General features: G+C 46.0%; 2 protein-coding genes and 2 pseudogenes across 6 annotated transcripts; 1 reads left to right on the forward strand and 3 right to left on the reverse strand.

Annotated features, from left to right (window-relative positions):
- Nucleotides 1-5,459: 5,459 nt before the first annotated feature.
- On the reverse strand, nt 5,460-57,045 carry Myo1f (myosin IF). The gene is given in 30 exon segments (XM_032910113.1): nt 5,460-5,928; nt 8,075-8,244; nt 8,342-8,422; nt 8,424-8,521; nt 8,524-8,537; nt 10,063-10,146; nt 10,574-10,722; nt 10,841-10,987; nt 11,443-11,588; nt 13,938-14,107; nt 14,195-14,309; nt 18,329-18,473; nt 18,577-18,675; nt 19,566-19,672; nt 21,234-21,315; nt 23,569-23,654; nt 25,130-25,297; nt 25,744-25,830; nt 28,352-28,438; nt 28,552-28,632; nt 32,132-32,328; nt 32,478-32,610; nt 34,244-34,378; nt 34,538-34,669; nt 36,486-36,575; nt 36,662-36,749; nt 38,087-38,181; nt 38,271-38,360; nt 38,793-38,930; nt 56,939-57,045. Coding segments are annotated over 30 exon segments (3,294 nt in total). The 5' UTR covers nt 56,942-57,045; the 3' UTR covers nt 5,460-5,851.
- LOC116907135 lies at nt 26,981-27,233 on the reverse strand (annotated as a pseudogene).
- Nucleotides 57,046-59,068: 2,023 nt separating the features above from the next.
- Adamts10 (ADAM metallopeptidase with thrombospondin type 1 motif 10) lies at nt 59,069-89,079 on the reverse strand. Of its 5 annotated transcripts, XM_032910011.1 has the most exons (25): nt 88,899-89,077; nt 83,296-83,482; nt 82,770-83,116; nt 81,522-81,678; nt 80,101-80,318; nt 75,880-75,963; nt 75,631-75,776; nt 75,073-75,116; nt 74,836-74,941; nt 74,599-74,745; nt 74,316-74,457; nt 70,000-70,107; nt 69,570-69,715; nt 69,413-69,476; nt 68,343-68,445; nt 67,964-68,097; nt 67,758-67,881; nt 63,906-63,986; nt 63,649-63,812; nt 63,435-63,561; nt 63,212-63,341; nt 62,166-62,370; nt 61,647-61,823; nt 61,408-61,570; nt 59,069-59,781 (listed from the first exon to the last, which is right to left on the reverse strand). In XM_032910011.1, exons 2-25 carry the CDS (start codon nt 83,381-83,383, stop codon nt 59,672-59,674), a joined length of 3,315 nt encoding a protein of 1,104 aa, XP_032765902.1. In that variant the 5' UTR covers nt 83,384-83,482; nt 88,899-89,077; the 3' UTR covers nt 59,069-59,671. The 5 variants fall into 5 exon arrangements, 1 of the variants encoding a protein (XP_032765902.1); XR_004388798.1 differs by having other exon boundaries at nt 61,408-61,823; nt 82,968-83,116; nt 88,899-89,078; XR_004388797.1 differs by lacking the exon at nt 88,899-89,077 and adding an exon at nt 88,840-88,860 and having other exon boundaries at nt 61,408-61,823.
- A 38,933-nt stretch (nt 89,080-128,012) lies between these two features.
- LOC116908240 lies at nt 128,013-132,057 on the forward strand (annotated as a pseudogene).
- The last annotated feature ends 12,122 nt before the right edge of the window (nt 132,058-144,179 follow it).

Below are 144,179 nucleotides of genomic sequence, written 5' to 3' on the forward strand. Positions count from 1 at the left end.
GCATATCTAATCTACAGTAAGAACAAATCTGTTACAATAGCTCGATGTGGGAAACACGCTTGCTAACTGTGGATCTTCAGATTAGGTGAACAGGCAAATCCCACAGGTAGAGAGGTGTGACCATGAATCCCAAGTGCACTTTCCTTAAGTGCATCCTATGTGCCAGGAGGGAACTTAGTACTACTCATGGAAGACTGGAGTCAACCACTGAAAACAGAGAGACAGTAAATCAACAACAGCAGAAAATGATCTTGGATCTATCCCAGGAGATAAGAAAACAAACAAAATCTGTGAAATGATGAGTCAGGGACACCCGTTTGAGGGGGTGACTTGAATTATGCTTGGGGAAGCAGAGCACTCTGGGAAGCTGGCACAGATATCCTGAGCTGGCAAAGAGCAAACTCCCTTTGGTGAGCAATGGTGACTCCTCTGCACTATTGAAACAGAATAAAGATGTGGTATGGAGGTCAGAAAGTGAATCTGGTTAAGTCCTGTAGACCTTGTGAGAAGTGGAAGAGAAAGAAACCATGGTTTCTGATGTAGTCATTGATGAATGTTTGTTTTTCCATTTTTGTATGTGTGATTACATGGATATGTGCATATATGTTTGTGGGGTGTTTGTGGGTGCATCATCACATTATGGGTACATGTGTACTTTGTTGCTTGTGCATGTGGAGGCTGGTGGTTGCAGTGGGGAATAATCTTCTATGCCTCTTTCTCCTTATTTAATGAGACAGGACCTCAAAATCAAACCCAGAGCTCACCAATATGGTTCTTGCTCTGGAGATCCCCTGTCTCCACTGTCTGAGGCTGAAACTACAGGTGGGCTACAGTGCCCACCTGGCATTTACCTGGTATCTGGGGATCTGAACTCAGGTCCTCATGTTTCCATGGTAGGAGCAGTTGTATGACAAGACTTTTTCCCAGGAAGATACCAACATTTTCTACTCACCTTAAAGAGCCCAGGACAGAGCAAAGTATGAATAACACCAAAGTCCACCATGGTGAACCAAGAGTTTTCTTGAGTTACTTAAAAGAATATTGGCGAGGGTTACTTATAGAGGGAGAAATGACTCAAAGACATTTGAGTCTGCATTACCAAATCCCACCCCTTAATGGGTGGCAGCTCACAAAAGCTGGGAACTTGGAGCACTCTGCATAGCAACTCAACAGGTTGGAGAGTGTCCTTTCCAAGTGACTCAGTTGGTCTAAGCCTCTTCCAGGTAGCAGGCTAGGTCGCAGAGTCTTCTTTGCAGCTTGGCTTTTCTAAGAGTGACTCTCAGCAACCTGTGGCAGGGAGGGGCCTAGTGAACCTTGTCAGTTTCAGGGACTTCCTGAAGCTATTTTAAATGTTAACTTTTTGGTTTAAGAAGTTTCCCTAAGGGATGGAACTGCTAAACAACCACCGAGTCATCTCCCCAACCACATGTCTTTGGGGGTAAGATCCAATACCTCTTTCTAGTGATCATTTGGAGGATGGGCTTTAGGTTAGATGGTAAAGTAAAACTTAGATCTCAGATTTCTATACATTCAACCTTTCAAGAGATATTTATTGACTCATAAGCAACTGTAGACTTTATATGCAACATATGTTTAGCCTGTATGTGCCTCTATAGGCAAAGGAGATGGTTAGAAGATGGCTTAAAAACTGAGAAATATGGGGCTAGAAAGACGATCCAGTGGTTGAGCTCTTGCAGAGAGCCAACCAAGTTCAGTGCCCAGCACCCACATGGTAGCTCAAACCTGTCTGTTCCTGGGAGTTGGATGTCCTCTTTTTTTTTTCTTTTTTCTTTTTTTTCTTCTTTCTTTTTTTCGGAGCTGGGGACCGAACCCAGAGCCTTGTGCTTGTTAAGCAAGCGCTCTACCACTGAGCTAAATCCCCAACCCCGTTGGATGCCCTCTTATAGGCTCTGCTGGCAATTGTACTTACACAGATACACACATACACATAAATCGATAATAACGTAAATCTCTTTAAAGGTAAAATTAAAACTGAAAAAAAAGAGAAAAACGTTGAATTAAAGACCAGCCTGATCTACATAAAAGTTTTAGGCTAGCCAGGGCTACATAGTGTAACCCTATCTCACAAACAAACAAACAACTAGCCCCCAAACATCATCCCCTACAAACAGTGATACCAATAACAAATTAAAGAGGAGGTCCAAGAAAGTAGCACAGGGTTGGGATTAAAAGCATGTTACCACACCCAGCCTTCTTCAGTTTCTTTTCCACTGGGATCACAGGTGAGTCACCATGTGTGGCTAGTAAGATCTTTTTCAAGAGAGGAGTGGAGCCTGGAGAGATGGCTCAGCATGCAAGCGAAACACTCATACACCTAAAATAAAATAAATTTTATGGAGGGAAAAACACACATACAGGGTCTCCCTAGTTGGTCAACATGCAGAGACTAAGAGACTGTTGAATGCTCAGCTCTAAAGGAGACCTGTATACCACATCCCTCCCCCCAGGGATCATCCTCTCAGAAGAAATGTCAGAAACAATGTACGAATCAGAGATGGTCAGTAACACCAATAAAGCAGTGACCTCTGACAGGTCAACCACATACCAAGGCAGGCCAAAACTAGATCCAATGGGGGATCTTTTAAACAGAAAGAAAGAAATCTTTAAAACAGAAAGAAAGAAATCTTAAGGTTCATTTGGAATGGATGGGAAGGTGGAAAGAGGGTGGTTATGGGAGAAAGTGGGGGTGGTGATGAATCTGTTCAAAATATGTTGTATAAAATTCTCAAATATGTAGACAAAGATAGCTGAATTTTTCATCTTCCTGGCCTCCACATCCAGAGTGATTAGATTATAAGTATGTACCACAACATCTGTTGTATGCCATATTGGCGGCCCAATTCAGGGTTTGCGTATTTAGGAAAGCACTTGGCCAGCTGGGCTTTTTTGCCTCAACCCCTTTTTGTTGCAAGGTGAAGAGGTGCTTCTGTGCTGGGGAAGGAAGGATAGGGTTGAGGCTGAGGAAAGAACAGGGCCACAAGGAAGGGAGAGGAGGGGCCGGATGTAAGAAATTTTGTGAAAGAGCCCACAGGATGTGGGGCTGAGGCCTGGCTAGAATGTGGGTGACAGCAGTTCACAGTGTGGAGCTGTCCCTAACCTAATTATTCAAAACTGTGTTAGAATATATCAAGGCCACTTTTCTTCTCTCCAACCCTTCCCAATACTTAACCATACACCCTGCTCATAGCCTTTATTTCCTGTGAAAGGGGTATCCTCTGTGCCAGTGGAGTGAGGGGACTGTTCCCTCAAAGTGCAAGGAGGGGAGAGCAGTCTGCATAGTGAGTTTCTTCATGCTAGGAAAGCATTCATCTCTTGGGCTACATCCCTGGTTTTGCTTTCCTTCTGTTTCGTTCCCTTCCCATTCCTCTTTAACCTCCCTCCTTCTTCTGTTTTGGTACTGGGTTGGAACATAGAGCTTTGTGTGTGATAAGCAAACACTACCAGCTGAGCTGTCTCCCTAGCCCTTTACTTTTTTTGTAATGGAAATTTATTTACAATCACAATTGAATTCAATTTCTTGCTATCTGTGTGTAGGCATACCACCTGCTATACTGTGTATGTTGAGGTCACAGGGTACCTAGCAGAATTGGTTCTCTTCTTCTATCATGTGGGTCCTAGGCATGGAACCAAGTTGTCAAACTTGGTAGGAAGCATCTCTACTTGTTGAGTCATCTTGCTGTCTCTTATCAATTTATATGCTATCATTATTGTTTTAAATATGTTTTTATTTTATGTATATAAGTGCTTTGTTTACACGTGTGTGTATATGTATCATGTGTGTGCTTGGGCCCAGGGAGGCCAGACAAAGGTGTTAGAAACCCTGAGACTGGAGTTATAATGGTTGCGAGCTATCTTGTGGGTACTGGGAATCAAACCCTGATCCTCTAGGAGAGCAGTCAGTACTCTTAACTGCTGAACCATCTCTCTAGCTCTCTGTAGGTAATTAGTGGGAAGGAACACACAAAAAAGGAAGCCTTTGCATAGTTGGTTCAATCCCTCCACCTTTCTGTGTTCTGGGGATGAAATTCAGGTTGCCAGGAGGGAATAACAAGCACCTTCGCCTGCTGAGTGTCTTACTCACTGACCCTCTTCTTTCATAAAAGTCATGAACTCATGGGGTTGGGGATTTAGCTCAGTGGTAGAGCGCTTGCCTAGCAAGCGCAAGGCCCTGGGTTAGGTCCCCAGCTCGAAAAAAAAAAAAAAAAAAAGAAAAAAAGAAAAAAAAAGTCATGAACTCATATGAGGCCTGAACACTGTATAAAGAACTACAGGTACATAAGGAATGTTGAGAAAGAGGAATTGTCTTTCCCAGAGAAGAACATGCCAATTGGTTATCCAATATCAAATGGTCAAACCTGAAAACACATACATACAAATGATATTGTACAGAGTGAGCATGTGAATTAATATATTTAGGAAGGGGGAAATGATTATTTTATAATGTCAAAAAGTAATTAGTTTATAATCTCAAAAAGAAAACAATATTAAAAAATAAATCTTAATTTTTAACACTGGTTTGTGAAAACAGGCAGAGGACACATGTCTTTAATTCCAGGACTTACAAGGCAAAGGGAAACAGATCTGGAGTTCAAGGCTAACCTGAACTCCTGCATAGTAAGTTTCTGTCTGTCTGTCTCTGTGGTTTCTCTGTTTCTGTCTCTTTTTCTCTCTTTCAGAGCTGGGTTTAACTTCATGCTAAGCAAATATTCTTTTTTTTTTTTTTTTTTTTTTGGTTCTTTTTTTTTTGGAGCTGGGACCCAACCCAGGGCCTTGCGCTTCCCTAGGCAAGCGCTCTACCACTGAGCTAAATCCCCAACCCTCTAAGCAAATATTCTTGATCTTAAACTAAAGGGTAAAAGAACACAGAGATGGAATGGTCCAGCCTCACTCAAGGACTGTTAAGAATTTTTGCAGAATGATTGGCCAACAAGAGGCCTAATGAGGCCCAGCTGCTTCCTTGTGATTGTTTTCCAGCCAAAGTTGGTTTTTTGAGGCAAATGTAGTGGGGGAAAAGGAAAAAGGACCAGATGGGCTTTTCTGGACAGCCTTCCCCCCACCTCCTCAAAGGATCTCATTGTAGCCCAAGGCATCCTCAAAATCAGCTATGTAGGGGCTGGTGAGATGGTTTAGTGGGTTAAGGCCTTCACCACCAAACCTGATGACCTGAGTTTGATTAGATTCCTGAAATCTACACACACACACACACACACACACACACACACACACACACACACACACTAAACGTCTTTTAAAAATCAGCTATATAGCCAAGGATGACATTGAACTCTTCATCTTCCTGCCTCTACCTCTTAAGTACTGAGATTGCAGGCATGCGCGACCATGCCCAGTTTTATGCAGTCCTGATGAAACCGTGGATTATGCTTGAGAAGCAAGCACTCTAGCAAATAAGTCATGGACCCAGGCCCAGAACTCAGTAATTTACTTCTTGTTTTTACCCGACATATGTTTATTGCCTCAGTGATGAGAAAAAGTGGAAAGGTCTAATTGTCGAAGTCTCCTAACCCTGGGCAGTGCACAGCACTTAGCTCACAGGGCAGGATATGATTCGTTTCATGCACACAAGGCAGCTGGGAGGTAGGTTCTGCAGCAAATACTATTGGACACATGATAAAATGGAGACTTAGATAGCAATTCAACCCATAGGAAGGCAGCACCAGGCATGGGGTGCTACAGTGGTGATCCTCCTACACACAGGGCCCCCACTGGGCTGGAGGCCATAAGCCTGGCCAGTGCAGACAGGGTAATCAAGGCTCCCACTGGCAGGGTTTGGCTCCCAGGCAGACAAGCAGACAGGTGTGTGGATAGACGATCAGATCTTCTCCACATAGTTTCCTGGAAAGAGACCTTCCTGGCCATGCAACCGACCTTTCCACCAGCCAGAAGAATCTGTGGGAGAGAAAAGCTTCAAGTGCCCAGTGCACACTGGAGAAAGCCCACATGTCTATTCTGTATCTTAGATTTTTATTTTAATTAATTAAATATGCTCTCGTGTGGCTTTGGCTGTTTTCAAACATACTATGTGTGGGGCTGGAGAGTGGCTTAGTGGAGAAAGTACTTGTTATACATGTGTGAGGACCCTTGGTTCTTTTAGAACCAATGAGAGCCAGATGTGGTAGTATATCACATCTGTTATTCCAGCTCAGTGGTGAAACAGGAGAGTCCCCAGAAACTCTAGGTGAGCTAGCCTGGCATATATGATGGCAAGCAACAAGAGACACTGTCTCAAACAAGGTGGAAAGTAAGGACAGACCCTAGATTGCCCTCTGACCTCTGTATGTGCACCATGACACTTGTGCACCTTCAGTAAAACATAGGAATGCACATGTGTATGCACACACATACATACACACACATAAGTACACAGACATACATGCCCATGTACACATGCTCACAGATACATACACATACACACAAAGATGTGTGCATTGTGTGCCATGCTGCTAAGGTTGTCCTTGGTCTCCTTAGCCCCCTATGTCTGACCCCTAGGCATGAACTGTCACACTCAGTTTTGTTTTGATTGAAGGTTGGTTCTGTCTCCATGACTGAGCCAGCTTGGCCTTATACTCTGCTTCCTCCTCTTTAGTCTCTGAAGTTCTAGGACTATATGTGCGTGCCATCATGCATGACTGTCAGCAGTTGGATATGAAGTTCACTGGGATCAAGTCCAAGGCCTTATACCTGCTAGGCCAGTGTTCTGCTGCTGAGTAGTTTACCCACTAAGCCTGTACCAGACTTCCATCTCGTCCCCACCCTTCCTTGCCCCCATCCCTCCCTTACATTGAGAAGGATGGAATCCAGAACCTCGTGCTTGTGAGGCAAGTACTCTACCTCCGACCTGTATTCACAGTGTGTCATTCTCTAGATAATTTACTTGTACTCTTTTATCAAACCACCTTCTTCCGGAGATCCTGTCCTTTAACCCCCCAGGTATAGTCAGGAATAACCAGGTCCCCTGACATCCAGGAGGCCCTACAACCCACTCTTGCAGTGTATGAGAACCCATCTGTGTTTACCCCAGAGCATGGAGGTAAGGAATTGGGCAGGGCCATCTAGATTCAGCTTCCATCCCACTGTCAGAGATCTGTAAAGTCAGTTGTTAGTGACAAAAATAAAGGTTCCAGCCTGGCATGTGGTGGTCACCTGTCATCCCAGCACACAGGAGGTCGAGGGAGGAAGGATCACGAGTTCAAAACCACTCTAGGCATGTCCTTGTCTCTAAATGAACTAAAATAATAAAGATGCATAGGCACTAGGAGTGTGGGAATGAAGCCACAGACCTTGTGCTTTAGGATCCGTGTTCAGAGACAGGGGTATCAAGACTCTGCAGCGCTGGTGAGGCTGTGAGCTGAATGGTCCTCTTTATTCATTTATGCTTCTTTTTTTAATGAGTGTGCACCACTACACTCAGCTTTAAGCTTTTTATTACACTTTCTTTTTCAATAATGTGTGTGTGCATGATATGCACCTCTGTGTTGCATGGGTTGCATGCTTCTGCATGTGTGTGAGGAGACCCTATGCTGTCATTCTCTTCTGCTCATCTACCTTATTCACCCAGGCAGAATCTTTCAGTCAGAACCACAGCTCAATGATGTGGCTAGGCCTGCTGTCCAGCTTGCTCTGAGGTTCCCGTGTCTGTCTTCTGAGTCTGGAATTACAGATATGCTGCCATGCCTACCCAGCATTTACTGCTATCTGGGAATCAGAACTCTGGTCCTCATGTTTTCAAGGTAAGAGCTTTAACAATGGAGCCATCTCCCCAGCCTTAGTGTGTGTGTGTGTGTGTGTGTGTGTGTGTGTGTGTGTGTGTGTGTTTAGGTAAAGGCCAATCTTTCCTTCCATAATGCGATTGTGTGATCCTGAGGATAAAACTGAGGGCATCAGGTATGGCGGTAATAACCTTTATCCACTGGGCCATCTCATTAGCCCTTGTCCTTCTTCTTGCATGGAAAGGCTATGTAGTAATGTGTGAGTGCCTCACTGTGTCAGGGTTCTGAAGACTCTCCATTCTCAACCCCTGCCCCAGAATACAAACCTTCCATCAGGATCTCAATTACTTCATTCACGTTAAAGCTCAGCTCATCCACATCTTGGCCTATGTACTGGTACAGTGCCCGGCACCTCGGGCCATGTATCCGTGGTTGGGGCTTAGGCCGGCCCACTCCTGGCACAGGTCTCTGCCCTATACTTCGCTTCCTTTGCATGCTGTAGGGGGGACATCATGGGTCTCATCACAGCCCTAGATACTCCCCCTATCCCACGACCACCTCCTGGGCTGTGCCCTTCATCTTTCCCCACCTACCCTGCCACACCCTGGTCAGGTACATTTAGGAATTCTGTGTTGTGCTCCGAAGGTGGCCGTGCTCGAGGACGTCTGCTGGCTCCTAGGGTTGAGGATGGAGGGCCCCGTGGAGGCCTCTGGGAACTCCTGCCAGATGTGATCTCCATGGGTAGGGACCTTACCTGGGAAGAGGGTGGTACCCCATTTCGATTCAGGCCTATGGAGGAAGCAAAGATATAGATCGATTCAGATAGAGACATCTGTCATGAGTGGCTGTGATCATTTTGAGGAGTTATCTCTAAGTTCTAAGCCTGACAGAAGATGCAGCCACTCTCAACCCAGTGTGGTCAGAAATGTGTGTAAGGGCGAGGAGTGGCGATGCTTGCCTTTAGTCCCAGCACTTGGGGAGTCAGTGGCAGGTAGATCTCTAAGTTTTAGGCCAGCCAGGACCACACTGAGACCCTGTTTCCAAAACAAAAACATGGTGATGCATTTAACTCCAGTACTTGGGAATCAGAAGCAGATGGATCTCTTTAAGTGTCAGTGCTACATATTGAGATCCTGTTACACACATGTGCTCGCACACACATGCACAAGACACCAAAACAAAAAGAAAAGCATGGAATCTGAGTGAGGAACCTTGGAGGTGGGAAGATGTAGAATGAATGGCTTTAAAAAGTGTGTATCATTATTGCATGTGCGTATGATATATGTGAGGATACATGGTGCAGCTCACACGTGGAGGTCTGAGACCAACTCTATGGAGCTGGGTCCCTCTTTCCACGTTCACTTGGGTTCTGAGGATCAAATTCAGGCCTCCAAGCTATCTGCACCAAGAGTCCTTACTAGATGAGGAATTTACGGGTTTCTTTCTTCCTTTTCTTCTTCCTCCCCCTCTTCCTTCTTCTCTCCCTCTTTCTCTCTTTCCTCACCCCCTTCCACCTCTTATTCCACCTTTGATTCAGGGTTTCAATATGTAGCCCTGGCTGGTCTGGCACAAGCTTTGTAGACCAAGCTGGCCTTGAACTTTCAGAGATCTACCTGCCTCTGCCTCCTGTGTCCTGGAATTAAGTGTTCACTATAATGGGCTCAGGTGTGTGTGTGTGTGTGTGTGTGTGTGTGTGTGTGTGTGTGTGTGTGTGGGTGTGGGGTGTGTGTGTGGTGTGTATGTGTGTGTGTGTGTGGTGTATGTGGGGTGTGTGTGTGGTGTGTGTGTGGTGTGTGTGTGTGTGTGTTTATTTTCAAGACAGGATGTCATGTAGCCAGGTCGCATCACACTCCCTGTGCAGTTGACACACCTGGATTTATATGGTTTCTGTATGCTAAGCAAGCATTCTGTGACTGGGATAAAAGTGGTGTGGAAATGTAGATAGAAAATCCAAGGGGTTGGGTATTTAGCTCAGTGGTAGAGCACTTGCCTAGCAAGCGCAAGGCCCTGGGTTCGGTCCCCAACTCCGAAAAAAAGAAAAAAAAAAAAAAAAAAAAAAAAAAAAAAAAAAAAAAGAAAATCAAGCAGAGGTCTGGAGGCAAGAATAAATTTGATGAGTTGGCTAAATAAAACGTAGTTTACCGGCTAGGGAAGTCAGTGACTAGCTAGGGTAGGATTTTAAAGGTATTCCCAATTATGCTTATCCTGCATCTTGTAGTATATAGAGGAGCTATGGTGAGGCCAGATACTACTCTTGCTAGCTTCTTAAGTCCACAGCAGACAAAGGAAGTCACTAAGAGTTATATCTCCTTACCTCTCGGGGGTCCAGGGGCTGCTCGAGTAGGAGCCTGTGCTGACCTTCGAGGTCTTCCCTGGGCTAACCCTTTACGTGTAGGCTCTGAAAGAAGAAGAAATCAGAGATAGGTTTGAATTGTGGCCCGGCCAGACTAGGTCCTTGGCCCAGGTCCTCCAACATTCCTCCACTTTGGTTCAGCTTGAGACCACGCACGTGCTCATGCTCATCGGTTCTTCTATGCTAGTTGCAGGTGGGGATTTCTTACCTACTTTTTGAGCTCTCCCACTCCAGGGCACGCCCCACCATCTGCTGATGGTTGCTTAGTGTTGCTTCAATGGCCATGTCTCACTCTCCACGTTTCTCTCCCTCTTATTGGTCATTTCTCTAAGGCGAGTTGACTCTAGAGGCCCTGACCTCTCTAGACTAGCCTAACTCGCTGGCTCCACCCCCACAAAGTTGACTGGTCTTCAGTGACCACGCCCCAGGCCTCACTCCATGGTGCCTAGTTCTGTTTCTCCGGCTGACTTACTGGTGCTCTTAGGCAATCCGTCCCCAATGCTGATAGTGAGCGCTCGACTCCCAGCCTTGAGCACAGCCAAGTCACTTGTCCCGCGAGAGAAGGTGACGTTTCGGGTGCTGCCTCCGCCCCAGCCTTCCTTCTTCACCCGGAACTGTAGCCTAGGGGAGAGAAAGGAGTTGGGTGTACCAGTTGGGGGTCCCTCTTCCACATCCCAGCAGTAGGTAGGGGGTGGGGAAGAGGGTGGTGCTCAAGCTGGCTATGGATTGAGAGGCATACATGTCGCTGAAGGTGAGGGGTAGAGGCCTGCGCGCTGCCTCTTCAAATCGCTTGCACAGGAGGCTGACAAATTCCGTCTTGAAGATACTTTCTAAGAAGCTATCAGCAGCCTCTTCTTGAAGGATGAAGAAGTCATCCTGTCGGGTGCTGGGGAAAAGGCAAGAGAATATTAAGTGGGGGTGCAGGAAGACAGGATGTATAGGGTCCAATCTATGAGGATCAAGCTGGGGGGAGGAAAAAGGAGAAGCCTGAGAAGGTGGTAATTAAGAATGACCAGAGGTCAGGTAGGAAGAGGGACAGAAATAGTCTCCAAACAAAGATTATGAAAGTAGGGCTGGACCTGAGTTACGTTCTCTGGGACCCATATGGTGGAATGACTGCACAGACCTCCACTCGTGCTGTGATGTGTGCCCGTCCCCCCAAATAAAAATGTCATTAAATAGTTGAAGATCATGACAGTAGAGGCAAGTGAGTGTGGCAGGTAGCAACAAGGCAACAATAGGTATAATAGCACCTAAAGTTACCATGGTAACAAGCAAGGAGGCAGCAGAGGAACACCTGACAGGTGGGTTAATACAGGACAGGTGGCCACTTGGCCTTACCTGAGGGACACCCCTCGGAGAGCTTGGATCTCCAATTTCTTCTTCAGAACTTCACGCACCAGACCCTTCTCTGGTCCCTTTTTCACCTTCTCTCTCCCGATCACGTACACACACTTGGGGGTCAGGATCAAGTCCCGTTTGATGGGCTGCAGGGAGGCAAAGCCAGAGGCTGATGGGTAGTCCCCAAGGGAATGGGCAGCCTGGCACTAGAGGATCAACTCTAGACAAGGGTGGAGCTTTCAGGGCAGGTGACTGGGAAATCTCTTTGTGTGTGAATTGCTAAATAATGTAAGAAGTAGAATAAAGGTGAGGTTATATTGTTTAGAAAATGTATTCTGTGTGTGTGTGTGTGTGTGTGTGTGTGTGTGTGTGTGTGTGTGTGTTGTGGAATGCTGTCCTCTGGGTATGACATGGCTGTTGCCCTCTACAACTAACTTAACCCTCAAGAGACCTGCACAAGGGGTTGGGGATTTAGCTCAGTGGTAGAGCGCTTGCCTAGCAAGCGCAAGGCCCTGGGTTCGGTCCCCAGCTCTGGAAAAAAAAGAAAAGAAAAGAAAAGAAAAGAAAAGAAAAGAAAAAAGAGACCTGCACAAGATTGGGTCTACTAACATTTGATTTCGGGTGAGGGATTCATGTGGCCCTGTCCCTCCTTGAAGATCTATAGGTAGGTAATGGTTTGTGAGGGAGAATTAGATATTTTCTTTAGTGGTCTAACCAATTTTAAGTTGTCAGTGCTTCTGTAATCTCTGGAAATAACCCAAAATAAACTTATTGTGTCACTGAACTGTATTTTAATGGGATCATTTCTTTGGTCTATCATTAGTGTCCTATTTGGAGTAAAGAGGCATTTGTTAGTCTTTCTAGGAAAAGTTCACAAGATTGTATGCGTGTGTACATACCTTGTATAACACCTTGTCCTGCTGAGGGTTTGAGGCTGCTCCACCTTCCCACCATGCTGTGTTAGGGCTAGGCAGAAGGAGAGCCCTAGCCCGAGCTTGTAATAAAGAGACCCTAATTCGATTGCACTGGAAACAGCTCCCTGGTGGGTTTTGGGGTTCATGAACGCTTCCTGATAGAACAAGCACACACTGAGCCACATGCCCTCAGCTCGGCTTTTGAAAAGGTATGGATTGAGGCCAGGTGGCAGTGGCAGAGACAGGTGGATTTCCGTGAGTTTAAGGCCAATCTGGTCTACAGAGTGAGTTCCAGAATAGCTAGGCCTACATAATGATACCCCTATCTCGGGGGGAAAGGTATTGATTGCTGAATGAGTGAATACACATCACAGAGGCGATAAGAGTATATTGCCTAAACAGTCTTTGTGGTGGGATACACTTGTAAACTCAGGGCTTGGGAGGTTAGACCAGGAGGATTGTATGTTTTAGGCCAGCTTTAGCTCAAAGGGATGAAAAAAGAAAAGAAAAGTCATGGTCACAAGTAAGGGGCATGTGTATATATGAACCACACGAATCTGTGAGTTGTATAGGAAGGTGGGGGATGTCGGTTAGTTATATTTTACTTTTATAGCTATTTTTTGTGTGTATCTGTGTCTGTGTAACATGTGCATGGCATGGCGTGGTGAGAGGACAACCTATGGGAGTCAGTTCTCTCCCTCCACCAACTGGGCTCTAGGGACTGAACTCAGGTCTTCAGGGTTGTCAGCAAGTACCTTTTCCTGCTGTGCATCTCACCGTCTCATCTCGTGTGTGTGTGTGTGTGTGTGTGTGTGTGTGTGTGTACCTGCCTGCCTATAAGGGATTTTTCTAGATTAGGTTAATTGGTCATGAGGTCATGATAATTAATCTGGCTATGATTTCTGGAACAGTCGGGCATGTACCTGTGAACAAGGCTCCTTGACTTGGTAAGAGTGTTTGTATAGACAGGGGCTCCAGAGTCAAGTCCAGGTTCAATGGACACATGTGTCTAAGCTGGATATAGGAAGTGTTCCTGTGGAATAGGCTTCTGGATCAAGTGAATATGTCATAGTAGACAGATGTAGCTGGTAAAATGAGGGTGTACCTGATGGTTAGGTGTGTCTGCGTTACACAAGGACAGGCTTGATAGACAGCTCTAGTACTAGCTGTGAGAGTGTGGATGGGTGTGACAGTGTGACATAAGATGTCCCCCCACCCCTGCTCAGGGTTTCATATAGCTCAGGTTGAGCTGGAACTCACTATATAGTAGAGGATGGCCATGCGATCCGAGAGCTGGGATTTTAGGTATTGGTTACCATGCCTGGTTTATATGGTACTGGGGATGGAGCACGGGGTGCATGCTAAGCAAGTGCTCTGCCAATTGCACCACAGCCCCATGAGGTATCTACCACAGTGGAGGTTTTCTGTGTGGATGTGTGTCTGTCTGTGAGAAAAGATGTCTGGAGGCTAGGGGAGCATACAGCTGTGCACAGGTGCATCTGGATCCCATGGTGGTACGCTTCTGGTGTGGGTGCTCAGCAGAGCCACAACCTCTCATGGGAACGCCCACTCAGGTCTCACCTTGAAGCGGCGGTCATACTTGGTGACTGAGTCGGCAAAGTCCACTCGTTCCCTTTTAGCCAGGAACTGGCGCAGCTCAGGCCGCTCCTCCAGCCCCAGATAGTCCCCGACAAAGTTCCGGTTGATGCTGTTTCGCCTTCGTTCCTTCTTGTTCAATAGGATGTTGGAAGCTGAGAGGACATGTGTGTAGTTAAAAGTCATGGCCTCTCCCTAATCCTCTTGCCCCCAGACTTAGCCTCCTCCTGAAGGCCCCTCACCTTCTTCCCGCATCTCTTCATACTTTCGGACTGCTATGTGGCGCCGCCAGGCTTTCTGGATAGTGCGGGCAAAGCCGTCAAACTTCCTCTCTCGCATCTCTTCCAGGAGGAAAAGCTGGATAGGAGGGAGGGGTAGTGGGTCCTGGCATCTCCCAAGTCCCTGACTTCCATGGCCCCTCCTGGATAGTCTCACACTTGCTATGCAGTTGAGGACAACCTTGAACTCCTGAACTTCCTGCCTCTACCTAAGTGTGGGATGATAGGCGTGCACCTTTACATCTGGTTTATGGGCTGGAACTCACTAGGAACCCAGGGCTTTGTGTTTACTAGCACTCTATAAATAAGCCACATCCACGTTCTCACCATCCAAAATAGTTTTTGTTTTCTCTTCATGACTACACCCAGAAATTCCTCCCATTTAGGGGCTCATGCCCCTCTGCATTAAATTAGAACAGGGGTGGTGTGCTGGAGATATGGCTCAGCAGTTAAGAGTAACAATGGCTCTTGTAGAAGACCTAAGTTCAGTTCCCAGTACTCATGTCAGGCAGCCCACGGCCATCCAGCTCCATGGGATCCAACACTCTCATTTGGCCTTGGTGGGCAACTCTCACCCACAGCAAACTCTCTCACATGTACATATACACTAATTAAATTAGATTAGAATTGTGGGTTTGTCTTGTTAGCTTCAGATACTACTGCCACCACTGGTTTGCCGTGTGTGTGTGTGTGTGTGTGTGTGTGTGTGTGTGTGTGTATGTGTTTCTGGGATGAACTTGTGGCAGCCAGAGGACAACTTTCTGGAGTCAGTTCTCACTGTCCACTGTGTGGAACCAGGGCTCCAATTCAGATGTCAAGATTGGCAAGAGCCTTTATCTTCTGAGGTGGCTCGACAGCCCAGACTTTTATTTTAGTCATTTTCTCTACTTTCATTTTTTAAAGATTTATTCATTTTTAAATTTAAATATTTGTTTATTTTTAATTTTATGTGCATGGGTGTTTTGCCCACATGAATATCTGGGCAAGAGAGAGCATTAATTTATCTGAAATTAGAGGTATGAATGTTTGTGAGCCAGCACATGGATGCTGGAACTGAATCTAGGTCCTCTGAAAGGGTAGCAAGTGCTTTTACCTGATGAGCCATCTTTCCAGCCCACCTATCATCGTTTTTCTCCTTTCATTTTACTAAAATTCTTTTCATCTGAGTCAATCCCATGCCTCCTCCCATATATATATATAAATATATATATATGTGTATATATATATATATATATATATATATATATATATATATATATATATTTACTTATGGAGTTGGAGAGATGGTTGAGTGGTTAAGAACACTGGCTGCTATTCCATAGGATCTGGGTTGGTTTGGTCCCCAGCACCCACATGGTGGCTCACAACTCTCTGTAACTTCAGATCTGATGCCCTCTTCTGGCTACCACTAGTTCTGCATGCACATGGAATACAGACATACAGGCAGGTAAAACACCCGCACATATAAAAAGAAATAAAATATTTACAAAAATTATTTGTTTGTTTGCATATTTACTTGAGACAGATTCTCTCCACCTGACCTTGGCTGCCCTGGAAATCACAGTGTAGACCAGGCTAGCCTTAAACGCACAGAGATCCTTTTGCATCTACCTCTGAGAGGTGGGATTAAAGGATTAAAGGGATGTATCGCAGTACACATCTGGTACACACCTTTAATTCCAGAGTTTGAGGCTAGCCTGGTATATGTAGCAAATTCCAGGCCAGCCAGGGCTACATAGTGAGACCTTGTCAAAAACAAAAAGCTCAACAAATAATTCAGTCTCCCCCTCTGCCCAATTCTGATAAAAACTGACCACTAACTTGTCATGTGTTAATAGTTCTCACCTAGTAAATTTCCCCGAAATTAAAGTCTGCACACTTAAAAATGTCATCACAATTAAATTTTTTGACACAGGGTCTCTCACTACACTCATAGTCCTTTGCCTCAGCCTCCTGAGTGTTGGCATACAGGGGTGAGCTACTGTGTTCAACCTCAAACTTTAATTTTTCTTATACAGCTTTACCAGAGGGGCTGGGATGTACCTCAGTTGGCAGGATGTTTGCTTCCTATTCACAAAAGCTGGGTTCCACCCCCAGTACTACCTTACTGAAACCAAAACCAAAACCGGTGGCTGTGGTGCCCCGGGCATGAGGTAGCAATAGGAGGAACCAAAGTTTAAAGATGCACAACGAGGTGGAGGCCAGCCTGGGCTTCATGGGACTCTGTCTTAAGAAAAAGAAGGCTTTGGCCTAGCTCGTTTTATTTTATGTATTTTTTCTACTGTGTGTCAGTTTTTGGAGGGTTCATATCTTGTGGAAATTTTGCCTGCAATAATAGGAAGTTGGAACTCTTAGTCTCTTTCTCATCCTCTCTTTCGTCCTTCCTCCCCCACTTTGTTCTCCTTCCTGTGTTACAACTAAATGCTCCTAGGCACAGTTTTACATATTTGCATCTTTTTTTTTTTTTTTCTTCTTTTCGGAGCTGGGGACCGAACCCAGGGCCTTGCGCTTCCTAGGCAAGCGCTCTACCACTGAGCTAAATCCCCAACCCCGCATCTTTATTTTTTGATAACCCTTTACTTCTCCCACTTTCTTCCCTTCCTCTCTGCCTCAGCTTTTCTCTTCCTTCCCAAGGTCTCACTCTGTGGCATAGCCTGGTCTGGAACTCACAGGGATCCTCCTGCTTCATCTCCCTAGTGCTTGGATTGCAGGTGCGAGCTGCCACAACAGGTTGTGTGGTAACGGTTTCTATCAGTAATAATTGTACTTTATTCCCTATGGTCCTGGGGAATGGAATGAAGGGCTTTTTAGGCTAGGCAATGGCTCCATCATTGAGTGACAATCCCAGCCCCCCACTGGGGGATTCTAGGCAGGTACTCTGCCACTAACTCACCCTCTCAGTCCCCTACTAGCAGATTCTAGGTGGGAATTCTAACTTTTGAGACATTCAGGCCTTTCTCTCTCTAATATATAAATATGTATCTATAGATTATATTTAATAATATACATATATGTGAGTGTATATATATATGGATGGGGAGAAGCAGAAGGGGGGAGAGGAGCAGAAGGGATGAACAAAGGAGTAAAAAAGGACAAGAGGAAAGGGATCTCTGCATACATGGGGGCTCCTTATTCTACCAAAGGGGCACCACCACACTATACCCTGTATTCTTCTTCTCCCTGATCTGGTCCCCAAGAACTGGCCAGAAAACAGTGCCTTTTCTGAGTACATGCTTATGTCTCGGGCACTATGGCAGGGGACTTCCTGCTTTGTCTGATCCTCATTCCAGTCCTGGAGGGTGGCTCTTATTTTGTTCCACTTCCATATGGGGAAACTGAGGCTTGGAGAGGCGCCAAAGCCTGATCGAGGTCAATGGTGGTATCGTGAAGTAACCACAGTCTCCCCTTCACCTCATCAGGGTCTTACTGTGCACCTTTACACTAGCTTTGAACTTAGAGCCTCCTGTCTCAGCCTCTAGATGGCTGGGATTATAGGTGTTGTACATAGCAGCACAGCACTCTCTCTGTCTGTCTCTGTCTCTCTTTCTGGTGCTGAGGATAGAACCCAGGGGTTCAGATATGCTAGGCAAATGCTTAATCACTGAGCTCTACCTCTAAAGCAACCCCAACCTCAACTCTCCTTTTCTCCTGGCCCCTGTTATCTTCTCTTTTCATTTTATTAAATTTTTATATTTTCACCCTTTAAAAATGTGTGTACATCAGTGTGTTTGTCTCTGTAATTGTCTGTGTCTCTTTGTGTAAATGTGTTTGTTGTGTCTGTGTCTGTGTCTTTGTGTGAATGTGTGTGTGTGTGTGTGTGTGTGTGTGTGTGTGTGTGTAAGAGAGAGAGAGAGAGAGAGAGAGAGAGACAGACAGGCAGGCAGATGGACGGACAGTATGGTGCAGGAGTTCCATGGTGTACATGTGTAGGTCAGAGGAGGACAAGCTTGTAGAACAGGTTCTCTACACCCACCTATATGTGAGCCCTTGAGATTGAGCATTAGAACTTAGCTCGCTGGATTTGTTGGCCATGCACGTTTACCCACTGAATCAGTCACCTTGCTGGTTCCCATCCTTCTCTCTCTCACACACACTCACCGACTCAGGGTTCTTAACAAAGACCTTGGTGCTGCCCATCTGGTACTGGTCTGGCTCCATGTTGACAGCACGAAGCAGGTGCTGGACACCCTGACGTTCATCTCCACGCCACCGTGGCCATGTCTCAGGGGTCAGGATGGCGTACCTAGAGGTGGAGGTCATGCAGGTGTGGGGACATTTGGAGCAGGCCTGTTGGCTGGCCATTTCAGTAGGAGAGGCAGTTAAGGCAGGAGAGACAGGTGCATTACCTTTGCAGGAACTTGGAGAACTGCCGACGGTAGGCAAAACCTGCCCTACGCACTCGGATGTTCTCCCTCAGGCCCAGGTACTCCACTTGATGCTTCACCCTGTGGGAGTGCGGTTTCCTGAGCTCCAGAAAGTGAGGGATGCCCAGAGAAAACTAGGGGCATGAGGCCTGGATTGTGCTGGGGGTATCTCATGGGTCAGTCTGTCTGTCTGTCTGTCTATCTATCTATCTATCTATCTATCTATCTATCTATCTATCTATCTATCATCTATTTTGTCATCTGTCTACATATTGCCTATCTAATTACTATCTACATAATCTATCTGTCTATAGCCAGAGTCGCTCTACTGCTTAGGTTTCCCTTGAATCTATGACACTCCAGCCTCTACCTCCCAAGGCTGAGAATAAACATAAAAGCCACCATGCCTAGCTTAGGGTAGTTTAGTTAGTGAGTTTTGAGTCCCAAGAAGTTTCTCAGCTCAGTCTGGGACCAAATCTTGGTCTGAGACCTGAGGATCTCTGAAGGTTCTGGGCTCACCTGGAGGTTAATTCAAGGATCAATTCTGGAGTTTAGGTCTGAGAAATTGTGCTTTAATTATTTCACAGTCAGCTGGGGTTACCTGGGAATTGGGTGTCGGGGGGTGCCTCTGTCAGTTCAATGTATAACTTTGGGGCCACAGACGTTTTGCCGTTTTAAGTTGTATTTTTACGTGTGTGCCCATGCATGCATGTGGTGGTCAAGACAACTTGCAGGTTTTGCCTCTTGCCTTCCACTGTTTGGAGCCCAGGGATTGAACTCAGATCATTAAGTTTGGCAGCAAGCACCTTTTAATGCTGGGCCATCTCTCTGACCCCCTAGAGGATTCTAAGATGGACTTAGAGTCCAGTCTGGAGTGGTCCTAAAGTGCTTTGTCTGTGGATCAAATGTAAGTGGTTGGTCCATCAGGTCCCTAGATCTTGTGGGGGATGTGAAGAGGGTGGTCAGTTCACCTGCTCTCCTCCCAGTCCCGGGGCCGCTTGGTCTCGTTAGGTTTGATGCAGCGGATGTAGTGTGGTGTGCACTTCTTCAGCGTGGATACCAGGTCGTTGGCTTGTTTCTGAGGCAGAGGGGAAGTCAGGAGTGAGGAAGGCTTCAGGATGGCTCTACTGGCTCTCCTCTTTCAAGAAATAGTCATTAAAGAGGGGGTGGGAAGCTGACTGGGCAAACCACAGGTGTGCATGATGCCCTCGGCTCTCAGCACGAGGGCTGATACTGTGCATCTACCCAGCTCTTTTTTGTTTGTTTTAAGACAGGATTTCTCTATAACAGTCCTGGCTGTCCCGGGACTCACTCTATAGATCAGGCTGGACTTGAACTGACCAAGATCCACCTTCCTCTGCCTCTCAAGTGCTGGGATTAAAGGTGAGCTACCCACCTTTAAATTTCAAACTTGGAGTTCTCGTGTCTGTCGCATTTAACACATAGCTTAGCACATAATAAGTATTTAGGAGATATTTGATGACTGAGTAATAAGAAACCAGAACTTTCATCTGTTTTCAAGGGGACAGTGACTTTGGAATAAGTTAATGGCTGTCTGTCTCTGATCACTGGCTTCTTCATCTGCCAAGTGGGACTGAGCTAATTCCTTGTATGTGTGAGGATCTGCTGTCATCACAAATCCCTCAACAAACAATTGTGAATGTGATCTTAGGATGGGACCTTATGTTCCCTGCAGCATTATTTACCCTCAACAGAAGGTGTACCCAACCCTTTTGTTCAATGAATGAAAAAGATGACTATAACATGATATGCCTACACAGTAGGATATTATTCAGCCTTCAGAAGGAAGGACATTCTGATAACAAGCTCTGGATGGACTCTGAGGACATGTTTGTGACTGACATTAGCCAGATATATGCTCAACGATGCCACTGAAAAGAGGTCCTTAAAATCACCATATCTATATGACAGAATCTATGTCCATGATGGGAATCAGGGTCTGTGGAGTTAGTTTTGAATGGCGACACATTCTGAATTTGAAAAGATGATAATGTCTGGACATGGCTGGTAGGGATGGCTGCACAACACTGTGAACATAGCCCATGTGTCATTGAACTGCACATTTAAAATGGGTAAGACAGCCTGTTCTGTGATAGTGGATATGTATTTGTATCTCCACCTTTAAAAGTACGTGGTCTGGAAAGGGTAGCCCAATGATAGTGTGCGTGTCCAGCATGTGTAAGACCTTGGGTTCCATCTGTAAGCACGGGAAGGAAGAAAGGATGGACAGAAGGGAAGATGGAAAGGAGGGGGAAAGGGAGTCAGAAAAGGTGGAGAGGGAAAGGAGAGGTGGAAGTGGAGAGGAAGGGAGGGGGGAGCAGAGGGGGAAAGAGAAGAGAGGGCTGAGAGAGGAGGAAGGGAAGGGAAGGAAGAAGAGGAAGAGGAGGGATGAAGACAGGGAAGGAAAAGGGGAGGGAAGGAAGAAAGGAAGGAAAGACAGATGGACCAAACTTAGGCTTATCTTCCTAAACGCAGAGCTGAAGGAAGACCTGATAGATCAAAGGGTGCCATAGTGAGAACCCAAGGGATAGGGAACAGACAGACATTGGAACAAGGAAAAATAGAGTTTGGACAGGTGGAACTTGCCTCTCATGTCCCCTTCCCGCCTCTAGGCCCACCTTGATCTTGGAGCCAGCAGTACTGGGGCGGCCCTTCTTGTCTACATCCAGCTTCTCAGGAAAGAGCATCCGTAGGAAGGCCCTAAGGAGAGAGGGAATGATCAGAATGAAGACAGACACTCGAGGCATCCTTCTTCAGACCTCAGAGTTGTAGGGGCTGCCTTAGTATTTAGATGCAAACTATGGGTCCCTCTGAATGTGGGCAGGGGCTGTGAGGTTGACATTGTATTTTGAGTCTCTTGATTTATCTTCACATATTAGTTCTACTCCATGATAATAGCAAGTCACACAGTACAGAGTTAAACTGAATAGAAACATGTATGGAGGTAGGAGAATCAGAAGTTCATCTTTAGCTATATCATGAGTTCAAGGCCAGCCTGGGCTATACGAAACGTTTTTTCTTTAAATATAAGGTCTTTCTACATAGCCCTGGCTGTCCTGAACTCACTATATAGATCAGGCTGGTCTTGAACGCATAGAAATAGGCTTGCCTTTGCCTTCCAAGTGCTGGAATTAAAAGCATGCACCTCCATTGATGGCATGAGAGAGTCTCTGTCTTAAAAACAACAAACAAGGAACTAGGTTACAACTTAAGTTTATAGGTGGTTGCCTTGCGTGAACACAGTCCTGGGTTCCATATTCAGCACCACATATACCAAGCACAGCCACACATGCCGATAGTCTGAGAGCTGCAAGGTAGAGGCCTAATGACCACAAGTTCAAGGTCACCCTTGTTATGTAGTGAGTTGGAGGTCAGCCTCATCTGCACAAGACTCTATCTAAATCCAACCCAACCCAAATAAATAAATAAATAGAAAAATGTATCAATTAGGAAAGTATCTTGGCAGCAGAGTCATATCTCCTGCAGGCAGCCCTACATATACATTTTTGCATATCTACGCAAGGAAATATGCACAGCATTCAGCAATAGTGGTGCATGCTTTAATCCTACCCTCCTAAGGCAGGTGGATCTCTGTGAATTAGAGAACAACCTGGTCTATATAGCAAGTTCCAAGCCATCCAGAGATACATAGCAAGACCTCGTCTCAAAAAACAAAACGAAACAAAACAACATCAAGAAACAAACCAGGAGCACAAACAAACAAAAACAAATCCACAATAACCCTCCCCCCACCAAAGAAATATACGGAGAGGCTGGGGAGCTGGCTCAGTTGGCAAAGTGTAAACATACAGACCTTTTTCTTGTTTTGTTTCTAAGACTAGTACATGCTGATTTAGAACCTTACCTGGATGCCTCCCTTTTTGCCTGTTGATTTATTTACACAAGGTCTTTGTGTGAGTGTAGGTGCATTCAGGTGGAGGTCAGAGGACAACCTTTGAGTGTGCCCTGCCTTTTCAGCTTGGGACTGAGTCTCTTCATAAGCCAGGTGGAGAGCAGGGAGATCCTGGGGTCTTCACCTACCATTTCACCATAGGCCTACGACTGTCAGTGCTTACACCGGTGTGTCCAGCTGATGTGGGATCTGGCAATCCAAACTCTAGGCTCAACTCTTCATTACGCTTGTGCAACAACTGCTTCACCTACTGACCCATCTCTTCTGTCCTATTTATATGTTTTCAGAGACAGAGGCTCATTAGCTCAAGCTCAGACTCCAAGTCCTGAGGAGGCTTTTGAGCTTTCAATCCTCTTGTTCTCTAAGTGACACAATGATGGGCGTACAATATCACACCCGCTTTTCTATGGCACTGGGAATGCAATTAAGGACATCCTGCATACTGGGCAAGAAATCTACCAACTGAACCACACCCAAACCCCTTTCCTTTTGAGGCAGGGTTTCATGGAGCCCAGGATGATCCTGATTCATTGTATAGTTGAGAGTGACCTCCACTTCCTGCGTGCACAGCCACGTCTACTTTATACAGTACTAGGGAGGGAACCCAGGGCTTGCCTAGCATGCCGACTGAGGTAGCTCCCCAGCTCTGTAATGTGTTTCCTCTTTGCTTAAAGGGCAGCTATTCACTGGACTGCTAGGATTGTGGGAGGCACTTTTATGACAAGACACAAAAGGAACTGAACTCAGGGGTGTCCCCTGGGAAGGGACTCAGAGTCAGACCAGGGTTTGTTTCTCTTCTGTGTACTGGGAGTTGCTTTCCTTTTATTTTCTTTCTGTCCTAGAACTGGAATCCAAACTACTAGGGAAATACTCATCACTGAGTTACACCCTCACACATGAGAGTTTTAGCTCAGAGCTCTGTCTTGGCCACATAACCGCACCACAAAGTTCATAGGATGACCAAGTTCTGGAGAGACATAGTAGTTCCCAAGCCTCCATTCCTCTGGGGGTTTATGCCCAAAGGCCATACAGCTACTCACTGGTCGCTGGACTGCATCAGTTCTATAAGATCAGAGAACAGCACATCCCGATTCCTCTCACAGAAGCCACTGACATCATAGGAGACCTGGAGGGAGACAGCGTGGAGGGCCAGTGAGGAGCAATGAGTTTCATGTGTGAGTGTCAGGGCAGGTGGCCAGCGATTCTGTGAGGCTTATTCAGTCCTGAGAGGACTTGGGGTACAGTTAGATGAAATCTGTGATTCGGGATAGTAGGTTGTGATCTGTTGTTTGGGGCCTGGCTCCTAGATACCTGATGTTCAATTGAAGCTGGAAGATGAAGGCTGGGGTTGGAGTTAAGGGGAGATGCCCAGCTGTCTTCCTCAGTGACAGTCTACCGTTCGTCTGTGTGTGCGTGTGTGCGTGTGTGTGTGTGTGTGTGTGTGTGTGTGTGTGTGTGTGTGTGTGTGTGTGACTAAACCTAGAGCTTGCTGATTAGCTAAACTAGTAAACTGGCTGCCTGAAAGTCCCAGGGGTCCCTTGTCTGGGTTTTTATGTAGATGCTGAGCATCTGGACGAATGCTTGTACTTTATCTATCTATCTATCTATCTATCTATCTATCTATCTATCTATCTATCTATCTATCTATCTATCTATCTATCTACCTACCTACCTACCTACCTACCTACCTACCTATCTATCTATCTATCTATCTATCTCAACTCCCAGAGTATTTAGTTAGTTTGTTTTTGAGACAGGGTCTGGTCTGATTGTGTAGAACTGACTGGTCTGCAACTCAATTTGTAGACTAGGCTGGCCTTGAATTCACAGAGATCTGCCTGCCTTTGCCTCTGGAGGTTGGAATTAAAGGCTGGCTTCAAATTCCCTATACAGCCAAGGATGGTCTGCCCTTCCTGCTTCCACTTCCCGGGTACTGGAGTTGTAGATATGAATGCTATCAGGGGGACAAGGGGTGATTTGGAATCGTGGTAGATTTTTTTTTTCAGAATGGGGCTTCAGTCAGGAAGTTGGGGTGGGTTGCTATTTTAATGGGGTCTTTTAAAGGTCTTGCTCCTGGTTTTGGCAGCCCTGGCTGAGGAACACAGACAAAGCCTCTGAGGACATTTGGAAATATTTGTTACCCATGCTGAGGTGGTAGAAATAGTCAAGAATCTCTTGGGAAGGTGGCTATAGCTTGGGTAAGAAACTAGGAGATTTCTGTAGCCTCTGGTAGGGGTGAGGTAGATAGGCTCCAGCAGGTCTGGGGAACTGGGGATGGGGTTTTTTGTCAGAGGGTTATAGCTAAGATTGAACATTGGGGTGTGTGTGCCAATATAGAAGAACCATCTTGTCTGTTAGGAGCTGCCTTGCTAATTGGGTAAACTGTGATTAGAGGCCAGTGTAGTCTGCAGCTCTGGCTGAGGGGACATGAGGCAGGTGCCTAGGCATTTTCTGGAGAAGTGTTTGGGCAATTGGGAGAAGCCCTGGTTCTGGTTAGCAGGGGCCCCTCTGGAAGTGGAACTTGGTTAGAAGAATAGGAAGTTTGCTACCTGAATTGGGATTTATGAGGGGGCGCCCACTTAGAAGGGAGTTTGCACGTACCTTGCCTGCATAGTGATGGATGACGAAACCTGCGCTCCAGCTGTTGAAGTGCTCGTGGGTGCCCACTGCTGCTTGCAGCTTTTGTAGCAATGTCTGGTCCGCGCCACCACCGGTAGCGTGCATCGTGGCGCACACATCGTCCAGCACGCTCATGATGCCTGGCGGGTTCTGAGGGGAGCAGAGTTCTGGCTCAGCCTGGCTGGGGTCCTCCCTGATTGAGTCGGGGGCTGGGAGGGGACTCCTAAATACAAGCTCAAAATATGATCAATTTTTTCCTGCTTTCTTCTCCCCTTCCCTTTCTTTCTTTCCCCACCCTCCCATCTTTGTCTTTCCTCTCTTCTACCACTCCCGGTGTGCAGGGAATCCATTCCTCTTTTCCTTCCCCACATTGCTTGGAGGATATTACAACGACTCTGAAATGTTTCCAATGGGAATGTTGAGCGAATAAAAGAAAGGCGAACGGGTGGGCAGAAGAATCGATGAATGGGGTGGCTGGAAGATATTCAAGCATGGGTGCTCCCCTTCCCCCAGGATATCATAAACCCTTTCCAGGCACACTGGTTTAGCTCTGGAGACCGGTGACGGGTCCCTCCTAAAGTCAGCTTAGTCCTTACCAGCTTGTTTTCGATGAGGTCACACACAATTTTGTTGTTGAAGTATTCGATGGGGGTCCAGCGGATGCCCTCTTGCACATACTCCTCCTGGAGGCGGGGAGGGGGGCAGTAAGACAGTGTGGAGCCTGCCCCTCCATTTCATCACTCTTCCTTGAAGGATATTCCTGCCTCTGTTCCTGCTGACATACAGCCAGCAGGAGTTGTAAATAAATACCCTATTTGAGCTTTGGACTTTTTTTCCCCCTCCAATAAATTATTTTAATCCACTTTACATCCCAATCACAGTCTCCCTCTCTCCTCTTCTCCCAGCCCCACCCTTACAAATCCCTCCCACCATTTTCTTCTCCTCAGAGAAGAGGGAGCCTCTCTAGGGTACCACACCACGCTATGTAATCCAGTAGGATTAGGCACTCCTATTCCTTTATTTTATGTTTTGAGATAGGTCTCATGTAGCTCAGACTGCCCTGAACTCAATATGTAGCCAAGGCTGACCTTGGCCTCCTGTTGCCTCTGCCCGCTGAGTCGTGGGATGGCAAGTGAGCACCGTCACACCTGGTTTATATGGTTCTGGGGATGGAACCCAGGATTTTGCATGTGGGAAGCAAGCCGCTCTACCCATTGAGCTACATCCCTAGCCTGGGCTCTTCTAAAATTTCTTTTCTTTTCTTTTCTTTTTTTTTTTTAAAGATTTATTTATTTATTATATATAAGTACACTGTAGCTGTCTTCAGATACACCAGAAGAGGGCATCAGATCTCTTTACAGATGGTTGTGAGCCACCATGTGGTTGCTGGGAATTGAACTCAGGACCTCTGGAAGAGCAGTCGGGTGCTCTTAACCGCTGAGCCATCTCTCCAGCCCCCTCTTTTTTTTTTTAAGGTCACTAACTTTATTAATTTAAAAATCTTTTATAAAGACAATGACTGTTTTTGCCAAAAAAAGGAGCCAAGGGGCATCCGACAGATGGTGAGGGAGAAGGGGCAGTAATCTATTCAGGAAGGCCAGGAACTGCTGCCATGGAACTGCAGGGGAGGGGAAGGGGAAGGCATGCAAGGGCAAGAAACCCAGAAAGGTTGAAACGCTAGGGGAGAGAACTCCCCAAAGACCCTGGAGTACATAGGAGGTGAGGGTGACAACAGCAATCTTTTCCTTCATGGAGGACTGGGAGGCACCCTGCCCTGCTGCAGACTCTGGAGACTATGCTGTGGCTGGGGGATTGAGGGGTCCCCAGAGAACATTACAAGAAGGCATCACACCATTCTCGAAGGCACCACAGTCCCGGTACTGCTGGGCATTGGCACCACATGTGTCTTTCAGCCATTCTCGAAAGAGGTCTTCGTGTTTCTTTAGTACCAGAAACTGGCCAAGGACCACATACGCCTTGTCAAAGCCCCTTTCCTCCAGCTTCTTGCTCAGGACTTCACCAATCCCGGCCAGGCTCCCCACTGGCTTTTCCCCCATGGGCTCCGGTGCTTTTGGGAGGTTGTCATCTTGATCAGGCTTAACCCGATGGATATACTGGCTTGCACTAACAGGTGGCACACGTAGCCAAGGCCCACCCTGAAGCTCTCCGGTGACCTTGGCTGGACAAGACACTGACCCTAAACTTTATTTTAAATCACTTTTTCATTGTCTTTGCTTTGTACGAGCACCTCCAAAATAAATTATTTGCCCCAATCCTTGCCTCAGGCTCTGCATTTAAGACAGGGGCAAAATCAAAGCAGATTTATTTTCTTTTTCAGATGCTGGGGTTGGGACACAGCGAGCCAGGCTACTCTACTGCTGAGCTGTACACTGCAGAGTTCTTGGCAGAGATCTCTGGGCTGTCTCCAGCTCTCTGCCAATGTGTCGAATAGTACCTGACACAAAGCAGTTGTTCAAACAACTGTATTTTTTTTCTACCTTTTTTTGTTGTTTGTTTTTGCTCTTTAGTTCTTTCTTTCCTTTTCTTCTTCCTCTTTCTCCTCCTCCCTTTCCTCTTCTTCTCTCCTACCTATCCTCCTCCTCCTCCTTCTTTGAGATAGGGTCACTCTATGTAGCCCTGGCTGTCCTAGAACTATCTAGTAGATTAGGCTGGCCTCAAACTCACAGAGACCCTGCTTGCCTCTGCCTTCTGAGCGAGTGCTGGGAATAAGGTGTTTACTACTGTACCCAGCTCTATTTTTCTTTTTAAAATTGGATTCCCACTAGACACCTCTGCCTCAGCAGCAGCTCCTGTGTTGTGATTACAGGCACGCACCACATGCTATTCCTGCTCTCTCCCCACTCCTCTCCCAGACTGGCCACAAACTCACTATGTGGTCAAGGAAGATCTTGAATTCCTGAGTGCTGGATGACAGGCATGCATCACCACACCCAGTTTATGCAGCTGGTAGTGGAACTCATGGCTTCATGCACACTAGGCAAGTATGCTCTACCAACCGAATGATAGTCCTAGCTTTCTTTTTCTCTTTATAAATTATATGTGATATTTTTGTTATAGTAATGGGAAACCGAATCTAACACAGCAAGCAGAGAGAGGTGGGAATAGATTTGTGTGTGGCCCTCAGTGTCTTTGAGAGCCTTATGCTTGAAGTTCTGTCTTCTGCCACTCGACTGCCCTACCCACCTGCTCTGCCTTCAGGGTGAGCTCAATAAAAATTTGTTGCAGCTTTTCATTGACGAAGTTGATGCAGAACTGTTCAAAGCCATTTTTCTGTGGAGGAAAGGAAAGGGCCTTTCTGTTAGTGGGCTATGCAATGTCTCTGACAAATACTGGGTGAACACAGATGACAGACAGAACAGGGTGGGGAGGATCCAGAGCCAAACCTGGAAGATCTCAAAGCCGTAGATGTCAAGCACACCGATGCTGTACTCTTCCTGAGGCTTCTGCATAGCACGGTTGATAGCCTATGGGAAGGTAAAAATGGGGCCAGTGGACGCATGACCAAATCCATGCCACTGGTCCATACACTGTTATGTTTTAAAACCTGATTTTCCTCTAATTAGTGTGTGTGTGTGTGTGTGTACACACATGTGTGCACTTGTGCACACATGTATGTGGAGACCAGAGGAGAGTACTAGGTGTCCTTTATCACTCTCTACATTATTCCTTTGAGGTAGCATCTCTTCCTGAACCTGGAGCTAGGCTGTCAGTCAGCAGTCCCAGAGATCCTCCTGTCTCCACTCCCTCATAGTACGGGGGTTACAGTTAGATGAGGACGTGCCTGACTTGTTATGTGAATGCTGGGGTCTGAACTCAGTTTCTCATAGTTGTGCAACAAGTACTATTTAGCCACTGAGTCACCTATCCATCCCCTTTGATGTATTTTCACATTTATTTAATTGTGTGTGTATGAACATGTGTGTGCAGTCCACTTTTATCACTTGTCCACTTCTATTATGTGCATTGTGGAGATAGAATTCAGGATGTCAGGCTTAGCATAAAATGCCTTTACCTGAGCCATCTTGTCAACCCCCATGATGTAGTTCTAGCTAAATTTGTGGCTATTTCCTCTCTCAACAAATTTTCTCTAGTCTTTTAATCCCCATCTGAAAACCCAAGTATAGAAGTATCATAGTTCTTGACTTCAGAGTCAGATCTTCCTGCTGTGTTTCAATTTTCCCATCTCTAAAATTGAGTTGGACATATGGCTAGTGTCTGTACTCGTAACATTCATGAAGCTAAGGTAGGAGGATTGCCGTGAGTTCTGGGCTAGCCTGAGCTACAGCATTCATTCCTGGATAGACTGGGATACAAAGTAGGATCTTATCTTAAAATTAGATAACCGAGGGGCTGGAAAGATGGCTCAGTGGCTCTGAGTGCTTCCTGTTCTCTTCTAAAGGACACAGTTCCATACCCAGTACCCATGTCAGGTAGCTCACAACCATTGACCTGATAGCTCCAGGGAATCTGATGCGCCCTGTGGATCTCTGTGAGTACCTGCACATATGTGACATACATTTACACAAAGCCAGCCTGGATTACTAGAGACCTTGCCTCACACAGACACAGGAAGACAGACAAATTTGTCAGAGCAAGTAGTAGGGGCTCGGCATCTCACTCAGTGGTAGGGCACTTTGTATAATATACAAATCCCTGGATTTCATCTCCACTATCACATAATTAATTAATTAAAGTGCTGTGGCTTTAGTTTCTGTAATTGGAAATGTTTGAACCAAGAAGAGTTCTGCTTTTCAGTTCTAAGAACATTCAATATTTTGAGTATCATATCCAAATTGTTTATTTGTTTGAGATAGGTCTCTCTGTGTAGCCCTGGTGACCTGGAACTCACCATGTAAAACAGGCTGCCCTCGAACTTACAAAGACCTGCTTACTTCTGCCTCTTGAATGACGGTGTTAAGGCATATGCCACCATGCTCAGCAAGATCAAAGTTTAAACATGAAATTTATTTGTATTTCATATATACCCCATGCACTACTTTTAGTGTATACTTTTTGTTTTAAAAATTCTATTTATTTTTATGTTACATATATGGGTATGTTGCCTACATGAATGAATGTCTATGAAGAATCCCCTAGAACTGGAGTTACAGATGGTTGTGTGCCACCACGTATGTGCTGGTTACTGAAACTGGGTCTTCTGCAGGAGCAGTACTTCCTCTTAATTGCTGAGCCCCTTACAGCTAGGTCTTAGCTGTGAGCCATGCACAGGGTCTGGAGTGGAATTTTCTACTTGTAGTTTCATGTTGGTGTTCAAAAGTTTGGAAGTTTGAAGTACTTTGCATTTGGGATTTTCAAATTAGGGATGTTCAACCTATCCCTTATAAAACCTACCTTCCTCCCTCTCTCCCTCCCTCCCCCCCTCTCTCCGTGCGTGTGTGTGTGTGCGTGTGTGTGTGTGTGTGTGTGTGTACGTGCATTTATAGTGTGGGAGATACAACCTGGAACTTCATAATTTTATCACTGAACAATACCTCCCATACGTATGAGGATTAAATATATATATGTTAAATAAGTCACTATACATAAAATACTGGGGAGATATTCAGCATATAATTTTGTGTGTGCTTGTGTTTGTGTATAGGTGTGTGTGTGTGTGTGTGTGTGTGTGTGTGTGTGTTCAGATGTAAATACACATACACTTGAGTGCATGTGGAGTCCAGAGGGCAACCTTGGCTGCTATTCCTCCTGTACTGTTTATCTTGTTCTTTTTGTTTTTAGTTTTTCTTTTGATGCAGGCTCTCTTTGTGGTCTAGAACTTTCCGAGTAGGTGAGACCGGCTAACAGGGATGCCTGTCTCTGCCTCCCCAGCACTAGGATTATAAAGTGCACCATGCCTAACTTAAATTTTTTTGAAACTACATTTATTTATTTAAGTATGTGTGTTTAGGGTGTGTGTGTGTGTATTCATGTGTATGCACTTGCATGCCATAGTGTGCACGAGGAGGTCAGTAGACAATTTAAAGAAGTCTTTTCTCTCTTTTCATCATGTGGGTCCGGGGATTCATACTCAGGTCATCAGCCATGGCAGACATTCCTTTATCCAGATTCATGCCTGGCTTTTAAACATGTAGGTGCTGGGCTGGCATGATGACTCAGTGGATAAAGATGCTTGATGATAAGCCAAAGGATGTGCTTGATCTCAGGATTCATATATGTTGCAATATGCATACATACATGCATACAAAGTCAATAAATAAATGTAATAAAAAATTAAATGTGGGTTCTGTTGATGGAACTCACATCCTCATGCTTGAAAAACAAGCACTTTATCAACTGAGGTCTCTCCCTAGACCCTACACACACACACACACACACACACACACACACACACACACACACACACAGATATAGTAGTACATGCTTTTATTTCCAGCAATCAGGAGGCAGAGGCAGGTCAATCTCTGTGAGTCTGAGGCTAACTTTGACCTACATAGAAAATTATTCCAGGTTGGGCTACATAGTGAGATCCTATTTCAAAATAATAATAAGTAAATGAAAAACCATAGGGTCATTTTATGCAGCTTAAAACGGCCTTGAGCTCATAATCTTCCTGCTTCGGGCTCCTGAGTGCTGGGATTACAGGTGTGTATCAGCATGTCTGTCTCTACTAAGTGTTAGTACTGTGATTATCACTGGCCCTGACATATAATGTTCCCTTCAACTCACTCCACCCAACCCCATAGCTATCTCTTTGTCTCCTTGACAACCATCATAGCTCTCAAGTGCACCCATCCAGTTCTATCTCCATTGCCATAATGGAACTGGGAGGGCTTCAATAATCCCTCCATTTGTAGGTTATCCAAGCTGGAAGGTCCACTTCACCTCCTCAGGAACTGGTGAGATGGATAAATAAGGCCTATATTCCCACTTGTTGGTTCAGATTCCATGGGCTTATCAAGCACCAGACGTCTGGCAGACTTCCCAGCACTGGGTTCCACTCACCTCCACCAGGAAGTCGAAGAGGCGGGCATAGAGTCCCTTGGCCAGTGCGTCACGGGTGTAGGCTGCCTGTTCCACATTGAGGGTCACATCAATGGACTCGCTTCGTCCACCCCATTTGCTGTCCATCTTACGGCTGGTCAGCTTCTCTTGCAGCCGCCCACTGTCTATGCCCAGCAGGTAGGCTGGGAAAGCTAGGACTGCCAGGCCAGAGCAAAAGGAAGCAGCTGGTCAGGCTCTCCAGACATAGGAGCTTCCCCAGTGACACCGACATGGCTCTCTTGGGATTTGAAGTGGGAAGAAGCAGTCCTTACACAGGAGCCTGTTGCCCAACATCACCCACACTCACGGTCTACGCTCTCCACGCGGGCATAATTCCCTTCTTCACAGAAGCTGATGTTCCCCAGGTGCAAGATCCCTGCCACGAGCTGCAAGACAAGCTGCTGCACGCTGGTCGGAATCCCAATGACTTGCATGGCGTTCTGTGGGCAAGACAGGGACAGCTTATGCTACCGACTTTGGTCTCCACTGTGACTCCAGGATTAGATCCCTGGGCCCATGGCGTAGACTTAGGAAGACAAGGTGTTTGGCTGCCTGATCTTTCTTTGTGTGTGCATGCTACGCATCTGTGCTCATGAATGCGTATGGCAGGCGGAGGTCAACCTTGGTTGTCATTCCTCAGGTGCCATCTACCTTGTTTTTCTCATTTGATTGAGCTTGATAAGTAGGCTAGGCTACCGGGCTAGTGAACCGCAGTGCTGGGGTTACAAGCAGGTACTATCTTCTCTGGCTTTTTAAGTTTTAAAATAAGTGCTGAGGATTGAACTTGCATGGTGCACTGGCTGGTTTTCTGTGTCACAAGCTGGAGTTCTCACTGAGAAAGGAGCCTCCCTTCAGGAAATGCCTTCATGAGACCCAGCTGTAAGGCATTTTCTCGACTAGTGATCAAGAGGGGAGGACCCAGCCCATTGTGCCAACCCTGGGCTGGTGGTCTTGGCTTCTATAAGAGAGCACAATGAGCAAGCCAGAGGAAGTAAGCCAGTAAGTAACATCTTTCCATGGCCTCTGCATCAGCTCCTGCTTCCTGACCTGCTTGAGTTCCAGTTCTGACTTCCTTTGGAGATGAACAGCAATGTGGAAGTGTAAGCTGAATAAACCCTTTCCTCCCCAACTTGCTTCTTGGTCATGAATAGAAACCCTGACTAAGACACATGGCAGGTAATTTACTAACTGACACATCTCCCTAACTGCCTGATTGTCCTTGTGTGTGTATATGTGTGGTATATATATGCATTGGTATATGTTGGTGTATACATGCATGTGTGTGAGTACACATGTACATGTGAATTCGAGTTTATTTGGAGGTCAGAGATTTACACTGGGTGTGTTTCTTTATCATTCTCCAGGTTCAAAAAATTTGTGAGAGAGACATCCGTGTGTGTGTGTGTGTGTGTGTGTGTGTGTGTGTGTGTGTGTGTGTGTGTGTGTGTATTCATGACCTCGTGGGACTGGAGGTCAGAGAACAATCTGCAGTTCTCTATTCTCGTTTTTCCTCTATGTTTGAGACAAACTCTCTTTGCTGTTACATAAGCTAGCTTAGCTGCTGGACATTCTCCTATCTCACTGTCTTATTCTCCATGGAAGCACTGGGATTACACACACTTGGGCTGCCACCTCCTGCTTTTATGTGGATTCAAGAAATCCAAACTCAGGTCACCAGGCTTGCATTCCAAGTGCTTTTTTATCTGAATCTTTCCCCCAGCGTTCCACCTTATTTCTGACACAGTTTCTTACCAGTCCTAAAGCTAAGTGATTTGGCCAGACCAGCTGGTCAGGGAATCCCAGGGTTTGCTGCCTGTTTCTGCTGCCCCAGTGCTGGGATATAAGCACGTGCTGCCACACCCACCTTTTAAATGTGACCTTTGGGGATTGAACTCAGGTCCTTATGCTTGTACAGCAGGCACTTTACCCACTGAGCCATCCCTTGGCTCCATGATCTCCCTTTTTGTCAATTTGCTGTATAACCTTGGATACGTGCCTGCGTCTTTCTGTGCCTCTGTTTCCTTATTTGTAATATGAAAAGGTTCCCTGGGGGCTGGAGTGGTTGGTGCTCACCAGGGTCTCATTGAAGTCACTCCGGTCATCAGTGCCTTCCACCTTGTAGGTGTCTGATTGGTTGAGGTAGTAATAGTAGTCTGGTGTCATGAGTCCTAGGTTCTGCTGCTGCTCCTGGGAGGCCCCTTCCAGAAGCTGGAGGGTGTCAGAAGGTCATGTATCTGGCCCAGCCTGGTGCAACCATTGTGGTTACCTTACCCTCCCACCCGTTGCCCTTTCCATGTTCTCTTCCCCCATTCCTGGGATGCAGATGGTCTCCCACTGCCCCCAGTCCCATAGACCTCTCCCATGCACCTGATAGTAGATGTGGAAATTCCTCTCATTCTCATTCTGCATGACCACACGAGACTTTTCCAGCAAGAAATTGGAGATCTTGCCTCCATCTGGTTCTCCACCTCGGCTGAACTGGATCTCAAAGTACTTGCCCTGAATCCCAGAGAACCACATTAGCACATCCCTGACTCCCAGGTGTATATGGGGCGGCAAGGTTTACGATCTCATGAGCCTGACCTCTTTCCCCTTCTTCCTCTTAGGATCTGGACTTGCCTTTCTCTTGCCTCCACTCACTTACTTTTAAATTACATTGTGTGTGTGTGTGTGTGTGTGTGTGTGTGTGTGTGAGTGTGTGTGTGTGTGTGTGTGTGTGTGTGTGTGTGTGTGTGTGTGTGTGTGTGTGTGTGTGTGTGAGTGTGTGTGTGAGTGTGTGTGTGTGAGTGTATGTGGTGTGTGTGTGAGTGTATGTGTGGTGTGTGTGTGTGTGTGTGTGAGTGTGTGTGTGTGGTGTGTGAGTGTGTGTGTGAGTGTGTGTGTGTGTGTGTGTGTGTGTGTGTGTGTGTGTGTGTGTGAGTGTGTGTGTGTGTGTGTGTGTGTGTGTGTCCGTCCTGTGACACGGTGACTATGTGGTCATTTGAGGACAACTTGTGGAGTTAGTTCTTTATCATGTAAGTCCTGAGGATTGAACTTAGGTCCTCAGGCTTGGTGGCAAGCACCTACTGAGCCATCTTGCTGACCATCCACTTACAGAGTGACTAAGCTTGCTCGTTTCATCAGAGTCTTTCCTCTAGATTGCACAGACTACATGGGGCCAGGATCCCTAACATATCCATCTCCTTTGACTCTAAGCCCCTGTCAATTGCACTTACCTTTGTGCTCACCTCAAGTTCCCCCAACACATTTCAGGAGTTTCTACATCTCTTTGGTGTGTTTATACATGGATGTGTGCATGAGAAGGTGCATGCTTGTGTAGGTGAATGTGAATATGTGTGGGTTTGGAGGCCAGACATTAACAGTAGGTGTCTTCCTCATCTGTTCTCACCTTATACATCAAGGAAAGAACTCTTGAATCCAAAGCTTGATGACTCGACTAGTTTTAGCTAACCACTATGCTCCAGGAATCTCCTGCCCCCACTTCTCATGTGCTGGGGATCTGAACTCAGGTCCTCCTCACACTCTTAAATGCTGAGCCTGTACACCAGCCCCTCCACTTTATTTCTTGAGACAGGATCTCTCAATCAATCTAGAGCTCATTGATTGGCTAGACTGAATGACCAAAGTATTTCCCTGGATCCTCCTATCTGTAGTTCCTAGTGTCGCAGGTGTGTACTATCATATCCAGCTTTTATATGGATGTTGGGGATTAAATTCAGATTTTGCTTGAGTGGCCCCAGATTCAGTGAGAGACTTTGTCTCAAAAAATAAAACAGAAGGGCTGTAGCTATAGTTCAGGAGTAAACAGCACTGCTCTTTCAGAGGACTGGGTTCTATGCCCAGCACCCCCATGTCTGCTCACAACCATCTTGCTACTCTAGTTCTAGGGGTTCTAATGCCATCTTCTGGTCTCCAAGTGCACCATGCACTTACATGGTACACAGACATACATTCAAAATATTAATACATACAATATAAATACTAATGAAACCAAAAAAAATAGTAATGTTATGAGCTATTGAGGAAGACACTCAGTGTCGACCAATGTTGACCTTTGGCACCCACATGATTGCATGCAAATGTGCATGTGCACACACTAAGTGTGCATCCACACATGCATGCACCCACACACAAAAAGAAACATGGAGGCTAGGGAGATGACTGAAGTACTTGCCATACACGTGTGTGTGTGTGTGTGTGTGTGTGTGTGCGTGTATGGTTTGTGTGCGTGTGTGTATACTTGTGTGTATGGATGTGCACTTGTGTGTGTGTGTGTAGAGACAGCAAGTGTTCATTTGAGGTTATGGTGACTCACAAAGCGGCTGGAGTTGTTGTTGCGCACAGTCTTGGCATTGCCGAAAGCTTCAAGCAGTGGGTTTGACTGTAGGATTATGTCTTTGACGTGCTAGGGGTAGAGCGAGGTAGAAACAGGTCAGTCTGGGTCAGATGGATGTAACTGAAGACCCACATCTCCTTCCATTTTTGTCTTACCTGGACCTTGTCTCCCCCACCAGACACCTTGGAGATGTAGCCCATGATGTATTTAGCAGCCACTGTCTTCCCAGCTCCACTCTCCCCGCTGAGGAGGTGGGAGGAAGAAAAGGTTAGTGGGCAGGAATATCGAAAAGACTTTTTCTAATGCCTAGTCATTCATTAATTCTTGCATTTATTCATTCTTTTATCAAGCACCCACAGTGTTCCAGCCCCTACTCTAGGTTCCTGAGATTCAAAAGTGATCAAGAAAGATTGAAAAAGTAAGTCCCTGCCCCAGGGGATGGAGAGATGGCTTAGTGGCTAAGAGCACTTGTTAACCCTTGCAGAAGAGCTGCAAAGGTTTGCTTTCCAACACCTACATGGTGGTAATAACCACATGTAATTCCAGTTCCAAGTGATTTAACACCCTCCTCTGACCTCTGAGAGCACCAGGCATGGATGTGGAGCTCGAATACGCATGCAGGCAAAACATGCACACACTTAAAACAAAAATAGTAAATTTTAAAAATTAAAAAAACCCAAAAACCTCTCTCTCTAGTGAGATGGCTCAGTGTGTAAAGGCTCTTGCTGACAAGCTGAATTTGGTGGAAGCAGAGACCCGATTTCTAAAAGCTCACTTTCGCGCTTGTACTGTGGCATGTGGCACCCCTAATAAATTTAAATAAGTAAGTAGATATAATTTTAATGTCCTTGGGCTGGGAAGATGGCTCAGTACCTGCCAAGCCTGAAGACCTGAGTTCAATTCCTGATGGTGGGAGGAAAGAATTGACTCTTGACTTCTCCATGCATACCTTGGAATGCATGCACCCCCCCGTATATATATATGTGTGTGTATGTATAATAAAAATATAATTTAAAAGTCATACCCTCACACTTATTTATTTTACATGTTTGTACATGTATGAGGGTGGCATATGTGTTGGTGGTGTATGTACGTGTGTATGTACACATGTGCCTATATGCAGAGGTTGGAGGAGGACATCTGGCATGCTGTTCTATTACTCTGCCTTATTCCCTCAAGACAGGGTTTCTCACTGATTCAGGAGCTAGGGTCGTGGCCATCAAACCCCAGCAACATGCCTATCTTAGTCCCCACGCCCCAATGCTGGAGTTACAGGTTTGTGTGTTCATACCCAGCTTTTTATCTAGGTTCTGGGAATTCGAACTCGGGTTCTCATTCTTGAACATCAATCACTCTTACCTGTTGAGCTATCTCCTCCATCCTGGAGCTTATATGTAGGAGGAGCCAAATGGGAAATAATAAAACAAATAAATGTATCAGGAGATAAGAGATGTAAGGAAAGTAGAACAGAGCAATAGGGACAGAGGGACAGCACCGCATGGTTACAAGTTCATGACAAACCACCCATGTTTGAGGACATGCCTGGAGAGAATGTTCCAGAATCCCTCACCCTGCTGTACCTGATAATGACACACTGGTTCTCACAGTCGATCAGCATATTCCGGTACATGTTGTCGGTGAGGGCATAGATGTGCGGGGGATTCTCATATTGGGCCTGGTGCGGGAGGTCAGGACTCAGCTCAGAGCTTTGCGGCTTGCAGGGTGGGTATGGGAATACTTCCACCCATCCAACCCTGGACTCACCGCACCCTGATAGAGGTCAATTTCCCGGTCAGTGAAGTAGGGCATCTGCTTGAAGGGGTTCACAGAGATTAGCACTGAACCAATATATGTCTTAAGAGGTAGTTAAGAACCATATAGTATCTTGTTTTGCTTTTCAAACACTTCTTACCACTTATTCTATCCTGACAATACCCTACTTTGCTTGGAGAGAGAGATGAGATGCCTGAATGCACCTTGAGTCTCTCACAAAATGATGACTGGATCCAGAAATAGGGGAATGGGTAGTGTAGTGGTTTAGCTCTCAAAAGGCAGGGGTACTGTGGCAGCCATGGCATCTCAAACCATAGCACTATGGTTACTTGATGTATATCCTTCAGTCTGCCCATCCTTTCTCCATCTATTCATCTTCCCCTCCAACCCTAGGCTGGGCTTTCATTGGCCCCTCTGCACTGTCACTCCTTTGGCATCCTTCCCTGCCCCAGTACTTCGTCCTGACTATGACTGCCCAGTCACCCTCTTGTGCCCCTGCACTGCTCGGGATACGAAGATGTAGTCATCCATGAAGCGCTTGCGGAGGTTGCTCACGATGGCGTCCTCGGTGATCTGGGGCAGCAGCACCATGTCATCCACACCACTCTGCTTCACATTGTGACTCTGCCAGTGAAAGCGCTCCTTGCTGCCCTGGGAAGGGGGGTGGTGGAATAGGGATGAGCCCTTGGAGGGGAGCACGGTTGGGCATCTCATTTACCTTCACTCCCAGCTTCTGAACCGTTCTTCCTCAGTTACCCCAGTAATAGCTAGCATTTTTGTTTGTTTGGTTTTGTTTTTTTGAGACAGGGTTTCTCTGTATATCTTTGCTGTCCTGGAACTCTCTCTGTAGATCAATCTAGCCTCCAATTCAGGGATTCACCTGCCTCTGCCTCCTGAGTGCTGGTATTAAAGGCTTGTGTCACCACTGTTTGGCAGTAATAACTAGTTTTGTCAACCTGACATGATTTAGAATAACCTGAGAAGAGTCTCAGTAATGGACTTCTAGGTCAGTTTGGCCTGTGGCATGTCTGTGTGAAATTATCTTGATTACCTTAATTAAAGTGGGTAGACTTGTTCTTGTTCCCAGCCATATGCCAGCCCTTCACTTGGGAATTCTAGGCTAGCATTACACCAGTCCTTGTAGAGAGAGGATTGGGTACAAGTAAGTATGCATATTAGTCTCTGTCTCTGTTCCCCCTACCCAACCCCCATTTCCCCTCTTATCTTACTAGGTAGCCCTTACTAGCCTGACTTTCACTATGTGAACTAGGCTAGTCTCTAACTCAATAGCAATTAGCCTGCTTCTGCCTCCCAAATACTGGGCTTAAAAGTGTGTCCTCCCACACTGGGCTATCTCTCTCTCTGCTCTTGACTGTGGATGTGATCTAACTAGCTGCTTCAGTTCCCTGCTTCTAACTTCCCCACAGTGATGGACTGTAGCCTAGAACTGTGTAATAAGCTCTTTGTCCTTACAAAGTTGTTTTTCTCAGGATATTTTATCACAGAAAAGAAACCTGTTTCTTCCTCCTCTCCTGGGAACACCCTGGGGGTGAATAAGGCCCCTAAAGGCTTCCTGTCCAAAGCAATATGCATTCCTGAAACTTCTCTTTTGGCTCATCTTTCCATCCATACCTTCACCTTGTAGTTTCCTGCCACAGAGGATAGCATCATCCTATTGCTATGACTTCCCACCATTAAATCTCCCTGAGCTGTGTTGCAAAATAAGCCTCTCTACATTTGCATTGTTTCTTTCTGTTAGGAGGGTATGCCACAGTGATATAAAGCTAATTCCCTAATATGACCAATCTGGTCCTATCTCTGTCAGAAAACCTGTACATGGTTTTCTGTTACACCCCTATTCATCAAGCTTACAAATAACTGGTTTGTTTTGAGACACAGACTCATGTATATCACACTGGGCTTGAACTCAGGATATAGTATGATCTTTCTGCTTCTCTCTATTCCCGACTATGGAAATGATGTAACTGTCTGTGTTTGAATGACAGATGTGTGCCGTTGGGAGCATTGCATAAAGGTCCCTGTGCCCACAGATGTCCAGGGAGGCCAGGAATGTTTCACATACAGGATTATTATTCCAACGGGAAAGATGAAATACCCATTCTTCTACCCAGAAAGCAGGGAATTGGTAGTGATTAATAGTCTGATGATTTGTGTTGAGCCAGACCACCCTACAATCAGGACCGGAGGGGCTCAATAACATTTACAGCCAGGGGCTCTCCCAAGCTCCCATAACCAGGACCAGAGGTAGCTAATAGCCCAAATGACTTCTGTGCTATCTGAATGATGGAGACCAGGCCAGAGACTTCCCTAGACCCTTAAGCTAGCACAGGTAGCTTATCTGTAGAACCTATCTTCTTGAAAGAAATGACATGTACCCTAAGTCAAGTTTCAATGTAATTATAGTCCTTGTGCACTGGGAATTGTGTTATACCACGAAACTTTCCCCCCAACTTGTATTGTGTTTTAAATATGTTGACAATGAACCACTTGTCATTAGATTCTTTAGAACTCTGTTTTTTTTTTTTCAAGACTGTGTTTCTTTGTGTAGCTTTGGCTGTCCTCGAATTATCTTTGTAGACCAGGCTGGCTTCAAACTCATAGAGATTGATCTGCCTCTCCCTCTGGAGTGTTGGGATCAAAGGTATGCCCTACCACTGCCCAGCTAGAAGTCTCAATCCTCATCGATGAAGTCACTTAACCAAGTTTTCATTCTCATCTCTTCACAATTTGCTTCTCTACCTGAGACATCCTCAGTGAGCCATCAGGTCAAGTTTATGAAGTGCTGGAGATCAAACCAGGGACTTTGGGCATGCAGGCAAGAACTGGTCTAGCTGAGTTACATTTTCAGCTCCTTGAGTGATCCTTCCTCATGTGACATGCTTGTAATCCCAGCCCTTAGGAGGTTAGAGTTGTGAGGACTTCAGTGAGTTTGATGCCAGCTTGACCTACATAGTGAGTTTCAGGCCAGCTGGGGACATATAGTGAGATTCTGACTCTAAAAAGAATGACTGTATTGCTCAGTGGGTAAAGATAGTTGCTGCTGAGCCCGATAACCCGAATTCAATCCCTAGGATGCACACGATAGGAAGGAACCAACTCCTGGTTCTCTGTCCTCTACATGTGTACAATATCATGTGCACATTTGCCCAACCAATCAATGTAATTAGAATTGCATATATTTGTATAAATTATAGTATAGATCATCAGCTTCAGCCATGTCTCAGGTTCACAGCCTGAACAATGAAGGTTGAATCCTTTGCTTTGACATATATCCTTATGGGATGACATCCTGACTAATCTTATCTCCATTCGTTCACTCAGTCCCTCTTTCCTTCCTTCCGTCCGTCCTTCCTTCCAATGAGCCCTCACACCTTGCAGACTAGTTTGGTCTGAATCTCACTATGAAGCAAAGGATGGTTTAGAGCTTCAGCAATTTCTGCCTTTATTTCAAGCATTGGGATAACAAGAGTGCATGGCCATATGTGGTATGAGCAGTGGTGCGGATGCAATCCAGGGCTTTGTGCATGCTCAGTAAGTACTTTCCAGCTCCTTTCCCATCTCCCATTCTCTCCTTCCTGACCACCACATAATGAGCAGCCTCTACTGCAAGCTCCCAGTGCTGTGGCATGCTGATTTTCCTCAAGTCCAAAGCAATGGGTCCTGCTGAACCCAGGAATCAATCTTTGCTGTATTGTCTGTGTCCCATATTTTGTCACAGTGAGGAAAAAGCTAGTGAAAGAAGGACATTTAGGGCTGGGGAAGCAAAGGAAGCACGGCGGTTTGAACGAGATGTCCCCAACAGTCTCAGTCTTTTGAACACTTTGGTCCCCAAAATACTTGATCACTATTGGACACTAATAGTGGTAGTACTATTTGGGTAATTTGTCAGGTGTGGCCTTTATGCAGGAAGTACATTGCTGTAGGCGGGCTTTGAGAGTTCAAAGACTCATGTCATTTCCAGTTAGGTCTCTGCTTCCTGCTTGAGGTTTGAGATGTGAGTCCTTATATTCTAAAGTTCAGTCACCATGTCTTCCTGCTCCTAGGATTCCCCACGCTGATGGTGATGGGCTCTTATCCCTCTGGAACCATAAGCCCCAAATAAACCTGTCTTAATTACTTTTCTGTTGCTGTAACAAAATACCGCGACCAAGTCTTTATAAAAGAAAGTGTTTAATTCCACTTACAGTTCCAGAGGGTTAGAGTCTACGGTGGCAGAGCAAAGTCACAGTGATAGGAACAAGCTGAGAGCTTACATCCTGATCCACAATTAGTAGGCAAAGAGGAAGAGAGGACACACTGGGAATGGTGGGAGTTTTGAAACCTCGAAGCCTGCTCCCCAGTGACATACTCCTCCACGCTGGCCTCACCTCTCAAACTGCCCAAACCATTCCATCAGCTGAGACTAACACCTCCAACTAACTCATTCAAACATATGAGCCGATGGGACCTTGCTTATTCAAACCACCACTTCCTTCTTTAGGTCACCTTGGTCACTGAGTCTTATCACAGCAATAGAAAAGTAACTAACACAGAAAATACGGTAAGAGGCATGATAAGAGAGGGGGCATGGATGGGCACTACTGAAAGGGGGATAGTCTGGGGATTCTCTGTGCAAAAAGGGCGGTTATGTGCTCAGGGGGCAAAAAGGCTGGGACATACAGGTAAGTAAGGATTAACACCTTCAGGAGTTCTGAACCAGGGCATGGTATCCCTTGTGGCATACCCTTTGGGGTAGCAGAATTTTGTTTTTATCCATGCTGGGCATGGAACACAGAGCCTTGTGCAAGTTAGGCAAGTGGTCTACTACTGGGTTACACCCACAGCCTGTGTGGTTATTTTTGGTTGTCTTAGAGATGGGGATGTAGCTGACATTTATAGTGGGTGGGTACACAACTAATTAGAGCTGGGAGATGGGAAACTGACTCATTATGTAGACAAGGCTAACTCACAGAGATCTCCTGGCTCTACCTCTGAGTTAAGGATTAACATCATTGTCACCACTCTTGGTTCAACAAAAATATTTTATGTATAAAGAGAAAATCAATACCAGCTGAGTATCTTTAATCAAAATGTTAGGAATCTGAAGTGCTTCAAGTTTTTTAATTTTAAACAATAACCCAATCAACCAAAGAACAAAACCAAAAACAAAACCAAACCAACATAAAACAAAACTCAAAACTCACCACCACTACCAAAAAAAAACACCAAACAGCAAACCCATTTTGGAATCCAAGATTGGTGTCTCCCAGTGCTCGGGAGACTAAGGTAAGATTGCTGCGGGCTTGAGGACAGCCTGAGCTGCAGAATGAGACTCTGTCTTAAACAAAACAAAACAAATTTAAAAAAAAGGCTGAAGAGATGGGTTGGAAGTTAAGAGCACTTGCTCCAAAATGATGAGTACTAGAGTTAGTTTTACTATGTCATAAGCTGGGCATCCCTGAAAAAGCCTGTAATCCAACTCCAAACGGTGCAAGACTGGAGACAGGAGGATTGCTGGAGTTTGGAGCCTTCAGCCTAGCAAGAGGTTCAGGAAAAGACTCCATCTCAGAAGACTAAATAGAGCATGATGGAAGAGGGTTCTGCCACCCTCTTCAGCCTCTTCTGATCTTCTAGTGCAAGCATGTATAGAGGTTTCTATGTGTGCACACACCTACACATACATTTACACAGACAAAATAAATGAATACACACATCTTTACCACCCCCCCGTCTGGAATGTGATTCATTTAGTAGAGCAGTTGCCTAGCATGCACAAAGCTCTGGGCTCCATCCCCAGCACTGCCTAACACCTCACATTGCTACACCTCTCCTTCCAGCACTCAAGAAGTAGAGGCAGGAGAATTAGTTCATCTATCCTGAGTGATAAGTGATTATTAAATTTAGGTTAGCTGGGGATAAGTGAGACCCTGTCTCAAAAATATTTTACCTTGGAATATTTATACATATATCATGAGATATTCTGGGACTAGGACTCAAGTTTCAAAAGGAAATTCACTAATGTTTCCTTTATAGCTATACATAGCCAGAGGTCATTTTAGTTACTAAACTGCTTTGGGCCTAGGGTTGGACATTTATTCACTATGATGTGCAACTGGAGACCACACAAGGCACCTGGAGAGGAAACACATCCTGTATCAGTCAGCAGTGCTCGCTCCCAGTCCCAGTGAGTGCTGCTTCACTGCTCAAGGGACTTTGTCGCAGAGGGAGTGCTGGCTCGGTTGTATTTGGGTATTTGGCAGAGCTCGGAAGGTCATTTTATACATCCTATTTAGTGTGTGTGACGTGAGGTCAGGTGTTGAGCCGGGTGCCGTGACACATGTGTGCCTGTAATCCCATAACTCTGTAACCTCCTGCTTGGAAATCAGAGAACCTGTCTGTAGCCTTGTGTTGTAAAACATTCGTCCTCAGAAAGGGATGACTGAGACTGCTACTTCTGCCACAGGACCTTGATTTACTCTCCTCAGAGTCCCTGCCATGTTGTTCATCTCTGAACTCTCCTCAGAGCCCAGGCTACACTTTTGTGACTCAGTCTGTCTGTCCATGGTGTCAATAACTTTTAACAAAACCCTTACCCCCAACAATCCGTCTCAGTGTTCCTCTTGAGCTTTCATCTGAGCTTTACAGGTGGACACATCTGGTGGCTGCACTTCATTTTGAGACCACTAGTGTCACCACTTGATTTGCAGATACATATTTTAGCATTCATAACTTTCCCCACTGCATTACGGGGGATTACATGAATTCATTTTCCTTTCTTCCATACTGTTCTTTCCCCATTCTTTCATTCTTGCTGAAACAGGGGATAGAACCCAGGGCCTCACACTTGAATGCTAAGTAGGCATTCTACTCCTGAGCCAACCCCAGCCTCTCGCTTGAAGTTTCTAGATATGGCTTCACCCCCCCCCTCTCCCCGGCCCCCTGCCTCTCACTGGGGAATTCTAGGCAGAGGCTCCACCCCTGAGCCACATCCCCAGCACCTCACTGGGAGATTTTAGGCAGGAGTTCTAGCCCTGAGCCATGTCCCAGCCCCTCATTGGGGGATTCTAGGCAGGGATTCTACTCCTGAGCCATGCCCCAGTCCCTCACTGGGGAAGTCTAGGTGGAGGTTTCATTCCTGAGCCACATCACCCTTTACTAGAGGACTGTAGGTATTCTGATCCTTGCCCTGCCCTGCCCTGGTGGGTTCTATACTTGCCTTTATGTGCACAGGACCCTGGGATCTTCCCTGGCATTGCAAAAAAGAGAGTGCCAGGTACGATGCAACAGGGTCTCTACGTGACGGGGACAGGGCAAGGGGAGAAGTTCATGGAATGCCACAATGTGCAGCTGTTAAAGGTAACATATACCTGGAGATGCTAAGAAAGAGCTGCCTGGGAAGTCGAAGTACCTGGGTGGGATGCTGCTATATTGGGAGCTGCAAGGAATTTTGGGCCATCTGAGCTACTGAAAATTGACTGCACTCTGAGAATGACCCCAGGGAGGTTGTTGGCAAGATGCTGGTCTGAAATCATAGTGGGAAGTATAGAAGGACCATCAGCCAGTCTGGATGAGAAGAGGAAGGGCAGAGGCTGGGGAGAGAGGTCGGGTCACAGTAGTGGGTGCTTCCTGTTTGCAAGACAGGAAGACCAGAGTGTCGATGAGGACAGATCATGTAAATTAGGGGTGGAATCATTTATGAATTTGGTATGATATGAAAAGGTGAATCTGCCATTCCCTGAGCTGATGTTTGAGGTGCGGGAGTATGGACAGGCAGACTGTGTAAATGGTTGATGGGACAGAAGTGAATTCCAGCTCTGTAGCATGCCAGGGAAGGACTTTTGTTTGGTGACCACAGTAAATGACAATAGCAGACATGGCTAGCTTCCAAACATTCATACACTGCATAGGCTAAATTTCTTGTTTGGGCATAAGGTCTTCCTCAGACGTTTGAACTTGCCTGCAGTTGGCTATGTATTCCAGGCTGGTCTTGAACTACCGATTCTTCTGCTTCACCATCCTGAGTACCATAATGTTTGATTAACTTTTCAGTGCCAGTACTGGAATCCTGAGACTTACATATACTAGTTGTTTTACCTTTTTTTTTTTAAAGATTTATTTATTATATATAAGTACACTGTTGCTGTCTTCAAACACACCAGAGGGCATCAGATCTCATTGCAGATGGTTGTGAGCCACCATGTGGTTGTTGGGATTTGAACTCAGGACCTCTGGAAGAGCAGTCAGTGCTCTTAACCCCTGAGCCATCTCTCCAGCCCTAGTTGTTCTATCATTATGTTTCACTTCCAGTCCTTACTAAACTTTTTGTTTTGTATTTTTCATTTTTTACAATTCTTATTTATTACTACTGTATGTATATGAGCATGGTATGAGTGGGTGTGCAGGTGTGAAGGCTAGAGGACAACACTGTGAAGTCACTTCTTTTCATCCACCTTTCTGGGTTCTGGAGATTGAACTTGGATAACTAGGGTTGCTCAAAAGTGCCTTTACCCACTGAGCCATCCATCTTGCTTGCCATTATTTTTCTTAAGGGCACTTTATGCACTTAATCCCAGCACTCCAAAGGCAGAGGGAAATGGATTACTGTTGGTTTAAGGACAGCCTGAACTACATAGTGAGGTCTAGGTCAGGAAAGATTATCATAGACAGAATATATATGTATAATATGCACATATACATCATATACATGGATATATACATATTACATATGTATATTGCATATATGTGTGTATACATGTATGCATATATATGTATGTATATTACACACACACACACACACACACACACACACACACACACGTGTGTAAAGGCAAGCATAGAACCCACCAGGGCAGGCCTTGGGACAAGGATCATAATATCTGTAATCCCCTAGTAAAGGGTGATGAGGCAGAGTCATACAGTTCAGGCCAGCCTCAAACATGTTATGTAGCTAAGGATGACCTTGAGATTCTGGTCTACTGTCTTGCTTCCCCAGTGTGGGAGGACATATGTGCACCATCACACCCATTACTTAGGGTTTGTGGAGTGCGAGGACTCAAACCCAGGACTTCATGCGTACTAGGCAAGCTCTCTACCAACTGACCTACATACTATTGACTAAGTCATGATGTACATGACTACACTTTTAAAAATACTATATGTATGTATGTATGCATGTATGTATGTATATACAAATGTGTATGTATAAGTGTGTGACTGTGTGGGGGTATGGGGTGTAGGTGTTGGCACTTGCGTACATATAAAAGCCAGAAGAGCATGTTAGCAGGTTGGAGCTTTAGGACCTGGAGATAACAGACAGGATGTAGATGCTGAGCCCTTAACCTTTATCCTCATTATAGAGCATCAGTGCTGTTTACTGCTGAGCCATTGCTCTAGTCTTGTGACCAGGATTTTTAAGTGGATTACTTCAACTCTTCCTTTCGACACACAGATACTATTATTAGGTCCATTTTCAGAAGAAAAAACTATGGTGCCTCAAGGTTGGAGGCTGCAGGGCCAGCTATGGTTGACACTTCTAGCCTTTAAAGCTGGGTTCCTCTTTCTGTTTTTTTTCCTCCTCTTTCCTCAGATTGCTCAGTGGCTTCTGTCTTTTCAATCTCATGACATTCACTCACTGTCTGTCCTGCCTTCAACATCCAAGCTCCTCCAGTTGCTCTCTGCTCTGCTGTGTCATAAAAATCATCAGTGTATTCCTAGGTGTACTCCTTGCTACTTGTGAGGGGAAGGCAGGATTTTGGGGATGTTGCTTGCTTGGCAGAGTGTTTTTCTAGCTTGCATGAAGCCCTGGATTCCATCTCCAGCACAACATAAACTGGGTGTAGTGGTATACATCTTGAATCCTATTATTCAGTGGGTAGAGGGAAGAAAATCCAGGAGTTCAAGAATGCACTCAGTTGGATACTAGCCTACATGAGAGCTTGTCTCAAACTAGCTATGGGGATATGGTCGTGCAGTCAGCACTTAAGATCACTGACTGCTCTTGCAGGGGACCTGATTTGGTTCCCAGCACGTACTTGATGGCTCACAACTGACTGTAACTCCAGTTCCAGGGAATCTGATGTCCTCTTTTGGCCTCCTCGGGCCCTGCATGCATATGGTACATAGACATACATGCAGACAAAACACGCATAAAATAAAAATAGATAAATCTCTAAAAACCTAGCTAAATAGTCAAATCAGTGAATGAATGAAGTACTCTGGAGTTAAGACAGTCTCTTGTAATCCCCTCAAAAATACTCCTTTGTCTCCCTGGTTCAAGTTGAAACTATGTGTTCCTAAGTTCCTTCCTTGAACTGTGGGTGGGGGCAGTTGCAACAAATAGGTTTGTGGTCTTAGTTGACCACAGCTAAATATGACTCAATCCGCTGTCTCTTGTGAAAGACACTGAGGGGCTGTAGGTGGCTATGGTGAGAAGTGGAAGGCAGATTCTTCCTCTATCTCTTCAGTTGGCTCTGCCTGCATGGGGGTGGGGTGGAGTGGGGTTGGAGGTGGGTGAGAGATGACAAGACAACCTACTTTGTGCTATTAAAGGGAGGGGCTGTTTGTGGTCAAGGTGGTGGCTCTTGTAGGCTCAGGCTTGCAAGCTTTGTAGTGCAGTGAACACACTTCCTGATTTCTATCAGTGCTTGGAGTAGGTACAAGCATGGCTTAGGCAGATGGGGTCTAATCTCCACTCTTGAAGCTCCGAATGGTGCTGCAAGTTGATGAAGATAATGTCTCAAGGAGAGGCCATGTTGGAGGGTGCAAAGGCAAGGTGGGTATTATCAGCCAAAGCCAAACTTGACCCTAAGAGCCAAGAAGGCCTTGGACATACATCTGTGGTGAAGCTCCAGGATCTTAGCTTCTTTGGAATGGAGAGCCCAGGTTCAAATGAGGCTGGGAGGGTGCCCAGAGGCTATTTAACAGGACCGGGCTCCTCATGGCAAACCCTCGTTGAACTCTTATTTTCTACACAGAGGAAAGGGAAGCCACAGTCAAGATGGCTACGAGGAGAAGTGGCCTCTTGAAAGGATCAAGTCAAAATCATCTTCCACTTTGTGTTTATCTAGCAGCTTGCTAGGCCTCCCCTGCCTCCGTTTCCTCATTGAAAAATAAGAACTCTAAGTGTGTAGACCTCATGAATCAGCTGTACAAATTCAACAAGGCAAAGGTTATCGTAAGAAAATACTAACATCTCCATTACCATTATGGGTGTCTGTCTTAGGCTTGGCCAGCTCCTGTGGGTCCAAAGTGGGGGGAAGAGCCAAGTGATGGAGCTTTCGAATTTACAATAGATATGCCCGTTGTAATTAGGTTGGTTGGCTGAACATATTCTACAAAGACACTGTGTGCCTTACGTTGGCTATCAGACTATGGAAACCCAAAGAAACTGGAATTTCTCCCAGGAATATCATGCAAGGAGGAGAGAAAGCTTAAAGCTAGAGCAGCAGAGGAGCCTAATTTGTTAGATCACCTTACAGAAGAGACATTGCTGTGTTAGTGGTGGGAAGGACCACACCTTCACTAGGAAGTACATACATAAGCATAACCTTGGCCTCTAATTAAACTTAACCTCATTTCAGGGCCGTGAAGATGGACTTGGCATGTATCCGTGTCACTGTATCTCCTTATTCTTCTTCCCAATGTGGCTGCATTGAATGAATCCCTTTTGCTCTTAATTTGACTGTTTTAATTGGCTTACGGAGGGAGGACTAGTGGCTGAGGCTGGCTTGTAGGAACAAAGGCGGTGACTCCAACTCTGTTAACAAAGCTCTCTGAGGATTGGGTGGTGATGAGCAAGAGCTTCAGACTAGAGAGAAATAGAACAGCCACTTCCTTCCTCACCAGGGTCCTGAGAGCTGTGGAGATGTGAACCCAAAGCTGCCATTAGCCCTGGCTGTGGCTCTTGTGCCCTGCCCTTGGCTCTCAGGGGGCTAGTCCTAGGACCCTGGACCTGCTTTCCACCAGCCATGGGTTTTTAGACTGCACCCACACCTCTGAACTGTGCAAACAGCCAAAGTCTAACCTTCCAAAGTTCTGAGTGTCTCAGTCTCCCTTCACAGGGCTGGGTTGGGGGATGTGCATCTGATGGGATCAGTGGGCTTACTTCCTTCTGGCTTAGCTGGAGGCCGACAGATAGGGACCTTTGTCTTTCTGGAGGTAGCTGGGGTCTCTTATACCTCCTTAAATTCTCCACACAGAAGCTAGAAAGGGGGTGACTTGAGTCTTAGTCTCTTGCTCACTAGGGAGAAGCCTAGTGAGCTCCCATGCCCAAAGCTGATGCCCATTGATTCCCTCCTATCTTCCTTGTCCAATCAGTTGTAGGTCCTTCTATTGTTCATATTTCTTAAAAATATCACATGGATTTCCATAATCAAACCCATATAGGTAAGACCTGACATATTTAATATAGTTTATTTTCTCTGTATTTTTTTTAAATTAAAATTATATTTATTAATTTATGTGTTGAGGGTCGAACAGTTCACCTGCAGTCGGAGGACACTTGAAGAAATGAGTCTCAGGTCACCCAGTTTGGAAGCAGACACCTTTACCCTCTGAACCATCTCGGTAACCTTGCTTTTTTTTTCTATTTTTGAGATTGTATTTCATCATCCGGGCTACTGTTAACCTACTAATCCTCCTGTCACCATATTCCAAATTCTGGAATTGCTGGTGTGCAATACCACTTCTGTTGGGATGGAAATCTCGGCTTGAGTCCGGACAAACCACACCAGGCCAACATGGTCTCACATGGAGGTTTATTGGGATGACAGAGACCGTGCGGGGTGGGGTGAGAGAGGGAGAAGAGAAAAGAGAGAGAAGAAGAGAGAAAGAGAAGAGAGGGGGCAGGAAAGGTCTGCCTTTATTTGAAATGTGAAGGTGGGATCTGAACCAAAGGTATGTGATGTGGGGAATGTATGGCCGTTGCCAAGATGCACAGATGACCAGGTGACACGTCACTGCTGGAGGCCAAAGCAGTTCCTGATACCAACATACCTCCTGTTTTCTTATAAGGAGGAGAAGAAGGAAAAGGGGAGGGGGAAGCTGATGGTGAAAGGGGAATGGGGCGCCCTGTCTCTGTGATATGTTTATAAAACGATAAAGAGAGGATATGTTCCGGGTTTTGGCATCAATATTGTGTTGATAAAAAGATAAAGAGAGGAGGGATTATGTTTTATGGCGGTGTGAAAAAAGGGGGTGCCTCAGCGGGCCTATGCTGAGACATCCCTTCCCCGAGGGACCAGCCACACGATGGTATAGGATAGAATAGAGCTTATTCAGGGCATGGGGAAGGGAGTTAAGAGTGTAGTAAGGCAGGGAAAGAGAGAAGTAGAGGCCAGCCATGGCACATGCAGAGAAGGGGGAGAGGGGACTGAGGAGAGAGGGGACAAAGGGGGGAAGAGGGGAAGAGCAAGAGAGAACAAGAGAGAGCAAGAGAATAAGGAGGGGGCAAGCAGCCCCTTTTATAGTGTCGGGTATACCTGGCTATTGCGGGTGGAGCTTAGAGAGAATGCTAACAACTTCCATCTCAGTTGTGCGTACTTTTACAAAAAATGCTATGTTGGTGTGATGGCTTAGTGGGTAAGGGGACTTGCTGCTAAGCCTTATAACTCAAATTTGATCCCCTGGATCTACATTATGAAAGGAAGGAACAAACTCTTCCAAATAAGCCATGGCCCATAAGCAAGTTCACTCCACTCACAGTAAATAAATATTGTTAAAAAGTTTAATGTTGCTTTAGTTTATTTGTGACCAGGCCTCGTATAACCCAAGTTGGCCTCAAAGTTGGTATATAACAGAGGGTCATCTTGAATTTCTGGTCGTCTTGCCCCTCCTCCCAAGTGCTGAGAGGTTTACACTACCATGCTGGTTTATGTAGTGTTATGGATGGAACACAGGGCTTCATGTATACAAGGCAAATACTTCACAAGTAAACTGTGTCTCCAGCCCCCAAAGTGTGGGTTTTAAGTTTCTATTCTAAATATCTCTTTTTGTTTCATCTCCCTGGCCACTGGCCTCTTGATCTTTCTGTTTTTGTTTTTAATGAAAGATTTGTTTTATTTTTATTCCCGTGTCTATGCTGTGTGTGTGTGCACGTGCTTTTGGGTACCCATGGATCCCTAAGAACTGGAGGTACAGGCAATACTAAGGCACCACCTGGCGTGGGTGCTGGAAACTGAACTCTGGACCTCAGCAAGATGAGTACTCTTTCTCCTTCCTTCCTTCCATCCTTCCTTCCTTCCTTCCTTCCTTCCTTCCTTCCTTCCTTCCTCCCTCCCTCCCTTCCTTCCTTCACTTTACAATCTAATTGCAGTCCCTTCCCTCTTTTCCCCCACTCCCTTTCCTCAGAGAAGGGGAGCTCCTTCTCCAACACAGGTACCAACCTGCCTTGATGTATCCTCTTCCACCGAGGCCAGACAAGGCAGCCCAGCAGACTCTGTTGCCCTCTGAGTACTCTTTTTTTTTAATTTTTTTTAAAGATTTATTCATTTATTATATGTAAGTACACTGTAGCTGTCTTCAGATACACCAGAAGAGGGCATCACATCTCTTTACAGATGGTTGTGGGAATTGAACTCAGGACCTCTGGAAGAGCAGTCGGTGCTCTTAACCGCTGATCCATCTCTCTAGGTTCCCCTTATTCCTTTTGTTTGTTTGTTTCTGTCATATGAGGAATGGAACCTAGGGCCCTGAATGTGCTAGGCAAGTGTTCTGCTGCCATACTGCATCTCCAGCCCTGTCTCTTTCACACTGTAGCAAAGCCTTCAAAGCAACCACCTCTACTCTCAAGCAACCACCGTTATAAAACAAAAACTGCCCACCCTCCGCACACCTACTCACAAAGTCAGAGACTGCTAAAATCCTCCATGTCAATGTAGGAAACAGAAACAACAAACAATTCCACCATTAACATTTCTTAAAACTAACACTCTTGTCACCCTCATCACCAACCGCAATCAAGTAACCACCACCAACCAATAACAAACAGACACAAGTGGTGATACAGGCCAGTAATCCCAGCAGTTTGGAGGCTGAGACAAGAGGATCAGGATGGGTTTAAGGCTAGGATAGGTAACAATAAATAAATAAATAAATAAATAAATAAATAAATAAATAAATAAAGAAAGAAAGAAAGAAAGAAAGAAAGTGTCCAATGATGGCAACAACAACCACAACCAGAAAACACCTCACAAACACAAAATAGGCATCATTAAAAACTCCAGGGGCTAGCAAGATAGCTGAGAGGGTAAAGGTGTTTGTTGTTGAAGCTGAGTATCCAAGTTCAATTCTCAGTACCCAAATGGAAGAAGAGAATCTGCCCCTGTGAGTTGTTCACTGACCTTTACATATCATGGAGTGAAAACAAATTCACACTGAAGGGCTGGGGAATGGCTCAGTAAGAGCGCTTGCTACAAAACCATGAAGACATGAGTTTGCATTTTTAACATCCATATAAAAAGTTGGCCAATGGTCACAAATTCCCCTAGAACTCCAGTGCTAGGGGAGGTGGATACAAAAGCATCTGTGGGTTTTATTGGCCTAACTCCAAATTCAATGAGAGATCCTGACTCAAGGGAATAAGGCAGAGAGCAACAGAGTAGCACACCTGATGTTCTCTGGTTTTTACATGTGGGCCATAAGCACATGCAGCTTATACATACAATGCACACACTGACACACAGACATTCACAACCACATACAACCATATCCCATCCGAAATCTAATAAGGGATTGCTAGATAACCATTACTAGAAACTACCAATGGACAACCAACAGCAAATGACTTATCAGTCATTGAAGCTCCAAATAATCAGCACAGCCAGTTTCCCTATGAAAAAACCAACAATTAATGATTGATATCAAACACCAGCTGTCCCAGCACGGTGGCATGGCTTTAATTCCAGTACTCAGGCGGTGCAGACAAAAGAATCAGGAGTTCAAGGTCATCTTGGCTACATTGTGAGTTCAAGGATAGTTTATGCCATGTGAGATTCTATCTCAAAAAACAATGGACGAGGGGATGTGGCTCTGTTGGTGGATGCTTGCCTAGCAATGGTGAAGCCCTGGGTTCCATCACCATGGTGACGAACACCAGTCATCCTATCACTTGGGAGGCAGAGGCAGGAGGACCAGATTTCTAAGGTCATCCTTATCTATATCATGGGGTTGAGGCTAGCTTGGGATTCAAGAGACCTCCACTCAAAGCACTATGAAACCAAACATGGCAGGAGTTAGAGGGATGGCTCAATGGTTAAAAGCACTTGGTGTTTTTACAGAGGATGAAAGTTGAGTTCCCAGCATCTACTTGTGCTCATAACCTGCAGTAAATCCAGCTCAAGGAGATGTGATACCCTTGTCTGGCCTCCATAGGCATTTGCATGCAGACAGCATACAATTAAACTGATGCATACACATAAATAAAAACAGAAACAAATCTTTAAAAAGTAACAAACTAAACACCAGCTGTCATCACAGATGACCATCACCTCCAACCTACCCAGGAGAACCATTGTTAACACTAACCTTCACCACCAACAGCAACCCTCACCATTGCAACCTACAAAGGAATAGCCAGTGACCTGTCCACAGTATCCAAGAAGGAATGACCTGAACCCACCTCCCCCACTGAACCCAGCAATGCACGAGCCTCAGAGGCAATAGCAGCCTCTGAGTACTCAGCATGCATGTTCCATAAGACTTTCTTTCAGTAGCATCCTGGCATTCAACCCCCCTCCTCCCGCAAGCTTTCAGCATCCCTAGTGCATCCCCAGACACTGTTACGGTTCTTAAAGACCTCGTCTTTTTCTTTCTCTTCTACTGTCTTCTTTTACTTCCTTTTCCTTCCCTCCTGCCTTGCTTGTGTGTCTGTCTTTCGTCACAGAGTCTGGACTCAAATTCACTATGCAGAAGGTGACCTTGAACTACTGACTCTGCCATCTGCAATTTCAGAGGCTGGGCTGACAGACCTGGTTATGCAGTGCTGGGGATGGAAGCCAGGGCTTCGTGCATGCTAGGAAACACTCCATCAGCTGAGCTCCAGCTTGCTCCTATTTTGATTTTATTGAGACAAGGTCTTGCTAGGAAGTTCATGCTGGCCTCCAACTCATGTGTGCCGCTATACCTCGTTTCAGTATTTTATCATCGTTCACTCGATGCATTTCTTCCCTCTCACATCTGTCTGCTGAGCACTCTGTTGACTAAGCATTTCAGTGTTGGCAGACGAGGAGGGGTTTCCCTTCCTTTCAAGTAGCAAATCTCTTCCTGTTTTTTTTTTGTTTTTAAAAGAAAGGGCCTCATGTAGCACAGGCTACATGACTTAGACTTTCTATAGTCATGGAAGACTCTGAAGTCTTCCCTTTACCTCCCGAGTTCTGGGACAACAGGTGTGCAGTACCATGCCCAGTTTATGTGATGCTCAGACTGGAACCCAAGGCTATGTGCACGGCAGTGAGCATTCTACCCACAGAGCCCAGACGCAGCCCCAGCCCTCACTGGCTTTCTAAAAGATGTTCTCTCTCACCTCACTTCCCTGCCTCCACTCCAGTTATGTTTGCTATAGCCTCCAAGAACACCAACAACTATCCTTCTCCTAAGAACACGTCCTTGTTCTCACTAACAAAAATTGAAAGCTGAAGTGAACTGGGTTTGTGGAGCCATGGGGTAATTTGTGTGACCACTACTGGCTTTTATTGTATGTGCCATGATGCTGCCAGGTCTAAACCCGTGCATGATGCTGACCATCCTCCAGCCTTCTCATCAACAGACTTCAACTTGAACTTGTAATGATATCTCTGGCTGCAGTGTCTCCACTGCCATCCTTGGATAATAGGGAGAACGGTTTCTCCTTTGTATCCCTCTATCCTTTCTCCATCTACTCCTCCATTCCCTCCCCTCTTTCTATTCCTCCCCATCTCCTTTCACATTTTTCTTTTTCCTTCCTAGCTCTTTCTCTTCCTCCTCCTTTTCATCCTTTGCTATCTTCTTCCCTACCCCCACATCTCCAACTCCTTCTCTTTAGTAATAGTAACTGGCACTGGAAATTAAATGACGATGGCTTATTTTCAGTGCTAGAGATGACACCTAGGACCTTGAGTATACATACTAGCCAGGCACCCTACCACTGAGCTATCATCTGCCTCTGTGACTGTTGTAGTCAAACCACCTGCTATCACTTGCACTATTATCCCACCCCACAGCCCTCATGTGAGACACAGCCCCATCACTGGTGGATTGAAAATGGCCAAACCAACAGACCCCTCTGTTGAATATTCCCAAGAAAAGCCCCCCACCCCTCAAACACTCCTATCTCTAGACCAACTTCTGAATAAGAGCTCTGTAATCAGGCCAAGAGAGGGAAGTGCTTGTTTCAAACTGCAGGGGAAGACTAGTTTTGAGATGAGCTGACAACTTAGTTAGTTCTCTAAGTCCCTGAAAAGAGCCATGTCCTTTCCCCAAAAACCTTATAATTTCTTCAGGGACATCTTTCCATACCCAGTCTGGCATCCTCAGATTGGAGCTTGATTCCTGGTGAGGGACATGGGGTGCTCTGTGCTGTCCTTTGGGACTGTCTCTGAAGGCTCTGTGGTTCTCATAACCATTGCCTCAATTTCTGAGGGTGCTACCAGGCTACTACTCCCAGATCCCACCCTTGAATGACTTACCATGGTGATGGGTGGTGTCAGGCTCCTGTGGGTAATGACAGGGGTGCAGGCTCAGAGGGTTCTTGGGGGTGGCTCTGCCATGGCTGTCCTTCACCTACTCCTTCTTCACAGGCTCCTGGCCCTAGTTCCTCTTGCAACAGCCCCCTTTTACTTCCTTTGCGGGAGGGGCCATGGCCACAGGGGAGGGAAGCTGAGGGCGGGGACAATGCTCTGAGCCCTAGCAGCAACGACAGAGCTGAGGGAACTGTTTGGAGTTTACAGCCTGAAGGGATAGGTCAAAGATGGCTGGCAGCCACTGCCAGACTAAAGTCTTTTCTCTATCATCTACCTCAAGAAAAGAGGTTATAGCAAAAAGGACCCTGGTCAGCTGACTGCAGGACTGGCCACTTAGTTGAGGTCACTCTTCAGAATCAGGGAAAGGAAGTACTATTTCAGATGTGTGCCTGCTCAGGGAGTTCCCATGTAAAACCCTATGGTTCTCCCTGTAGAATGTTTCTCCAAAGTCAGGTATCTTAGTAAAGGAAGGACAAAGGGAAGACACAAGCCTTATATCACTATAATGTTTCTAATTTGTATATCAAGTCTGGATTTTTCTTTGTGTTTGTGTGTGTTCATTTGTGTGTTTCAATATGGGTGCAAATGGGTGTGTAGAGAGAGGTCAGAGGTAAGTGCCAATTCTCACCTTTCACCTTGAGACAGGCATCTCTGTTGTTTTCCTACTGTGGAAGTCAGGCTAGCTAGTCTGCAAGCTTCTGGGATTCTCCTGTCTCTAACTCCCATCTCCATGTGGGAATACCAGGTTTCCAGATATTTGATACCTTTATCTGGCTGTGTGTGGGCTCTGGGGATTCAAACTCATGCCCCGATGCTTGTTGTGAAAAGTGAGCTACCAGTTTAAGCCCAGAATGGTCTTTAAAAAAATTTTTTTTACTGAGGGGGAGGAGGGGTGGAGTGGAGAGAGAACCTTTGGAAGCCAGAGGTGCTGGATCTCTGGGATCTGGAGTTACACGAGGCTGTTAACCACCTGATGTGGGTGCTTGGAATTGACTGAGGTCCTTTGAAACAGCAGAAGTCCTCTTAACAGCCGAGCCATCTATCCAGCAAGCACCCCCTCACCTCCACCCCACCCCAAATCTGGATATTGTTGGGTTCGTTTTGCTTTCTTTCGTTTTTGAGATAGGGCTTCACTGTATAATTTTGGCTGGTCTGGAGTTTGCTATGCAGAGTAGCAAATTTGGTCTCAAACTCAGAGATCCTGCCTCTGGAGCATGGGGACCAAAGGTGTGCACCACCATTCCTGGCCCGATCTGGGTTCTCACACCTGCAGCTTTGCTGTTTCCATGACTTGGCTCGATCAGCAGTCCCCGGCACATGTAGGGCCTACTAATTGTTAGCTCAGTCCTTGATCTTTGGAAGACCAGATCACGCATGAGTCTTCTGTTGACATTTGAGGAAATGACAGTTCCAAGAGGTTGTCACCTCCTCATGCTACCCACTGGGGAGGTAGCAAAGCCAAACCAGACTGGTGAGAGCCTAAGAGGGATCTGTGTTCTAATCCATCTTTGGTCCGCCCCTGAGGATTGGGATGTCTGTACGTCCTGTGTTCACTCTCCATGACACAGGCCCCTCCTGACCATGGCCGAGAAGACGCCTATATTCTCCAATATTTAGGGTCAATAACACAACTCAACATGTGAAAGGGGGGCAGAAGAAGCATATTTGGTTGGGAATACAAAAGGACTAGATCTTTGTTAGCTTCAGTAAAAAACTATGCTTTTGTCTTAAAGTGATAGGTTTTAATCCGTAGTGGCCAAAGTCCTTTCTCTCTGCCAAGGATGACCCATTAGGAAGTGTGGGCTACTTCCCCTGTGCCTTAGGAAAAGCTTCTAGTTGTTCATTCACTTATTTGTGTACTGTGTGGGCACACATACCACAACAAGCTTGTGGAGGGCGGAGGACAACTTACAGGCGTTGGTTCTCTCCTCCCACCACGTGGTTCCTATTGATTAAATCTAGGCTTGGCAGCAAGTGCCTTTACCCCCTGACGTCTTGCTAACCCTGGCTGTGGTCCCTTTTGATCCTAGGGTACAGTGCCTATGGAATGCCTATACAGAGACACAGACCCAGGCATGAGCGGAAATCTACACAAGACAGAACTTTATTAATGGAAGGCTTCTTGCTGAGGAGTGTGTGGGCCCCAGGGCAGGGCTTGTTAGCACCATGATGGGGGATGGCCTGGATGTTGGACTCCCCCCCTGGGCAGGCAGGGCAGAGGTTGGGGTAGATCTTCCCCTTGGTCAGTCTGGGGGAGGGTGGCAGGGAGGTGGTATCAAGCCCACTCCCCCCATAGCAGATATAAATTCCCCCAGCTCAGAGTGTAGGGATAGAACAGTGCTGGGGGGCAGGGTACCAGCATACCCTCTCCCCACCCCCACTCTTCACAGTACGTATTCCGATCAAAGGGTGGGGGAGTGTTAGGGACTTAGAAGTGTGTGCGACAAGGGGCAGTCCTCTCCTTTCACTGTCAACTTGGCAAGACACTGAAGAGGGTCCCTGGGTAGCCAGCTCTTCTCCACCCCCTAGCCAGGAGCCCTGTAGGGGTTACCCAATAAATAACTTTCAACTGCGTCTCACCGTCTCACCCTTCAATCCCAGCCCTCCCACCCCCCCTCAGGCCCTCTCCAGTGGGATTTCCCCTGCCTCAGCCTGTGCTCCAGGTTGGTTCCAGGTACCCTAGCGGCCTTGGCAGGTTTTGCAGCACATCTGGCGGAAGTAGGCTCGGCTACAGAACTGAAATTTGAGCACCAGGGGGCAGTAAGCCACCTTGTTCACATCCTTGCATTCTGTAGTGGTGAGGGGAAGGGGCAGGAGAGAGTGAAGTGGGGGGGGGAGAAAGATATCAGAGTCCAGTACTCTTCTCAGTCGTCGTGAGTGCTAGCTGGTCACTCTGCCTTTCTGTACATAGTTTCCTCGCCCTTCAAAGAGGCTGTCTAGTCATGCTTTATCAGAAGCCTATTTTTGAGGATAGATTTATTTATTTACTTATTATTCTGTGTATGATATATACGCACAGGTGTGCACGTCACAGTACACGTGTGGAGGTCAGAGGTCAACTTTATGGATTTGATTCTGTCCTTCCATCTCTATGTGGGTTCTGGAGATTGAACGCTGAGCTCGTTAGGCTACGAGCGTATTAGGCAGCTCTCTGAGTTCTAGTTCCTAGCCCTTCCTTTGGCTGTTAGTTTTGGCTGTGTCTGGATACATTATTCAGGCAGGTCTTATGCTCACTCTGCAGTACAGGCTAGCCTCCAATGTGCAATCCTTCTGCCCTGGACAACTCACTAACTAAAGTAACAGATCTGTAACCCTGTTGATGCCAAGACGCAGTCTCTGTTTCAAGCCCCCACCACTGTAGGTTCCGAAGAGCTCAGCTCAAAGGATTTGTATATCTAAAGACCAGAGGGTAACTCAGTGAGAAAGCATTCGCCTAGCTTCCAGATATAAGCTTTACTCAGCAGTGGCATGTGGTTCTGAGAGGCTCCATATTTTTCATGTAGCACTTCTTTCAAAATGAAGAGGTAGTGAGTGACACAATGCAGGAAGGTCCACCACTAGGGGGAGCGCTTGAGCCCAGAGTTTGAGCAAGGAAGGCCTGATTTATTAAGGAGAACCAGCAGTGTGTGGTGGTGCACGCTTTTGATCCCAGCACTTGGGACAAGAAGTTCAAGTTCAAACAGGCTGGGCTCCACGAGGTCTTGTCTCAAAGTGATAAAACAAACAAAGATAAATGAAAATGAAAAAAATCCCAAAAAGAAAAGAAGAAAAAACCCAATCAGGTTAAGAAACAGGTATAGTGTAAAAGCAATGGTGTGTAAGCACTGAATTTTCCCTTCCCAAACTGGGCACACAGTGTCTGGGGACATGGAGAGATTTCTATAAATCATGAATGTGGTAGGGACTACCACTGTCTAGTGGGTAGAGGCCAGAAATGTTATAAACATCTCAGAAATCACTTTATAGATTTGTGCGGCTCAAAATATGAACAATGTCTGAGCAAGGCTGGGGTCTGAGGTGGTAGAGCCTTTTGCCTGGCTGGGCCAGGTCCTGGCTACCACCCCCAGCACTGCAAAAACTGGGTGTGGTGGTGAAGTCCTATCATTCTAGCACTTGGGAGCTAGAGTCCAAAGATCAGGAGTTCGAAGTCATCCTCGGTTGTATATTGAGTTGCAAGTCAACCCAACTATATATGAGGTCTGAGTTTCAATCCAAGACCCACATGATGAAAGGACAGAATCAACTGCCTGCAGGTTGCCCTCTGACCTTCACAGGGACTCCATCTCACTCATGAATTATGCAAAACAATAAGTAAAATTTTAATGGCACCTTAAAGACTAAGAACAGGAAATCTGACCCATGCCTACCTGTGGCTTCTCAAAGCCTGGTGCCCTTTGTCCCCCCGGTTCACATACCTTCTGGGCCATCTCCAGGCGGCACCACACTGTCACACTTGGCCTCACACTGCTGCATGGTGGACGGCCGCAGGGCCTCAGTGCACTCTCGAGATGGCTGGCCAGTGTGGCTGGTGCAGCGCACTGAGCGCTGCTGCTGGCCGAGGCCACACTGTGTGGAGCACTGAAGAGTAGAGTCACTGAGTCATCTCCCTCCAACCACTGTCCTCACCCTCATCCCGGGGGCAGCGCCTACCTACCTCACCCCACTCACTGGCCACCCAGCGGGCAGGAGGGCAGCGGCGCAAGTTGCATCGCATAGTAGATGGCGGCTTGGCTGCAGGAGGGCAGTGCCCAGGGGGCAGAGTGGATCGTTGGTCTGCACTCTTACAAAGGACCACTCGGTGGCGGAGACCAGGCCCACAGCTTGGGGTACACTGCAGGTGAAGGGGGTGTTCTATATTCAATGGATGGTCAGGGTGCTAGCCCAGGGTGGCACACTGAGTGGAAAGGTGGGCCCTGTGCCTCCAGCCCAGTCTCTGCTACTTTGTCACCCACAAAATACCACCTGCCCCAGGCTCGTGCCATCTTTCATATGCAAAGGTCAGACCAAGCCCAGAGTCCAGAAGCCTTGGGACCCATAATGCACCTCTCTTGCACATGGTAACAGTAGGGCTTGGGGCAAGGTTGCCTTAACAGCTTTTCCAAATGGACAGCTCAGTTTCTGTGTGCTTTCTGTACTGAGAGTGGGTTGGGTGGGGAAAAGGGGGGAGACTGACCTCAGACCAGTCCAGGGCTGCCCACTCAGGGGGGCACATTGGGCCTTGGCAGGCCTCCAGCACAGGTGGGCGTGGCTGTGGACAGGCGCTGTCATCTAAGGCTTTCTCCTCTGCAGCAGACACTCGGCGTTGGCACACCACCGAGCGGCTACGCACACCAGCATCACAGCTACGGCTGCAGCGGGACCAGTTACCTACGACCCAACTGTGGTGGTGGAGGGACGGGTCTGAGCACTGTGTAGGGCAGGCCAGAACCAGAAAGCCTTCTGATTTGACTACCCCAGTCTTCCCAAACTGACACTGGGCAGGCAGGAGACCCCACTCATAGATCACCGCTGCCCCATGTCCAGATTTCAGATAGGAGGAGGGGATCTAAAGAGAACCCATGTTTTGGGCTACTAGCTTGACCGTAGAGCATAATCACTCGGACTGTAGAACAATCAATTTTGTCTTAATTGTTTTTTTTGGCGCATGTGTGTGTGTAAACATGTGTGACCTTGAGTGTCTTCCTGCACTTAGGTTTATCTATGTGTTTAACTGTGTGTATGTCTATGTGAATATGTGCACACATGTGTATGTTGGTACCTGTGAGGGCACAGAAGTGCCCTTGGAGCTGGAGTAACAGTCATTTGTGATCTACCAGACACTGGGCTCTGAGCTCCTTATAATTAAAAAGCTAGTACTCTTAACTACTGAGCCATCTCTCAAATGGCTGCTTATTGTTTTTTTGAGACAAGATATATAGCTCAGGGTGGCTTCTAATCTACTAGGTAATCCTGGTGGGCCCTGAACTCTTAACCCTCTGTCTCACCCTCCCAAGTGTTGGGATAACAAGCATATACATTCAGCTGACAATCTGGCTTTGACCCTCATCCTGAGCACTTGACCTCTTGACCCTATGAGCTCCTGAACTCTAGTACTCAGCCTGTTGTCACTCCAGTTCTTCAGTAATACCCACTTTCCACTCTCCTATGACCACCCACCCTGATGGCAGAGAACACTCTCACCCAACCCTGGGTCATCTTGCCCCCATAGAGGACACTTACTCTGGTGGGCATGGTTCTGTGTTGCAGGCACGCTGCCTCTTGGGTAATTTGCTGTGGGCACTGCAGTAGTGTGGGGCCACTGCTGAGCTGTCCAGCTGATTTCGGCACTCCACCACTTGGACCTGGCTGCCTGGGGGAAGGGAGAAGCCGTCTCAGCCCTGGCTAGTCCGGAGAAGCTCAGGTTGGCTGCAGTGCCGGTGTCTGGCCCACACCCCGGTCTCACCGCCTGCACACTGAGCTGAGCATTTGGTCCAGGGGGCATAGTGCCAGGAGTAGGGAGGCAGTGCATCCCGGGCAATGGGTGCATTGAAGCGGTAGCGGAGAGCAGGCAACTCTGCCTGGGCCAGCACCTAAACGTACAGGGAACAGTGGTTGGAGGTGTCATGGAATTCCCATCCCCATAGGATACTTCTGTACTCTTGCTCTAGCCTTGTTACCATAATGATGAGAGATGCATTAATGGGTCCCAGGGCTTCTAGGCTCTGGGCCTGGTCTGGCCCCTGCCGTAGATGAAATGTGGTCCCAGCCAGGGGAAGGCGGTGAGGTTGGGAGGTCCCAGGTAGCCCCTCCAGTAGCAGAGACTCCTGGTCCCCCTTTAGGGCTAGGTTAAAGCACAGGTGTCAGAACTGAAGTCATTCTCTCTGTCTCCCAACTCCCATGGAATCACAATCCTTATCCCTCTGTCTTTGCTTACCCAGGTGACTAAGGGACAGGTTCAGATCTTGGATGAAAATGTGGACTGAGCCTTTGGGGATCCAGACGACGTCCTCATACCCTGGGTGGTGGAATTTAGCTGTCACCCACTCAGCCTGCCTCTACTTCGTCCTGTGTCCCTCATCCTTCACACCTGATGACTGCAGATAGCTATTCCATGTACATGCTTAGAGGGCTATAGCACTATAGACTCATTTAGACCTTATAAGGTAAACGGATCATCATTCTCATTATCTGTTTATCTGTCGCTGTCTCTGTCTCACACACACACACACACACACACACACACACACACACACACACACACACACCACACACCACACACGGGGGGGGGAGAGTGTGAGTGAGTGTAGGTAGCATGGTGTGTATAAATCAGAGGACACTTTTCAGGATTGTTTTCTCCTCCCACCAGTGGGTCCTGGGGATCAAGCATACGTTGATCTCAATTCTTATGCTTGCACTTTATTGACTATGGTGGTCTGAATACACTTGGCCTAGGGAGTGGCACTATTTTGAAGTGTGGCCTTGTTGGAGTAGGTGTGGCCTTGATGAAGGAAGTATGTCACTGTGGGTTTGGGTTTAAAGATCCTCATCCTAGCTGCCTGGAAGTCTTCTGTTTGCCTTTGGAACAAGTTGTAGAACTCTCAGCTTCCCCTGCACCATGCCTGCCTGGATGCTGCCATGCTCCTGCCTTGATGATAATGTACTGAACCTCTGAACCATGTAAGCCAGCCCCAATTATATGTTGTCCTTTATAAGAGTTGCCTTGGTTATGGTGTCTGTTCACAGCAGTAACACCCTAAGACAGTGACTGAACTATCTGTTTATCTCATTGTGATCATCTCACAGATTGTAAAACCAAGGCCTAGGGGAGCTAGGCAGCTCACCAGTGGTTTACAGGTAAGAAGTGGCTGGATATGATTTGAACCCAAAGTTGACTTACAGTGAATGGGTGGATCTAATTCCTCACATCTTACTCAGCAGTGAAGTTGAGGTTGGGCTAAGGCAGAGGGAAAGGGTTACCATGGAAGTCAAAATCCATACAGGTGACATTTTGAGATTTGAGTGTCAGACTTGGTCTTCCATGAGGCACCACTATTGACTGCCTAGCTGTGACCACTACGTCTCTGCTCACCCATGCTCTCAAGATTCTTAGCTTCTGTGCCTGGACCCCCACATTGTCCTGTATGGGATTCTGCAATCTCGTTCCCTTTGGGCTGTATTTCTGCTTCCTAGTCTAGTCAATATCCTACCATCAGGGTGCTGGGGGCACTCCAGGGGTTGGCAGAGATCAGGTACTCTTAGGCCTTAGAATGCCTCAGTCTTTCATCTCTCTTTCCCTGTTCTCTTATTACTCCAATGTCCTTTGATGGCTTCTCCCTGTCTCCTAACCCAGTGTCTTTTTTGTTTCTCCCAACTTATCTCCTTACGGACAGCTTGTTGCCTATCCTGGTCACCTGGATGTCTACACGGACTCTTCCCTAGTGCACATCCCAGAATCATGAATGGCAGACACCCTGTCCTCTAACTTCTAAATCTAAGTTTTATTCTATCTTTTATCTTTGCTGTATGTTTTTATGTGTTCATGCGTTTTTAGGTCCATGTATGTGTGCATGTGGAGGTCAGAGTTCAGCCTCCGGGAACTGTTCCTCAGGAGCCATATATTTTTTCTTTTAAGCTTAAATTTTAAAATTTACTTATTACTTACGTAAAAAAAAAAATCCTTGACTTAACTCTTGGTTCTAATTTTTTTCCCCCTGGGGTAATGGCAGATGTCTTTAATATCAGCACTCAGGAAGCAGAAGTAGGTGAGTCTTTATGAGTTCTAGGCTAGACTGGTCTACATGAGTGTCCCGCGCGGTCGTTCCAGGACAGTGAGAGCTACACAATGAGACTCTACAAAAATGTATTTTTAAGTGTGTGTGTGTGTGTGTGTGTGTGTGTGTGTGTGTGTGTGTGTGTACCAGAAGATGGCATCAGATCCTCTGGAGCTGAATTTACAGGTGGTTATGAGACACCTGATGTGGGTGCTGGGGACAAAGCTTGATTCACTATAAAAACAGTCACCTGCCAGCCCCAACCTTGACTTCTGAGGCAGCGTTACTCACGAGGACCGAGTACTTCTAGATTAGCCGAGGTTGGCTGGCTAGATCAGGGCTCCTCCTAACTCCACCCCCCCAGAGCTATGATTACAAGCACATGCCGTTGCTTAGGATTTGTATAGGCACTGGGGATCAAACTCATGTCCTTATTCTCCTTTGTCAAGCATGTGTTACTGACCAAGCTGGCCATCTCCCCAGCACTTTTCTCACTTCGCTCCTAGGCTCCCCTTGATCTGCCAGGTTTACAGCACCTCTCTTACCTTTTGCACCCTAATTACCCCAAACCTGAATCTAGGCTATAGTGTAATCTAGTCTCTCTCTCTCTCTCTCTCTCTCTCTCTCTCTCTCTCTCTCTCTCTCTCTCTCTCTCTCTCTGCCTCTCTCCTCTCTCTCTCTCTCTCTCTCTCTCTCTCTCTCTCTCTCTCTCTCTCTCTCTCTGGGTGTGTGTGTGTGTAGGTGTAGATCAGGATCACACACACGCCAAGAGCTAGTTCTTTCCTTCCACCTTAGGTTCTGGAAATTGTCGGTCTTTGAGGTATGTACTTTTACTCATTAGGCTGCCTGACCCATGCCCAGATTTTTTTTTTTTAAATGTAGGCTTTGCAGATCAATATCAGGTATTGATACATTTACACAACAAACCCTTTACTGATTGAGCATTTCCTCAGGTTAGAAGTCTTAGTCTTTTTCTTTTTCTTTTTCTTTTTTCTTCAAGACACGGTTTCTCTGTGTAGCCCTGGCTGTTCTGGAACTCACTCTGTAGACCATGCTGACCTGTAACTCAGTGATCCATCTGCTTCTGCATCCCAAACGCTGAGATTAAAGTTGTGTGCCACCACTGCCCAGGGCAGTGTTCGAGTCTTAAACCAAGCCATCAAGCAAACCATCTCTAATCTAACCCAGCCTGGAGAGTAACACATACATTCTGCAACTCATCCTTTGTGGTTTCTGCCAATCCTGGATGATCTGGCCACAATGACTCTGGCAATACTATCAGCTTCATCCTTCTAGAACCCTATCTCATCCCCTACTCCTGAGTGCTCTTTCTCAACACAAGCTGAAAAGGGTGTTCTGAATGTCTTCTTGGTTCTCTGATAGTAAGACCTCTACTGGTACAGAGAGCTCCCCAGCCCCTTAGACTCACAGGATAGAAAATGACCTCCTTGCACCACCCTGAAGCCCTGAGGATGATGGAGGAGAGATCCACAGTCCCAACTCATATGAATTTTCATATGCCAGATTCCAAGTCAGTAGCTAAGGCCCTTCCTAATTATGATTGTGATTGGATAACACTGATTGCCAACTTCACAGTATCTAGATTCACCTCGGAGACAAGTCTCTGGGCATGTTTGTATGTGATTTTTTTTTTTTTTAAAGCTAAGCATCATGATGCATTATGTCTCCTCAAACTGCAAGACACACACACACACACACACACACACACACACACAGCACACACTCTCTCACTCTGTCTGTCTGTCTCTCTTTGTCTGTCTGTCTGTCTGTCTGTCTGTCTGTCTGTCTCTCTCTCTCTTTCTGGTGAGGTATTTTGTCTCAACAAGAAAATTAAGGCAATTCTGTATTCCCAGGACTTTTGTGGGTTCTCAGGACCCTTACTATAATTCAGATCCCACAGGATCCCCACATCAAGGAGTTACTGGTTTTGGTGACTATGATAAGACTAACTCTGATCCCAGTCACAAGAGGGATGTAGAGGGAAGTACTCTTACCAGTTCCTGGCAAAGCTGGGCTGAAGACCCCCTCAATGGTCTCACAGGCACTGCCATCACCCCCACACACTCTGCATTTGTCCTCTCGGAGATCAGAACCCAGGACCCTGTCACAGCCCACATGCTGTATAGAAAGACAGTGGTTGTGTTGATGGTATCATGGAGTGTCTGCCCCTAATCTCCCCAACCTCTTTTTCTTCCTCTACCTTGCACTCGCCACTGACACAAATGTCCACTGTGTCAGGGCGGCAGGGTGTTCCATCCACCACAGCTGCTGCTCTCTCCGTGTAAAAGTTGAAGCCATCTGCTAGGCAAGTCAGCGAACAGGCCTTCACGCCCCCTGGGGGGCATGGCCCCATCAGACTTGGAGCCAGGTCACCCTGGAGCTCCCTGCCTGAGGGGACAAGAGCGACAGACCCCAGACTCCATGGACAGAGGGAACAGGGAAGTTTCCCTACATACAAAGCACCACTGAGTTGTATCAAGGACAACTGTTTCCTTGGGCAGAGGATGAGGGCTCCATGAGTCTCTAAGCCAACTGCTGTTGTACTCAGTGTTCCTACAGCCTCTGGGAGGTTCACTCACCTCCTCGGTATGTCTTCCATGTGTAGAATTTTCCACGGAAAGGAACACTGTCAAATTCAGAGCACTGCATTTCTCTGAAGTCCTGGGAGCCAGGTGGACAGTCCTGGGGCAGGTATGAAGAAATTAGGGCAAAGACCTGTTGTTTTGAGTGGCATGAGTCAAATGAATGAGGCTAGAGGCAGGAGTCCAGGTGAGAATGGATGGTGTCCACTGGAGCTATGAAGGCACATAGGAAATGTTTTGTGAATATGTGAATATTTGTGTTTGTGTTCTTGTTTGAAGCACTTTAAAGCCATCTTCCCAGCCCCTGTGTATTTATTTTTGAGACAGGCTCTTACTGTACTGTACTCCAAACTTGTAATCCTCCTGCCTCCAAGTGCCAGTGTCACAGGTGTGTACCACCATACCTGGCTTATGATATGTGAAATGGGTGATATTAAGTCTGAGCTGGAGGTAGATGCCTGGGTCCTGAGTTCATACTTTTCTTGAGACAGGAGGTATAAGATAGAGGTGGTTTCGGAGCAAATACTGAGTTCTTTTTTAATGTGAGGGGCAGAGAAATGCTCTGATAATTCCTACACAGGGGACCTCAAAGGCCACTGCCCATTCCTGACTTCTGAGCATCCCTTCCTCTGGTTCGTTGGCCTGCACACCTAAACATCTTCATCATTAGGTAATGGATCCATCCTCAACCAAAAGGAACTCCAATATTTGAGGAGGAAGCAAGTAGGAAGCTCCAGAGGGCAACACACTCAAAATGGACTTCAAAAGGAGAGAGAACCTGGGTGAGAGGTGAGAGCAAGCTCAATCAGGCTTTGATGGATGGCAGTGAGCCGGGGCTGGATTCTGAGGGTAACTGAACTGAGAAGAGTGAAGACACTGTATTTGGAGTGGGTGGCAAGAGTGAGGGTAATTATTTTAAGGGAGCTTATTTGTATGGTGAAACAGTTTGAAGACTAGATGACAAGGGAGGTGCTTGCGTAGAGGTAGGGTGATAGATAGACAGGGAAGGCAATGAAGGTTGGCTGGGACAGGACCATGGAGTTTGAAGGGTTCCTTGGAAAACTCACATTGGTGTTGCAGGACCGGTGCCTCCGTCTCTCGCCCAGACAGTACTTGCCCCCAATGGTTGGCCTGGAAGAAGCAGCGGACAATGGAGAGAGATGAGGCAGTGGGCGATGAGGTTGAAGGTTGCCTCACTGTTGGGAGAGGGTCTCAAGGGCTGACCTGGGACTGTCGCAGTGACGACTGGAAGATGACACACCACCGCCACATGACCTGCTGCAGTCACCCCATGGAGTCCATGGGCCCCAGGCCCCGTCTACACCCTCTGGTCGAGACCCAAAGGGGACACACACTCGTTTGTAGCACCACTGGGGAAAAGATGGGAGAGGAGGAGGGAAGGAGAGGAAAGGGAGGAGTGTGACTTTACAGAGCTCTGGTTTCAGTGCTTCTCTTTTGTCAACATCCCCCAAATTACAGGTGCAGTCCACTCTGGAATGGGGGTGTATGACATGAGGAAAGGCTGGATCTGAGCGCAGGGAGTCTGATATACTGCAAGACAGCTTGAATCACCACAGTCTTTTAAACAAATATGAGGGGTGTGGGCTCAGGCGGGGCAGGCAGGGCCCGGGGAAAGCTGTTGGCTGGTGCTCACCCCTTTGTCGATAGTGTGTGTTTGGCACAGTGTTCCCTCAGCAGCTGGGATGCTATTGGTGATGCACCGATTGCTCTTGCTCAGACACCACAGTTCACTGCAGACCTCCTGCAGAGTGGAAGAGACCGCTCAGGCGCATTGTCATCTCACAGGCATGCCTTGGGGGACCCAGCACTTTCCTGGGTCCTAATGACCCCCCTTTGGGATCATGGCCTGATGCTTCTCTTTTGTCAGTGTGTATAGAACGGTTTATATTTGCTACAAAGCCTCCTTTGAGCATTCTGATATTTATTTTGGTGCAAGAAAACCATGCTGTGGAAAGATAGCATCCCTCAGGGACATGAAGATGGCTCATCAGGTAGAGGCACTTGTGCCAAGCCTGAAGACCTGAATTCCATCCCTAGGATCCACATGGTGAAGGAGGGAGCGACCCCTGAGACTGTCCTGTGACCTCCACACACATGTTGTGGAATAAACACGCCCAAAATAAATAAATGTATTATGACAGAAAAGAGGAAAAGTCACTAGCTAGGTGTCACACCACTTACAGCCTAGTCTAACCCAGATCTTTGAAATGGACAATGAATTTTACAGACTTCAGGTTCTTCCCAAATCTGGGGCCTACCATGGAAGACAGCAGGGATTTTCACTTTTGGGGGCCAGTGAAGCAACGCAGGAGAGAACAATGTGAAAAGTCAGGGCTGGCACAGGACAAGAATTTCATTCGTAGTTTTTTTCAGCTGATAAAAAGCATGGCAGGTTCAAGACCAGGTAGGATTTGTGGGGTCATTCCTCTACTTCCTCTGAGTCCTGCTTGGGCTGGCTCAGGTCATTTATTTGTTGTACAAAACTGAAGCAGTCCCAGAAAGGTGTTTTGACTCTTTAGGTCAAGGTTAGTATCCCTGGAGAGAAGCCTCACCAGGATCAGGCACAGTGGAATTTCACTGTAGCCTACTTCCTACCCTCTCAGAATCATTCCATCCAAGGATTCATCTGCCATCCTCTCTGAATAAAACCCTTCCAAGTCAATCCCTGAGTTCCAGGCTGATGAGAGACTTGGATTTGAAGATCTGGATTTGAACTAAGCAATGGTTATAAGTAGGTACCCTTCTAGGGTCAGCTGAAGAGATACCTGTACACACATTTCAAAAGCACTCTTTAAACAACAGTTCTCTCTAGAGAGTACCTGATTTCTGCCCCTCACAGAGACATGCCATGTTTTCTGTCTTTACCCGACTTGTATTTTCATGGCCATGTATAAAAATATGAAACCACTTCAGCTTCAACCCCATTTCGGACACTCCTTAAGATGTACTTATTCCAGCCCTGCTTTTGACCTCTGCTTCACAAGGAGACACTGTTGTACATGTAATAACTCCTAGGCTACTCCAGATTTCAACTTTGTACTGACTTGGAATTCACAGCCCTTATCTAGGCCCATTTTCTGACAATATCAATGAGACAGCTTATATAAATGTCCTCTGACTGGATAACAACACAGATAATGCTAGACCAGGAATTAAACTCTACACACAATTATTCTAATTCTCTAGCAAGGATTGTCTGTATCCCAGGGTAGCCTTCATCAGACTATGTAGCCAAGGATGACTTTAAACTTCTGACCTTTTACCTCAAATGTGCTTAGATAGAATCCAGCCTTCATAAATGCTAGGCAAGCACAATACCAACTCAGCCTAACTCCTATCAACCAGTTTCCATGTAGTTAATGATTTTTACTATGTCAGGAATAAGTTTTATTCAAAAATAAAAGATTCAGAGTCTGGGGAAATAGCTCAGTCAATAAAGTATTCATCACATAAGCATAAGTAAAATATGGAGATGGAATCGCCTAGGCGTGGGATGTTGGTGTAAGGAGATGGGTTAGCGGTTAACAGCACTCGCTGCTTATTTTGAGGACCAGAGTTTGGGTCCCAGCTCACAAACACCAGCAACTCCAGCTCTGAGGGATCTGATGCTCCTCGTCTGGCCTCTACAGTTCTATGTATATAAATACACATGCACACAAACACATAACTAATACAAATAAATGTAAAAGAGACTGGGCGATAGAGACAAACATAGCTAAGCTGGCAAGACGGCTCAGTAGGTAAAACCACCCTGATGACGTGAATCTGATTCTTGGAACCTATGGCAGGAGATCTGACTCCCAAAGGCAATTCTTTGGCTTCCACATGTATGTATGCCTTCCATATAATATATAAAGGAAAATTTTCAACGCTGAAGCAAAATGTTGACTTAAAAGAGAAATCTATGTTCAAAGTATAACAGTTTGTGTTCTTACAATTGTGGCAGGCTTGTACACATGTAGATATATACACAGACACAGACACACACACACAGACACACACAGACACACACACACACACACACACACACACACACACACACACACACACACACACACACACACACACACACACACACGCTACCCTCTTGAAGCCCCATCTCTTCATCTATTGCTTGGGATACTGTTTATTGGAAGTTTAAATGAGATTATATATACCACATGCTTGGTACATAGGAAATTCTCAGTAAGCATCAGCTACTATCATCCTCGTTAAGTTCCAAGACACAGAAGACATTCACAGGTGGGCCCAGAGTTCCTTAGAAGGTGCTGGGGTGACCAGCAAAATTAAGGTTGGGGTGGGGCAAGAGTAAAAATGTCTGGCAGTGCACAGTGGCACAGATGGCTGATCCCAGAAAGTGGATCTCTGTGAGGATGAGGCCAGCCTAGTCTACATAGCAAATTCCAGGAAAGCTGAGACCCTGTCTTAAAAAAGAAATAAAGTAAATATGTCAAAATACTGCTTGCTTCAGGGTTTTCTTGGTGAGAGGAAGTGAGGAGCAGTTTGATGGCCATCTGGCCTCTTTTGCACCAATCTTGGGAATAGCTATGTAAATGCAGAGGCTTCCTGTGGAGAGTGTGGAAGGTTAGAACTGGGCTGGGCTCACTAGGACTAAGGCTGAAGTAGATCAGAGTGTGATTAAGGAAATGATGGAGCTGGGCAGAGGAGGGGCTAACTGGCTGAACTGTTACCAACACAGGAAGCCAGCAGATCTTCAGCTTCCAGGGGTGGGGAGGGAAAGCTGGGAGTGGGGTCCTCTGCATCCCAACTCACTTCTTTTTCTTCTGGTGTCACTTTACCTCTTTCTGCCTCATTCCCTTGAGACATGGTCTCTCACTGCATGAAGTGCTAGGAAGTCCCAGTAGCCTGTCTACCCCACCACAGCACTAGGGGTACTAGGGATTCATGTGGGTGCTTGAATTTTGAACTCAGACACGTGTGTTTATGTAGCAAGTGCTCTTAACACCGAGTTCTCTTCCCAGTTACTTAGCTCCTATTTTTGAGATGGGTTCTCATTGCATATAGCACTGTCAGGCCTGGAATTTGTTACGTTACGAAGTCAGAGGAGCAGACTGACTTCAGACTCGCAGAGGTCCACTCTGCCTCCTGAGTGCTGGGATTAAAGATGTGCGCCTCCCCATCAACCCCAACACACACGACCCTGCCCTAGCTTATTTACTGATGCCAAGATGAAACTTTGCGTCTGAGCCTCAGGGAAGGTAAGGGAGTTGGTCAGAGTCCCTGGAAGGTTCTCTCCAGGTCATTGGCAAGTGAAGTAGTAGCCCCATTTCTAGGGAAACCATTTCACCAGGAATCTGCATACGTTGCTCATAATTAACTAGTTGGAGGTCTTAGAACCCACATATTGCTGCAGCCCACAAGTGGCCTTTACGGGGCACTCTAATCAAGCCCTCAAATTAGTTGTCCAGACATATAAGCCATCCTACTGTGTATGTGTGCAAGTGTGTGCAAATATGTGAATACACGTGCACAGGCATTTGAATACACATGCACCTTAAGGCCCGAGGTCAACCTTGGCTGTTGTTCCTTCTCTGAAATTGACCAAGTGGGCTGGCCAGCCAGTGAGCCAGCCCCAGGAATCTACAGACCCCTGCTTCTCCAAAGCCTGGTTTGTAAACACTCACCACCACGTCAAGCTTATATATGGTTCTGTCAATCATACCTTAGGCTTACAAAGCGAACCCCTTCCTGACTGAGTCTCTTCCCCAAGCTCAAAACTGTATTCTTATTCTCAATCTTTGTTGGCTTGCTTGGCATGATATTCCACATGCTTTGGTCCTCCTGCATCCCTACAGGAACCAGGGAGTTCATTTCATCCCATTCCCTGCTGTCCTGTCCCTCTGCTTCCCCAGGAGGGTGTCCAGTGAAACTTCCCACCCTTGGGTCACCTCCCCTTCCCAGGAAGGAAAGCAGGAAGGCTCTCTCTACCCCGTATTTACACTGACGCGATTTGACTCCATGCTGGAATCGGCACTGCTCATCAGCATCATAGGCCTGGCCAGGAGCCACCGTTGGGTACACGAAGTCCTGTCTGGGAGGCCGGTTGTTCAAGCAAAGCCCTAGGCCCGAGCTGTGATTAGAAGAAAACAGCTGTCATGCCAAGGGGCCGCAAGGCCATGACCTCAGGGTTATACCAGCTAGGTATGGCGATGGACTCAGCTTTCCCAACATGTCTGTGCCCCGCCTAGTAGGTCATGGGGCCCACGCTCACTCCAGAAAGCTGGTGATGTAATCTCGACTGCATGATGACCACACGAATGGATTAGTCTTCATGGTGATATGGGCAGCCATGAGCTTTGCAGGGTCCTGACCTCGAGCCCCGCAGCCGTTTCCCACACCATCGTGATTCATGCCGAATCTGAGGAGAGAGGTATCAGCTCTGCCAGGCACTAAGGGAACCCAACCCAGATTCTCTTATCCTCCCCTATCCTGTGTCCCCTGGCCTCACGTGTGCCCGATCTCGTGGGCAATGGTGAAAGCTGTGGCCAGGCCGATATCTTCATTGATGCTGCAGCTCCTCTCACGCTCACACATTCCACCCACGGGGGCCAGGCCTGGGAAATGGGAATGTGGGGTGGGTCAAGGGACCTAAGGCAGTGCAGGCTAGGTTCTATCCACCATGGGAGGTCTCACCCCAGGGTCAAGGCCACCCTCCGTGGTGCCTGCACCCAACAGGACTCAGTACCTAGAGTGCCGCAGGGTTTGTTCTTGTAGATGCAGATGTCATAGCTGTGGAAACAGATGGCAGTGAGTTGGCTGGGTGGCCTCCTTGGCTGATGCCAGAGGCCTCGGTTTTGGCGTAGCTGACAAGAACAGGTGGGAGTGTGTGTGTTTGCGTGTAAGTGTGCACCTGTGTGAACGACAAGGTCTTTTGTAGCCCTGGATGAACTCGACCTCTTGACCTTTCATCCTTTAGTGCTGAGTTGAAAATAACTTGACTGGCTCTGAGGATTGAGTCTTGCCTAAGCCTTATGCTGTGCTCCCATTGGGACCAATTAGCCAATCTTGAGGATGCTGACAGTACATGACTGATCAAGTGACTGAATGGAATTAATAGCTGCATGGTCAGGGCTCAAATGTTACCTCACGTTTTCAGGTTCTCAGCATTTTTTCTCCTTGGCTCCTTAAAGGTTCCTAACCCTTTCTATCTTCCACTGGCAATTGTTCCCCTTTCTTGGACTCTGATGACCCCTTCTCTACTTGCTCCATTGGCCTCAGTCCTGGAGTCCTCTCTGCTCCTTACCGTGTGATGAGCACAGCTGTGTCATGGTTTGCCACACCGTTCTCTGGGATGGCGTTGCCATGGCCACTGTGGCTCACGATGGATTTCTGCCACTTACAGAAGCTGTCCAGTGACTTCCCAGCATGATGGGTGATCTCCAGGGTGGGCTGGGGATGGGAAGGTTGAGGTCATGGGTGCCCTGCCACTCTGAAGCCATCAGGCAACAACGGTATGGACAGAGAAAGGGTGAGACACACCCCAGATCCCCACCTGGTCCTCTGTGAGCAGGATAAGGCGAGTGACGAGGATGTTGACGATGTTTCCCAGACTCGAGTCCTGGAAAAGTTTGGCAACCTGACCTCCAAGAAACAAGAGAGACCGAGTCTTAAGAGGAGCCCAGAACAGTGAAAGACAGAATAGTCATGACGGCTCAATTGGTAAGGGACTTGCCATGCGAGTGTGAGGACCTGAGTTCAATTACCCATTTAAAAACAAACCAAAAAAACAGGTGCAGGGCACACGCCCATCTGTGGTCCCAGCACAGGTGGAACTCTGGGGCCTCACTAGCCAGTCAGGTTAGCTGAATCTACAAGTTCCAGGTTCAGTGAGAGATCCTCTCTCAAAATGTAAGGTAGAGAACAATGAAGGAGGGGCATGAAACACCACTCCTAGCCGAGGAACTATTGCTAATTAATGATTTCTTGGGGGAGGGAGGAGCAGTTTTCTTCAGGGATGTGTCTCTGGTTGATGTCTTTCCCCAAGGCATTAGTTGGACTTAGTATGATAAAGGAAAACAACAAAACCTAACCCTCCAAAAAATGATCTGGGAAACCCAGCACTCAGGAGGTGGAGACAGAGATCCAGGTGAGCCAAGTCTATAGGCTGTGCTCCAGGCCAGCTAAGGAGAGATACATAGGGGGACCCTGTCTCAAAAAGAAAAAACAAAGTACATGAAATTAGATTGGGAGGGAGACATGGTAGGGGAAATATGGGTGGGGGAGTTGTGGGAGAAAAAGAGTAGAAGGTGGATATGATCAGAACACACCGTACACACACATGGAGTTCTCAAGGAATAAATAAAAACTATACATATAAAAAGGTGGAGAGCCACTGAGGAAGACACCAGGGCCAACCTCTGCCTTTCACAGCTGCATGCACATGCTCCTCTGCCTCGAAACTAAAGAGCAAAAGCAGAGATGGGAGTTTTCCTGGGGCAGCGACTGTGTGCTGGGTGCCAGGTAACCGTGCTGCCTTAGCAGTTATTTTCCCTCACGCCTCAAAGGTGAGAGCGCTGATGTCCAGATGGCAGGCAGGGCGCACGGCGGGTGGTGCCGTCCGTGAGGTTCCAGTCTTTATTGTTTGCAGCACATCGCTCTCTGTCCTACCTCAGGTTTTCTCTACTTGTCCTCCAAATCTCCTTTTTGTCCTCTCCCTATCTGCCCATCGGTTGCATGAAGGATGTGCACGTGTCCTTACTCCTCTGCCGTCTGAAGGTACCAATGTAAGCATCACTACCGAAAGGTGGAAGCAAGAGAGGCGGAGATGGCGGAGAAGCGGGCAGGTAGGAAGAGGAGTGGCCACAGTATAAGTGGACCCAGGTGATGGAGAGCAGGCGGTGCAGGAATCTTGGGAGGCTTCCTTGGGCTATCCTTAACTACTAGAAATCCCCAGGAAGCCTCGCAAGTTTTAGGAAACTCTGAAAGCCAGAACAAAAGATGTGGGGCTGGGACAGAACACAGAGACGGTGCTGTCAGACTGTGTGTGTCATTTATTAGTCTGCTCAACTTTGTCTTAAATGTTTAAAAAGTGTGTGTGTATATGTGTGTATTTGCATGATCTTGAATGTGTGAATTTATAAGGCAGCTTCTAGGAGTCAGTCTTCTCCTTCTGGCATGTGGATCCAGAGGAGGGAACTCTGGTTACCATGCTTGCTGGCAAGCACTTCTACCCTGGGAGCCATCTTGCTGGCCTTTGTCTCCTTTTATTGCTTCAATGAAACAAGAATTCATTCTTCAAACCCTGCTATATGGTGTGTGCTCTACCATTACCCTTCATCCTCTGTAGCAGGCAGCATTCTAGTTATTATAGATCCTGGTAACAGGGGAGGCACAGGGAGGAACAGAACCTCAATCAAGTTCCAGTACAGGAACCGAGTATAGACAGCACGACAATGTATCCCGGGACTCTGAACCCTTGGATTCAGCCAAGTACTGACTAAATATATCAGTCAATGGGCACACAGATAATACCAGCACTTGGGAGGTAGAGTTAGGAAGAAAAACAGTTCAAGGCTAGTCTCAGTTACATAAAGAATTGAGTCTGGACTTCATGAGACCCCAATGAAGGAGACAAAGGAGGAGAGAAAGGAGGAAAACAAACAAACAAAAAAATCTCACAAAAATTTGCATGTTGGGGAGATGGCTCAATCAGTAAAATGCTTGCTGTATAAATACGAAAATCTGAGTTTGGGTTTCCAATACACACTTCTATAGTGGCAGTGCTAAGGGAACAAAGACAGGCAGCTTCCTGGAGCTCACCACTGGGCCCGCCAGCCTAGCCAGTTGGTGAGCCACAGGTTCAGTGAGAGAGACCTTGCCTTAGAAGATAAGATGCAGGGGCTGAAGGGACACTTCAAGAGCTAATAGCATTGGCTGCTCTAGAGTATCTGATTCGATCCCCAACACCCACACGGCAGCCCCAAACACCAGTAACTCCATTTCCAGGGGATGTGGTGCCCTCTTCTGGTCTCCAAGAGCCCTGCATGCACGCGGTGTGCAGAAAGACATTGAGGCAAAACACTGACACATACAACATAATAACTGGAAAAAAAGAAAAGATGGGGAGTGACTGATGAAGACACCCAGTGTCAGCCTCTGGCCTTGACATGCATGTGCACATGGAAGTACACACACCTGTATACATATGAATACACGTATAGGCCACATGCACACAAAATTATATGTACTAAACACACACAGACTTTCCCCTGACTAATACTAATGCTGTCTAATAAAGTCCTCTAATACTGTCTAAAGCTGATTTAAAGTCTTTGGGAGGATGTGAAGAGGTTACGTGAAATTCTCTATCATCTACTGTGGGAGATAAACACTGGGAGACTGAGGCATTTATAAGGGTCTGGGAACCAACTGCTACTACAAAGGGCTGACTGTAGGTCTGAACGTGGAATGATGAAGCTATCTGTTTCTTATTTTGTCTGAGCTGGGGTCTCACTATGTAGTCCTGGGACTCACACAGATCCTCCTGCTTTTACCTTTTAAGGGTGGGATTAACGGTATGCACCACTACCTCTGGCCAAGGAGGTTATCTGTATAAACGAGTAGGTAGGTGTTTATGTAGGTAGATATGCACCTCTATCTGCATGGATAGATGTGGGCCTGTGAAGGTGCATCGCTAACTGTAATGAGTACCTGCAGGCTGTGTGTTCGAGTGTGTGCATGGGCACTGTATATTCTTGTGTACGGATGTGTGTTGTAGCCGGAAGTTAACAGCTAGCATCTTCCTCAGCTGCTCTCTCCCTTGTTTTTCTGATAAGGTCTCTTGCTGAACCTGGAACTTGCTGAAAGGGAAAGGCTGACCACCCAGCAAACCTGAAGGATCTGCCTACCTGTCTCCCCCTTTCAGGTGTTGGGATTGCAAACATGTACCACGATGCCCAGCATTCTTTTTAAAACTCATTATTTGTGTGTGTGTGTGTGTGTGTGTGCGTGTGTGTGTGTTTGTGCACCTAAGCCATAGCATGAAGGGGGGGGGAAGTCAGAGGACAACTTGCAGAAGTCAGTTTTCTCCTTCCATGGTGTGAATCCTGGGGATTAATGAATTCAGATCCTCAGGCTTGCCAGCAGGCACTTTTATGTGCTGAAGCATCTCACTGGCCCACCTGCTTTGTTTGTTTGTTTGTTTGGTTTTTATTTTGAGACAGAGTTCCTTTCTGTAGCCTTGGACGTCCTGGAACTAGCTCTGTAGGCCATACTGGCCTCAAACTCAGAGCTCTGCCTGCCTCTGCCTCCTGAGTGCTGGGATCAAAGGCGTGTGCAGCAGTTCTCAACCTGTGGGTTGCCACCCTTTGGTGGGGGGGATCCCATCAGATATCTTGCATATCAGATATTTACATTATGATTCATGACTAGCAAAATTACAGTGAAGTAGCAATGGAATAATTTTATGTTGGGGTCACTACTACATAAGGAACTGGATTAAAGGGTCACAGTATTAGGAAGGTTGGCTTAAGGGGACCGAGCTGCAAATTAGGCCCAGGCAAGCCACCTCCACTAGAGCATCTGTCCCTAGGCCTTTGGTACAAAGCTTCTGCCCATCGCTCGTGGCTTTATCAGATCTCTTCCCTTTTCCGGTTTATTGTTCTGGCCCCTGGTTGCAGATCAGGGGTGAGGGTGTGACACCCCCTCCCTTGACATCCTAGAGGCTAGCTACAGGCCCTCAGGACTCCATGCCTAGGAAGGGGGAGGCACTTACAATGTTCATGATGGCCAACACATATTGCTCCACATCTCTCCGCCCATGGTAGGCCACCATCATCTTGTCGGCCACCACCAGGGTCTCCACATAGCGCTCTCGGCTGACTGATCGCTTCAGGCCCAGCTGGCCTCGCTCAGATTCATTCCCCTGGGGCCTGGCAGGCGGTGGCTTCAGGGTGCGCAACCACCACGGACGACCCTTCCATGGTTTCTCATCTGGGGAAACAGAGTAGAGGCACTGAACACCTATTGCTGGTGGATCCCAGAACTGCCTGACAACTGCCATACAGAACTGCTGTGTGTCTGGTGACTCTTCTGCCCAATGTCCTTGGTAGATGGCGTTTCCTCCACTTTGCAAGTATGTGGGTGATAAGTTTGTGTGCTTCGTATGGCTTTCCTATTCTTTCACTCCCTAAATGACCAACAGTCACTGGTTGTGTTGTGAACATGGTTGAATGAACTCACAGCGGTAAAAACCTAAGACAGTGCCCAAGCTCTTCAGCTGACGCCTGTGTGTGTGAAGGCCAGAGGTTAACAGTGGGCGTCTTCCTTATATTGTTCTCAACCTTAGTTATGGAAGCAAGGCTTCACTTGAACCTGGAGCTCACTGATTCATCTAGTCTAGCTATCCAGCTTGCTCCGGGGATCACCTGTCTTTGTCTCCCTAGCCCTGGGATTTTAGGTGGCCTGACATATTTGCCTGGATGCTGGGATGTGAAGGTAGGCACTCTGGTTGGCTTTCATACTTATCTCCTCAGCCTGACCTTTTTTTTTTTTAACTTTTATTCTTCTCTCATATATTACATCTTGACCGAAGTTACCCCTTTCTCCATTCCTTCTACCCAAGGATATCCACCAAACATGGCCTAACAAGATACATACAATCAGACTGGGCATAAACCCTCCTATCAAGGCTGGACAAGGCAACCAAAAGAGGAGGAGAGGGATCCCAACTGCATCAGCCAGCCTCTGTGTGTGTGTGTGTGTGTGTGTGTGTGTGCATGTTTTGTAGAGCCTTCTACTACTCTGGTAGCACTCTTCTACTGAACTCTTAGCTCTGGTTGGCGTTTTTGGCTGCTATGACCATTCTGCAGGTTAACTGTGTGATCTGGCAATAATTCTTGGTAAAGAATGGCTTCCTCCCTGAACACCCAACAGCTGCTAGACGGCTGTCCACAGCAATGGTGGGTCACTCCACTGCCTTGCAGCACCATCCTCTTAGAATCTGTATCCTCTACAGCCCATGCCTGCAGGTGAGTGGAGCTCTTGAATTCAATCACTGTTCTCTCACAGCAGTCTCACTCTCCATTATACAGTGTCCAGCTGACCTTTGGGGTGGGGAGACTTGGCTGCCTATCTCTGCCTCAAAGGAGTAATGTCATGTAACCTCCTTGCCCATCCCCAAAGGCACAGGAGTACCTCTCACTCCACAGGCTGTGTCCAGATGGGGGTGACGCAGAGAGGAACGCTTGTATACTACATGGGGGCCACTCTCTTCTGGGCCACGTCGACCTTTGGGTCCACCTTGCAGGGGCTCAATCAGGTACTCTTCGTCATCTGCCACAATCAGGCCATGCTGGATGGGAGACAGAAAGCTCAGTTCAGGCTCTGGTATCCTGGACTCATCTCTATGACTTCGATTCTCCCTTTCCCTTTTCAGTACTAGGAATCAAAGCTAAGGCCTTCTGCATGCAACGTAAACACTCTACCACTGAACTCCTCTTTTGTTTAGTTGTTTTTGTTTCACTGAGGTGGGGTCTTATGTAGTTCAGGCTGGCCTGAAACTCACTACTCGTAGTTCAGTATGACTCAGAACTCCTGCTTTTCACCTCCCAGGTGCTTGGGATTGTGGGCAAGCCTCGGCTCACATCTGGTTTATATTCTGTCATGTGTGCGTGCGTGTGCAGAGGTGTACAAGCCTGAGGACTTGTGCACAGGCCAGAGGAGGACATGGGAGCCCCTGTCACTCTCTGCTTTATCTCCTCCAGACTAGATTTCTCACTGAATCCGGGGTTTGCTGTATTCTGGTTAGACTGGCTGGCTATCCAGACCTCCAGAGTCTTTCTGTCACCACCTACCACCCAGCCCTTCAGTTACAGGCGTGCACAGGCTGGGACCTGAAGTCAATTCCTTGTGTATAAACTCTATTAACTGAGCCACCTCCCAGTCTCAGTCTTAAAAACAAAAACAAACAAACAAACAAACCAAAAAAAAAAATTGAGCATTTTAAGCTCAATTGCAATATCTGCTTTCCTTCCTTCAATCCCTCCTAAATTTCTTAATTCCTTAAAAGGGGGTTCTTACTCCATTTATTTGTGTGTGGATGTGCATTTGCCACAGCACATATATAGAACCTAGAGGACAACTTGAGGAAGGCTAGATGGCAAGTGCCTTTATCCATGGAGCCACCCCATTGGCCCTACTGCTAGTGACTTTACTGTGCTATGCTTTTTGTCCACCTTCTTGAAACACATGTCCCTTTACTTTCAGCCTTACATAAGTCTATACATTTTCCTTTAAGTACATCTTTTGCTTCTTCTCAAAGGACTGATCAGCTCGAAAGACTTCTAAAACACCCTATGATTGTTACATTGTGCTGACCATGTGTTTTTCTTAACTTCTAGAAGGAAGTGGGCATATCCCTGCTTCCCAGAATCCTCAGCTCACCAGGCCCCCACAGGTGCTGATGGCCACATGGGAGCTACCAGCCTGGCCTTGCAGGTGGCCAGCGTAGAGGCAGTGGGCCCGGGCAGCCCTCTGCCAGGCTAGGCCTTCCCGTGTCCAGTATTCCACCGAGACGTGCCCTGCCAGGAGACGGGGGCTTCGGGTCAGGTTCAGCAGGAAGTGAGTGCTGGGTGCGGCCACCTTGTAGAATAGGCGGGACTCAGCTGCAGCCCCTACACCCCGACGCTGCCTCCGGAGGGCAGGTGGTGAGAAGGCCAGCATTGCCCCGTTGTGGTCCACTCGAGTTGGGAAGGCAATCTCATAGCTCTCCAAACTGGACAGGAGCTCATCTATAGGAAAGAGGATAAGAAGAATGGCGTGGGTCCCTGCTGCCAAAGCCATCCAGGTTACCTAGTCGACCCATGAATTCCCCCAACCCTAGCCCACTGACTTCTCTCTTTCTCCAGGACCAATTGGTTTCCTTAGTTTCTTGTTCCCTTTGAATTGACACCATTGAATCAGTTCCTACCTTGAGATCTGAAGGCATGCGTGACCTTGAATGTGAGGCCCAGCCCCAGGGCAAGGGCCCAGCGGAGGATCTGGCAGGCAGAAGCCATAGGGGCTACGTGTCCACATGTCTCTCCCCAGCCCCGGCTGCTGGCAGCCCCTACAGTGCTGCCTCCCCTGTTCACAGTCTGGGCAGCATCACTGGTCCCCTGGGAAGAAAGACTGAGTCAGGAGGGGCCTTGATCCCACTGCCCATCGTAGCCAGTGCCAGGGCCCCTTGCCAGACTGAAAGGGGCGCCCTGCAAGCTCTCCATGACCAAGACACTTCCATCAGAAGATTTCGGAACGATTTTAGTATTTGTTCTTATCTCCCACCTCCTCCCTCTCATGTCCACACTCAGAAGGGACAGGGACGAGGACAAGAGGCCACCTTGTAGATGATCTAGAATCACCTGGGAGATAGGCCTCTGAACGTGCCTGTCAGGGATAATACTAACTGGGTTCTGTTAGTGGGTAGGAGTAATGCCCAAGCAAGGGATCCTGGACGGCATGAGGAAAGGAGCTACTGCCCGCGAGATGTGTTAGCGAGTAGAGATGCTTGCTACCAAGCCTGACGACCTGAGTTCAACCCTCTAAGCCCACACAGCGATCAGGGAGAACTGCAAGTTGTCCTCTGATTCCACATTTGTGCTGTGGAACATGGTGAGTGTGCATGATCGCACGCACACACTCACACACACACACACACACAGGCATGCACACGCGCAAGCATGTGCACACAGACACACTCACACACACACACAGGCATGCACGCATGTGCGCACACACGCATGTGCACTCACACACACTCACACACACACAGGCATGTATGCAAGCATGGGCATAGACACACATGCACGCACACAGGCATGTGCACACACATGCACGCACAGAGAAAACCAATAAATGTAATTTTTTTAAAAGACAGAGGGAGGGAGCTGGGCTTGAGTCTCTGCTTTCTCATAGTGGATACGTCCAGATGCTTCAAGGTGCTCTTGCCTACCTGATTTCTCTAACAAAATGGACTGTACCCCTGGACTATGAGCTACAATAGGCCCTTTATCCCCTAAATTACTTTTTTTTTTTTTTTTTTTGGTTCTTTTTTTCGGAGCTGGAGATTGAACCCAGGGCCTTGCGCTTCCTAGGCAAGCGCTCTACCACTGAGCTAAATCCCCAACCCCCCTAAATTACTTTTGTCAGGGCATTTAGTCATACAAACAGGAAAATACTAAGACGAACACTAGTGTGTTTCATGTTTAGAATAGGTCTCCTCCTCAGAGGGGACCAGAATTAATCATTCTAGACCACCCTTTGTATAGATGAGAGGGGATGAAAATGGACGCGGTTATGAAGCAAACTGTGGTAGAAATCAGATTCATTCAATGGCGAGTGAATGTCCTGGGCCGGGCTGGATTGAGAGTAGATGATCGTGCCGCTCCCCACGTGACAGCAGGTGCTGTCTTCTGTCCTGAAGCTTTGCTCCTGGGACTGACAGACATGTCGATGTGGAGAAAAGAGGGTGTCTCAGATTGTGACATGTTCCCTAGAGAAACCAGCTGTTTGAAGGACAAAAAATAACCAATCATGGGGGAACAGAGGGTGTACCAGGCTAGGGAACTGCGAAATCAGAGGTGGGGAAGGTGGACAGTGACCTGCCTCAGGGAGTGAAAGCATTCGCCGTGGAAGCTTGCCTGAGCAGCCTGAGCTTACGCCCCAGATCTTGAAGGGAAAAAGAACCAACTCCCGAAAGGTGTCCTCCGCCCTCCACACACTAATTCATATCCTTTGATGTCCATAGGCACAGGATGGCACACAGGCACCCGCATCTACACACATCCGTAACGAAACGGAAGAGAAACCTTGAAGATTCTGCAAAATCCAACACTACAATAAATGTAACTTAGAAAACAAAGTGAGCAAACTAACCAAACCTGAAAACCAAACCAAAAACTCTGGTCGCTTTAAAGCTGGGGCAATGGTGAGGGATGATTTCCAGCCCATAATTAAAGTCGAGGCAGGCAGTAAGGTCTTCCAAGGCTTCCTTCAAGTTCCATCATCTTGGGATCTAGGTATGGATCCCTGGTTACAGGTATCTCCCCCTTGACCTCCACTCCTCTGGTTTTCTTTCTTTTTTTCCAGAAAAGGTCTGTCTGTACTGATCTGACTATCCTGGTACTCACTTTGTAGCCCAGGCTAGCCTTGAACTCAGATACACCTGCCTCTACCTCCCTCCCTCGCGCTGGGATCAAACATCTCCACCACCATGCCTGGCTTGCAGGTACACTGTTACCTTCCCACATTGTGATCACATGTTCTCAGAGGCTTAACCTTCCTTCACCTTACATTCCTAGCCTTGTTCTTTAATTTTTAAAAAAATAACATTCCTTTATTCTGGGTATATGGAGGTCAGAGGACAACTTTTGAGAGCTGGCTCTCTCCTTCTCCCATGTGCAGCCAGAGGGCTGATCTCAAGTCTCCAGGCATGGCAGCAAGCTCCTTTATCCACAGAGCCATCTTTATTCTGCTTCTGCCCTCAGATCCTTTCTCCTTCCTAACGCGAGTTAATCCTGCAGGCAGGCCTGTTTCTCAGGCATCTGCCCCAGACTAGTCTGCTGGAGACACTGCTTTGGGCTAACCGCTCTGCCAAGCCCCTTCCCTGCCCTCTGGTCTCCACCCTCCACCTCCTCTTCTGTACAAATCCAAGCCCCCCCTTAATCACACAGTCTTGTTTTCATTGCATTCCAGCCAAGTCTGAGAGTCAATCCCCAAACAGGGCAGTTTGGCAGAAGGCAGAGAAGCCGGAATTTCTCCAAGATGCTAGCAGAGAAAGTCACATTCCCTACTCCTGCTTGGATCCCTCCAGTAACAGCATCTCCCTCACAGATATTTTGGAGTTGCAGTTTTCTTTTTCAGCTACACTGTGTGTCCTGGGTTGGGTGGTGGGTTCCTTTCCGCCCTCTTAGCCCCCACGTCTAGAGGCCTCACTAGTTAGTATAATGTTGAACGTATACGGATTCTTCTGACAGCTGGCACTGGGCAGGGGACAAAGCCAGAAGGGGTACAAAGGGAATGGGGCAGGCTGATCTTCTCATTGCCCTCCACCCGTAAACGAGGTTCGGTTTTGTTTCATTTGTTTGTTTGTATCTCACGTATCCCAGATTCACCTCGAACTTTTTGTGGAGCTAAGAACTTGAATTTCTGGTGTGCTGGCTCCCACCTTCCATGTGCTGAGGACAGTGTATGCCACCATAACTGGTTCACAATCCTGGGGATCCAATTAGCCCTCTAAGCTATGTCCCCAGCCTCCTTGAGAGGAGCTTCTGCAGTTCAGAGTTTGCTGAGTCTTCTGACCCCTTCCTCGGGCCTGGTAAAAATCCTCTTGACTTACGTCTTTTCTCAGTTCTCAACGTTCACATCTTCTACCCCCTCAAGGTCCTTTTCCTTCTTGCCTCTTTCCCATCACTCCTTCTGCGGAAACCTCAACTAAATCTGAAATTGACTCAGAAAACCGAGAGATGGCCCAGTAGTTAAGAATGATTAATGCTCTTACATAGGACTTGAGTTTTGCTCCCTCCCAGCACCCATATTAGGCAGTTTATGACCACTTAGGACTCTGGTTCCGGGAGATCTGATGCCCTCTTCTGGTCTCCATGGGCACCTACATAAACACGGTACACATAAACTCATGCCAACACATACAGGTATACATTTATATAAATACATATTTTAAATATATTTGAACCTTAGAAAGACTGAGAACGATCCCCTCCAGCCTTAAACATCTCACTTTCACTTAAGGTAGCAGCGTCTTCAGGCAATGGCAGGGGACCCAGCCTCCCAACCTCTGCCCTTTTTCTCACTCTAGTCCTAGCAGGGGTAGAACTGGATTGTGGTGCCTAAGTCCTCCCACCCCAAGTCAAGTCTTGAGTCCCCCCTCTCACATACAGGATATGTGATGCTTCTGCCTCAGATGGAGCAATCAGAGGCGGGGTACAAGGATTCTACTGCGTGACTGATGGGGGGCATCACCTGCCCACAATATAATAGCTACTGGTGGGAGTGGCACAGCTCTCAGACATACCAAGATGAGGCTACGGGAGAGACCACAAACAAGTCAGTAGGTCTGGGGCAGATAAGGCCTATCTGAGGATGAGTTACAATTGAGAGGGGTATCATGTTTGGCTGGGTACAAGACCACAGAGAGGGATCTAATCTACACTATGGGTATCTATATCTATATATCTGTCTGTCTGTCTGTCTATCTGTCTGCTCGCTCGCTCTCTCTCTGTGTACCTAGGCTTGGCCCCTTTCCCCCAAGCCCCTCCTCTAGCAGGCTGGAGAGAGGCCACCAGCCTGGGGGAGGGGCAAGTGCTGGAGGAGGAAATGCCTCCCGGAAACTATGGCTCCATCCCATCCCTGGGATCCTACAGGGACCAGCACCCCACACCTAGACCTTTTTAGGTCAGGCTATGTGGGAAACCCTGCTAAAGAGGCAGAGGCTTCTCAGTGAGGGACAGAGCTTCTAGGGCCAGGTACAGGCAGCCATCAGCCTGTGGCAACAGGCTTCCTCCAGGCATTCCACATCTGGCCTGGCTGCTGGGAGAACACAGACAAAAGGCCCAGCCAGAGAGGAGGCCTGAGAGGGAGGGGCTGGACTGGTCACCACCCCCATTACCACCAACCAGCTGTTAATTAAAGTGTGTCTTTCCCTAGTAAGGAGGCACCTTGCTTCAGAGTACTGTGGTCTAGATGACCAAGAGGGTAAGTGGCAGCCCAGCTCCACTCTCATAGGCAGACACACAAACACACAATCACACTCTATAGGGCAACCACACTTGAACAGCAGGAAGGCCTGGTTCACTAAACCCAAACACACACAACTACATACCGCCAGACCTATGTATATACAAACACGTATTTCCACATGGACACCCAGACAACCCACAAACCCAGACAAACATGTACACCAGAGGCCTATGTGCAAACAATTACACAGTCCAAAACAACCCATAGGCCTAGGGCTTCTACATGCTCATTTAACACAGAAGTCAACACACACACACACACACACACACACACACACACACACACGCACAATTTTACACATTCATAGCAGGGGAGACCAACAAATCCTACAAACTCAGACACATATACATCCAGGCATTTCCACTAATAACACTCTAGAGAAATGCAAATATTCAGAGACAGACACACTTGGCATTAACATGCACAACAGGCACTTTTCTGAGTGCAAATGACAGTTTACCCTCACTCAGGCAAACACTCAACACAGCTCAACAATCTGCCCACCAGTCGCTCCCAGATGCTCAAAGCCACAGGGACACACAATCCACAGAAACACAACCATTTGGAGACGTAGTTGACCCCGACCCCCGCCCCAAATTTGTGCCAACCCAAAACAGGCAAGCAATCTGTATCTACACACTTAGGGACATTCCGCACCAACGCAACACACGCACAACGGGATCCGTCCAGCACATCTCGTCCTCAAGACACACAAAGTCACTTGTAATCACTGCACTCCGGTGACTGCGCCGCCCAACTGGGTCCCCAGACCGCCGGTACCTGCGTGCCTGGAGCCTCCGGTTTGCCGTAGCCGCACAGACTCACCGCCCCGCGCACAGGAAGGGAGGGAGCGAGCGCGCGGTGGCGTGGCCGGGGGAGGGGGCGCGGGAAGGCACTCACTTCCTGAGCAGCCTGCCAAGGTTATAAAAAACCCCCAAACCCCGCCCGCCGCCGCGGCTGCTGCCGCCGCCGCCGCCCAGGGCCTCAGGTTGGACCCAAGCCAAAGACCCCGGAGCCCGGATTACCCCGCCTCGCGAAGGGCGCCCGTGTGGGTGGAGATGCTGGGGAGGAACTTGGGGTGGGGGTTGGGATGGGAGTTGGAGAAGGTTTGTGGGGAGAGGTTGGGGGAGGGGATAGAAGGCGAGTGTGCATGTGTGTGAGGGGACCGAGGTGGAGAGTGGGGGAGGAGTGGACGCACACAGTAGGGGGATGGGTGGGAGATGGTTTGGGGAGGAAAGTTTGAATAAAAGGAGGTGGAGGAGATGGGGGCTTAGAGAAAGGGGCAAAATTGAGTTGGAGGGTAGCGAGGGGGATGGGACAAGGAGAGCCCAATTCCTTGCCTCCATTAGCCGAGACAACAACAGCTGTTATTTATTGAGGGCTGGTCCTTGCTCAAGCAAACATTTATTGGGCGCCTCCCCGTGTGCCAGGCACGGTGCCTGAGGGTGAGTGAATAAATCTCAGTTGGGTCCCAGCCTTCACAAAGCTCCCGTCTGGGGGCTTTGATCTGCTTTGGTTCTGCCTTCGAGTTCACTGCTTTAACTCTCTAGCAGTGAAGTGGACCTGGCCAGTCCCATTTTGCAGATGTGAAAAGTAAGGCCATCCAGAGAAGTCATGATCATCTTTGGGACACAGTGTTTAAATCTATTTAACGTTTGTACACAAAGGAGATGACCAGTGCAGTGGAGCAAGGATGTAATTCCAGTCAGCTTCATCCCAGGCCTGATTATAGCAGTGTTCTACCCCATTACCCCAGGTCTCAGAGTTCCAAGCTTGGCCCCCAGAGAGAGCTTTGGCCTTGGCCTTGACCGATTCTGATTCTAGGTTTGTTTATCCTTAGAAATGGGGTAATGACAGCCTTTGTAGGGAGCAGCAGAGGAAGAGGGTTGGTTGTGGGAGGGAGCAGGGGAGTTTCAACCACAAACATTCGATCTGTGCAGAGTTCAGCTAGGGATACAGGTAGTTCTCTGTCTCTACTCTGAACTTAGTCTTGAACTTGAAAGTGACATGTTAAGGGCTCATGCATACAGCGTGCACTGCACGAAAAATTCCAGTGGTGCCCGAACCCTCCTACCCTGACCCAGCTTCTCTGGACACCAGGCCAGACCAGAGGGACTGTTAACTTTTACATTCTGCAATCCCTAGAACCCACACCCATCCCTGGCCTTTACTAACAGTACTGCCCCTTGGGCCCTTGTCTGCCCCGAGGCACCTACTTTTGCTTTCTCAGGCTGTACTTGTGCTGAGGCTCCAGGCACCTGTCCCTGGTCTAGGGATGGCTTCCACACTCACAATGGGAGTATTTTTAGGGACATTTGGAGCTGAGTGGCTTCAAATGAGGTGATTCCGGGTCCTGTTATTTACCAGCTTTGAAACTGCATCCCTCAATTAATATGTAAACCTTGGCTTTTTCCCCCTCCACAGCACCTCCTTCCAAGGTAGTCCCAGAGGGTTTTCTGTGGGGGAGAGGGGAGCCTCCTTTTCCCACCATGTTGGACTCAGCAATTGGAGGGTGGTGGGAGCGGACATGATGCTTTATCCTCAGTAAGTTCCCCTGGGACTTTTGGTTTTATATGTTTTTTAACTTAATTATTTGTATTTTGTGTCTCTATGTGCATGTGATGTGGGTACATGTGTTGGGGGGGTGCATGTAGAGGATAGAGATTGATGGATTTCTTTTTAATTTATTTACTGAGGCAGGTCTCCAGAAGCTCTTTGGTTCACTTAGTCTAGCTAGCCAGATTGCCCTAGAGATTCCCTGCCTGCGCCCATGTCTATATGGCTTTTACATGGGTCCAGATAGTCTGAAATAAAGTTTCTAGTGGTTGGTTTAGAGTGTGTGTGTGTGTGTGTGTGTGTGTGTGTGTGTGTGTGTGTGTGTGTGAGAGAGAGAGAGAGAGAGAGAGAGAGAGAGAGAGTGAGAGAGAAAAGCTTTTTTTTTTTTTTTTTTAAATTAGGGCTGAGGAAATACATAGAAAGACACACAGAGAAAAAGACTCCAGCAAAAGAGATGGGGTATCACTCAAGAAAAGCCAAAACCCTGAGCTCAGATTCTTGTGTTTGCCCAAGTGCTTTATCCGCTGAACCATCTTCCTGGTCTTTTAATTTGATTTATTCATCTTTTAAAGATATTTATTTTTATTTCACAGGTTCTGCCTGCTTTTATGGCTGCGTACCATGTGCATACAGTGTCTGGGAGGCCAGAAGAGGGCACCAGGAACTGGAGTTACAGAACGTTATGAGGTGCCATATGGGTTCTGGGGACCAGACCCTGTGTCCTCTTGAAGACAGTGTTCTTAGCTACTCTGCTATCTTTCAAGCCCTGTCTATTTTTGAATAGTTGGGTCTCATTGTGTTGCCCATGTTGGCTGGGAAGTTCTGTGCACAACCGTTCCTCCTTCCTCATCCTCTTGAGCACCTGAGACAAGGGTTGCACAGCATAGAGCTTGAACGGGGTGGGATTTAAGATCAGTACTGTTGTAGTCAATAGGAAATGGAGGCCTCCTACAAGCATTAAAAACAGCCAGTGAAGGAGACAGTGGCCCCAGGGCCATTGTTCTTTCAGCTCCAAGCAGGCTGTTCCAGAAAACGACAGCTGAGCTTTTATTCATTCACCGCATCTTTATTGATGACTGATTTGTGCCAGGTGTCCTCCCTAGTATTGTGAAGACCAGGAGCAAGGGCCCATTCCACTGAAGATATAGACTCTGCCTCAGGGCCTTTGAGCCTGCTCTTCCCTTTGCCTGCTGTATTCTTGTTGGAGTACGAGTGAGTATCAAGTCTGTATCAAGCCGATTTTGTCTTTCCAGTCTCAACCCAAACATCATCTTCTGCAAGCCTGTCCTGACCTCACACTTCAATGTCACACCCTCCCACGTCCCTTTTCCCGTTTCCCGGTTTATTTTACTCTTGCCAGAAGTCACTGTCTAGTCTACTTCAGAAAATGCCTGTTTGTTTTTATTGATAATCCATCTTGTCCACCAAAAGACCAGTTCATGAGGGAAGGATCTTTTGTCTTCCATTTATTTATTTTCACATTTTTTATTTGGGGGATTATAATAAAATTACATTATTTCTCCCTTTCCTTACCTTCTCCCAACATCTTCCATGTACCCCCTACCCAGGTCTTTCAAATTCATGGCCCCTTTTTCCTCTTTTACTTTCTGAGGATAAGTAAAGAAAATATATGTATGTATAGATGTATGTATGATTATGTTAATAATTCAACCTCCTTTGGGAATGTTTAACCATTTGGTGTTGGATAACCAGTTGGTGTGCCCTTCCCTGGGGAAGACCATTTCTCCCTTTCTCGGCATTCTTTAGCTGCCTGTAGTGCTTTGCTTGGGATTTCCCCCTTCTGTGTTATTCCCTGTTCAAATTGTGTTTAGGCAGTCGTGCTTGTGAGATTTTACCGATGTAACAGTCTTATAGCAAACTTCCTGACGTTCTGACTTTTACTATCTTTTTGCCCCTTCTTCTTTGAGCCTTTCTGTGGGAGTGTTTTGTAAATATATCCACCGGGACTGGGCTCGACAACTGCCTTTTGATCCTTTGTGATTTTTTGTAATATTCTCTGTCTGTTGCAAAGAGGTCTCCTCCATGAGAGGCCAGAACTACCCTTATGCGTATGTAGAAGGGAATGTAGTTTTTCTCATCTCTGGGTTCGCAGGAATATCCCCTAGAGTGTTGAATAAATAATAATATTGAAAGAATGAGCTGATAGAAGGCAGAGTGGTGACATGGTGCTTTTGTTTATTTAGTTTTGTTTTTTGAGACATAGTCTCATATAACCCAGGCTGGCTTTGAATTTGTTGTTTAGTTGAGGATGACCTTGAACTCCAGAACCCCTTGACTCTACCTCCCAAGAGCAGGAAGACACCCTGGACCTGCCGATGCACTTTGAATGTTAATGATTTGTTCTAGGACAAGGATCAGTAAGGGCAAAGCTTATGTGACCAATAGTGTTTTAAGTCAGCTTGGACTGACTTTTAAAAGCTCTTTTAGGGGAAGATGTAATTTACAGTGAATGTTTAGAATTCTAAGAGATCACACTGCAGGTCTGCCACTTAGGGTACAGTGGAATTCTATTGTTACTTTAGGACTTTGGAATGTGGCAAAAGCTGTAGTTAATAACAATATGTAGAGCCTTATCTTTGCGTGTGCATGTGTAGTTTGTGTGTGTGTATGTCTACACCCACTCAATTGTGTGTGGGTACAGATGGAGACCAGAGGTTAACCTTTGGTCTCCTTCTTCTCCACTTTTTTAATTGTTATTTTTTTTAAAAAAAGGATTTACGTTAAATTATGTGTATGTGGTTGTGAGTGTATATGTACATGTGTGCAGGTAGGTGCCACCCATAGAGGTCAGAAGGTGTTGCCGCCCCTTGGACCATAAGCCTGGGAAGTGAGCTCAGGCCCTCTGCAAGACATTTCAGCTGCTGAACCATCTCTCCAGCCCCATATATTTTGATTTTGTTTTGTCTTTCTTGGGACAGGGTTTCTCTGTGTAGTTCTGGCTGTTCTTGAACTTGCTCTGTAGACCAGACTGACCTCTGCTTTCCTCTGCCTCCTGAGTGCTGGGATTAAAGGCCACCACCACCCAGCATATCTTTTGATATTTTAAAGACAAGTTCTTATGTATTTCAGGCTGGCCTCAAACTCTCTGTGTAGCTTATGTTGGTTTTAAAATCTTGTTTCTCTAGCCTCCACCTCCCAAGTGCTAGGATGACAGACATGGTTCCTATCATTGGGACTTGAGGCACATTGATTAGGGCTAGACTGTCAGGCCAGTGAGCCCCAGGGAATTCTCCTGTCTCTGCTCCGTAGTGCCTGGATTATAAGTGTGTAGCTCCCTACCTGGCTTTTTTGCATGTGTGCTACGACTGAACTACAGGGCCTCATGTTTAATGCAGCCATCTCCCTAGCCTTGAGGCCGGTTTTCCCTTCACACCCACCTTGTGCAGTAGTCACTGCCTATTTCTCACATGGAGAAGCAGTGGCACCCCGAGGGTGACTAATTGCTATGGTCACACATTTCTCGAGTGATAAACAACCAGAAAAGAACAACCAGTCACCCAGACCCAAGGAAGGTGACGTCAGGTGCTGCAGACGCTCCCCTCAGGGTAGGAGGGCGTCCCAGAGGTCTCTGGAACTGAGTTGGTGAGGGATGACCTCCTTTCTAATGATATGTCCTTCTAGACCATTTGCCAGGTGTTTTTCCCAGATGGCTTAGAGGCCTCTTAAATCTGGAGACCAAACTATGTACTAAATGATCACGTGAATAAAAACAAACCAACACCAACATTTCCACCCGATTTAGAGGATATTCTAGCAGCATAGAATATTCACAGAACTTAGGCAAGAAGTCTTACGTTAGCCAGGCTCTCTAGAGGAACAGAACTTACGACACTAATATATATTGAAAGACTAATCACACTTGAGTTTGGCTCAAGCACTTAATATTTAAAAAGCCAAGTACAGTGTAAGGCACCTAAGATCCAGTCCCCATGTGGGGAGGCAGAGACAGGAGGATTCTTGGGGCTCACTGGACAGCACTATAGTCCAATTAGTGAACTCCAGGTTCAAGGAGATACTCTGTCTCACAAAGTAACCGTACACAGTCTACATTCTATTAGTAGAACGTGTCCCTTAGCGTGCAGCACTATCTGGGTTTGATTTCCAGCAGTGCATACAACTGGGCGTAACTGTACACAGCTGCGAACCATCCCGTCTCTGGGAGATGAAGGCAGAACTAGATGCTCAAGGTCGTGAGCCTATGAGGTGGCTCACTGTGGAAAGGGGCTTGCTGCTAAACATAACTTGAATTTTAACCCCAGAACCCACATCAAGGGGAGGAGAGAAACAATTTCTGGAAGTTGTCTTCTAATCTCCACATATTTATATACACACACACACACACACTACATGAATGTAAGAATTTAAAACGTTCAATCAGGATCATCAGCTCTATAACGAGTTTGAGGCAGGCGTGGGATACATGAGACTCAAAAAAAATATGTAAGAACACTTAACTGTTCTTGCAGAAGACTCAGGCTTGGTTCCTGACACCCAAATGATGACTCACAACCATCTGTAATTTCAGTGCTAGGGGATTTGCTGTTTGTTATGGCTTCTGCGAGTTCCAGGAATGCTTGTGGTACGCATACATACATGCAGGCAAAAACATCCATGCACATAAACTGTATCTTTACAAAGTTTGTAGAAGGTTGTGCGTGATGATGGATGCTTTGAATCTTAGCAGCTGAGAGGCAGAGGCAGGTGGCTTTCTGTGTGTTCAAGGCTGGCCTGGTCTACATAGTGAGTTCCTGGATGTCGGGGCTATGTAGAGAAACCCTGTCTCAAAAATAAATTAATAAATAAATAACGTAAAGAATGACTAAAGAAGATACTTGATGTGGACCTCCGACCTGCACATGCGTGTTCACACAGACTTGGAAAGATTCCCGTCATTTGCTTATATAAATACTGCTTTTATATAGAGATATTTCAGAGAGGAATATCAAAGTAGTGTGAGCTCAAGTGTATCTAGCATTTCCTTTCCCTGCTGTAAACCTTCAGTTTTCTAGAAATCTTATAAACACCCCCATATACAGGAAAGGACAAATCTTAACCCCTTCGTGCAACCCTGTGACCCAGGGTTTCATTTCAACAGATTGGAATACTGTCCCAGGCACCTTAGAGCTACCCTACAATCTCATTCATCAAAAAAAGTGAGGGGGAACGGGGATAAATTCTTATAGCTGGAACTGTAAAGCTGCAGTGCAACTTTTGAGCCACTGAAAATGTTTATGTGGCTCATGTTAAGACACTCGAATGACTCTCTCTTGAGAAACTTACATCCATAATAGATACGGCGAACCCTTTTCCTGAGCAGCCTGTACTTAAGTTTGGGTTAAGCCCTCTTCCTAATAAACTTCAACTGTGCTTCATACTGGCTTGTCCTGAATATTTTGTTGTTGGTGTTGGTTTTTGTTTTGTTTTTTTTTTTTTTGTTTTTTTTTTTTTTTGGGTTTTTTTTTTGTTTTTTTTTTTTTTTTTGAGACAGAGTCTCATTATGTAGCCCTGGCTGTTCTGTAACTCACTATAAGCCAGGCTGGACTCAAATTCAGAGATCCATCCGCTTCTGCCTCCCCTGCATTCAGGGATTACAGTGTGCACCACCATATCTGGTCCCTGGAATTTTCTGCAGCACAGTCAAGAGTCCCAATCTTCCTGTGAGTAACGGTCTCTGAAAAGAACATTTCATGGGCTGAGGACATGACTGAATTGGTAAGGGACTAAGTATGCAAGCATGGGGAGCAGGATTTGGCAGGTTCCTTTGCACATAGAAGCTGGGACATGCTTGCACATATTTGTGACCCCAATATAAGGGAGGCACAGTAGGGGGCAGAGATAATGGATCCCTGAAATTTATAGCCAGCCATTCTAACCAATCAGTGAACTCTGGCTTCAATGACAGACCCTGTTTCTTAAAACTAAGGCAGGGCTAAAGGGATGGCCCAGCAGTGAAGAGGGCTTGCTAGTCTTGCAGGGGACACCAGATTTGATTCCCAGTACCCTCATCAGGGAGCTCACAATTACCTGTAGTTCCAGTTTCAGGGGATCCAGTGTTCTGGCCTCTAAGGATACCTGTATGCATGCATACACACACACACACACACACACACACACACACACACACACACACACAAATATAGACTAAGAGTGATAGTAGAAGATACTTCATGCCCACCACATGTGCACCCCTCCTCTTCATCCCAACCCCCACCCTTGGGTTTTTCCTTTCATCTAGCCCCTGTAAGTTGGCCCTCAAGTGGGTGACATTTTACAAAGAGGATTTCATTCTCTAGACTCAGGCTTTATCTCAGTGGGTCGAGTGTTCTTTTCTTGCATGGATAAAGCCCTGGGTTCTGTCTCCATCACAGCATAAACCAAGGGTGGTTTACACATTAATGGTTCTGAAACTCTAGAGGTAGAGGCAAGGGAATAAGTAGTTCGAGGTCATCCTGGGATATATAGCAAGTTTGAGGCCAGCCTGAGCTATACGAGACTTTATCTTAAATATAAGATCGTGTATGAAGATTTCATTTGCTCTTGTGGTTCAAATGTGAGACGTCCCCCATCGTCTCCTGTGAACACTTGGTCCCTAGCTCGTGGGACTGTTTTAAGAGATTGTGGAATCTTTGGGACCAAGCTTAGTTTGTAGAAGTAGGTCGCTGGGTAGGCCTCAAAGATGTTACCTACTTCTGGTTCTGGCCAGAGGCTTCTGTTTCTGATCTTCCAGTGGAAGAGGATTGGCAGCCTCGTGTTCCTGATGCTGTGGTGGACTGCACCCCTTGAAACCATGAGTCAAAACAAACCTTTCCTCTCTAAATTGCTTCAGATATTTTGTCACAGCCGATGAAACTGCAGGTTGTGGGCTTGAATACTACTTTTTCTATAATTTAATTTCTCTATAGTTTCTTATATGGAAAATAAGCCTAATGGCTTGGTGTGGTTGTACACCAAGTAGTGACTCACAACTGCCTGTAATTGTCACCAGAGGATCTAGCACCCTTTTCTGGCCTCTGTAGCCAGCTGCACTAAAGTGCTCACACCATACACATGCACATGCACCTATGGGCTTGCACAAGCACATCATTAAAGAGCAAAAAAAAAAAAAAAAAAAGCAATAACCCCCCGCCCGACACACAAAACACAACAATGAAATGAACTAGAACACTGTGGATCTCATAGTCTCTGCAGGGTCTCAGGTGAGTGTCAGGATGGGGAGTTTGCATGTCTGGTCAGAATTTGTTGGCAAATGCCATTGTGGGTAAGCAGAAGGTGTCCGAGTACATTAGCCAAATGACAGCAATAAGGATGAGAAAGAGGCAGGGGATGATTTTGACCAGGTATAGTCGAATGGATGTGGGTCTCCCCTATGGGCCCACATGATGTGCAATTAGTTGGGGCCATGGCCGTTCGGGGCATTGTTCCATGGAACTGCGGTTAAAAGAACACATAGTGCTATCCTATGTAGACCTTGCCAGAGCCTTGAACACATTCCCATGCTTTGCACAGCTCTCCAATTTACACTTCGATACCAACCCCCAACCTCTTGGAATCATCTTTTAAGGGCACTGAGGATTTTTTGCAAGTAATACTGGAAGTGGTTGGTATCTTAGCACAAAGGGGAAAGCTTGAATATGGAATTTCAGGGAGGCAGCGACTTCTGGCCAAACATCAAAGGTTTCTCCTTGGTTACTCTCCTCTGAGAACCTGGGCACTGAGAACAAGGCTGGCTTCCTGTAGTTCTCTCTGTGGTGGCCCAGTGGGGTTGCAAACTTTGGACAGGCCAAATTAGGAACTCAGGGAAAGACTGTGCAGGGTCAGGCCAAACTGAAAGGGGTCTGGGCTGACGAAGAAGGGGCTAATGGAGAGAGAGAGGAAGATCCTGGACTGGAGTTTGGCCGCAGCCCTTGGATCACATCTTTTGATCTGAGGTGGGGGTGGAGGATGTCCCAAGTCTTTCAGGAAGACAGTGGAGTCCCCTGGGATAAGATCCAGGGGTTAGCTCAGCAGAGAAATATTTGATTTCTCCTGGCTCCTCTCTCCTTCCCCAGTATGGGGTCACAGTGGGTGACTGCAGATGGTCTCACTCTTTTGAAAGTAAACACAGTGCCTGGTCTTCTCGGCTTGCCCCCAAACCAGCTTCCTTTAGTCTGTGCACCTCTGCATATTTGCAGCATCTTTGTTTTGGAAAAGAAGGAAGAGAGGAAACCCTGGGGATTTGATCAGTCCTGGCTTTACTCCCTCTGAATCCAGGCAACATTCTAGAAAAACTCAGGGAAACTGAGAGGAATGCAGGACTGACTATCCCTAGCCTGTGGTGTGGTGGCTGCCATCGGTGCTGTTGTTATTGGATATAAAGCAGGGAATCTGGGGAGAAGGTGAGAGGGAACAGGGCCAGGGCTGCCTCTTCCTCATCTGCCTCTTCCTCCTTTTCCTCCACGCCCTTTTGTCTTTCCTCCTGTCTTTTTCTTCCTCTACCTCTTACTGCCTCCTTTTGAGTCTGGGCAGATCTTGTCCTGTTTCAGCTTCCTTTTTTTTTAATTGGATATTTTTTAATTTACATTTTAAATGTTTCCCCCTTTCCCAGTTTTCCCTCCACAAACCTGCTATCCCATCTCCCCTTCCCCTGCTCTTATGAGGGTGCTCCCTCACCCACCTCTTCCCCCTCCCCGCCCTGCCATTCCCCTACACTGGTCCATCAAGCCTTGACAGGACCAAGGGCTTCTCCTCCCACTGATGCCGGACAAGGCCATCCTCTGGTACATATGCACCTGGAGCCATGGGTCCCTCCATGTGTACTCATTGGGATGGTGGTTTAGTCACTGGAAGCTCTGGGGTGTCTGGTTCTTGATATTGTTGTTGTTCTTATGGGATTGCAAACCAATACAGTTCCTTCAATCCTTTCTCTAATTCCTCCAATGGGGACCACGTTCTCAGTCTAATGGTTGGCTGCGAATATCTGCCTCTGTGTTTGTCAGGCTCTGGCAGAGCCTCTCAGGACACAGCTTTATCAGACTCCTGTCAACATGCACTTCTTGGCATCCATAATAGTGACTGGGTTTGGTGTCTGGGTATGGGATGGATCTCCAGGTGGGGCAGTCTCAGGATGGCCTTCCCTTCAGTTTCTGCTTCACATTTTGTCTCTGTATATCCTCCTGTGAGTATTTTGTTCTGCCTTCTAAGAATTCTGGACTGAAGCACTCGTACTTTGGTCTTTCTTCTTTTTGAGCTTCATGTGGTCTGTGTAATGTATCTTGGGTATTCTGAGCTTTTGGACTAATATCCACTTATCAATGAGTGCATACCATGTGTGTTTTTTTGTGATTGGGTTACCTCACTCAAGATGACATTTTCTAGTTCCATCCATTTGCCTATGAATTTCATAAAGTCATTGTTTTTGATAGCTGAATAATATTCCATTGTGTAGATGTACCACATTTTCTGTATCCATTCCTCTGTTGAAGGACATCTGGGTTCTTTCCAGCTTCTGGCTATTATAAGTATGGCTGCTATGAACACAGTGGAACATGTGCATGTGTTTTTTTTCTTTCAGTTTGTTTATGTAGTGAATTATGTCGATGGATTGTCCTTATATTGAACCATCCCTGATCCCTGGGATGAAGCCTACTTGATCATGATGGATGATTGTTTTGATGTGTTCTTGGATTCGGTTTGTGAGAATCTCATTAAGTATTTTGGTATCAATATTCATAAGGGAAATTGGTCTGAAGTTCCCTTTCTTTGTTGGGTCTTTGTGTGGTTTTGGTATAAGTGTAAATTGTGGCCACATAGAATGAATTGGGGAAAAATTTTTCCAAGCAAATGGAAGCAAGTTGGAGTAGCCATTCTAATATCAAATAAAATCAACTTTCAACCAAAAGTTATCCAAAAAGATAGGAAGGACACTTCATATTCATCAAAGAAAAAAATCCACCAAGATGAACTCTCAATTCTGAATATCTATGCTCCAAATGCAAGGGCACCCAGATTCATAAAAGAAATCTTTTTTTTTTTTTTTTTTTGATTCTTTTTTTCGGAGCTGGGGATCGAACCCAGGGCCTTGCGCTTCCTAGGCAAGCGCTCTACCACTGAGCTAAATCCCCAACCCCCATAAAAGAAATCTTATTAAAGCTTAAAGCACACATTGTACCTCACACAATAATAGTGGGAGACTTCGACACCCCACTCTCAGCAAGGGACAGATCATGGAAACAGAAATTAAACAGAGACACAGAGAAACTAACAGAAAGTATGAAAGAAATAAATTTAACAGATATTAATAGAACATTCCATCCTAAAACAAAAGAATATACCATCTTCTCAGCACCTCATGGTACCTTCTCCAAAACTGACCATATATATAATTGGTCACAAAACAGGCCTCAACAGATACAAGAAGATTGAAATAATCCCATGCATCCTATCAGATCACCACAAACTAAGGCTGGTCTTCAATAACAACAAAAACGACAGAAAGCCAAAATATATATGGAAACTGAAAAATGCTCTACTCAATTATAACTTGGTCAAGGAAGAAATAAAGAATGAAATTAAAGACTTTTTTAGAATTTAATGAAAATGAAGACAAAACATACCCAAACTTATGGGATACAATGAGAGCAGTGCAAAAGGAAAACTCATAGCTCTGAGTGCCTCCAAAAAGAAACTGGAGAGACCCTACACTAGCAGCTTGACAGCACATCTGAAAGCTCTAGAAGAAAAAGAAGCAAATACACCCAAGAGTAGTAGATGGCAGGAAATAATCAAACTCGGTCTGAAATCAACCAAGTAGAAACAAACAAACAAAAACTACACAAAAAATCAACAAAACCAGGAGTTGGTTCTTTATGGACATCAACAAGATGGATAAACCCTTAGCCAGACTAACAAGAGGGCATGAAGACAGTATCCAAATTAACAGAAATGAAAAGTAATTTTCTTGCAACTAACCCAAAAGATAGCCACACAAACATAATTCCATAATTCCAACAAAAGTAAATTCCAACAGTAAACAACAATCTAATAATATCTCAACGTCAATGACTCAGTTCCCCAATAAAAAGACATAGACTAACAGACTAGATACATGAATAGGACCCTGCATTTTGTCAATATGCAGAAGATTACTTTCTTGCTTTTTCTGGAGTATAGTTTTCCTTCTTGTGTTGGAGTTTTCTATCTATTATCTTTTGTAGGGCTGGATTTGTGGAAAGATAGTGGGTAAATTTGGTTTTGACCTGGAATATCTTGGTTTCTCCATCTATGGTAATTGACAGTTTTGCTGGATATAGCAGCCTGGGCTGGCATTTGTGTTCTCTTAGGGTCTGTATGAAATCTGCCCAGGGTCTTCTGGCTTTCATAGTCTTTGCTGAGAAGTCTGGTGTAATTCTGATAGATATGCCTTTATATGTTACTTGACCTTTTTCCCTTACTGCTTTTAAATTTCTTTCTTTGTTTTGTGCATTTGGTGTTTTGACTATTATGTGATGGGAGGAATTTCTTTTCTGGCCCAATCTATTTGGAGTTCTGTAGGCTTCTTGTATGTTTATGGGCATCTCTTCCTTTAGATTAGGGAAGTTTTCTTCTATGATTTTGTTGAAGATATTCACTGGCCTGTTAAATTGGGAATCTTAGTTCTCTTCTATATCTACTATCCTTAGGTTTGATCTTCTCATTGTGTCCTGGATTTCCTGGATGTTTTAGGTTAGGATCTTTTTGCATTTTGCATTTTCTTTGACTGTTGTGTTAATTTTTCTGCCCCTGAGATTCTCTCTTCTATCTCTTGTATTCTGTTGGTGATGTTTGCATCTATGACTTCTGATCTCTTTCCTAGGTTTTGTATCTCCAGGGTTGTCTCCATTTGTTCTTTCTTTATTGTTTCTATTTCCATTTTTAATCCTGGATGATTTTGTTCAATTTCTTCACCTGTTTGGTTGTGCTTTCCTATAATTCTTTATAGGATTTTTGTGTTCCCTTTTTAAAGGCTTCTACCTGTTTTCCTTTATTTCTTTAAGAGAGTTACTTTTTGTCCTTCTTAAGGTCTTCTAACATTATCGTGAGTTGTGATTTCAAGTCAGAATCTTGCTTTTCTGGTGTGTTGGGGTATCCAGGACTTGCTATGGTAGGAGAACTGGGTTCTGATGATGCTAAGTGGCCTTGGTTTCTATTGCCTGGGTTCATACAGTTGCCTCTCACTACCTGGTTATCTGTAATGTTAGCTGATCTTGCTGTCTCTAACAGTTACTTGATCCTCCTGTAAGTCTGTGTATCAATACTCCTGGGAGACCAGCTGTCTCCAAGGCGGGATCTGGGTACAGTGAGCTGTGGCACAGGGTCAGCTCTGGGCGAAGACAGCTTGTTTTAGCTTCTTAAGTGTTGGGATTGTCAGCACCAGTGGTCAGAGATACAGTTCCATGCTGTTCCTTGCCACAAAACATTCTTTTTACAGACCTCCACTCAGGTGAAAATGAGATTCTTGTCTCAAAAAACAAAAAGAAAAATAAAACAAAAAATTCACACAAACAGAAAACCCTGGATGAAAGAAAGAAAGGAAGGAAGGAAAAAAGAAAAAAAGAAAGAAAGGAAGGAAGAAAGAAAAGAAAAGAAAAGAAAAGAAAAGAAAAGAAAAGAAAAGAAAAGAGAGGTGTTTTGTTTAGGACCCAAGTTTGGATGGAGCTTCTCAAGGGAGAGTTGAACTCATGTGTTTTAGCAGTAGCCATAGTTGTGACTTTGGTGGTTTTCAATGTCCATGTCAAAGGGTTGATAGGCAATTTTATTACTCTTCTTTTTCAAGAAATTACGTTATGAGTAGTGTTTTGGATAGGGTTATATTCTTGCTCACAAGTGTGGCTTTCACAAGTGGGTTAAGACATGTCTTTTACTGAAAATGGTGTTTCTGGTGAGGTTCCTAGAAAACTGAAGGTTTATAGCTGGGAGAGGAAAAAGGCCTTAAGCGTGCTTCATTGCTAGTTCTTGGTTTTGATTAGAAATATCTCTATATAAAAGATACTGCTGCAGAAAATGTTAATTGTGTTGAATATTTTCTTCCTCTATCTGTTGGGAAAAAACATTCATTTATTTTTATTTTATGAGGATGAAAATTTTGCCTGCATTTATGTAAGTGTGCCTGGTACCCTGAGAGGCCAAAAGTGGGTGTTAGATCTCCAGGAACCAGAGTTAGAGACTGTTATTAGGTGTCACATGGGTACTGGGACCCAAACCTGGGTCCTCTGTAAGAGCAGTAATTCCTCTAGCCACTGAAGCATCTCTCCAGCCCCAATATTTCTTTTTTTTTTTTTTTAAGAGCAATTTTATTAAGTTGTTCTTCAGACAGTTTGGTCCATGTCCACAATGCACGTTGGTTGCTAATCCTCACCAGCTCTTTTCTCTCCCCTACCCGTGTAACCTAATAGCCCCTCTTCCTTGCAAGTCCCTTCGCAACACTGCCTTTTTGTTGTGTCCTGTGACCCACTGAGATTAACCCGGGCCGTTTGTTTCACCATGGGTTTTGAAGTATGCATTAGAGCTGTGTGATTTCACAGTGAGTACACACCTGAAAACAATGATAATAATCTACCAATAGATAAAAACGGTCACCAGGATGAAGTACATCCCCGTGGGCCTCTCCCCACTTTGTACTTCACAGATAACAGGCCCAGTCTAGTGTAGGCCCAGGGTTGTTTCACAATTATATGTGTAACATATCCAGAAGACAGTACTCCCTGCCCTTCTTCCACCTTCCAGATATTACATTGTTTCCATGTGCTATTTGATGTTCCTTATCTGAGAGTTTCTATTGCTGTGATGAAACACTGTAACCAAAAGCAACCTGGAGAGGAAAGGGTTTATTTTAGCTTCCAAATTTCAGGTTACACCCCATCACTGAGGGGAGTCACTGCTTTCTAATTTGCTCATTTTTCTTTGTTATACACCCCAAGACCACCTGCCACTGAGAGGTGGTTTATCCACTAAAGACTAGGCTGGCGCTCTCTCTCTCTCTCTCTCTCTCTCTCTCTCTCTCTCTCTCTATATATATATATATATATATATATATATATATATATATATATATATGTGTGTGTGTGTGTGTGTGTGTGTGTGTGTGTGTGTGTGTGTGTGTGTGTACGCACCACACACATACATACATGCACATTGTGTGTGTGTGTGTGTGTGTGTGTCTGTCTGTCTGTCTGTGTTTGTTTGTTTTATGTGGATGCCTAGTGTATGTCCACATACCATGGACATGAAGTGCCGGTGGAGGTCATCAGATCCCCTTGAACGGGTGTTGCAGGTGATTGTGTGAGCCACCTTGTGGGTACTGTGAACTTCACCTGGGTCCTCTGGGAGAGCAGCAAGTGCTCTTAACTCATGAGTTATTTCTCTAGTCCTTCTACCTTAGTTTTTGAGACAGGATGCTCACTGAACTTGGATCTCATTGATTGTCTAGACTGGAGGCCAGGGATCCGTCTCTTTCCACCTCCCTGGTACTGGGGTTCCAAACATTAAGTCCAGATTTTTTTTTATGAGTGCTGGAAAGTCTAGTGGATCTTCATGCTGGTGTGGCTGGCACTTTGCTTTAGGAGCCATCTGTCAGGTTCTGTTTTTAAATCTGTAAAAATCCCCTTCGTCTATTCATTTGTTTATTAGCAATGATGAGGATGGATCTCATAGCCTTTCATGTGCAAAGCAAGTGCTTTAACACTGAGAAATACCTCATGCACTTCTGCTTTTAGTATTTAATTGGCACGGCAATAATCATACATGCTTATGGGTTATGGTATGGTAATTTGATGCACATATATATTATATATTGTGTAATGATCAACTCAGGGCAATTAGTGCTTGTGTGTATGTGTGTGTGTGTGTGTGTGTGTGTGTGACTGTGTACATGCGCATGTGTGTGAGCTCTCGTGTGTGTGTGTGTGTGTGTATTCACATGAGTGCATGTGTGGATATGAAGGCCAAATATTGATGTCAGTGTCTTCCTTATTCACTCTCTACCTTACTTTTAAAATTATGTTTGCATTTATTTATTTTGTGAATCTGTGCATGTGCTGTGATATGTCCACACGGAAGTCAGAGGACAACTTGTAGGATTTAATTCTTTCCTTTCACTATGTGGGTCCTGGGGATCAAACTTAGATTGTCAGCCTGAGTGGCACCTATGAATACACATGCATATGTAAATTGTGGTCAGGAGACAATGTCAGGTGTCTTTCCTTGATTGCTCTCTATCATTTTCAAATTAAAAATATTGCATGAGGCATTGCTCAGAGATGATTCAGAGGGTAAAGTCACCTGCTGCTATAGTCTGATGAACCGAATTCATTTCTTGGCACCCACACAATGGAAGGATAATAACACCTAAGTTACCCTCTGACCTCCATACATGTGACTTGGTTTGTGCAATTCCTCAAGGCACCACAGCAGGAATAGGAAAAAAATATCAGGAGAAAACCACACATATACACAGACACAGACACACTCACATATAGACACACATAAAGACAGAGACACACACATAGACACACACATAGACACAGACACATGCACACACACACAGATGCAGACACACACTGAGGCACACACACACACACACACACACACACACACACACACACACACACATAGACACACACCCAGACACAGACACCCACACACAGACACACATACACACACAAAGACACACACACATACACACAGACACTCACACACACAAAGACACATAAACATACACACAAACACACACAGAGATAGACACAGACACACAGACACACAGACAGACACACACACACACACACACACACAGACACACACACACACACACACACACACACACACACACACACACACACACAGTCCTGCAATCCTGTAGCCTCATTTCCAGCATTCAGAACTTGGGACTTGTGATAATCATCTGGACTTTAAATGACTTAGATCTCACCACCTCTGGCACCGTTCCCTGAATCGCACATAGCCCATCTCCCCCTTTTCCCCTCAGTAGTAAATAAAATATTCTTTTAAATGTTACCTTTATTTTTATTTGTTTTGCATGTTCATCACACACACCACAGCATTTGTGTGGAGGTCCGAGGACAACTGGAGTGAGCCAGTTCTCTCTTTTCCCCACATGGATCCCGGCTATCAACTCAGGTCAGCAGGTCTTACACTGTGGGAAGGGGAGCTTCAGAGTAACACTAAGCAAGTCTAAAATACCAGAAAACACATGCTTCAGCTCTGACCAGCATTTGAGAAAGACAGAGGAGAGAAAAATAAGAAAAAGGGGAAGCCACCTTATCATCTCCTTTATTGAAAGAGGAAAAAAATGGGATAGGGGTGTTTTAGTCGCTGTTCCATTGCTGTGAAGAGACACCATGACCATGGCAACTCTTATAAAAGTAAGTATTTAATTTAAGTTCCAGAGGTTTAGTTTATTGTTATCATGGCATGCAGGCAGACATGGTGCTGGGGAAGCACGGGTTCTACATGTGGATCAGCAGGCATCAGGAAGAAGGAGACACTGGGGCTGGCTTGGGCTTTTGAGACCCCAAAGCCTACCTACCCCAACTAACATACTTCCCTCAGCAAGACCATACCTAATCCCTCTCAAATAGTGCCGTTCCCTAAAGACCAAGCATTCAAAAAAAAAAAAAAAATGAGCCTACGGGAGTATTCCTACTCAAACCACCACACTTAGCAACCTTCAAAAGCCACCAAAATTGTATATATAGTGACTGCTAAGACACAAGGGCAATCTCCTTTCAGAAGCCCTGCCTGTTGGAGGCATGGACCTGATTCCCCATTGTAGTATCCTGGACACCTGTTGAAGTATCCATTTTTTTTTTCCTGTCCTGTGGCAAAGCACCAAATGGGGGCACATGGTTGAAAATAGAAATAGAGCCAGTTTATTAGGAAAGGAAAAGCATTCCTGAGAATGGGAGAGGCCTTGTGAGCCAAGAGAGCAACAGGATCCAAAGTGCCAGGCCATAGGTGCATGGTGACCTTTATAGATGCACACAGGCCTCTGTTCCACAGTCTGTTACATTGAGCCCAGATGAGGAAGAACATCCAGATCTGCCAAGTGACTTTTTTTTCAAGACAGGGTTTCTCTGTGTAACCCTGGATGTCCTGGAACTTGCTCTGCAGACCAGGCTTGTGTCAAATCCATAGAGATCCACCTGCCTCTGTCTCTCAAGTGCTGAGGTTCAAGTCACGAGCCAGCACTACCCAGCTGCCAACTGACTTCTTAAGTTAAAAAAAAATTCTCTTTTTATATTTGTTTACTTTTTCTCTATGTGGGTACATATATCAAGGTGTATGTATGGAGGAAAACTTGGAGTTGGTTCTTTCCTTCCATTATATAAGACCAAAATCAATTCAAATCATCAATATGGGCAGCAAATGCCTTTACCCGTTGAATCATCTCTGAAGCCTTTGTGGGCTCTCTCTCGCCTCTAAAGAGCCATTTACTGACCACCTCTGTGTGAGGCCTAGCACGTTCAGGACCTAATAAGTTCCTTTTGGGATGTGTAGAGCTCTGTCTGGTTCCCACTGACCTGAAGGCAAAGAACATTATCTGTTCTGCTGAAAACCTGCAGTGAAGACTTCTCCTCTGTTGCATCCTGTCTGATTCACGTCTCCATCAGTGTGGTTTAAAATTACCTTGGTGCCCACAGTGGTGCCCACAGTGGTGCCCACCTTCAGTCCTAGCACCTGGGAGACAGAGCAGATTAATATCTGTAAATTCAAGGTCAGCCTCTATAGAGGGGATTCTAGGCTGGCCAAGGCTACAGTGAGACCTCAAAAACAAAACAAATCCCAACACTCCTGATTCATGAATTCCTTCGTTCTACACTATAGGATTTCATTAAACTGTTATAACATTAAAATACGGAATTCATGGTAGTCTGGATATGCGGTCCCCATATCCAGGTTATGAATGTGAATAGGCACAAAATGACTCCAGAATAAGCTGTCCTTTGTGCTCCTTGCAGCAACAAATGTGTGCAGTATGCTGGACGGTGGTAGCACCATCTACCTGTACGAGAACAGGGGTTGCAGTTTAGGCTTCAGTCCTTGGAGAGGTGACTCTTGGGAGATGAAGATGGTGCTTATACAGAGCCTGAGAGGGGGAGGAAGGAGCATTCTTGGTAGAAGAGCAAAGAAGTGCAAAGCCCCCAGGACAGGAATTTACTTGGCTGTTCAATGGGACTGGAGAGATGGCTCAGTGGTTAGAAGCACCACTTTTGCAGAGGGCCCATTTTGGCTCTAGGGGTTCTGATGGCTCTAGCTTATGAGGACACACGGATACACTCAGATACACAGACACACAGACACACAGACACACACACACACACACACAGAGAAAGACAGACAGACATACAGAGAGACACAGAGGCCCAGAGACGCACAGACACATAGACAGAGATAGACACAGAGACAGAGGCACCAAGTGACACAGAGATAGAGACAGAGACACAGAGAGAGAATCACACGGACACACACACACACATACACACACACATACACACACACACACACACACACATACAGAAACACAGAGGGGGTGGATGTCAAAGGACAATTTTCAGAGTACTTCTCTCCTTCCACAGGTGGGTTTAGGAGGGAGCTCAGTTTGTCTTTCTTGTTGGCAAGTGTCTTTGCCTGCTGGGTCCCATGTCACAGGTCAGGAATCAAGTTCTTAACCCCTTAAGCTGTTATGTGAATAACTCCTGTGCAGAACTGCCTTGTAGACTGTAAGTTAATATTCATATAAGGTAAGTTAGATAGCTCAGTCAATAAGGGGGCTTGCTGTCAAACCTAATGATCGGAGTTTGATCCATGGCATCTAGAAGGTGGAGGGAGAGAGCCAACTTCCCTGTGCTGTCCTCTGACTTCCACACATGCACTGTGGCATGTGTATGTGCACGCACACAGGCACACACACACACACACACACACACACACACACACACACACACATAAATAAAGAAGTGTAAAAAATGAAGTGATGGCTCACTGGCGTATACTGAGCGTGCATGAAATATTAGGTTATCATTATGTGTGGTAGACTTGTGTATTTTGGGGTGTGTCTGATGTGTAGCCAAGCCCAGGACTCAAGAAAGAATCTAACACTGTTTAACCCCAACCCTCCCTGCTGGGTGTTTGAAAGGCTTGCTGAGGTTGTGGCTTTCTGGCTGGAGACAGCCCTTTTGTATAGCAGATGTTACCCAGCCATCAAGCCAGGGTCAATTGGAGATTTGGCGCCTGCTTCTCTCCCACGGCCTGCCTGCGAGGGAGCCCAGTGCCCTCCCTGAGATGTCTGTGAATTCCCAGGGCCTCTGTTCTCATGGTTGCCTCTTGGCTTAAGTCCCTGCCTGCTGCCTGCTCCTGGGGGCTGTCTTTTTTTGGGGGGGGGAACCGGCCCAGTTTGTTCATTCTTCCCCAGACCAGCCTTGTTTATGCATCCAATTGCTTGCAGGTCCATAACTCCTCCAAAACACAGTGCCCTCCCTGACATCCCGCCATTCCAAGGGTTCTGACATTGTTTAGCTTCCTCCAGTAAGATCTAGCCTGACAAAGAATTCCAGTGCTGGCAGGAAAAACTTGCACAGTTCTTGCATAACACAGCCAAGAGTGTTATGACTGGCTTAGAGCTAAACAGGCTGTTGAGAGATGGGGAAATCTCACTGAGGACACCCAAGGTCAATGGCTGTGTGAGGACACCGGACAGGCCTTTTCCTCGGCAAGCTGGCATAAGACCGAGCGAGGCTGGGAGTCCAGTCTGCAGGCGGCACAGGGGCTGGTACAGTACTGACATCAAGGCTTGCTCTCAGATCGAGGTAGTGACACAGGGAGACAAAGGGAGCAGTTAATCCCGGGTCAGTATCAAACAATCATCTGTTAGTGGTTTTTTTTGGTGGTGGTGCTGGTGAGCTGAAGGAGGAGGCACAAGTCCCTAGATGTTATCCTCAGCGGACTGAGATTTCATAGACTTCAGGGACTTTCACTCAGACCGAACTGAGATTTGTAGCTGCAAATCAGATAAGACTTTTGGGACTAGCCAGTTTATAAAGATTTGGGATTTAATTTAAATACATATAGTCACACACAGACACACACACACACACACACACACACAAACCATACATCACACACACACACACACAAACCATACATCACACACACACACACACACACACACACACACACACACACACACATGGGTTGGTGAGCTGGTTTAGTTGATAAAGTGTGCTTGTAGCCAAGCCTGACTTTCGACGTTCAATTCCTGGGATGCACAAAAAGGTAGCAGGCGAGAACTAACTCTACAAACTGCCCCTGCTCCCCACACCCACCTCTGTCCCTGTCTCTCTGACTCTCTCGTGCACACTGTAAAAATAACAAGTAAAAGTATACGTATAAAGATTTCATTTATTCCCTTGGGCTGGGAAGTTCAGGGTAGAGGGCAAGAATGCCAGCCATACCCTGTAACAGGAGATACTATTTCCTGTAACTGAGGGATGCTGGGAGGACCTGGCCTCCTGTTAAATAGGTACCTCAGGCACTCATCCCCTGGTCTGAAACCCAACACACGGCACGCAAAGAGACTAGAGAACAACTTTCAAGAGTCGGTTGTCCCTTACCTCATGGGTTCCAGGAATTCAACTCAGGAACTTAGCTGATTCACCTTTACCAACCCAAGATTCCTAAATATAGCTGTAGAGGCTTAAGAGGAAGAGAAACACCCAGAAAACAGACAACGTTGAGAGAAGGAGTGCGGCTATTCAAAGAGGAGTCAGGGAGCATAAGACCCATCTACGGATGGGCATGAGCTCCTCGCTGGGGAGTCTTAGCCCATCGTTGCTTTGTTACAGCTTTGAGACAGATTTCTCACTAGCTACGTCTGGCCCGGAACTCACAGGGATTCACTTGCCTCTGCCTCCTGAGTGTATGTGCCACCAAACCCCTCCACATTGAGAATCTGATGGCGCTATCTTTTTTTTTTTTTTTTTTTTTTTTTTTGGTTCTTTTTTTTTGGAGCTGGGGACCCAACCCAGGGCCTTGCGCTTCCTAGGCAAGCGCTCTACCACTGAGCTAAATCCCCAACCCCTGTGCTATCTTTAAAGGATTGCTATAGTTGGGTGGGCCTTAGGAGTCATCTGATAGGATCATAATTGATAAGGTAACGTCTGGCTCCCAGGGATGTTTTCACTGCAAGCAAAATTGACAGGAATTTGGCCATTTATTTATTTATTTATTTATTTCTGTTTTTTTAAACATTCTTAAGCAGTGTCTGGGGAAAGGAATGGGGCCCTGCCCAAGCTTGTGTGTATTTAGGGATTGAGCTTGGCTTATTGTTATTTTAATATGGAATCTCTATGTATGAAAGCAATATCAAGGGCTGGGGATTTAGCTCAGTGGTAGAGCGCTTACCTAGGAAGCGCAAGGCCCTGGTTCGGTCCCCAGCTCCAAAAAAAGAAAAAAAAAAAAAAAAAAGCAATATCAACTCTGTGTCATCAGCCTTCACACCAAATATTTCACTGGGATTCTTGTTTCTCAAACTGAAGCGAGGGGTCCATTTCCTTTGCTTTCTTATATCTCCATAATTTCTATGCCTTTCTTCATTAAAGAAAAATCTTATTTTATTTGTATGGTTGTTTTGTCCTCGTGCAGGTCTGGTGCTCTGGGACTGGGTGGGGTTTCAGAGGGTCGTGAGCCTCCATGTGGGAACCGGGAGCTGACCCTGGGTACAGTGAAAGAGCAGGCAACATTCTTAACTCCGAATTATGTCCGTAGCTCAGTCAGCAACCAGGCATCTTTCTAGCCAGTTCCCCAGGGACCTGGGAACAACAAGACACATTGTTGCCCTCGATGCCTGTCTTCTTGCACGTGCATGGTGGCCCCCATAAAAAGCTGAGTTTTTCCTCTCCCCACCCCTTCTTCCCCTTCTCCCCCCCCAGGCATCCTCTGTCCCTCACCCTTTTAATTAAGCTCCCACCTGAGACCTGTTGTATGATATGATTTTATTGGACCCCACCACTTAGTTCTATCAGAATTTACATAAGAATGAAGCATCACTCAGGATGATATTCTCAAGTTCCATCCGTTTGCTGCAACATTCATGATGTTTTTATTTTTACTAGCTGAATAGTATTCCATTGTGTAGATGTACCACATTTTCTGTATCCATTCTTTACTTGAGGGACATCTAGGTTCTGTTCAGTTTCTGGTTGAACAGGTATCTTTGTGAGATGTTGGAGCACGGTTTGGGGATATGCCCAGGAGTGGTTTGTATAGCTGTCTTTTGAGGTAGAACTATTCCAAGTTTTCTGAGAAACCACCAAATTGATTTTCCAAAGTGGTTGTACAAGTTTGCACTTTCACCAGCAATGGAGGAGTGTTCCCCTTGCTCCACATCCTTGCTAGCATGTGCTATAGCTTGAGTTTTTGATCTTAGCTTTTCTGATGGACCCTTGGGGCTCTCAGAGTCAGAACCACCAACCAAAGAACATGCATGGGCTGGACCTAGGCCTGCCCACACATATGTAGCAGATGTGCAGCTTGGCCTTCATGTGAGTCCCAAACAACTGGAACAGGGGCTATCCCAAAAGCTGTTGCCTGTACATGGGATATGTTCTTCTATCCGGGCAGCCTTATCAGGTCATAGTGGTAGAGGAAGCACCTAGCCTTGAAGAGATGTGAAGTACCAGGCTAGGGGGGTACCAAAGGGGGGCCTAACTGGCTTAGAGGAAAAGGGGAGCGGGGAATGAGGGAAGGATTGTAAGGGGGTGACCAGGAGGGGGACAGTAAGCAGGATGTAAAGTGAATAAGCAAAAAAAAAAAAAAAAAAGAATGAAGCACCCGTGGGCTGGTCAGGATGAGTTGGACAAGCTCAGAATTGGTCTAGTTCTAAGACAAGGGTGTGGGGTGTTTTAGAGATATCTATCACACTCAAGTCTGGAAGGAAGGTGGTGTTCTGAGGAATGCGGGTGGTGTGTCTCAGTAGTAGGGATTGAATTGTACATAAGCTGCTTCATAGAAAGGCTTGCTTGCTTCCTGCATGGTGTGCGATACAATTTGGTATGAGCTTGAATAGAAGCTTGGTATGTACCAAGGCCATTGAGAGAGTATTGACTGGCCTGCCTCCTGTCTCCCCTTTTCGCTTCCTTCCTTCCTTCCTTCCTTCCTTCCTTCCTTCCTTCCTTCCTTCCTTCCTTCCTCCCTCCCTCCCTCCCTCCCTCCCTCCTTTCCCTTCCTTCCCTCCTCCCCCTCCCTCCCTCCCCTTCCTTCCCTCCTCTCATCCTCCATCTCCTCCATCCTTCCTTCCCTCCCTCCCTCTCTTCCTTCCTTCATTCTTCCCCACCCTATCATGCATGCTAGGAGGTTTGTTAGATGTATCAAATTGATGTTTTTTGGACGTGTGTCCTTTGGGATAGAACCCAAAGTTTGGCCTACACTAGGCAAATTCTCTGTCTCAGCTTCATGTCTACCCCCATTACAGTGTTTCTCTAATGTTTCAGGGTCAACTCCCACATTGAAATCCACCAAAATCTAATCACCCAGTCCCTCAAATATATTTAAAATATAAAAGATTTTGCAGATGAGAAAATGGTATCATGCACACTCCTCAGTTTCATCAAGGAAATTCATTCTGATTTAAGACCTCTCCCCCAAATAATTCCTCGATAGAACCCAGGGCTTTACAGAAACTAGACAAGTGTTCACTCTAGAGCCATGGCCCCAGATGCTTGCTGTGGACTCTAGAAAGGCACTTGACCACCAAGAGACACCTCTAGACTCTCTGTGGAGAATTCTAGGCAGGCGCTGTACCTGTTGAACCTTGACGTAGCCTTGAGTTAAGAACTTCTAATATAGTTAGGTTCTTATGTTTAGCAGGTGAGGGAGGAAAGAAACACAAATGCCCAAAGTCCTGCTCAGGCTCGCAGATAACCAGTGTCAACATTAGCATCAGTCCAACATGGCTATTTAATTAGAATCCGATATGCAAATTTTTGAAGAATATAGTGTTCTTGTGCCCCATTTTTCTCATCTCTAAAATGGGGATAATAAGGAAAAAGAACCCATGGCGAAAACTGAAATTTTCTATATATATATTGCGGTGAGAGTAAGAGCTAGGGTTAAAAGGAAGACTAAAGGTTAAAGTGTCAGAGTCTGGAATACCAAGGAAGAAGGCTAGTAGCTGGTATGAGATAAGCAAACTGAACAGATAGGAGGGAGAGGGTTCTGGGCCAGTGATGATAGGCTGGCTTTCCCAGAACCTCTGAAGCCCTTGAGACACACGGAAGTCTCACATATCAAGACTTCTAATGCAGCTGTTTGTAACAGATTAAGTAGTTTTTAAGGCACTTAAAAGATACTTTGAAGATATCTTAAAAGATAGCTTTTAAAAATTAATTGTTTTGTTTGTTTACATTCCTAGGGGACCCCCTTCCTGGCCCCTCTCCAAGAGTTCTTCATCCCATCCCCCATCTCCTTTGCCTCTGAGACGGTGTTCCCTACTACCCCCAGTCCCCTCAATCCACCAACCTCCCACCTCCTTTCCCTGGGGCATCACAGGGATTATGCACACCCTCTCCCACTGAGGCCAGACAAGGCAGTCCTTTCCTACCTATGTGCCATGGGCCACAGACCAGCCCATGTATGCTTTTCGGTTGGTGGCTCAGTCTCTGGGAGCCTATACCTGTTGTAGGAGACTACTCTAGACAGAATACCTATAAACAAGGAGCTAAATAGAGACAACCAAGAAGACAGCTGCCTCACCTTTGTGGTTATGACAGGCAATTTCACTGCCATGGTAAAATGACAGGGGGATAAGAATATTAGGGACATGTTCCAGGACAGAGGTAGAAACTCCAGCCACTAACCTACAGCTTGCAGAGTCAAGCTAAGTAGCTAGCAAAGCAGAGGGGCCTCCAGCCAGCAGTGCATAACCATCCATGGTTGGCGACAGAGCATGTGGGCCCTGAATTGGCCGAGCTGAGAGAATGAACCAACCTCACACCAGTTATCTCGGCTGCTGTCTACTCTTTGCTATGAAAACAATAGACAAAGACGTTCAATGGCTTTTCTCTCTCCTGGAAACCCCCACTATTCTCAGGGGTGTTTCTTCATTTTTCCTTAACTTCTCACCTTTCCTCCACTTCTTAGTTTTCTGTAATTCTTCTTCTTTTTAAAATCTTATTTGTTTTGGGTTTTGAAGTCAGGGTCTCTCTCTATAGTTCTGTCTGACCTCTGAGTCCCTATGTAGACCAGGTTGGCCTCAAACTCGTAGAGATCTGCCTGATGCTGACGCCAGTGCTGGAATTAAAGGAGTACACCACTATGACAGCTGGTAATTCTCCTTAATAAAGCTGGAGTCTGCCTTGTGTACTCCCAACAGAGTCTGGATCTTTAACTTCACTGATGAGAGACAGGAAACTCAGAGAGACACAATCTCAGATGGATCATTGGTGACTACTGGCTCCTTAGGACTGGGACTCAAGCACAGTTGGGCTTTGAAAGGTCCTGTCAGACCCAGAAGCTGCAGCCACCATGACTGGTCTGTGGGAAATCTTTGTAGAATAAAGAGTAAGCATAGGGGAATATCATGTAGAATTGATTCTCTAATACATTGTACTTTTATCAGTCAAGGTCTTTTATTTTTTAGGGGGGTCTCCCTTTGTATTGCCCATACAGGTCTTGAACTCTTGTACTCAAATGATCCTCGCACCTTAGCACTGGAGTAGATGGAGCTATGGGTATATGCTACTGCACTTTACCTAAAACCAAACAGACAATTATTTTATGAGGGTTTTGCTTTAATGTGTGTCTGTGCACATGAGAGCAGGACATCAGATTCCTTGGGTTCCCTTGGTTGTTGTCTGCTAGGAACTCAATTGGATTCTTTGGGAGAACAGTCAGCGTAAGTTCCCGTTGTTTAAAAATTGGAGACATAAATTAATCCCTCAACCTATGGCAGCTACAGTGTAGCACAAATGTAAGTCTGAATTAAGGAACTCTTGCCACCTAGTGGCCATTTGGGGAATAACACAGTTTTAAAAAAATGATTTAGTCTCTCATCCTAACCTCAGCCTCTCCTCCTTCCCTTCCTCTCAACCACTTACAACCTCCCCTCTCTCCCTGGTGCATTGCCCTTCTATTTTCCTTCAGAAAAGAGCAGGCCTCCCAGTTATACCAACTGAATTTGTCATAAGAAGATGCAAGGACATATCAACGCTGTAGCAACTCAGTAGGAGAAAATGGTTCCTATAAGCAGGCAAAAGGAGCAAAGATATCTCCATACCGATTTTTTGGAGTCCAATAAAAGCCCCAAGCTAAAGAATCACAGAATGTGCGAAGAGGGGCCTGGTGCAGACGCATGCAGGTGCTATGGTTGCCGCTTCAGTCTCTGTGGGTCCCTAATGAGCCCTGCTTAGTTGATTCTGTGGACCGTGTTCTCTGGTGTCTTCTCTGCTTCTGGCTCCTACAATCATTCCTCCTCTTCTGTGCGTTTCTCGGAGCTTCACCTAAAGCTTGGGCGTTGGTCTTTGTATCTGCTTCCACTGGCTGCCCGAGGAAGCCTCTCTATGACAGTAATGCCAAGAATAAGCATAGGGGAATACCGTTGACCTTTTTAGTTTTGGGTCAGTAGCGTTTGGTTCTACCCTTGGTCTCTGAGTCATCCAGGTTTTGGATCCTGGCCATCTAGGCAGTGGGCTCCATGCATGGGCTCCTTCGGGTGGTGTGGTCCTTAGGTTAGACCAGGCATTGATTGGGCAAGCTCTGAGCCACCATTACCCCAGCTCATCTTGTAGGCAGGGCAGGTTGTGGGTCATAGATTTTTCTGGCTGGGTTGGTGTCCCAGTCCTACCACCGGGAGTACCTAGTTTAGGCTCCAAATCCTCCATTACCAGGAATCGTCACTAGGTTCAGCGTCATAGGTTTCCACTGTACTAGGTTTCCATATTGTCCCCTAAATATCCACCTATTTCAGTCATCTCTCCTTGTACTCTCCCCTACTTGAGCCCTCCTGTTCCCATCCCTACCTGCCCTTAATCCACCCACAAAATCTATTCTATTTCTCCTTCCTAGGGAGATCCATGTGTCACCACTGGACTTCACTGGACTTTTCTTTATTTAACTTCTCTGGATCTGCAGATAGTAGCTTGATTATCCTTTATTTAATAGCTAATATCAATATTATGCCATGTTTGTCTTTCTAGATCTGGGTTGCTCACTCAGGATGGTTTTTCTCTAGATCCATCCATTTGCCTGTAAATTTCATGATGTCATTTTTTTCCCCTAACAGCTCAGTAATACTCATGTAAATGTCTTAGTTAGGGTTTTACTGCTGTAAACAGACACCATGTCCAAGGCAACTCTTAGAAGGACAACATTTAATTGAGGATAACTTATAGGGTCAGAGGTTTAGTTCATTATCATCCAGGCAGTAACATGGCAACATGCAGGCAGGCATGGTGCAGGAGGAGCTGAGAGTTCTACATCTTTATCTATTGCTAGCAGAATACTGCCTTTCAGTAGCTAGGACGAGGGTATTAAAGCCCACACCCAGAGTAACATACCTATTCCGACAGGGCTACATTTCCTATAGTGCCACTCCCTGGGCCAAGCATATACAAACTATCACATTCTACTCCCTGACTCCCATCGGCTTGTTCAAATGCACAGGTCTATGGAGGTCATACCTACCCATAGCATAGTAAAAGAACACATTTAGTCCAACTTCCAAACCCTCATGGTCTATAGCAGTTACAGCAATGTTAAACGTCCAAAGTTCAAAGTCTCTTCTGAGATTCATCCATTCACTTAACGGAAATCCCCAAAGCATGACAGGAAACCAGCTGGGCAAACTCCAAACTCTGCATCCCCATGTCTGATGTCAAAGCGGTCATCAGATCTCCAACTCCTTTTTCATCTTTGTTGACTGCAACAAACTTCTTTGTCCTGGGCTGGTTCTGTGAGGCCAAACCTTGGGACAAAGAAACAAACAAACAAACAAAAAAGCCTGAGAACTTGACCTGCAGCTGAACCCAAGCTGCACCAAATACCAGGAAGGACTCCTCGGCTTGTCCTTGACCCATACCCCAGATTCAGTCCCTAGCTACTTCCTAGCAACAGTCAATCAAAGGTTAGTCTGACTGTTTCAGATGTGCTTTCAGCCCGTTTGTGACTGTATACGGTCTTGCTTTCGATCACCCACCTGTCGGCTTATAGTCATTCTATTAGATACTTGCCGGAGTGGACACCCACTCCTTCACCCCCTCCCCCCGCCTTGCTCCTATTTTCCTATAAAAACTGCTGAGGAGGAGTCTGCTCCGCCTTCTTTTCCTGTACTGCTGTGTCAGGGTTGGGTTAGAGGAGAGCCCAAGTCCGAACTTGTAATAAAGAGACCCTAATGCTATAACATTGGAAACAGCTCCTTATTGTTCTTTTGGGGTTCATGAACGCTTCCTGGGACAACATTTTGGTGCATTGGCCGGGAACTCCAAGGCCTCCAGGACACACAGAGTTCCTCAATACCAGTAATGTTCATCTTAGTCTGTGAGTCTGTCCATGTGTTTATGTAGCGCTGTGGTAATTTTGTCTGTGTCTGCGCGGTGTCAGTCTTTGTTCATAAATTCTGAGCGGTGCCACATCTATAATTCTGTTCTGAAAAGAGGCCTAAGAAGGTATTTTGTGGTCAGATGCAACTGGGTAGATGTGACAAAGGGTTGTGACCGCTCAGGGGCTGGAAGACGTTCCGGGCTCTGATCAGGAGGTCTGAGTGTCTCACTCTGGGTGGGGTGCTTGAGTTGGCCGTCTGGTTACAGACCTGCTTCGGTTCATGTTTGTCATCAACTCTGTTTGAGCTAATTGTTGTATGCTTTCATTTTTCTTATTATGGGGCAACTCTGACTTTGATGGATGATGTTGGGTCTACAGGATCTGCCCTCTGCCGTGGCTAGCCAAAGCCCAAGGGTATGAAGGAGGAGACACCAGACCACCTATCTCCTCCTACACTATCCCTCTACCTGGTCTTCCAAGGAGGGGCAGAGGAAGATGTCATTTTTCACACCCACCCTGCCTTCTGATTATGAGTCTGCCATCCTGCCTTCCCATGCATCGGGGCTGGTTGGTGACCAAGGAAACCAACCTCATCACTATTGGCCCTTTGCCACCAGTGACCCTTTTCTACCAGAGAACTCAGAACTCCCCTCTTTTTCAGACAACCCTCAAGGTTTAATTAATCCCTTAGAGACAGTCCTTTTCACCCACCAGCCCGCTTGAGATGATTGTAAAGAGGTCTTGCGGGTTTTCTTCACCAGAGACAGAAGCCAGGAAACTGGTTCCTGGCCCCACAGGGAAACCTACCCAGATTAGGACTTCATTACTGCTGAAGGTAAGGAGAGACTCTAAGTCTTACTGCCAGGCTCTGATTGGCAGGTCTCCAAGGGGCTGTGAGACAGCCAATAATTTGTCCAAAAGATAATAGAAAACAGTGATAGCTGTAGCCTTTATTAATCAATCAGACAGGAAACTCCAAAGGGTTCAAGGACTTAAAAAATAATGGCAGAAAAAGTGTTTATTAAAGATTAAAAAAAAAAAAAAAGGACAGGGTGAAAGAACATAAGAAACCGACTCTGAGTACGTGTGTGTATATTGGCACATATGTACCATAGTGTGCACGAAGTCAGAGAACAACTTTTGGGACTTGGTTCTCTCCTACCATGTGTGTTTCAGGGATTTCACACAGGTGGTCATGCTTGGAGACAAGTGCCACCTCACTGGCCCCTCTCCATATTACATTTTTGAGGCAAAGTCTCTCTGAATCTAGGGCTCCGTGATTGGCTAGACTGACTGCTCAGTGAGCTCTGACGATTCTGTTGCCTCTACTCCCTCAGTTCTGGGGTTATAGACGTGTGCTACCACACCTGACTAAGCCGCATTCACCTTACCCCAACTCCTTCCGGATCTATTCTCTCTACACTCACCTCCTCACTATACACCTTCCCGTCGTCTTCCTCCTCTTCCTCTTTGTGGTGGTTTGAATAGATTTGGCTCCCAGAGACTCATATGTTCGAATGCTTGGTCCATGGGGAATGGCACTATTAGGAGGTGTGGCCTTGTCGGAGAAAGTGTGTCACTGTAGGGGTGGACTTTGAGGTCCTGAGCTGAAGATCCACGCAGTGTGGAATTTCAGAACCTTCTCCTGCCTGCCTGCAGAAGGTCGGCTCCTCCTGGATGCATTTGAATCAAGATGTAGAACTCTCAGTTCCTTCTCTAGCATCATGTCTGCCTAGATGCTGCCAAACTTCCCACCATAATGATAATGGATTGAACCTCTGAAACTGTAAGTCAGCCCCAATTAAATGTTGTTTTTTTATAGTAGTTACCATGATGATGGTGTCTCTTCACAGCAGTGAACCCCTAACTGAGACAGAAGTTGGTACCAGGGACTGGGGTATTGCTGTGATAGGCCTGACCATGTTTTTGTTTGGGGAAATGCAGATTTTGGAAGTGTAGATTATGAAAGCAGTGGAAAGCTTTAAGTGGGGCTTAATGGGGCATAGTAGTAGAAGCATAGAAGACAGTGGTGCTGAGGTAAACTGTGGGGGCCTGGCTCAAAAGGTTTCAGAGGAGAAGAATTTTAGTGTGTGACCTAGAGATAGTTCTTGTGATATTTTGGCGAAAAATGTGGTTGCTTTTTACCCTTGTCTGAAGAGTCTGCCTGAAGATAAGGTAAAGTGATTTAGATTAATTGCACTGGCAAAGGAAATCTCAAAACTACCCAATTTAGACTCTATCACTCTTATGAGGAATGTTTTGATCAAGTGTAGCAAGCTTAGAAAGGAAAATACAAAATGTTTGTTTCAAGTATTATGATGGCTTGCATATGCATGGCCCAGGGAGTGGCACTATTAGAAGGTGTGGCCTTGTTGGAGGAAGTGTGTCACTGTGGGGTGGGCCTGGAGACTCTCTTCCTAGCTCCTCCTAGGATGCTGAGTCTGTTCCTGGCTTCCTTCAGGTGAAGATGTAGAACTCTGCTCCTCCTGCACCATGCCTGCCTGGATGCTTCGATGCTGCCATGCTCTCACCTTGATAATGGACTGAACCTCTGAACCTGTAAGCCAGCCCCAATGAAATGTTGTCCTTTATAAAACTTACATTGGTCATGGTGTCTTTTCACAGCAATAAAACCCTAATTAAGACAAATATTAAAGGGGCACCAGAGAGTGGAATGGAGCTAAATCCTGTGTTCAAGGATATTAAATGAAATTAAAGGAGTAGTGAACTTAGGGCAAGATCCCATCCAGGCAAGCTCACTGTTTATGCATCTGCAATTCAACAAGGGATTGTTATATCATGTTAGGCATTATCATTTCCATTTGAACATAAAGAAATATGATTGTGTGCCAAATTGACAAGGAATGGATTGTGATCACTACATTCCGTTGTCAACCTGACTATATTTGGAATGAACTACAGTCTAGAGCATAGAAAGATCTTGTGTAAATGTAAAGGGATTGGTGGTACATGCCTTTAATCCCAGCACTCAGAAGACAGAGGCATGCAGATATCTAAATTCAAGGTCAGACTACAAAGCAAGTTCCAGGACAGCCAAGCTTAGGCAGTGAAGAAATTGAAAATCAGAAAGTTGGTGATAATGTAATAGAACAAGGGGGCCATGTTCTAGCCCCAGCAAGCAGCGGGACTCAGCAGTTTCAACCATATGGCTCTGTCTTTAGAGTGAAGAGTAGGAGGGGTTACTGGGAGAATTGATGCTGGTTACCTGGAGCTAAGGAATTAGTGGTGATTAAGAAGAGACCAGTTTCACTGAGGTGAGATCTTCTGGAAAATGTTTTCCAAGAGCACAAAGAAGCTGTGTTCCAGAGATAGACATTGTGCTGGCAAGCAGACTTCATAATACGTAACAATCACCCAGGTGGTACTGGTTTTGAAGGTATGAAGGGGTCATGGAAAACAGCTGAGGCTTAATACAATGAGTGGCCAAGAAAGACCATTGGTGAAAGTGTAGTCTAAGTATTAGTTGATGGCCCGGGACTGAAGGGGTCATGCAAAGAAGTTGAGGCTTAGCACCATGAAGAGAGCTTATGAGAGGCTATTGGTGAAGCCTAGTTGCAGTGGAAGATCCCAGAATATTGGAGATGCCAGTGCTATGAGATGACCACCAAAACCAGCAGCAGCTGTGGAGCCTAGAATGCTACAGAGAGCAGATCTGGAAAAGTGACAAGCCCAGAAGATCATGTGTGGATCCCAGATACTGGAACAAGAAATGATGAAGTTAAAGTTGCCTTGGAGGCCCCAAGATGATAGAGATGCTGTAGCCATGAGATACCTGCTAAGGAAAGCTTCTAACAGGGAATAGAAATAGCCCAAGAGAAAGAATTGTGTTGCAGTCGACAAAGCTGAAAGGAATTGGACATCAGACATGGAGATATAGTTTGGAGTTTGCCTGGCTGAATTTTGGCCTTTCTTTCGCCCAGTATTTTCTCACTGTGATGTTTTGGTATGGTAATATGTATCCTTTGATGTCAGAAGTATGTGATATTTTTATTTTATAGGCGATTAAAGTTAAGAGATTGCATGAATCTTAGAAGAGACTTTGAACTTTCAACCTTTTAAGCATTGTTGAGACTGTAATAGACTATGGGGTCTTTTGAAATTGGACCAAATGCATTTTCCATTATGTTGTGTCTGCAAGTCTATGGGGGCCAGCGCGTGGAATGTGGTGGTTTGAATAGGTTTGGTCTCCATAGACTCATGTGTTGGAATGCTTGGCCCATGGGGGAGTTGCTCTGTTAGAAGGTGTGGTCTTGTGGGAGAAGGTGAGGCCAAAGAAGGACACATGTCACTCTTGGGGTGGGCTCTGAGTCCTTATGCTCAAGCTGTACCCAGTGTGGAATTTCAGAGCCTCCTCCTGGCTTCCTGCTGAAGATCCAGTCTCCTCCTGGATATATTTAGATCAAGATACAGAACTCTCAGCTTCTTGTCCAGTACCATGTCTGCCTGGATGCTGCCCTGCTTTCCACCATGATGGTAATGGACTGAACCTCTGAAACTGTAAGCCAGCCCCAATTAAATGTTGTCCTTTATAAAAGTTGTTGTGTCATGGTGTCTCTTTACAGCAATGGAAATCCTTCTTCCTAGGCCTCTTCCTCTTCTGTCTTCTACCTAGTTTTATTTGTGTTACCCATCTACTGTTAGGTATGGGGACTGTCCTGAAGTATGGTCAACCCCAGCAAGAGTAACACCATTAAACAAACTCTGTATCTCCTGGAAGCTATCAAATGCCAATATTCCTCAGTTAATGGTAAGATTTGGTGTTCACCTCTCCTGCTCCATTTTGTCTGGCTTGAGTTTATACAAATCTTGTGCATTCTTTCACAGTCATTATTGTTTTATATGTGTAACTGCTGTGTTGTGTCCACAAAACATTGTTTCTTTGTAGTCATCCACCACCTTGTCTCTTACAATCTTGCCACCTCCCTCTCCTCAAAGTCCCTTGCCTTTGGGAGAAGAGACATGAAATGTGCATTATGCATAGGGTTTAATGCTCTGTTTCTTATTCTTTGTACATTGATCAATAAGGGTCTCTGTGTTAATTGCCATCTGTTGAAAGCTTTTCTGCAGAGTATTGAGAGATGTTCTGATCTATAGGTATAGAAATAAGTCATTAGGAGTTTTATTAATACTAGGTTCATGTCAGAACATGGGCAAAGAGTGGAGTTGAGTGAGATTTCTTTTCTTCTTTCTCTCTCTCTCTCTCTCTTTCTTTCTTTCTCTTCCTTCCTTCCTTCCTTTCTCTTTCTTTCTCTTCCTTCCTTCTCTTCCTCCTCCTCCTTGTTATATTTGAGACAGGGCTTCTCTGTATAACCCTGATTGACCTGGAACTCACTCTGTAGACCTGGCTGGCCTCAAATTCAGAGGTCCACCTGCCTCTGCCTCCCGAGTGCTGGGACTAAAGGATTGTGCCACCACTGAGCAGCTGTGTGAGATTTCTGAGTGCTTTTGAGAAAACTCCAAGAAAACAAGATAAGAGTCTTGTGACCTCAGTTTCTTCAAAACACAGAATTGTTCTTGGAATGTGTTTTTGTGTTTCCCAGGTATAGTAAATAAGACCGAGTTTACCTCAGCTGTTGTTATTCAAATGCCTCTACAGAAAAACGTGTTTTTCCATGTGTAGCTGGAGCTTGTCCCTGCGATTGAACACCTTATTCATGTGATTCTTCTTAACCCTCAGAATATACATTGCCTTGATGATCTGGATAAAGTTGGCTATTTCATGAAACTTTAGTTTGCCTCATGTTTTAGGCCCTGCTCTCCCATGTTACCACCACCAACCAGAGTGGTAAATAGGCCCATGCCATAGAATAATAATATTAGACCAATGATCTATCTAGGCTCAAGTTCTTTGTCTCATGAACAGTGTTCGATTGGAGTCCATCTTGTGGAGTAATTCAATCAGAAAGTTGACAGCTACTCCCATAACCAGTGGTCATTTTTTGTCCGTCTACACTTGGCTTTTTATATAAGTATAGGGATCTGAACTCAGGTCCTTATGACTATAACTTTACCTACTTAGCTATCTCTCCAGCTCCCTTGTGTTGGCTTGAATGCATTCTTTTAGGTAGTTCACAATGATGAAATCTCAACATGTACATTCACCCGTGGTTTTTGACAGTTACACAAGTATTTTATGTGCTCATACATCAAACAAACAAAAAACCTGGAATTGCTAAGATCAATAGGACAAATGACAGCACGTGCTGGTGGAATGGGCATAGTACTCCTACATTGCTGATGGGAGTGTAAACTTGTACAGCCACTATGGAAATAAATATGGTGGTCCCTCAGCAAGATGGGAATTGATCTATCACAAGATCCAGCTATATCATTCTTGGGCACATACCCAAAGGATGCATTAATCTACCACAGAGACACTTACTCAACCATGTTCTTTGTTGCTCTCTTCATAAGAGCTAGAAATTGGAAACAGCCTATATGTCCCCCACCAGAAGAATGGATAAAGAAAATATAGTACATGTATAAATAGGATATGGTTGAGGTATGGTTGAGGGAAAGGTTTTTTTTTAATCATAGCTATGAGGGAGAATACAGCCAGAGACACCTGGAAGAGTTCAGAGCAGCGAGATAAAGTAAGACACTGGAAATGACCAGCAGATTAACTTTCTTTTTTCTGACTGAATGGGTGATGAGAACAAAGGACTGGGGCAAGACTGGGAGAAGAAGAAAAAGACACCAGAGATAGTGGCAAGAGCACAGGACTGGAATGGTAGGGTTTTATAGGAATGCAAAGCTGGGGGAAGGGAAGCTCATGAGCTGGAGTGGGTGGCCACAGGGTCAGAAACGCTGAAAGGAGCTGCAGGATTGTGCCTGGAGTCCGGCATGCACTATGGTATGCCAATAGGCAGCACAGAGAGCCAGTTGTTCCTTCTGTCGAAACGGCTCCTTTAGTAGAGAAAAACAGGTTCCAGAATTTGGGGAAGTGGAGTTTCCTTCGAACCTGACAGTACATTTATGCAATGTAGTATTACTCAGCTGTTTAAAAACAAACCAACCATAAATCAGGTAACTGGATGGAAATGGGGAAGATTATCCTGTGGTATTTTAAAAACAAAAATCCCAGCTGTTCCATTTTACCAATGAAGACTCAGCGGTCAGATGCTGGGGTGAAAACCTGTTACCTCAGAGAGGCAGAGAAACCTTACTATTCCATCAGTGTCCCAGACGGAAAAAAGTGTTTTCTCCTTCTCCTTGATGTCCTAAATACCATCCAACTCAATGTCCCTCCTTCCTGTTTACTTATGCTCACTCTGTGTCAGCCGGTTGCTTGCTCCGCATGGTAATTTAGGGTTAACTTTATTTAATTCCGTTTACAGATTAGAAAGATGTGTTCTAGGTCCGAGCCACACCACGCAAAGTTTTTACAGTTCACAATCTTGGGGTTCACAATATGATCAAATATCTTGCAACAATCCCGAAAGAGGCATCCCAGACCCAGAAAGACAAATGCCGTATGTATTCACTCATGTATGAACAGCTCTTAAGTCAGTGATAGACAAGCTACAGTCCCATGGGAATCATGGGGGTGAAGAGTAGAGTAAGGGTCTGGGGGAACAGACTTCATTAGAAAAGGAAACTAGAATAGATAATTATGGATGGATAGGGGAGGCTGGAATGGGAGAATCAAATGGGGAGGGGGAGGGAAGAAGCGATGGTGGGGGACTATGGCTAGAGACAGCTTAAAAAAAAAAGGGCCTTTTCAAGCTTTCTAAAATATATACTTATATGAAAGGGATCTAAATTAAGTTACCAAACACTGGGGGAGACAGAGACCCAACTGGCTATCCGTTGTTGCCAAATAAAGTTTCCAGTACTGGGATTGGATTGGGTTCCATCTTGAGTTGTTGGCTAAAGGGGTCACCTGGTAACCCCCAAATAACCCAGGCTGCTGCTCTCCACAAACTGACAGCAAGTTTGAAGACAATTGTTTGAAGACAAGCTATACAACTGATTGAATATGAAGAAGTCAAGCTGGTGCCTTCACCCCCCTACATTCTAGCGTCGTTGGTAGAGAAGGCACTCTGCAGGCTACTAAAGCAGAAATATAAACACCAACCCAGCCACACATCCCTTTGTTCTACATTTCTGTCCTGCCTGCAAGTGGCATAAACTTGTGGGAGTCACCAGTCAGTATCTCACTTGACATAGGCCCACTCCACAAGATGAAAACCATACCTTGCACTGCTTTAGTGACCAAGAATCCGAAAGCAGGTATCTCAGGGACCTAGGGTAAATACAAACACTACAGCTCTAAAGCAAATACAACAACAAAATGGCTCCCAATGGCATTCTGCTATACTTGTAGATCACAGCCTTGCTCAGCCATCATCCTGCAGCAGATGGAGACAAATGCCCGTGTCGCAGGGTATTTGATCACACTGTGAACACAAAGATTGTGTTATGTACTGAAAAAAAACAAACAAAACTTGAATCCCAAATAACGAAGGTAAAATCAGTTGTAGAAGGAAGCACCCGTGTTGAACAGTGATGTCTAATTGAGTGGCAGAAAAAGTGACGAATCAGAGAAAGATTTGACAGGATAGGATATGCCCAGCTCTCATGAGAAGAGAGGGGAAAGGGAGGCTACTTGAGAGCGGTGCAGAGAAAGAGAAAAGGGAAAAGGGAAAAGAGGCGTTTACTGGGCCTGTTGTACAGAGACAGGTTGCAGAGAGAGAACAGGCCAGAGACAGGTGAAAACAGGATGACCCGAGAATGAGAAGGATGCAGAAGATTGGAACAGATCGCCAGAGTTCATATGAGGCCAAGCAGAACTATTCAGTAGAGGTCGAGAGGTTGAGAGGTCCGAGAAAGAAAGGGGGAGGGGGAGGGACGGAGCGACGGAGGGAGGGAGAAACCAGATTGAGTCGGTTACCGCGGAGAGGAGTCTGAACCAGAATAGCTGAGTTAAATCAGCCAGCCAGAGGTCAGAAAAAACTGGGAAGGGGTGAGCTCATTCAGCAGTAAGTCTCAGAGAGGGAAAACATTCTGGACCTAGACTAGACTGTACGGAAGCAGAAGCTTCCAGGACTAGGCCTGGGTTAGCAGATGGGCACTAAGCCTCGGAGATGACAGTTACATCATGCAAATAAAGATAGAGCTACAAACCACAATAAATAACAAACACGCAAACAAAATGCATGAATAGTATATATTACATGTTTTCCTATCATTGAAAATAGATCTTTTTATTGTAGTGAAAACACGAGGACATAAAAAGGATGTAATAAAGATACATTATGTGAGGGAAAAATTTCGTTTTTCTATAAAAGAAAAAAAATTAAAATATACGTATTTGTTATGCACTTATTTTTTTTTTTTATTGTGGGTCTTATTTGTGTGACCCACAGCCAGTCATTACGTAAAGGGTGAGAGACCTTGAATTACTTAGGCCTAAATAAGATGCCTCCATCAATCCTTCTTCTCAGGGCTGCATGAACCCTTCAGGAGAGGAGGCAGAAAGGGTACAAGAGTCAGAGGTAACGGTGGACTCCAAGAAAGCAAGGCCTTGTAAACTAACATAACCAAGGCTCATAGGAAGCCACAGAGACTGAAGCAACGCAAGACCTTCATGGGTCTGCACCAGGTCCTACACGTGTATATATTATGGCTTCCAGCTCAGGTTTTTAACGCAATTTCTGAGTGTGTGAATGATTGGGTCTCTGACGCTGGTGCCTTCTCTTTGGCTCCTTGCTGTCTGTTTGTTTTGTTCAATTCCAACGTGAAACGTTTTGTTTCTTATATTTTATCTTTTCTTTATTTTTTTATTGGATATTTTATGTATTTATATTTCAAATGCTATCCCCTTTTCCTGTTTATTTTCTAATGAGAGAATGGGAGGAGAGGAATAAAGGGAGGGGAGACCACAATGAGGATATATTACATGAGGAAAAAAAAACTACTTTCAGTAAAAGGAAAAAGTTAAAAATATACCTATTTATTCATCGTGTGTTTGTGTGTGGTGTATATGCACTTGTGTGTCTGGGTACATGTGACTGTTAGCTCATGTAAAGGCAAGAGGGTAATATTAGATGTCTTACTCTGTTACTCTCCGCCTTATCCCCTCGAGACAGGCTCTCTCACGGAAGCTGAAGCTGGGCTGGCAGCCAGCAAGCTCCAGCCATGCTCTTCCTCCAGGCTTTTACATAGGTTTTCTAGGTTTAAACACAAGTCCTCGTGCTTGCACAGCTAGTGCTCTGATCTGCTTGTTAACTCCCCAGACCCCCCCCCCCGTCAGTAGCCATTTCTGTACCCCATCACTCCTACCTAGTGGTATTTGAGGTGAAGTGGTCACCATCTGGGAAAGCCTTCTGTAGTTAGGAACTATTCAAGGAGTGGTCTGTGGGACGAATGGAAAGGGCCTTCCAGAATACGCATGCTTGAGAGAGAGAGAGAGAGAGAGAGAGAGAGAGAGAGAGAGAGAGAGAGAGAGACTTGAAGCTGGGTGGAAGAGTCTTAGAGGAGTCGGGCGAGGGGAAGGATGTGATCAAAATGCATGGTATGCAGTTTTTAAAAATAAAAATTAAAACGAAAAAAAAAAGAATGACCGCTAGTGCTGGGGGGCTGGGAATGGCGACTCACACCTTTAATCCCAGCACTAGGGAGGCAGAAGCAGGTGGATCCAGGCTGGTCTACAGAGTGAGTTCCAGGACAGTTACAGCTACATAAATCTGTCTCAAAACCAAAATCCCAGTCTATTTTGGAAATACTGAATTTCTCATTCGCTGGCTGCCATATCCCATCTCTTGGTGCTATATTTTGAGTGGGTCCCCGAAACTTCATGTGTGGGAGCTCTAATGTGTCAGCGCAGCAGTGTTGGGGCCTGAGGCTTTTGGACACTGTTTGGGTTGTGGGACAGATACGGGTTAATACTTTTTCGTGTGTGTGTGTGTGTGTGTGTGTGTGTGTGTGTACAGTGTGTACATGCCACAGTGGGCAAGAATAACACGAAAGAATCAGGAGGCTTCTCTCCCTTCTCCATGTGGGTCCTAGGTTTGAACTCAGAGCATCAGGCTTGGTGGCAAGCTCTTTCACTTGTAGAGTCCTCCCACTGGCCCCCTTTCCCCTGCCATTTTCCCTGCCCTTTCCCCTTCTCCTTCTTTACCCCTTCCCCTCCCCTTTCCTTTCCACCCAGGTAACGTTTAATGTGGATCAGACCGGCCTCCCAATTGTGTTGTATCCTTAGCTCCAGGTTAGTGCTTCGGTCAAAAAAGGTGGCGCTTTGTCCTTCATCCCCCAACCAAAGTAGCAGGCAGCCCTAACCACCAACAACTGCTCAGAACCACGTACCAAAAATAAAACTTTTTTTTTAAAACAGAAGTTACACTATTTCTGTTATTGTAGCTATAGAGAACAGATGAAGTAGGGATAGGGCTACAGTTCAGGGCCCCGAGTTCCATGCTTAGCACAGAGAGTATGAGGGTGGAAGAGATTGTGGTTCATTAGTGAACCCAATGCAACAATGAAGGCTGCAGTTCCACGCAATGCCCACCAGGGGTAGCTGTTCATAAATCAAGCTAGGACTAGTTCCACTGTAGTTAACGTCCGAATCCACACTTACTGGGTCCTGCTCCTCAGAACAACCCTTAAAGCTTACATCTGTGTCCTCAGCATCTCGTCCTTGGCATTCAATGTGTTTACACATTGGGCCGTGTAACTCCCCAGATCGGGTTCCTCTAACTCTGGTTCTCTTTTTTTTTTTTTTTTTTTTTCTTTTTTTTCGGAGCTGGGGACCGAACCTAGGGCCTTGCGCTTCCTAGGTAAGCGCTCTACCACTGAGCTAAATCCCCAGCCCCAACTCTGGTTCTTAATATTCCTAATTCTCCGAACCCTTAATACAGTTCCTTATATCGTAGTGAACCCCAACCATACAATTATTTTCATTACTACGTCATAACTGTAATTTTGTTACTGTTATAAGTCGTAATGCAGAATATCTGATATGTGGCCCCTATGAAAGGGTCTTTTGATTCCCAAAGTGGCTGTGACCCGTCAGTTAAATGCTGCTCCACAGGCCAGCGGAAGCGTCCGAATTTCGGTGTCACACGGGTTAAAGGATCGCAGGCACTTGTCTCCTTTGTTCCAGCGTCAGCGTTCTTGGGATATCAACATCTCTAGGCTTCGGTTTTTCTCACTAGGTCTCGCGAGTGTCTTAAATGGGCTCTGAAATGGAAAAAAAAAATGTGCACACTCGGACGCGCCAGTTTGGACTCTTGCGCATGTGCAGTATGCCCAAGGCGCCGAGGGCAAACCCGGAGCCGAGTCCGGTGAGGTGCTCAAGTGCTCTCTCAGAGCGGTGTCCCTGTGTGGCATCTTCAGAAAGTCTGCCCCCTTTGAGGAGCGCAGCAGGGTGGTTCCCTGCAGGACTCCCATGGGAAAACTCCATGTCCCCATTGAAGTCCAGGTGCCCCCGGCACTCGTGCGCAGGACATCCAGTGTGGCCTGCAGAGTAGGCGCGTGGCTCTGGCCGTGGGTGGCTGCGAGATCCTTAAAAGAAATCGCTGATGAAGGAACATGGACTTTGGAGGATAGAAAAATGGTCCTCATTGTCCTGACAAAAACCAAGAGAGATGCTGCAAACTGTTGGACTTCTCGTCTAGAATCTGAATATGCAGCTGACCCCTGGGTGCAAGACCAAATATAGAGGAAACTTACATTGGAGCGATTCCAGAAAGAAAACCCTGGTTTTGACTTTAGTGGAGCAGAAATCTCAGGGAACCACACAAACTGTGGACCAGATTTCTCAAATCTGGAGAAATGACTGCTATTGCTTAGTTTCTCTCGCTTGTGGATCCCCGCAGGTGCTGGCAACTTAATGCAGCTGATGATGTGAGGGAGGAAACACCCGATGTCTACAGTTAAAAGATTGCAAAGTGTATTTCAATATGATTGTAAAAGATTACATCCAGATATGGTTTGCATAGGAGACAGCAGCTTTTCTGTGGACAGATAATAACTTTTATGGCTGTGCATTAAGTTTTATATGCTACATTTTCCTAATTTCATATTTAATTGTACATTGGAGTACAAACTGTATGAAATGAAAAGGTGCCTTCATGGAAAAAAATTTTTTTTGTGTGTCTGTAATGTGAAAATAATGTTCAGTAAATTTCTGAGTAAGAATTGTGTACCCCTTTGTCTAAATATGCTTGTCTGTACATAGAAAGTATAAAACTGGAAAATTTTTAAGAAAGGAAAAAAAAAGTACACCGAAGTACTCTGGATAACTTGGGTTAGTGAAAAATTCTAACTGGTTTGGTGCTGCTTAAGTGATTATGTCAAGAAATTGAAAACTGATAAAACTGTAACAACAGAAGAGTTAATTACCTCTCACTGTCAGAAAACAATTTAGGCCCCGAGTGTAAGTCACAGGCTTCATTTAATTTTAATGATTCAGATAAGGTGGTCTAGAAAAAGTCCTTTCATCCTCTTTGTGATTTTTAATTCTTGAAAGAAAATGAAATGTATAAAAAGCTTACAAGTAAAATATTAACAGACTGACAATCTTACACTTTTTTTCTAATAAACTGACATATTGTCACCTCAAAAAGAAGAAAAAAGAAATTCTGCTCTTTTAACAGAGACCTCATATATCTCTCTGCTCCCTATTAAATATTAAAATAATAATTTTTTTTTGGTTCTTTTTTTCGGAGCTGGGGACCGAACCCAGGGCCTTGCGCTTCCTAGGCAAGCGCTCTACCACTGAGCTAAATCCCCAACCCCTAAAATAATTATTTTTGAGGCAGGATCTCATTGTGTAGTCCTGGCTGGCCTTGAACTCAGAGAGGTCTGCCTACCTCTGACTCCTGAGTACTGGAATTAAAGGTGTACACCACCATGCCAGGATAAAATTATGTTTATGTATGATGTTTGTGTTTATGGTGTGTGTGTGTGTGTGCATGCGAGTGCACATGTGTGTTTATCTGTCTCTGTGTGTGTGTGTGAATTAAGAAATTCCTGTGGAGAGGTTCGATGTTGTTCATGTATTTGAAATCATGGTCTTTTGCTTGTTTTTCTTTTTATGATGTATATCAGGATGACCGTCTCCCATCTCTTCATAGGGACCCAAATATACTCCCTCACCCCCTACCTCAGCCCCATTTCTGTCAGATTCGAGATGCCCAGACTATCATATCTGGCTTTATGTGGGCTCTGGGGATTCCCACATAGGTCTTCACACTTGTATGGCACTTGTATCCACCATGCCACCTCTCCATCCTCTTCCTCCTGGCTGTTAGACCTTCTTCCCATTTCCTGCTGACCACAGGAAAAGCAAATATCGCACTTAAAAGCATGAACTTAGTTTACCCTGGGGAGAAATATTGCTTTCTTGCTTTGAGGCTCAGTTTTGTCTCTCAGATAGATTGGACATTGAAGGTATATACAAGGCAAGTTCAAGGCAAGCAATTAGACATTCTGAGAAGTTGGGTGTTATTTGGTAGAGTGCTTGCCTACCCTGTGTGAAGTCCTGGATTTTATCCCTAACACCGAACACATTGGACATGGCGGCCTAAATCCATGGGAAATTAAAACAATAGGAACAACACCCCCCAGAAATTCTGCAAGGTTCTTGGGGTGGTGTAGTGGATGTTTCTCCTGAGAGTAACCTCCTTTATAAGAAGCAAAAAAAAAAAAAAAAAAAAAAAGGACTCTCGTTTCCCTTCTACGTTCTTCTAGAAAAGTCCTAGGTGGTTGAAATGAGAGTCTGTAGCTTTTGGCAGTTCTGAATGATTAGACCAGCATCTCTCTTTCCACCGTGTCCTCCTCAGGGGGCTGTATGTTTCCAGGATCCTCCCATGAACAGGAGGACGGCCCGGGCAGGAAAGCCGCTAGCTTCAGGCTGGGGTTGGAGGGCGTCACCCTTGACGTAAGCACCAGTGACTCTACCATGGAGTTTGAAGGTTTTTACGTGGTTGATGTGGCTCATTCAAGACTCACGGGGGAAGTGGTGACCAGGCTGAGGTGAGTTCCAAGTAGCTAAAGGCCCCGCTAGGGTGGTCAGTATCAGCAGATTTCTGTGGTGGTGGGAGACTTGGGGGACCCAAATATACTCCGTCACCCCCTACCTCAGCTCCATTTCTGTCAGATGTAGCCCCCAGCCTCCCCTCACTGCTTTGGACTCCTTTTCCTTCAGTCCCCTGCACTTCTTCCATGCTTTCTGGGTCTGAATACTTTGGGCTCTTAGAGCTGCCCCTCTTCTTATATTTCTTTCTTAATCTGTCAAAATCTCTTTCTGATCCCATCTCTCTTTCTGGGTTTTATGGGTTGGTGGGTCTGTTGATTTCTCGATATTTCTAGCTTTCTCTGTCTCTGAGTAACTGCCTTTTTTCTGGGTTTATTGGTATATGTTGCTATCTAATTGCATGTTTTGGTCTCTCCCTATTCTCTGTCTCTGTCTGCCAGTGTCTTTGAGGCTCTAAAAATCCCTTGTTTCTGGTTTGCAGTGGTGCACAGGCTCCTACCCACCAAACAGTCCCTCCTTTGTCCTCTTAGGTTGTGCTTCCCTGACACCTTAGTCTCTGAAGAAGGAGGGAATGCAGCCGCAGAGCCCAATTTCTCTTTAGGCCACCTCCCTCATACTTCAGCCCACCATCTCCTCAGCCTACATTCCCCGCAGCTATCTTTCCCCTCAGTTTTTTCTTCCCCTCAGCCCACCTTCTTCTCAACCTACTTACTCCTTTCTTACTCCTACTTTCTTTTTTCAGCCCACCTTTCTCTCAGTCCTCCTTCCCCCCCGACCCCGACCCCACCTCAACCCACTTCCTCTTCAGTCCATCTCCTCAGCCCACCTTCTCCCTAAAGCCCACATTCTCTCCACAATCCATATTCTCCCTGCAGTCCAGTTTCTCTAGCTCATCTCCCACTACCGTCCACTTTCCACAGCCTACTTACTCCTCAGCGACTTTCTCTTCCAGCTAATTTCTCCTCATAGACCACTTTCTCTCTACAGTCTCCACCTTCTCGCCTCTCTTCAGGCTTTACCTCAGAGGAGATTGGCCTTACATCTTGTGTCTTTACTTCTCCCACAGGCATATCTCTCATATCCAGCCCTCTACCTAGTGAGGCTGTATTTATTTGCCTCACGTTCACCACAAACAGCCTTAGTAAAATTAGTAACGTCAGCAATGGAATAAGCATAGGCGCCAGGCAACTCTGGAAACACCACCGAGTCCTTGGTCCTTTTGGGCCATGACTCCATTTGTGTGCTTGGTCCCAGGGTGGGGTAGGAGGAGTGGGGCACTGGAAGCCTCTGAAGAGGATATGTGAAGAATCCAGGCGGTCTGGCTGCTGTGAGACTCCAGGGAAGGTATTCTTGGGAATCTCCTGGAGGAACTGTTGAAGAGTCCAGCTTTTTTTCTAGGACCTGCTGGTCAGGTGAGCTAGCAAATTCTCGGTGGAAATCTAATTGTCCCAAAGATTTGATCTAAGTTCAAATCTTACCCCAAATTCTTGGGACTAGAAGATTCCTCCCCCAAGACTTGGGGATATTTACATACATAGATGTAGTGAACTGTCTGTGTTGGGGGTGGAATTCTAGTCTAAGTGTAAAAATTTCATGTTTTACGTCTACACAGTCCAAAGGTCAGATGGCACAGGTTTTAAATAGTTTTGAATGCAAAGAGCTGTATGGTTTGGAGGCCAGTAGTCAGTGTAGGCTGTCTTCCTCAGTCATGCTCCAAATCTTTCCCTTTTCTCTGTTCTTTTTTCTTCGAGACAGGATTTCATGTGGCCCTGGCTGGCCTCCAGCTCAGTTTATAACAACCTTAAACTCATGACTTCCTCATGCCTGCATGCTCTGAAGGTTGGGATCCCAGATTGTGCTACCGTGCCCAGTTTATCTTAAAAAAATCACTTTGTGTTTAAAGGGGTTGTGGGCACCATAGCACAATGTGCGCTTGAGGAGGTTGGGTGACACAGGAGTCGTTTCTCTCCTTTTATCATACGGGACTTAGGAACTGAACTCACTTTGTCCCCTCCTCTTCTTTCCCTTCCATGTTTCCCCTTTCCTTCTCCCAGCCCTCTCCTTCCCATTCCGCCCCTTCTGTCTCTGCCTCTGTGCGGTTTTCTCTCTCCCTCTGTCCTTCCACAGTGTGTGTGTGTGTGTGTGTGTGTGTGTGTGTGTGTGTGTGTGTGTGTGTGTGTGTGTGTGTGTGGAGTATTTGCACTTGTGTTTGGGGAGGCAAGTGTATGTGTGCACCAAGGCACATGTACAGATGGAGGTCAGAGGGCAGGCTCAGGTGTCAGTTCTTGTTTGATGTAGGGTCTTTTCTCCCCTCCCCTTGCCTGTCAGATAGTTGGCTTGTGATTTGCTGGGTTTCTTCTACCCCTACTTCCCTTATTGAAACACTGGGATTACAGATTACATGGTAGACATCTATCTGGCTTTTATGTGAATACTGGGGACTGAAAATCAGGCCCTCGTACTTGGGCAACAAATGCTTTTACCCATCGAGCCCATTTGAGCATTTATTGAAGCTGGTGTGGTAGTGCATGCCTGTGGTTCTAGCACTTGGGAGGCTGATGCAGATGGTGCCTTCTGTATCTGACACGGAGCTGCATCTGGAAAAATCTTTTTTTAATTTACATTTTTAGATTTATCTTATTGTATCTGTATGTGTGTTCCGGCTGTATGTATGTCTGTCCACTATTGATGCTGGGCCCCCTTTAAGAGCAAAAAGTAATTTTGTTTCTTTGTTTTTTTGTTTGCTTCTTTCTTTCCTTCTTTCTTTCTTTCTTTCTTTCTTTTTCTTTCTTTCTTTTGCTCGCTCACTCGCTCGCTCACTTGCTTGCTTGCTTGCTTGCTTTTCAAGACAGGGTTTCTCTGTGTAACAGAGCCCTGGCTGTCCTGGACTTTCTTGGTAGACCAGGCTGGCCTCAAACTCACAGAGATCTTCCTGTCTCTTCCTTTGGAGTGCAGTGATTAATGGTATGCACTAGTATGCCCACCCAGAAAGTGTTCTTAACTGCTGAGCTATCTCTGCAGTGCCACTCATGAAATCTTAACAATATGGTTGTTTAAATAAGAGCTCCACAGTGACAATGCCAGTTGACATGACAATGTGTGTGTGTGTGTGTGAGAGAGAGAGAGAGAGAGAGAGAGAGAGAGAGAGAGAGAGAGATAGAGAGAGATAAGGCAGGTCCTTAAATGAAAAACTATAGGCAATTACAGGCTTCTAAGAAAGGGAGAATCAACCTTTTCTAGAAACCCAGCCCTGATAGGTTATACATTCTTAGGTGGTCAGCCCTAAACACATGTACATATAAGCAACACTTGAAGGCTGTGTACATACACACACACACACACACACACACACACACACACACACACACACACACACACCAGCGATAATAATTAAACAAGAAGTCATAAATTTTAAAGGGAGTTGGGGGTTCATGGGAAGAGTTGTATGGAGGAGAGGGTAGAGTGAAAAATGATGTACAGTAATTATATATGAAAATACAGTACATATATATGAAAGTTTCAAAAAAGTTAATAAAAGTGTAGCAAGATCCAGGCCATCCTGGGAATGTATGTCAAACACAATTGAAATAGCAAGAACCCACCCCCTAACATTCACTAGGAAATCGTGATATGCCAAGCATTTGGTTGTAGCAGTCATGTGGGCCCTGTACCAGTTGCTAGAAGAAGGGGTAATCTTCCCTCTCCACTGCTCATGGTAGTGCCTGGAATGGAAGTCATTGGCTTGCATGGAGCAAAAAGCTGGTTATTGGAGACAAATCTGTGGTCCAGGCTTGCTTCAAGGCTGACTGAGAAGTGTGGTAGATGAAGCACACATGGGAGTCTTAAGTATAAGGAGTCTCTCTCTCTCTCTCTCAACACATACACACACACACACACACACACACACACACACACACACACACACACAGACTTCTTTTACAGAGAGAGGGAGGGTGGTGGAGGGAGAGGAGGAGGGGAAGGGGAGGAGGAGAAGGAAGAGGGAGAGGGAGAGGGAGAGGGAGAGGGAGAATAGTATAAATGTTGACAAAGGGGACCAGCCAGTTTGGGGGAGGCACAGAAGCATCAGTAAAATATTTACACAAATGAATATAATGACTGTGGCACTGAATATGAGAAGCAGAAAACAGTGCTGGAGAGATGGCTCAGTGGGTTGAGGGACTTGCCTCTAGCCTCATGATTCCTGGGACCGAGATGCTGGAAGGAGAGAATTGATTGACTCCTGCAAATTGCCCTCTTACTTTGCATGATTCCCTGTCCTGTGAATAAAGTGCCTTTTAAAAAAAGCAGAAATGATTGGCATTCAGTGAACATCTATTAGAGGCACTGGATCTATCCAATAATGCCAGGGAGGGTTTCCTAGCAAAACCACAATCAGAAACTGGGAGTAGGGGATTAGGGTGAGGGAGGAAGAGCATTTCTGGCTGTGTGGCTGCATGTGCAAAGGCCCTGTGTGACTTGAGATGCTTCGATGGGGTGAGGGAGAGCCGGATGGGGGTGGAACATGGCCCGAATTATCTCCATCTGATTCCTGGGGGCCCATGCGGGAGGTGAGTGAATACATTTTGATGTGCTGGGTGTTTTAAGCAGGAGAGCGGCACGATCTGATTGCATGTGCAAAGATTCCTCTGGCAGATAGAGACCTGAAAAAGCGCTGAGTACAGGTGGTGCCAGGCACCCAGAAAAGGCTGACATGACGCCAGGAGGCATTTTGGGGATGGGGGATGGTCACAGAATCCAGGTCGTGTTCTCTGAGGTTTCTGGTACACAGCTAGGCTTCTCTCAGGAATGATGATGTCTTCCCACTTCCTGCTCAGGTGATCAATGAGGGAAGGTCATCATTTTGAAGATAGTCAAGGAAGGAAGCCTGGCTCTAATCGCTGGAGGTTGTACTAGTGTAGGGAAGTCTCTGGCTCCTGATCCTATTTCATAGTCGAGACACTGAGGTTCCAGGACTCGATGGGCACTGAATCCTGACCTACAATGTGGCCACTTATTTAACCCCATAGGCAGCCCAGCTGAGATGATTCTGACCTTGAAAGTACCCTGGGGGAAATTGCTTCCAGATGTGGCTTAACTTTAGATGTAAGAGAGTTTCAGCTGACCATGTTTCCAACCCAGCTTCAATTACCTGTGTGACATCCTGGTCATATGAATCATTGTACCTCTGGTACCCTTTCTTTCTTGGATCAAAGCAGTTGCAAGGCATGTTCTAGGTATGCGGTGAGAACCAATAATATTTTCATTCACTCATTCACTCACCCACTCACTCACTCGCTCATTCAGTTAACACTTTTTAGGTGCCTACTATGTGCCAGGTACATTTAAGGCACAAGGTAACCAGTCTTGTCCTTAGACTCTAGAATTCTGATGACAGAAATATATATTATGTCAGTAATTAATGCACATGGTCATAACGACGAGACTGGAACCTCTGTTTAAGGGTGTATAGTATTTTTTTGTATATATATACACACAACACTTTCTTTTAATCAGTGTATATTCATTGTATAAAGTAATGGGTTTCAAAAATCACGTGTGGTGGTGCATGCCTGTTAGACAAACATTCAGAAGGCAGGAACACTACGATCAGGAATTCAAGATCATCCTCGGCTGCACGGTGAGTTTTAGGCTAGCCTGGGCTACCCGTGTCAAAAAACAGAACAAAACAGAAAGCTAGTGAGATGGGTCAGTGGTGAAGGTGCTTGCAACGCATAAGCCTCATGCAACTTAAGTTTGATCCTCAAAACTCACCTGCAGGTGAAAGGACAGAGCCAACCCCACAAAACTGTCCTTTGACCTCCACATGCATTCACACACGCCCCCCCCCCACATGTAATAAGACATTTGAAGCAAGTTCAAAAGGAAACAAATCACTGGGTTTTATTGTGATGTTTACCTAAAATCCTGGGATAGATATCCCATTGTGTTCAGTCCTCACAGTCCTGCCTTCTACTCTCATGCCACGTATACGTCTAAATTCAGAGTCCATGTGTGAGGGGAAGCACGTGTGGAGGCTGGAGGATGAGCGTGTGTGTCCTTCTCTATCGATCTCTGCATTATTCACAGCCTCTTATTGAGCCTGGAGCGCGTGCAAGGTTGGCCCCAGCCATTAATAGGAATGGAGGGGATTCAAACTCAGTGACCGGTGCTCAGTCGCCAAGCATACTTGTCCATCAAGCCATCTCTCTGCCTCTGCTGATTTTGCTTAGCTTGACAGTCTCTAGTTGAATCTGTTTCCTATAAATGCCTGTATTTTTTTCTTTTCTATACATTAATATAAATACATTTATTGCTGGCTATGGTGGTGCATACATTGAATCTCAGCACTCCGGAGACAGAGGCAGGTAGATCTCTGTGAGTTCAAGGCCAGCCTGTTCTACACGGCCAGTTTTAGGCCAGAGTTAGACATTGTCTCAGAAAATAAAACACTCCCCCACCGACAAAACAAGACAAAACAAAATCTGAAACATCCCGGCATTGAGGTAGGAAGGCCTGAGTCTGATTCCCCAGTAAAAAGTTTGGCATGGGTGTTTGTGCCTGTAACCCCCATGTGGTGAAGCGGAGGCCGGTGGATTGCTTGGGCTTGTTCACCTACAAAGCAGAATAGTGATGTGATGGACCGTCTCAAGGGAATCGGATGGGAAGTGATAGGGGAAGGCACAGGCATGCACCCGAACAAATGGGTAGACATACACACTACAACACATGCGTGCGCGCGCACACACACTTTAAAAACAAAAGAAAAGTAAACTACAAAAACAAGATTTAGGGAGATAGCGGAGAACTAACTAGAGTGCTGGCCTGGAATGTGTGAGTTTTGGTTTAAATCCCAGCACTGCAATACATAAGGAACTGAAAACTACTTTGATGGTAGGCTGAGCAACTGCCTGACTTCAGGTTAACTCTTGCACACTCCTGTGCCGATTTCATAGGTACGGTAATGGACACTGCAAAGAGCACAGGCCTGTGACCAAGTGTGCCACTGACAAGGCAGGGGTTTGAACGTTGAGTCTTGCCCACCCCCACTTCCTGCCCACGAGCCTGTTCCTGGCACCCAGGACTCCAGCTGGGCTTGTGGGTTGGGCATAGGCGGCACCAACTTCCGGCCTCTGGGTAGTAGTGGTGGGTTGAAGGGCAGGGAGGGGAGAAGAGGAGGAGGTGGGTCTTTCCAGCTCCCACAGTGCTTTGCATTTTCCTTTTGAAATCTAAGTTCCCACCAAGGCTTCTCGGTTTTAGAGATTGGGTTTTGATGAGGGCTTCTGTGAAGCCAGGGGCTCACTCATTGCGAGAGTGTAGGGCCCTGTGCTTCTGTCAAGGCTCACCGAACCCTGTGAGAGTGCAATGTTTTGGGGCTCTGAGGCTTTTCCAGGGAATGGGCTGTGCTGTTCATGGCCGTGAGAACAATCCTTTCTCTTCAGACACCTTCTGAATCAGAAAAGATCCACACAGGTCAGAGAAGGGATGACATTTTCATTCCTGTTTTCCTGAATCTGGTATGGAGTAAGGTTAGACACCAACCCTTCTGGCACCCCTGCTGTGAAGACAGCTATTGAACTCTTAAAATCATTATCTCTGTTGGATTTAGACCCTGAAAGCAATGTTTATCTGCATCAGCACCCACACAGAGCACCTCCATTCTCCAAATATTTCATCCCGCCGGGATTTAGATCAGTGTCTCTGCTGTAGATCTGTGGAGATGGGGACAGACTTAGGGTGAGGCTGAGGTGACAGCTGAAGTCGACTACTCCCTTGGAGTTCTGAACAGATTCTCGGGTACCATATGTAGAAGATGATATTTAAGCTGAGAATAAATAAAAAATTAAATTATTGTGTGTATGTATGTGTGCACACTTGTGTATGGGTGTAGAAGATTTTTTTGAGTATGTGCTTGTATACGTATTTCTATGCGGTGCGAGGTCGATATCAAGTGTTTTTCTCACCTCCTCCCAAGGCACAGTTTCTATATAAAAATCGGCATTTATTTATTTACTTACCTATTTTTGGTGTGTGTGTATGTATGGGGTTAAGTGAATGTCATGGCAACTGTGCAACAATACCTGTGTGGAGATCCGGGAAGAATGTGTGGGATTCTGTTCTTTCCTTTTACCATGTGGATCTCCAGGTTTCAGGCTTAGTAAGAAATGCTTTTACCCACGTAGCCATCTTGCCAGCCCTCCACATTGCTTTTGAGATAAGGTCTCTCAAACTCTGACCTAGAGTTCTGACAAATTGGCTCTACTGGCTGGCCAGTGGGCACCAGGGGTCCTTCCGTATCTATCTCCCCAGTACTGAGGTTATGGACACGTGCTACTAAGCTGGGATTTTAAATGGGGCCTGAGGATGGTAGTTATCTCCCCAGCCCCATTTCATATTTCTTGATTACTTTGCCAGGAAGTGATTTATATCACTACCCTCTAAGTCCCCCAAGTGCCCATCTCACCGCACCCTTGATAGCACTGAGTTTTATCGATTTTCTAAATCTTTGCCAATTGCAGTGGGAAAATTTGTTATCTCGTGGTGCCAACGACTATTTCTTTTGTTTGTGACAAGGGTAAACTGGCTATGTGATCTCTCTCTCTCTCTCTCTCTCTCTCTCTCTCTCTCTCTCTCTCTCCCCCCTTCCCTCCCTCCCTCTTTCCCTCCCTCTCTCCCTACACTCTCTCTCTGAGACATGGTCTCACATAGCCCAGGTTGGCTTAGTTTTTGCTGTGCACTGTGGATGAACTGGAACTCTTGACCTACCTTCCTTTCTTCCACCCTCCCATTGCCTGGACCACAGGTATGCATCGCTGTGGGCATGTCCTTTGGCTTTGCAAACATCCTTCTTACTTGTGTTCAGGTGTTCTCCACCTACAGGAGTCTGTGGTCACTTCCACCCCTCCCCAATTTAGCATCTGTGGCCATTATTTGGCCACGAGGGTGGGCAATTCTGAGGTAGCCTACTTCCTGTCATTTGGTTCATTTACTGTTTTCTTAAGCTCTTGTCCATGTAAAGTTTTAATTTTTCTTCTGCTGATCACTTGGTTTCTAAGGATATGTGGCTTCATTCTTGCCTTTGACTTCTTTGGATTCGAAGAAGAGAGTTTGAGGATGGGGTCTACAGTTCAGTGGGCAGAGTGTGCCCAGAACACACAACGCCTTGGGTTCCAGCTTAAACACCACTTAAGTTAGTTGTGGAGGCAAAGACCCGTAAGCCTAACGCTAGGAAGGTGGAGGCAGGATCAAGAGTTCACGATGATCGTCAGCTGCAGAACTTTTGAGGCTAGCTTAAGATACAATAAATCTTGTCTGAAAAAAAGGGTTGGGAAGTTCTAAGAAGGTGTTTCATGGGAGTCCACCCTCAAATGCCAGGTAGGTTATGCACAGCTCATCATTTTATTCTCAAAGCATCCACATGGGAATTTATTTTTAATATTAATTTAATTTTTTATTTTTTGAGATTTTATGCATGTATACAATGAACATGATCATATATACCCTCAATTCCCCACTAAACTTTCCCCAAATACCCCAAACATAGGCTCCTTCCAAGCTTGTTTTTCTTCGTTTTTTCTTTTTTTTTCTTGATAAATCATTAAATGTGCTTAGTGCTGCCCATATGTGTATACGTCTGGGACCAGCTATTGGCGCACGAGGAATTTATCCGTGGCAATATGTGAATGCCATGGAGGTATTGTGAATCAAACCTAGGTCCCCTGCAAGAACGAGTGTTCTTCTGAGCCAGCCATCCTCCCAGCTCTGCAAGTCATTCAGAATACTTTTATTGATAGATAATAACTGTACCTACTTATGAGGGTAGAATGTAGTAATTCTAAAGACAGCCTCAAGACAAAACAATTCCTTTTGTTTCATCTGATAGAATGAGATTGAATTTAGGGCCTCATCCATGCTAGTTAGCC

The sequence above is a fragment of the Rattus rattus genome, chromosome 1 (assembly GCF_011064425.1).
Source record: "Rattus rattus isolate New Zealand chromosome 1, Rrattus_CSIRO_v1, whole genome shotgun sequence".
Lineage (NCBI taxonomy): Eukaryota > Metazoa > Chordata > Mammalia > Rodentia > Muridae > Rattus > Rattus rattus.

Coding starts and splice junctions, on each gene's coding strand:
- Adamts10 (XM_032910011.1), bottom strand. CDS start 83,383: ATGGCTTCTGCCTGCCAGATCCTCCGCTGGGCCCTTGCCCTGGGGCTG. Junction 61,571..61,646: donor TGGCCAGTGAGTGGGGTGAG/GTAGGTAGGCGC, acceptor TCTACTCTTCAG/TGCTCCACACAGTGTGGCCT. Junction 59,782..61,407: donor GCCTGGAGATGGCCCAGAAG/GTATGTGAACCG, acceptor TCACCACTACAG/AATGCAAGGATGTGAACAAG.